This window comes from Mesoplodon mirus (genome assembly GCF_964341445.2).
Source record: "Mesoplodon mirus genome assembly, chromosome: 6".
In the NCBI taxonomy this organism is placed as follows: domain Eukaryota; kingdom Metazoa; phylum Chordata; class Mammalia; order Artiodactyla; family Ziphiidae; genus Mesoplodon; species Mesoplodon mirus.
Window position 1 is genome coordinate 44,113,536 of NC_138982.1, and position 140,108 is coordinate 44,253,643.

Below are 140,108 nucleotides of genomic sequence, written 5' to 3' on the forward strand. Positions count from 1 at the left end.
ACATAATTTAAAATCTCACAGGAAGTTGGAATGAAGTCTGTGGTGTAGTAATGCACCAATGCTAATTTCTTATCTTTGATCATTGTAATATGATTATGCAAGATGTTAACATTAGAGGAAGCTGGGTGAAAGGTGGTGTACAAGAACTATCTGTATTATTTTTGCAATTCTTCTGTAAGTCTAAAATTATATCACAATTTTAAAAGTTTTAAAAAACCCATAGCAAGAAGAGCACTCTGATATATGTATACTTATATATCGAAAAAAGTTTTCATCTGCAGAAAATTACTTGGGTTTCCTCATTTACCTCTACAGAATAATTCAGTTGCCATGTTCTTTCTATTTCTCATAGTCTCAGGATCATTTCAGAGATAGTCTAAAGGGATTTTATTGGGATACCAATTGAACTTTGGTGGAGGTGTAGAAAATGCCTATGGATGAGGTTTTCTGAAATTGGTAACATTTACTATTATCTCCTTCAAAAAATGCTTATTTTTATTTTTGAATAGGTAATATATTTATAAGACCTAAAGTTTAAAAGGTACAAAAGTGTATATAGTGAAGAGCCATCCTCTTACTCTTGTCTTACTGCCACCTAATTTTCTCCCCAGATTCAACCAATAATATTATTCCTCTGTATCCTTTAGGTATAGTTGTTAATACATAAGCAAGGAAATGCATGTCTATTTTACAGAGAGTGATAGCATAGTTTACTTCTGTATCTTTTTCTTTTATTAATTTATTTTTTTTACTTAATATATTTTGGAGATACAGATTCTGTATCAGTGTATAATAGGCTTCTTGATCCTTTCTTGGGTCTGCATTTTATCCTGTTGTATGGATGTACACAGTTCCTTTCACTCATCCCCTTCATGGATATTTAGATGCTTCCTATCTTTTGCTATTACACATGATACTGCCATGAACAGGTTTCCCCCATCATTATTTGCACATGTGCAGTTATATCTGCAAGAAATGTAAGTCAAGGGTCATGTATGTGACATTGTAATTTGGAAGAGTGTTATCATATGAACTTTTTGATAAGCAATTATAAACTTTGTACCAAATGCAAAAGAACAAAAGGGTAAATGGTGAAAAAGAAGTCTTCCTCATACCCTTTCCCTCTAGCTCCTCTCCCCAGAGGTAACCTCTGCTACTTGCTTCTTGGCTATGGACAATATTTCTGGCCACTTTAATCCAGTTTTTCAAAATCTTTAGCCAGTGGGTTGGTCCTTCCTTCTTCCCTGCCTTCTCCTTCTCCTCTCTTTCTCCTCCTCCTTCTCCTTTTTCTTCTTCTTTAAGATTTCTATTTTAACATTACCCTTGATTAATTTAAGATGGAAAAATCAATGAAGGCATTGCTATATACGTGTAGGGCCTTAAAACAAAATTCTTTTACAATCTCTCCTGCGAAGTGTATCCAACTATTGTTAACAGACAAGGGTATTCCAAACCTGGGAATAAGCTGTCTCTTAGAAGTCTTTTGTGGATAGTCATTGTGTCTACCTCTCTTCGTGGCTGTTTCCACTCTTCCTAAACAGATGCTTGCAATCACGAGGGCACACTCATATCAACAACTCTTCACCGGGTTCCCAAGGAGGGGAGGAATGCCATCTCTTAGCATCGTTTTCAACATTGAGGGGCTGGCAAAAAAAAAAAAAAAAGGGCAGTGTTTACAAGACTCCAGGGCAATTCTGGAAAAAACTGCAGCATACAGATCATGCCCATTCACTCCTGGGCTCTCTTCCTTGTTGGCAAGTGCTGAACTGGACAAGGCGAGGGAGCAAATCTTTGTTAGTCTGGGGAGCAGCAAAGACAGTTTAGGTGGGGCTTCCCTGGTGGCGCAGTGGTTGAGAGTCCGCCTGCCGATGCAGGGGAAACGGGTTCGTGCCCCGGTCTGGGAGGATCCCACATGCCGCGGAGCGGCTGGGGCCGTGAGCCATGGCTGCTGGGCCTGTGCGTCCGGAGCCTGTGCTCCGCAACGGGAGAGGCCACAACAGTGAGAGGCCCACATACCGCCAAAAAAAAAAAAAAAAAAAGACAGTTTAGGTGAAAATGACATCCTGTGAGTGTCCAAAGCTTCTGAATTTTGGGTCAAGTTATAGAAATGGGTAATATATGAAAAAGTAGCCCTAAGAGACTGGAGAGTTGATACAAATAATAGCAAAGGTGACTAAAAATTAGAAGTGGATATTTTATAACAGCCATGGAGAGATAACAGTGGAAATCATAATAATTCTTTTAGCAGTCAGGAACTTGGGTACAATCATGAAGCACTCAAAAGCATCTCAAGGATCAGTAAAAATATTGGCACACTTGCAAAAAGGGAGAGGGCACACACAGAGGTGTGACAATCTTTGCTCCCATGTCAGAATATAATTTAGGCAAAGAACTTTTACCTGCTTCGTGTTGACAACAGATGACATACCCAGAGACCAATTTTCTTTTCCCAAACTGCAAGTCATCTCTCCTCTGTTATATATAATTTTTAAAAATTATTAACCTTAATATAACTTTGATATGTACATATGCACTCACACACATATATAGTCATGTAAGTTTAAATGACAATACTTAAATCTCTAAAACTCCAGCTCTTAAAACAACTTTATCAAGTATATCATAATTTGATGTTTATATGCTTTTTAATCTTAATTTGAGTATTCTGAAGGAAAAAAGTATTCATGCATAAATAAGAATACATATATAAAACCATGCATAGGTGTTGTGTAGGAGCTATGCATTTTATTTTTTATTTCTCTCTGTGTTGGGAGACCATTCTCCATGGGGTTCTCATGATTCTGAACATCATAAGAGCAGAAGCAATGATTAACTTTGTTCTGGACTATCTTTCCAAGATGTTTGTACAGTGAACAACCAGGACATAGAGATTGTGTCTTCCTCCAGAGCAAAGGATGTTTTTATTTATTGCCCATCATAGTGATGTTTCCCTCCAGTACAAAGTTCAGGTGGGCTTACTGCTTATTATAAAATATTCGTGTTCTTCAAATTCAGGGTTCCTCTCCTGTAATGCAATCCACTGTGTGGGCAATGCGGGTATCCCCTGACCCTCTTTGTGTCACTCTGTGGGAAATGGCACTTAGGGGACTGGTGAAATGCTGGGATTGCTGGGAGTAATACTATCTCCGACCCACGTGTCCTGTGTCTTCTGCCACTGTCCATGAAACTGTGGAAGGCTTGCTTGTTGGCTGAAATTAGAGTAGAATCTTAGATTCTTCACAGTTCTTGGCACTCTGAATTTTATTTTATTTTATTATTTTATTTGTTTGGCCACGCTGCACGGCATGTAGGATCTTAGTTCCTGGAACCAGAGATTGAACCCAGGCGCCCTGCAGTGGAAACGCAGAGTCTTAACCACTGTACCTCCAGGGAAGTCCATTGGCACTCTGAATTTTAATGTTTTTCAAAGTCCCAGGTAAATATTGATTCTTAACTAGATATCTCAATAAACTATTAGTCTAAGTTTCCAAAGACAATTTAAGATTTTAGAAAAATATATTAAGTTGGCATTAAAGTTCACTAAATACTATTTAAAAACTTTTATTAGAAAGATATCACATCTTATAAGTTTACACATAAAGGGAAGTGGAGAAACTCTCCAGGTTCTCATAAATTGCAATATCATCTGAGGTTTTCAAGACCAGTTTCTAATGACACCAATCATTCAGATAAAAACACAACTCAGTTGTACGCCCATATTCATGTTTATATACTTTAAGCAATAATAATTTGTAAGGCAAGTGTTTAGAATTTGGAATTTTCATTTAATTTAGCATTTTGTAAAATGCTGTATTTCTCACATTTGCTAAGTTTGCCTTTTTATTTCTCATATAGCAAAACCAGGAGAAGATATGTAGTTATCTTTCACACCTAGAATACATAAAACAATTTATTAAAGTATTTGAGTAGTATCACATAAACTTAGCTTATATTTTACTTTTTATTCATGCTTTAAAAAGTAATATGGAAACTCTATTTAATCTCATTAAATGGATTTTTAAAAGTCTTTTCAGTTGGAAGCTGTGTCTTTTTAAAAAAATCATTCTCTCTCTCTCTCTCTCTCTCTCTCTCTCTCTCTCTCTATATATATATATATATATATATATATATATATATATATATATATTTAATTTATTTTGGTTACACCAGGTCTTAGTTGTGGCAGGCAGGCTCCTTAGTTGCGGCTCGTGAGCTCCTTAGTTGCAGCTCATGGGCTTCTTAGTTGTGGCTTGCAGGCTCCTTTGTTGTGGCATGCAAACTATTAGCTATGGCATGCATGTGGGATCTAGTTCCCTGACCAGGGATCGAACCCACATCCCCTGCATTGGAAGGTGGATTCTTAACCACTGTGCCACCAGGGAAGTCCCAGGAAGCTGTGTCTTTATAATTCATCATCTTACAAATGGAAAGGGTCTCCTGTATTTGTTTTTTTCTTTCCCTTTTTGTAACTACTCATTGTTGGCTTGTTGTCAATTTTCCTACCTCTATTTTTTATGTTATAAATAAGAGAGACAAGACATCATTCAATGAAAGTTAAATTTTTCTTTTTCTCATCTAAAAATGTTTTTGAGAGTGTTTAATATTAGAAAACAATAGACATACTCTTTAAATTTTCATTAATAACTTAGTTATCTTTATATCATAATTTATATGTTTTAAGTTTTATTTTGCTCAGAGTTTTAACTCTCATCTAAAACTTAAACTTTTCCACTTGGTAGGCACCTTTTCCTAGGAAAAAGACTTTTTAAGTTTCAATTTTCTGAAGACTAAACGTTAACCTACTTGATGCCTTTCTATAGGCCATAGAGTATAAGTTTACTGCTGGGCACTTGCAGACAGAGTGACAACCCAGTGTCTATCTTTCCTCACAGCCTGGAGATTTTTTCCTCAGGCGTAATGTCTCATTTTTTTTGAGAATCTTTATGATCCCTTCCCCTAGACTCATAAAGTCTTAGTGGTCTTTTGTCACCAATTATAGGAGTCCCATTACATTTGAGGTATTTTACTGGATTTTATTTTCTAATTTCCTCCATGGGTGAGTCATCCTATATAATGCAAAGGCTTCTACCAAGGAAGGCTCTTGTCCTCTGTCTTTTGTGGCATATCTACACTGGTCTGCCAGAACAGAAAGCTTTTACTGCCAAAGGCTTCAGAAAGGCTAGAGTCCCTTTTGGGGTCCTACATCCTCCTGGGTACATATGGACTTTCACATAGAAAAGTAACCATGGCCATATAGCAAAAGGAATCAGTAAGCTCTTAGGCAAAGTGAAATGACACAGTAGCCCTGTAAGAACAAGGAAAAGAAAGGATGCAAATGTATTCATTAAGAAGAGAAAGCACTTTTTCCCAGTGGCCTTTAGTTTCCTATAAAGACCTTCACTTCTTTTTTTTTTTCAATCTTTAAGTTTTTAAATTGGGGTATAGTTGTTTTACAATGTTGTGTTAGTTTCTATTGTACAGTGAAGTGGAGTTCCCTGTGCTATACAGCAGGTTCTCATTAGTTCTCTATTTTATACATATTAGTGTATATATGTCAATCCCAATCTCCCAATTCATACCACCCTCTCTTCCCCCCTTGGTGCCCATACGTTTGTTCTCTACATCTGTGTCTCTATTTCTGCCTTGCAAACCAGTTCATCTGTACCATTTTTCTAATTCCACATATATGGGTTAATATATGATATTTGTTTTTCTCTTTCTGGCTTACTTCATTCTGTATGACAGTTTCTAGGTTCATCCACGTCTCTACAAATGACCCAGTTTTGTTCCTTTTTATGGCTGAGAAATATTCCATTGTATATATGTACCACATCTTCTTTATCCATTCATCTGTCAATGGACATTTAGGTTGCTTCCATGACCTGGCTATTGTAAATAGTGTTGCAATGAACATTGGGGTGCATGTGTCTCTCTGAATTATGGTTTTCTCAGGGTATATGCCCAGTAGTGGGATTGCTGGGTCATATGGTAATTCTATTTTTAGTTTTTTAAGGAACCTCCATACTGTTCTCCATAGTGGCTGTATCAATTTACATTCCCACCAACAGGGCAAGAGGGTTCCCTTTTCTCCACACCCTCTCCAGCATTTGTTGTTTGTAGATTTTCTGATGATTCCCATTCTGACTGGTGTGAAGTGATACCTCACTGTAGTTTTGATTTGTATTTCTCTAATGATTAGTGATGTTGAGCAACTTTTCATGTGCTTCTTGGCCATCTGTATGTCTTCTTTGAAGAAATGTCTATTTAGGTCTTCTGCCCATTTTTGGATTGGGTTGTTTGGTTTTTTGATATTGAGCTGCATGAGCTGTTTATATATTTTGGAGATTAATCCTTTGTCCGTTGATTCATTTGCAAATATTTTCTCCCATTTTGAGAGTTTTTTCATCTTGTTTATGGTTTCCTTTGCTGTGCAAAAGCTTTTAGGTTTCATCAGGTCCCGTTTATTTATTTTGTTTTTATTTCCATTTCTCTAGGAGGTGGGTCAAAAAAGATCTTGCTGTGATTTATTGTCAAACTGTGCTCTGCCTATGTTTTCCTCTAAGAGTTTTATGGTGTCCGGTAAAGACCTTCACTTCTGCATTTATCCTCTGGGGGGCAGCAGTTCCCCGTAAAGGAGGAAAGATAACCCTGGGAAAGGTGAGGGCCACTGGCAGTCATTCATTTCGTTTCTCATTTTTCCTGGCAGTGAGGGAAAACTTGCTTCTTACTGGGGCTGGACGCTCACAAAAAAATCCTCACTCACCTAAATAAGATTTAAGCTGAATCACCTCTCAAATGTAGAAACACTTATTCAGAAAGGACTATTCTGAGTCAGCCACTCACAGATGGGTCTCCACCTATTTTATGGATCCACCTTTTGTAATATCAGTACAGTAACAGCAACAACAAATACCATACTTACTGAATTTTCTTACTAAGTTTTTCAGCAGTGAATCATTATTAAAAGTTATTCATATATTTATCACAATTATGAAGGAACTTATGAAAATCAACTCTAAGGGCATAAAAATGGTCATATTTGTTGAATAAAAAATAGAGATTATATGTTAAATTTACAGCATGATTTCCTTTCTGTAATACACCTACCTACAGGCATTTTGAGAAGATATTTCTGGAAAGTCATAACCAAAATTTCAACAGTAGTTTCATTTGGCTGGTGAGATTACAGGAGTTTTTATTTCCAGCTTTAACTTATTCTGTGTTTTCTAAATTTTCCATACTAAGCATTAAAGTATGTACTATAAAATAGTATATAAAATAAAGAATAGAGATATCATGAACCTTAGAGAAAAATTAATAGTGAAATTCAACATTTAAATGAATATTTAAAAGTGAATAGCCTCCATCTTAGTCCTACATTTTCCTGTTACATATTCTGGCTTTTATTTATTAATATTTACCTAGCATATAGAACTACCATAAAGTTGTTTGGGGGTAAATAAGATTTCGGAACTGAGTGGTAGTAGAAGTTCAAAACAGAGAAAAAATGCGAGAGGCATCTGCTCATTATTACTCTTGCAGGGCAACTGGGCAAATGTCACTGCCCACGTCTTTTTCCTTCTACTCTTGGTCCATCAGTTCTAGATTTCCTCATTATAGGATTCTAGAATCTTGGAGGAGGATGGGCCACCCCTGTCATCCTGTCCCGCCCTCCTACCCAGCTCAGAGACTCTTCCCAGAATACCTCTAACTTCCTGGCCTCTTCTTCAGCACCTGCAGAAACGTGGAGCTCAGTACTCTTGCCTGAAATGCTTTCCTCCTTTCTCTGCCTGCAGCACTTCTACTCATCATTCAATATTCAAATCAGGTGCTCAGTTTCTCTGAGGCCCATGTGGCACAGTCATTGGCGCTTCTGAGTGTGGACTCTGGGGTCAGAAAGACCTGGGTTCAATCCTGCCTCTTCTCCTAACACTTGCTGTATGATCTTAGCCAGTTTATCTCACCTCTCTGAGCCTCGGTTTTCTTACCTGTAAAATGGGGTTCACAGATGTGGTCATGTGTATGGGCTCTTCATGTGGTGTCCAGTACATAGCAAGCAAGTAATAAATGGTAACTGCTACCACTAACATCAGTGGTTTCAACGCTGACCTGCAGATTAAAATCACCTGCAGAGCTTTTAAAACATGATTTAATAGGCCTGGGCTGATGCTCCTAGCAAAGTTTGCATTTTTTGAAAGTTGCCCAAGTGATTCTAATGTATAGCCTGCCAGGTGGGGAACTGTTACACCAGCAGTTTTGAAAGTATGGTACCTGGACCAACAGCACCAGGGAAACTGTTAGAAACTCAAATTCCAGGGCCCCCTAGTAGACCTACCAAATGAGAAACCCTGGAAGTGAGCCCCAGCAATCTGGGTTTTAACAAGCCTTCCAGGGGATTCTGAGGCATGCTAACATTTGTGAACCACTGCACTAGACTATAAGCTAAGTAAAGGCAAGAACTGTTTGTCTTGTTCAATGCTGTACATATTCTTAGGGCTTGACACTGTGCCATACACAAATTCAGTTTAGTTCAATCAAGAAATGTTGGGACTTCTCTGGCAGTCCAGTGGTTATGACTCCATGCTTCCACAGAAGGGGCCTGGATTCAATCTCTGGTTGGGGAATTAAGATCCTGCAAGCTGCATGGTGCAGGCAAAAAAAAAACAGAAAGAAAAAAAAGAGAGAGAGCTTCCTTGATGGCGCAGTGGTTAAGAATCCACCTGCCAATGCAGGAGACACGGGTTCGAGCCCTGGTACGGGAAGATCCCACATGCCACAGAGCAACTAAGCCCGTGAGCCACAACTACTGAGCCCACGTGCCACAACTACTGAAGCCCGCACATCTAGAGCCTGTGCTCCACGACAAGAGAAGCCATCGCAATGAGAAGCCCCTGCACCGCAATGAAGAGTAGCCCCCGCTTGACACAACTAGAGAAAGCCAGTGCTCAGCAATGAAGACCCAACGCAGCCAAAACTAAAAATAAATAAATAAATTTTTTTTTTTTTTTTAAAAAGAAAGAAAAGAAATGAAGAATTGTCCATTGAGCGCTAGTTTTCTTTAAGGCATTGTGCCTGGTCATGGGGATACGATGCTGTACAAGACAGGTGCTTGTCCTCAGGTTGCTTGCAGCCTCTCAGACTCAACTCTTCTTCCTGCTCTCACTGCTCCTTAAGCACCTACCGTTGTAAACTTCATGCTGATTTATATATATATATATTTTTTTTTTTTTTTTTTTTTTTTTTTTTGCGGTACGCGGGCCTCTCACTGCTGTGGCCTCTCCCGTTGCGGAGCACAGGCTCCGGACACACAGGCTCCGCGGCCATGGCTCGCGGGCCCAGCCGCTCCGCGGCATGTGGGATCTTCCGGGATAGGGGCACGAACCCGTGTCCCCTGCATCGGCAGGCGGACTCTCAACCACTGCGCCACCAGGGAAGCCCTATATATATTTTTTATATGTCTGTGTCCCCCACGAAACTGATCTCCTCAGGGCAGGAACAGACTGTACTCATTTCCTAGGAGATGCCCAAAAGCAGTTACATTGCTGGGCCTGGCTCTGCATTTAAGACCAATGGAATGTGTTCCCCTAATGAAAAATGATGGAGGGAAAAGGCTGGTGTGTCAGTCAAGGTTTGATCAGGGAAGCAGAACCACTGTGAGGATTATGGTAGAAAAGATTTACCTTAGAAATTAGACTTTACACCATTGTGGGAGAGACTAGGGAAGTAAGATCCAGGAAAGAGGAGTTGGAGGATCAGAGAAAAGTTACAAATCAGCCTTGGGTCCTTTTTTAATTTTTTAAGTTTTATTTTATATTGGAGTCTAGTTGATTAACAATGTTGTGTTAGTTTCAGGTGTACAGCAAAGTGATTCAGTTATATATATATATATATATATATATATATATATATATATATATATATATATATATGTATCTACTCTTTTTCAAATTCTTTTCCCATTTAAGTTATTACAGAATATTGAGCAGAGTTCCCTGTGCTATACAGAGGCATTGGTGCTTTCAAGAAAGCTGGAGTTTTTAGGGAAATCTGCACAAGCACATCCAGCTGCCAGAAGGACAGCGGACAGTTAGTGAGAAATCTGCAGAAGGCTGTTGTCCTGGTGGGCCTTGTGTGGCTGGAGGTCCACAAGGCCGGTAGTGAGAGGGGGGGTCACATACAAAACAGGGAGGATGAGGACAGGCAGGGGCTCTCAGTGCTTCTGCGTCTTACTCCATGCCTTTCGGGAGTAGCAGCTCTTTGATTTTCTGTCACGTATCAGTTTCTCCAATGAACAACTCTAGCCTAGAGCCACATAGCAGAGGGGCTTCTTTTATAACTCCTATTTAGCCAAATTGACATAGTACTAAATCACCCAGCTGGTAAATATTACTTACCTAAAAACTGGTATTTATATTCTCTCCAGGAGCTACTGTTTTACCCTTTACTTATTTATTTATTTATTTTTGCTCTGTGTGGCTTGTGGGATCTTAGTTCCCCGACCAGGGTTTGAACCCGGGCCCTCGGCAGTGAAAGTGCAGAGTCCTAACCACTGGACCACCAGTGAATTCCCAGCACCCATTTTTAATAGCCATGATAGAATAGTGTTATTCCTAGACACAGTAGGGTACCATCTCCAAATGCCATACAGAGAAAATAAAAGGCAGGAGAGCTGTTATAACAAAGGTTTGTTGCTAGATTCGGGTTTCTAGTTCAGTAGTAGAAATAGAAGTTAAGGTTATTTTCAGAGAATAATTTCTTTCCTTTATGTTCTTTTTGATACAAGCATTCCTGAAATTGCAGGTTCCCACGTTTCTCACAAGCTTAGTCCATGCATATCTAATGCTACATCCCTGTTTATATGGCAGGTGCCACAGATACCAGAGAAAATGAAGTGATTTGAGGGGGGACATAGCAGTGTTTTACACTCCATTTGTATATCGATTTTGTATGTATATTCAGCTACTGAAATATCTTAAATTATGACCATTGGGGTCAGTCTGTTTCTTTATGAGCTACTAGAAAGCACACACCCACTCCCCATTTCCTTGTTTGTGTTAATGGCATCACCATTCCCTTAGATCCTGAGACTGGAAAACTTTTTGCCATCTTTGATTTATTCCTGTCCTTCATTCTTCATTCTCAGTAAGTAATGTGTTCATAAGTCTTTGAAATGCCATATATACCCATCTTGTACTCTCCATTCTTATTGTGACAATCCTAGTGTATATAATACTTACACTCATCTGTCTGTCCATCCATCCATCCACCCATCCAGGCATCCATCAATCCCTTATGAGTTTCATAACCCTACTTTCAAAAATATTTGAGTTAATAAAGTAGAACAATGTAACACCGGATAATTAAGATTAAAAAGAGAACAGAGAGGGCCTAAATCAAATGGAGGTATTAACATCAATGGAGAACTTTTGAAAAATACTGATACTCAGGACTATTCCCAGAGATTTGGATTCACATGGTCTAGAGTTCCCTAGGTGATTCTAATGTGCAGCAAAGGTTGAGAACCTGTGGAATTGGAAATAGGGAGTAGTTATTACTGGCCACTTGATCTGAGCTGATTACAACATTTGAATACTGAGTATGGCTGCAAAGGCAAAAAGGAATATATGCTGTGTTAGACACATCCCATTGTCTGACAAAACATTTTTCCCCCACGGAGTTAAGCTCTAAAAGGAATATGTTGTGTATGTCTTAGTAATGTAATAATAGCTATTCTTTATTGTGTGCTTTCCATGTGCCAAGCATTATGCCAATTAAAGGGATTATCTCTTTTAAGTCTCACAACACACCTATGATGTGAACATATTGTTAACCTAATATTTCAGATGAGGAAACTGGGGTTTTGAGATGTTAAATAAATTGCCAGCCTTAGGACTCAGGCTGTATAACTGCAGAAACCTGATTCTTAACCACTTCACTACTGCCTCTAAAATGAATATGCTGGGCAATGCCTCCAATGAAAGTTTTGCAAAAGACAGAATGGTGTTCAAATGGAGGTTCTTATAAAATAAAGGCTGAAGGCACATAATTTTTAAAAGCAATTTTGCAATGTGTTGAGACAGTATTTTATTTTTTGATCATCTAACATTATAGGGAGAGACACTGGAACTTCTGAAAGAGTGGAATGTTATACTTACTGGATCCTTGTAAGTCTTCTGATGGGAGCCTTAGAGAGGCCTGGCTTCTTCCACAAGGTAAAGGCACAGAGCACCAGCAGAGAGGGTGGAGCTTGAGTGCCGGACAGACTGGATGAGGTCAACAAGCATTGTCTTTTGGAACCAGGATTAGAAGCAGGAAGTGGAAGATGGGGTAAAAAGCCAATAAGGGCATCCCGCTTGAGGTGCTAAGACTAGACAAGGTGAAGAATCTGGGTTGGACTGGACAAGAGGAAATTCCTGCATTGAAAAGAAGCACAGGGCTTCCCTGGTGGCGAAGTGGTTGAGAGTCCGCCTGCCGATGCAGGGGACGCGGGTTCGTGCCCCGGTCCAGGAAGATCCCACATGCCGCGGAGCGGCTGGGCCCGTGAGCCCATGGCCACTGAGCCTGCGCGTCCGGAGCCTGTGCTCCGCAACGGGAGAGGCCACAACATTGAGAGGCCCGCGTACCGCAAAAAAAAAAAAAAAAAAGCACAAATGGATGAAGCTGTGTGGTTCCAGAGCCAAGGTCATGAACATGGGTGTGCCTTTGGCTTGGGAGTAGGCGGAGGGTGCAGATACTTCAGAAGGGTGAAAAGTAGGTGCTGGGTCTCAGGAAACTCGTGATTATTTTATCTAACAAGGGTCTGAGGTGGAAATACTTCCTGTTGTCGAGTAAAGTGAGACCCGTAGACTTTGTATACCAGCCCTGAGTGGTCATTCTTCTGTTGAGATGTGATGGTCTGGAGATACCCAGAACACTGCCTTGAGTCCAGTCTTGTCTAATCTAATCAGTGCTCTCCAGAATCTTCAGCGTAATGGGTTTTAAATGCTCTTTTAGCATGTCTTAGCTCAGGACATGTAAAAGGTACTCCACTGCCTACTTCAATATAAACTCCCACTTGGTAGCACAGGAAACTATACTCAATATCTTGTAATAACCTATAATGAAAAGAATCTAAAAAAGAATATATATATATGTATATATATACACACACACACACATCAATTATTTGCTGTATACTTGAAACTAACACATTATAAATCAACTATATTTCAATAAAAAAATTTTTAAAAACCATCCCACTTGGGCTTCATTTTATCTTTCCAAGTTGGTCCCTCCATCTCTTCAGCATCTTCCTGTCACATTAGTCGGGTTCACTGCTCCACAAAGATACTACTTGGATTAAATGTCTGTTTCATATGCTTTTGTCTAGGCTTCCCAAAGTGATTGTAAGCTCTTCAAGGGAAAGCATTTATGTCTTTTAAAATTTATTTCTCTTCTTTTGCCTTGAAGTTCCCATAGGCTGAATATGTGAACACAAGTCAACTAAAGATGAGTAGAAGCACCCGATCACCACACTCGTGCTCTGAGCACCCAGGGAACCCCAAAAATGTGATGAGCTGGCAGGTATTTAAACTAAGACTGACAAAAAAGAAGGCTTAGGTCAATTTCTGTCATCTTACTGATGGCATCTTCAGCTTACTCTGTAATTCTTCTTTTTCTTTTAAAGACATAATGATTTTTTTTAAATATATAAATTTAGTTATTTATTTATTTATTCTGTGTTGGCTCTTCTTTGCTGTGTGTGGGCTTCTCACTGTGGTGGCTTCTCGTTTTGGAGCACAGGCGCTAGGCGCATGGGCTCAGTAGTTGTGGCTCGCGGGCTCTAGAGTGCAGGCTCAGTAGTTGTGGCTCGTGGGCTCTAGAGCTCAGGCTCAGTAGTTGTGGCGCACGGGCTTAGTTGCTCCGTGGCATGTGGGATCTTCCCGGACTAGGGCTTGAACCCGTGTCCCCTGCATTGGCAGGCGGATTCTTAACCATTGCGCCACCAGGGAAGTCCCTTACTCAGTAATTCTTTAAAATGATTGCACAGGTTTCTCTTTGTTGACTTTCTCTTCAATCTGGATAGTACAATGGAGTGGGATATTTTAAATAAAAATTCAATATTAAAAAAAATAATAAGTATTTCTCTTTTTCTCAGGACTGACTATGGTAAATAGCCAATGCCTGTGCTTGACTCCATTCTAGTTTACCATGAGCAGGACTCAGAACAGCACCAGCCACAATGAGATATTTCATAAAGGCTTTGGAGCGAAATAATAATCATCTCAGAATCAGAAATTATCTTGATGTGTTTTTTGTAATGACAACATTGATGATAAAGCCTCGTAATAATATGGTGTAAAGGCATTCAAGGTCTGAGTTTGAATGCCAGCTCTGTCGCATATTAACTCTGTGACCCTGGGCAGGGCTCCGTGAGCTACAGTTTCCTCATTGTAAAAGAAAGGTGATCACAGGGACCTCAGAGTGGTTGTGAGGACTAAGTTACACATGAAAAGGAGCATTCAATAAATACGTTTTGTTACAGAAAATTTTAAATCTCTTATTTTTTATTCTACTGGTTTTCTATTTTTTCCTTTACCCGGATCAGAAAGATAATTTTACATTTTCTTTTAACTTTTTTGAGACTTAATATTTTCTGATAATGAGAAGTTGGTAGACATCATATTAACAAAAGATTTTTTTTCTTTTTTGGTAATTACCTGGATCATAACAAATAATAATAAAACAAGACGAATTTCTCTCAGCTTTGGTCTGGGAATCAGGAGGAGGAGGAAGAAGGGAAAAAGAGAGTCCTTAGACTGGTGGTAGAAACATAACCCACTAACCCTTGATTGGGCACCCATGACGAGGTCTCTGTGGTGGGGAAGCCCCACCAAAGGGATCCTTTCTCGGTGAGCAAGAATGTTTTGGGGCTGGGCTGTGAGCTCCCAGGGCAGAGCCCTAGTGCCCACTCCCTGATCAGCTCGACTTTGCTGCAGGTTGGTTGTGACTGAAAGGAGACGACTGTGAATTAACTAGGAGGGGGAACATCAAGTCGGAACTTTATTTCACCCAGACACAGAGGGATAAAATGGCATTCTTCTCTATTTAAATTCTATCCCATCTTCTTGTCCTTCCACGCAGGGCTGCTGACAGAGGTTGTCGGGGCAACTGTGCCAGGTGTGGAGATTCTGCCCACCGGTCGATTGACCTCACTCTCAGATGCTGGCTCTGCTCCTGTCTCTTGAGGTCAGCCCTTGTACTCGCAAGACTTTATGTGCCTCTGTAAGTATAGTAAAACTCCATTAATCTGATGTTATCATGCAAAAAGAGAAAAGTGAAGCCACCAGTTGACAAGATGAGACTTTTTCCTGACATCATAGGTTCTTTATTTGCAAGTACAGATAATATTTGAAATGAAATAAAAACTCAGAGGCTCAAATGCATCCAATAGATTGAAGGAGCAGTGACACATGCATCCACAAGTAAGTGTAGCTGTATAAAGCCCTATCTGTTTCCCTAGGCAAAAGCACAGCAAGGGTTATAAAATATATGCCTCCTTCACATTATCAGGCAATTAAAGATAATCATATTATTCTCTTTTGCAAATTCCATACACTTCAATGTTGTAGCAAAAAAAATAATGCAATTATAAAGTGAGGCTAGAGAGGACTTTCTCATAAAATTCCTGTAAGTATAGTAAACAAAATTTACGTCACATCTCGTGATATTCCCTTATCAATCCTTAAAAAAAGATTTCCTTAAGCAGACCTGCCTTTGTATTACTTTTTCTGCTTTCCATCCTTATCATTAAACTCAGAGCTACTAAACACTAAGGATTACTCAATCTAGCCCTGGCAACATATAAACAAACAGAAAACTCCTATTTGAAAGCGCTGTTGCAAAGCACAGTTAATGAGTAAACAGAAATTACTGACTTATAAGAAACACTCTCACCCAGAAGGAGAATTATCAGAATAGCTTTGTCAAGTGGGAGTAACTGTTTAATATAACTAGCCCATTTTGGAAACAGAAAGTCAATTAATTTACTTTCTCTCTCCTGCCTTTGGCCAGTCTGTCTTTCTCTCTTGTCCCTCTTTGACCTCTGGAGGATTTTATTATTATTTTTTCCCCATTAAGAAGTTCAGCATTCGGTCTCTTGACTTCCCTTATTTTCACATGTGGTCAGGGCACAGATGTCACAGTTTATTCAAAATGTCAAGAATCTTTGTATGAAAATTGATGACGTACGTTTTAAGGTACACATTCGTTATCAGAAAAGCAAATTGCAGTAGGCCACAAGTCACATTAGTTTGTCCATTTTCTGTGCTAGTTGAGAAAACTTGTGAGGAAGACTGAGAAAGGAGTTTGAATTCTGTGCACAGCTTTATGTCGTCCATAGAGATTGGTGGTGTCCCCATTAGGAGTCTCACCATTTCTCTCTAGGCTGTTCTGAACGTTCATGGTCTTAGTTGTATTATATCAGGATATTTAGACAATGGGGAGAGGGGATGATGAGATGTTAAAGAAATACCCGTGGCTGCATAAATTAATAAAGAGCATCAGAGAGACTGAAATCATGAAATTCTTTCAGTTCTACAGTTGGATTCACTCTATTAACTGGCTTCCAGGGGCGTCCAGGACATTTGGGGGAAGTTGTTTCTGGAAAATCTGGAATCAATTTAAATGCAAGGCTATTTGGCTCTATCTGGATGTCAGGGATCCCATCATCATCACTCTCTGTGGGAGGTGGTAGTGTATTAGGCATCACAGTTGCAAGGAGATCTGAGTCCTGAAAGTCAGGAAAGGTATTGGCTACACCTGGCTGGGCTAGGGAAGGGAGGGGTGTTGGCCCTTCTGTCTTCTTTTGTATCTGTGAAGAAGAGGTAGTATTGTCTTCATAAAAATTTTCCAAATACTCTGTTCTCCAACCATTTTGCTTTCCATTGTTTTTTCCTTTATTTTTATGTTTTTTGTGGCCATGACCATGCTTATGTCCATGGGCTAGGCCATGTCCCCTTTGATGTCCATGACCCCTTTGGTGCCCATGGCCAAGACCATGACCCCTTTGGTGCCCACGGCCAAGATCATGACCCCTTTGGTGTCCATGGCCTTGGTCATGCTCATGTTTATGGCCACGGCTAAGGCCATGTTTTATTTGCTTTCCATGACCCCAGCCATGCCCATGAGTGGGTCCTTGTTCTTTTCCTGAATCCCGCTCTTCATCTTGTACAGGTGCCAGGAAAGTGTGGGGTGGACTTACGATTGTTCCTTCTTCAGTTTTCTCCACTTGTACTGATCGGAAAGGTGAAAAACCTGGAGGCCTTTTCATCAGTGAGACCTAAACAGGAGATATTAAGATGAATGCATTACTGTGAAAACCACACTATCAAAGAAGAAAGAAGGGACAGGGACCTGGCAATGTTATCTCAGTTTACAGTGGGTCATGTCTTTGCCAGATTTTAAGTACTATATTATAATAATAATCCAAAAAGGATGAAAATGAATAACATTTTTTCCTTTTTGGATTGATTTTATAATTTGTAGATATTGATTATTTTTCTTACTAATACTCTAAACTAGAGAATTTTTTATTTATCTGGAAAAACTGGATGGTTAACTATATAATCTCTAGGGTACTTTCTCAGCCCATCATTCTGTAAAGCCATGGCACATTACTTATTAGTTGATGCTCTTTCTATTAGCACAACTACTGCTTTTATCCAAAAAGAATGGAATACATAGGCAGCATATACCACAATCACTCTGTTGAATTGAAACACAGTAGAATACATATGTTCATAAGCTTGAAACACAGCCTTTGTATAATGTTTGTATTAGAGTATATACATACCTACACATGGCAAAAACCTAAATGAGAACAAAGGGAGCGGAGGCAACTTGCATTGAAGATACGGATTTGTGGATTGTTTCTACCTACACTTTCACTACCTATAAGGACGTGGCGGTCGGAGGCACTGTTTTGGTGATGCAAAGAGCATGGTCTTTGAAGTCAAACAAGCCAGACCCTACTAGTTACCAGCATCATGGTGAACAGAGTGGGCTCTGATTTGACCTAGATTTGAGTCCGAGCACCACTAGCTTCACTTTCCTCATATGTAAAATAGGAATGATAAAAGCACCTGCCTCATACAGTTGTCAGGAGGAACATATGTGTCAGGTCCTCAGTACAGTGCCTGGGAGGGAGGAACCACTTGAGAAAGTTATTATTCACTTTAGGACTTTAGCATCTTCGTAATTTTTAGTGTCTCAACCTTGACAGGGCGGGAAGTATTACTTACCTCCCAGGGTTCTTTTAAGAATTAAAAAAATGATGCAAACTAATGCTTCTCAAACTTGAATATGGGTATGACTCCCTTGGTGACTGTGTTAAAATGCAGCTTTTGACTCAGGAAATGTGGAGTGGAGTATGAGACCTGCGTTTCTCCCAAGCTCCTTGGATGTGCTTCACTAAGAGAGCCTGTGGACCCATGGGGCACTGACAGTGTCTGAGAAGTGATTAAGAGGACTGCTGCTCTCCTTTCTAGTCATAAAAAAAAAGAGATCAGCACAGAAATGTGAGAGTTCTCCCCATTTTAAAAAGATAGTCTCCCAATTCACTTAAATAGTGGTTCATTTTCAACCCCAAAATATGCTTTTTCAGAATGAGCATAACTAACCCAAACCAACTGTAATTAGAATCATACCTGTCCAAGTGATTGACAGTTGACAGTAGGGTCAATTTTTTTCTCCCAAGGTACCACGTAAACATCAGCTTTACATTTTAGAATTAGCTATCCATGAAAACAGAAGCCAAAAGAGAGAACAGTGTTATTCATGAGATACATAAACAAGCACAAAACATCATATAGGTTTCCAGGGAATAAGTAAGATGTTTGCGTTACTACTCACACTATGTTTATTGATCTCACAACTTTTGGTCAACTCTTCATTACTTTCCTTAGAACATGTGGTTTCCCTGGCCGTGAACACAATAGAGTATTTTTTTCCAGCTACCACCTGGAAAATGAATTAGTACAAAATAGGAGCTTAATTAACACTGTGTAATAAATCATATATTTTACCATAAGGGCTTTTAGGGGAGAATATTGAAATTTTAATTATACATTGATCAAATGAGAGCTACGCTCAAAAAGCACAAATATTTGACAACAAAACTTTGTTTGTATGCATGTTAAAATATTTGGCTATTGGTTGGGCTCATTTCCTTTTCTAAATGGGAAAAGAAAACCAGGCTATAATTTTTATTTTTATATTTTTCTGAGTTTTATTGTTTAGCAGCTGCAAAATTCACTAGTAATTCTAAGCCTCAGGTCATAATATATAGACCCTAAGAAGAGTAGGAAGTAAAACTTAAACATTTCCTTTAAACACAAACTTATTGTCCTGCCAAGTCTTGAATCAGAGAAATACTGAGTTAGTATCACTATAGAAATTATGTGTATTAAATTATGTGAATAGGAAAATTATTTGGATTTCTAGCTCGCTTCTCTGAGTTTTTTAATATTAAGAAATTATTTTAACCTCTAGCACTCTAGCAATATTTTAAATCATTATACAATGCTGTCTTCTGTTAACATTTGTGGCCCAATTTTTTCCTTTTTTTTTTGGTCTAGAAGAGGCACAGTTTATTTATTTAAAAAGTAAAAATCATTGTGTGTGTGTGTGTGTGTGTGTGTGTGTTTAATACACTGACTTCAACAAAATCCCAAGCACAGTTTTTTTAAAGCCTTACAGCCTTTATATACTTGAAAAACACACTTTATAAAATATTTTAAAATTATATATATAAATTTTAAAGTTAGGGACTTCCCTGGTGGCGCAGTGGTTAAGAATCTGCCTGCCAGGGCAGGGGACATGAGTTCGATCCCTGATCTGGGAAGATTCCCACATGCAGTGGAGCAACTAAGCCCATGTGCCACAACTACTGAAGCCCACGTGCCTACAGCCCGTGCTCTTCAACAAGAGAAGCCACCACAATGAGAAGCCCACGCACCGCAACGGAGACCCAACACAACCCCCCCCACAAAAAAAAAGTTAGTTGATGTGGCTCAATTTTCAGGCTAAGTTATTCAGTATTTCATTCTAGGATTTAAATGTGTGTGTGTGTGTGTTTAATATTAAGTAGTTATCAAAAAGAATATATCACATATATCTGTTGGCCTGGAGGGTTGACCATTATTGAAAAAATAAAGTTATAGGGTGATAGTATAATCCCATTTTTGTAAAAGCAAATCATAACAGTCTTTCCGATCTCTTTATGTTTTTTAAAAGCATGGAGAAATTATGGTGGGAGGAGGATGAGGAGAGCAAAGAGTCACAGGAAGAACTAAACTCCTCCTCTACACTTTCTGGCATCATTTTGCTAGGTAAGCACAGTTAAATTTTTAGGACAAATTTAATAGTTAACTTTTAAAACTCCAGATATGTATAAGTTGGGCAGGAAGGTTTGAAAAGTGTTTTAGAGTCTGTACTTAGGTGATCATGAATTTTGTTGCTTATTTCAGAGTATACTTTAATCCATTTTGTTTGACATTACAATTGATCAATGTGATGTCACCTAAGAAATCTGACAATATATGACACAAACTGCAGCTGTTGGCTCAACACTATTCCGGGTCCAGAGGGGAGGAATAAAGTAGACCTAATAACATCTTCTGTTCGAGGGCCTCAAGATTGCATCCATATTGCCATTCTTATCAGGTGCCATTCTTATCAGAAGTCTTCCCTGTTTAAGCCCATCCTGCCCAAGTTTTGTTTTTAAGGCAGAGAACACTATGTAGCAATGTAAGTTCCAAATGCATTAAAACATTTAAATTAAAGAAATAAGCTAGAAAGATATAAAAAACATTCATCAGTTCTCAGGATAATGAAGGCTTTTTGTAGGTGAAAAGCAGAGGAAGGAACCAGGAGGAAGGGAAAAATGTCTAAATTTGACTAGACAAAAATGAAAACTGATTCTCAAAAGTCACCATAAGTAAAGTAAAAAGGGTAAACTGGGAAGAATATGATGTAGGGTCAATGTGACCAATATTTAGTGTTGGTCATAGAAAGCCCAACACTAAAAAACTGGACAAAGGACATGACCAGATCTTTTGGAGAAGTTAAAATTGTCATTAATCCTGAAAAAAGTTTACCTTCATTAATAACCAAGGACACGTATGTTAAAAAACAATGCAACATCATTTTTAACCTTGCGCGTTGGCAAAGATGAGAAACAGTGATGACACCTGGTGTCGGCCAGGTGTGGGAAACAAGCAGCTTCAATCACTGATGGTAGGAATATAATTCAGATCAAGACCATCAACCAGTGTCTTCCACCCAGGTGGTGTGAATGTAAATTGGCATAATTGCAAATCACTTGGTGATAAGTCTTAGACATCCACATATTCCTTGACATTTCTAGGACTTTGTCAAAGGAAAAATCCTAATGTGCACACACAGATCCTTGAAGTGTGCTCATCTGTGCAGAGGCAGGGAGGGACATTGACAGCAGCGGGGACAGAGGCAGTAGGGACACAGCAAAATGAACGGTATATAACAGAAATCGCAACCATTCACATGTGCAAACGAAGGATTTAAGAAATGTTTGGTATCTGAAATATGAAACCAACCTGGAATGGACATCCACCCAAATAGAACTAAACATGAGAAGCCAAGGCAAGACTAAAATTGTAAAACAAATCTATCAATTTGGCAAATTGGTCATTTGGAGATTGGCTATTGCAAATTCATTATGGTAAGTTGATTTCCAATAATAATAAATTGGCTGCTTCCACTAAGGCTGCCTTGAGTAACCAAATTGCTCCCTTTACATGCAAAAATCAATAAAGAGTCGCCTCTTAAAAGTAAATTTGAAATTCTCACAATATTCCAGATTAATTTGGCAAGTGAAGGGATGTCATTCCCTTTCAATTCGTAGCATAATCTATTGTGGTTCCCCTTGCACCCTTAGCGTAAACAAACACACACCCATTCTAGTGTGTTGACTAATTCACAGAAAGAACGGTGACTACCAAGGCTAGTAGTTCACGCTTGAGAATGAATGGTTCTCTCCTGACAGTAACTCTCTGACATGCAATATATGGTGGAATACAAGACTGTTCCTGCATCCTTAGGAATAAAGGAATTTCACAGAAAAGCAGAAATATAGAGTGAGAAGAAAAGCTGACAAAGACAGGAGTAGTACGGATTGGTAACTCCTTCAAGTAAGCTTAATGTGGGTCACGTGTCAGTGAAATCAGGGAGAGGAGTTAGCGACCGGGACAGGAATAAGTGCCTGAGTAGGAGAGAGATCAAGTGTCAGTTTTATTTTAATACAGTTTGTTTAGGTCCTTTTTTCCCCCCAGTTATAAAACTACTACAGGAAACAAGAAAGATGAAAATAAACAGCCCATTGAGCCATTACCTAAAAGCTACCACTATGAATAATCCGAGGTATTTGTTTCTTTTCAGTATTGTTTCCTGTACTGTTTAATTTTTGGTTTTTATTTTTTTTTTTTTTAGGCTGCACAGTGTGGCATGCAGGATCTTAGTTCCCTGACCAGGGATTGAACCCGTGCCATCTGCAGTGGAAGCTCGGAGTATTAACCACTGGACCACCAGGGAAGTCCCTAAACTTTTTAAAACAACACAACTGAGTACAGAATGTTTATTCAATTTTATGGCCTCTTTTTTTTTTTTTACTGAAGTATAGCTGATTTACAATGTTGTGTTAATTTCTGCTGTACAGCAAAATGATTCAGTTATACATATATATACATTCTTTCTCATATTCTTTTGCATTATGCTTTATCACAGGATATTGAATATAGTTCCCTGTGTATGGCCTGTTTTTTCACTGCATATTATAACATAAGCATTTTCCACATCAAGAACTCCTCACAAAAATGATTTAAAATTGCTGCTTAATATTCCATTGTATAAATATACCAGACATTATCTGATCATGTCTATATTACTGATCATTTTTATAGTTTACTTTTCTTGCTTTTGTAGTTAGAGCTGCAATGAATATCATTGTATTTAAAGACTCCTTCTATTTTAGATTTCTAGAAATTCAATTACTTAGCCAGAATTATAAACTTATTTTTAGTGAGATTTTCTTCGTATTGATAGATTATAAAAATCATCTTGGTTTGCTATAGGAGTTTGGTTCTACTTTGATTACTTTTTTTAGCTTATATTTAGGGAAGCCCGTTTTGAGGTTCCATAAAAGGAATTGTCCATGAATACATCGGTCATAGGCTATTGGAGTTAGAAGGGATTTGGGCTCTTCTAATCCAGCCACTCATTTTACAGATGCTGTGTGATTCTGAATGACTGCCCAGGATCACCTGGGATGAAAGTGGTGGATGCTGTGGCAGAGCTGACTCTCCTGACCTCCAGACCAGGATACTCCTTATCCTCTATTGACAGGCATGGACAGGAGAGATGAATCCCCCAGAGGGTACAGTTGTAGGAGAGAATGACACCCCAGGCAGGGAACAAATGACATGAAGATGAATGTGTGAAGAGAGCCTGGGGGACGATTGGCTGATGTGGCTGAGCACAAGGCATTAAGTGATGTTATAATGAGAGAAGAGTCTAGAAAGGCAGAGGATAAGTCTTGCTTTTCCTAGCCCTGAATTTTATTAATTATATATATAATCATTGCTAATATTTATATAGCACTTTAGATTTTGAAAAGTGATTGACATACATTATCTTTTTTAACCCTCACTGTAGTCCTTTACGGATAAAAGAGACAATATTTTAAATGACTTGTCCAAGATCACACACCAAGCATGCAGCGAGGTTGGGACCTGAAATTCAAGTCTACCAAATCCCATTCACCAGGTATACTGTTTCCCAATCCAGAGCCAAGATCAGTGGCAAAATTAGTAAGCAATTTGAAATAGATAATCACTATTTTTGTAGCATAATTTACAGACCTGCACTGTTGCTTTTTCCACAGTGTCAATCTTGAAATAGAAGGTTCCATTATTCTCTACATTAAGCTTTGCGATGGAATGATTCAGAGGCTCCTCCAGCTCTGGGCTGTTGACAGGTATAGATATGGGGCAGCCAGTGCAAATCCTGGTGGGTGGTTGTACAAAATCCTCCCCTGAAAGAGGCAGGTTTTATATCAGCTTGTGCACTTATGGAGCTGTCTAGCCCAGTATTGTACCTTTCCCACATGTGATCCAGCATCCATTTATAGAGGGCCACGTGGCAGCCCAAGGCCCAGCAGTGAGTGGGTGGAGGTTGCCTGTCAGACCTCCAACTTACTGTCTTTCCTCTCTTCCTCTCCTAAGAGCCAAGTGTGTTTAGGGAAACTTTCAATCAGAAGGTATTAGTTAGTGACAATCAATAGGCCGCATTTTTCTTAAGTTTTTGCATTTTTAATGGAAACTGTAAAAAGCAATGCTTAACGTAAAGGAATGATTTTCTAGTGGGAAAATTTTAAATCCTATGATTCTGGTGAGCAGGTAACTTCCGTAATGCTTTATATTGTACAATGTATACAACTATCTCCCAAATATGAGAAAAGCCAACTCTTGGTATAAGAAATACTGACTTGACCTTAAACTTGCACTATCGCCCTTTCCCCACATTAAAACATGCAAGGGAAAAAAACCTTTAATTGAAAGGATTTTATTCTGAGTAGTTAAAAATGAGATACAGCTTCCCCAATTCACAGTATCTGATGCAGGGACAGCCTGTATACAAGAAAGACCAGCTGACATATCTGAAGGCTAGCTTTGCCCAGAAAACATACATTTTCCCTTCTGTCACCATATTCCCTTCTGCCACTTGCTGAGCAATCTCAGCTTCACCTGTTGCAGCACAGCAGGGCAGAGATGGGGCACAGTGTTCCTAGTAAGGTCTGTGGGTCATGTAGATTTTGTGGCATATCATGGGAACCAAAGCACAATATCTATGGAAAGATTTAGCCAGTTGTCTGGGACCAATGTGAGCACCAATATGTATCATCCTGTACCTGGATAAAGGTCACATTTCTGCGAGAAGGAAGCAATTCTTAGCTGGATATCCACGTATGCTTTATCTGCACATTCACCGATATTCTGGTTTTTAAAAAGCATATAAGAGCATAAATTAAAAACGTTTTTAAGAATCTTTAAACGACTAGTACAATTAAAAATAGGATGTTGACTTTGCAAATCATCACATAGAAAAAAACAAAACATAGTCTATTTTCAAAAGATAGAATAAGAAACAATGAAAAAGTAGCGCCAACAACAAATACATACACACAAACACACAGAAACATGAAAAAAGATGACAAGAATATCTAATGTAGAAATAATAGCCATACAAGTGAATGGGTAACATTTTCTTTTAGCAAGACAAGGACTTTCAGATTAGGTTAAAACCAAAATCAGTGTACTATATCTTCAAGAATAATAGCATATAATAAAAAAGATAAAGAAAGATTAAATATAATGGATGAGCAAAGCCATAAGAAGCAAATATGAACAAAAAAGGAGCTAGAGTATTATTAATACTGGACAAAGTAAAATTCAAGGTAACAACTCATAAAGGTAAAAGAAAGATAATTTTATTTTTATCTAAAAGCATGGAATCAAAATGCATAAAGCAGAAAACATATATAAATAGAAATGGATAAAAATAATTGTGCTGGGAAACTCCAATATATAACTATTATACAACAGGCAAAATGTATAAAAGATAAATAAGGTCATAAATGACTTGAATAACATAATAAAGATTTGTTGAAATGGTATTCTCATATGATACACACAATTTAAAATGATACTCTCATAAGTATGATGCAAATAATATTTCTAATTGCTTTTATACTAGGTTACAAGAAAGTCTCAATAAATTTTGCAACTTGAAAACAATACAGGCCATGTTCTTTGACCTTAGCACCACAATGAAACAAAAAACCTCCCTAAAAATTAATAAGTTTAAACAAACAAAAAGTACTTGGAAAAATAAACACACTTTCCTAACTAAAATCTTCATTGATAAGGAAAATAATAAAAAAACAAACTGAGAAAAATGAGAATTCCACATGTTGCCAGGGCAGCACTCAGATTTAACTCCTGGCTTTATACACTTCCACAATTTAAAAAGAGAGGCAAAAATCATCAAAACAACCCCAACCTCAGTGTTTATCTCAAGAAGTTAGAACAAGAAGAGCAATAAACAGCCTTAAGGAAAACAAGAAGGAGGAAACAATAAAAATAAAAGCAAAACTGGTGAATTAGAAAACAGAAAGCACTAGCATTAATAAATAAATCCAAATAATCATTCGTGGGTTAAGGAAAAAATATCAAATGCATAAGAAAGGAAACCTAGCAAAGTATACAGAGAAATGTAAAAATATAAGAGAATATTATGAACAAGTGTATGCTAATTTAAATCTCAAAGAAAGACACTATTCTGGAAAACTATAAATAACCAACACTGACTTAAGAACAAGAAGATAACTTGAATGGACCAATGGCTAAAGAAGAAATGGAGAATGCTATTACTACTCTCAATTTACATGCCATTTTTCACCTCCAAACAGCATAGATGTTTTATAGATGAATAATTTTAAAAATTAAAGAAATATACACTGTATTTACATGCTATATAAACCATTTCTGAATATAGAAAAACTACCCAATCATTCTATAAAATTATATTCTGGATACCAAAACCTTAAAAAATAGAATGCACACACAAACACACACTCAGAAAACTGTTACACCACTTTCACTTATAAATGTATACGTAGACTTCTTAACTAAACTAGGAATAGAACCCAAATGCATATTTAAAGAATAATTAATACTAAACAAGTAGAGTTTAGTTTAGGAATCTAAAGATTACTATTAGGAAAGTTGTCAAAACAGCATAGATTAAATTAGAAAAATATGATATTTCAATACATATTCTAAAGCATTTGCTAAATTCAACACCAATTCCTTATTTAAAAACAAAACAAAACTCTTTAAAGAGGAGGAATGTAAGGATGTTTCCTTAACATGAGGAAGAATATCTACTGGGATCCCACAGCAATAGTATACATAACGACAAAATTCTAGAGGCTTTCTCAATAAAATCAGGAATAAAACATGAATTTGTGTGATCACCACTATTTCAAAAAATATCTCTGAAAATTTGGGTCAATTCATTGAGACATGAAACAAAAAAATAAACATTGGAAAAGAGGAGATAGTATTATTTGCCTAAGGTATTATTATAGATCTAGAACAATCAAAAGAATCAATGAAAAGACATTAGAGTTAATCAGAGAGTTCACTAAAGTTTCTGGATATAAGGTAAGTGAATCAAAATGTATACATTTATATATAACAATAACTTATTTAAAAGAGAATGAAAGGAAAAGAAAAAAAAGGATTTAATTCCTAATAACAATAACCAAAAACAACAAAACAAAACCTAGTAATAACTTTAGTGAGCATTGTTCTGAATATATTTAAGAAAATCACACAACTTTAGAAATATAAAATAAAACTTGACTACATAGAGATGTATAACAAGTTCTTGATTAAAAAGACTAAATATAGTACATATGCCAATTCCTCAAATTAATTTAGAAATGTAATGCAATTCCAATCTACGTGACAGTGTAAGTTTTTCTTCCACACCTCTTCTAAGATTGGTTTTAAAGATATAAACACTAGAATAATAAATCATGTATTCAAACTTACTATGAAGCTACGGCTGTTAAAATACGGTAGTGTTGGTACAAAAACAGAGAACAGATTTTTTGTAAGAAATTATTATGGGATAAAGTTTGTTGCAAATTTTGTGGAAGAAAAGACTGTTAAGGTATCTGGTTATTCTCTTGAAAAAATCAAGTTAGATACCTCACAAGATACATCAAAATTAATTCCATATAGTTTCAAAAGCTGTATTTAAAAATACTGACCATAGACAAACTAGAAAAAAAAACATATATAGTGACTGCTGAGCAAGTTGTAGAAAGACTCAAAAGGAAAATATTGATAGATTTGGTCACCTATAAACATAAACTATTTGTAAGTCAGAAATACCATAATGAAAACTAAAAAGTAAATAAATGAGAAAATATGACAAAACACTGATACCTTTAATATATAAATACTATTTCTAAGTCATTAAGATTTATCCCAAAAAGAAATGGGCAAAGGATATAGAAGACAATTCATAAATTCAACCCATAAATTTCTAATGAATGTATGAAAATATAATGCTTAAATAAATGCATATTAACTATGCTGTTGATTGAGAAAATAAAAACTAAAAATGTTTTTGTCTATGAAATTAGCTGAGTTAAAAAAATACTTAATTCTATCAAGGGTAAACATGGCTGATGGAATGTAAATTGGTGCATTTAGCAGTTAACCTATATATATATCAAGAGTTTTAAGAGTTTTCATACAATTTTATACTCTGTGTAAAGCCACGACTTTATTCTGAGAAAAAAAAATGCCAAACAGAAATAGCTTTATTCTAAAAGATGTTTGGTGAGTTATTAATTATAATAAAAATGGAAACAACCCATTTTCTTGGTGGGTTTTGAACAAATGACCAAAAATAGGAAAGTAATTTAAAAAAATAATCTATGGTATCTTCACTAGGATATTAAAAGTTATTTTTAAGGTTTATCAAGAGTTCTAATGACATAGAAGAATTCTTAGGTGAAAAAAATGTAGCATGTAAAATAAATACAACTACAAAAAGACAAAAAAAAAAATCACTCAAAATTCCCCATATTCCCCACCAAAAAAGAAAAGAGGGAAATACGTTCAGATAACTTTGGGTGTTTGGGTGTGTGGTGCAACATTATTATTTTTTCTTTGTTTCTGCATTGTCTTGAAGCTTTCTATAAATGTATAGTTCCAATAAAGGAACACACATATAAGAAATGTACTCCAATAAAGATGTTAAAAAAAAAAGTCATGTTCTTTAAAGATACAGGGAATACCACACTTATAGTGCCTTAATTTTGGATGGGGAGAAGGATGCTGGAGATAGCTCAGAAGTTCTCAGTATTATTAGCACATTTGGTTTACCTGAGAAACTTTTAGATCATCTGACTCCAGGGACTCACCCCAGACCAATTAAATAAGAATGTCTAGTATGGTACTGGCACAAAAATAGAAATATAGATAAATGGAACAGGATAGAAAGCCCAGAGATAAACCCACACACATATGGTCACCTTATCTTTGATAAAGGAGGCAAGAATACACAAAGGAGAAAAGACAGCCTCTTCAATAAATGGTGCTGGGAAAACTGGACAGCTACATGTAAAAGAATGAAATTAGAACACTCCCTAACACCATACACAAATATAAACTCAAAATGGATTAAAGACCTAAATGTAAGGCCAGACACTATCAAACTCTTAGAGGAAAACATAGGCAGAACACTCTATGACATACATCACAGCAAGATTCTTTTTGACCTACCTCCTCGAGAAATGGAAATAAAAACAAAAATAAACAAATGGGACCTAATGAAACTTCAAAGCTTTTGCACAGCAAAGGAAACCATAAACAAGATGAAAAAACAACCCTCAGAATGGGAGAAAATATTTGCAAATGAAGCAACTGACAAAGGATTAATCTCTAAAATTTACAAGCAGCTCATGCAGCTCAATATCAAAAAAACCCCAAAAAACCCAATCCAAAAATGGGCAGAAGACCTAAACAGACATTTCTCCAAAGAAGATATACAGATTGCCAACAAACAAACGAAAGAATGCTCAACATCATTAATCATTAGAGAAATGCAAATCAAAACTACAATGCGATATCATCTCACACCAGTCAGAATGGCCATCATCAAAAAATCTACAAACAATAAATGCTGGAGAGGGTGTGGAGAAAAGGGAACCCTCATACACTGTTGGTGGGAATGTAAATTGATACAGCCACTATGGAGAACAGTATGGAGGTTCCTTAAAAAACTAAAACTAGAACTACCATATGACCCAGCAATCTTACAACTGGGCATATACCCTGAGAAAACCATAATTCAAAAAGAGTCATGTACCAAAATGTTCACTGCAGCTCTATTTACAATAGCCAGGAGATGGAAACAACCTAAGTGCCCATCATCGGATGAATGGATAAAGAAGATGTGGCACAGATATACAATAGAATATTACTCAGCCATAAAAAGAAATGAAATTGAGCTATTTGTAATGAGGTGGATGGACCTAGAGTCTGTCATACAGAGTGAAGTAAGTCAGAAGGAGAAAGACAAATACCATATGCTGACACATATATATGGAATTTAAGAAAAAAAAAATGTCATGAAGAACCTAGGGGTAAGACAGGAATAAAGACACAGACCTACTAGAGAATGGACTTGAGGACATGGGGAGGGGGAAGGGTAAGCTGTGACAAAGTGAGAGAGTGGCATGGACATATATACACTACCAAACGTAAAATAGATAGCTAGTGGAAAGCAGTCGCATAGCACAGGGAGATCAGCTCGGTGCTTTGTGACCAGCTAGAAGGGTTCGATAGGGAAGGTGGGAGGGAGGGAGCCGCAAGAGGGAAGAGATATGGGGATATATGTATAACTGATTCACTTTGTTATAAAGCAGAAACTAACACACCATTGTAAAGCAATTATACTCCAATAAAAATGTAAAAAAAAAAAGACTTAAATGTTCAGTATGTACACTTTGGATGCTGCAACTAAAAAAAAAAATCAGAATGTCTGGGGGAGTGATCTGGGAATAGGTGTTTTTTAAATCCAGGCTAGTGCTTCTAAGGTGCAACATGCCCTGAGAACTACGTAGGAAAACCCTTAAATCAGTGCTTTCCAAACTTTAGTGTGCAGATGAATCACCTGAGAACCTTGTTAATATGCAGATTCTGATTCAGTAGCTATGGGTGGAGTTGAGATTCTACTTTGCTAAGAAGCTCCCTGGTGATGCTAATGCTGCTGGTCCATGGACCACACTTTGAATAGCAAGGCCTTAAATCTTACCAATTGTGGGCAAAATATTTCATGTCCTTTAATTACTGTAACAACTCTGTGATATAGGTGCTATTATTCTTCACGATTTTACAAATGAGGAAGTGAAGGCTCAGAAAAGTTATACTAAATCTGATTGGCTTTGTGACTCCAACCAGCCTTTGCAACTCTCTGTGCTGCAAAGAGAAAACTGGGGGTTTATAAACAGATGCAGCAAGATTAAAGCTAGATAACATTTAGGCCTATATAACCTCAAATGGCTAAGCATAAAAAACAGAAGATGTTAATAGATGCTTAAAAGGCCAGACTCAACTCAACCTGACAAAATTAAATAGTGGCTAGAACCTATGTGTTTAGAGGGTTCCTCTCTCTCTCTCTTTCTCTTATACTATTTTTAAAATTTCTGGTAAAATATATATAATATAACCATCATAACCATTTTTAAGTGTATAATTCAGGGCCATTTATTACATTCACAGTGCTGTACAACCATCTCTATCCATCTACTATCTATTTCCAATAGTTTTCATCACCCCAGACACAAATTCTGCAAGCATTAAGCAAAAAATCCCCGTTCTCCCTCTTCCCAGCCCCTGGTAAACTCTAACCTACTTTTTGTCTCTATGAATTTGTGTATGTTGGATAGTTCCTATAAGTGAAATCATATACTGGTTGTCCTTTTGTGTCTGGCTTATTTCACTTAACATTTTCAAGGTTCATACATGTTGTAGCATATATCAGAATTCCATTCCTTTCTATGGCTAAAGAATTGTTATATACATGTCACATTGTGTTTATGCATTCCTCTATCGATGAACTTTTGGGTTGTTTTCCACCTTTGGCTATTGTGAATAATGCTGTAATGAATATTGGCATATAAGTATCTTTTTGAGTTCCTGTTTTAAATTCTTTGGGGTATATATCTAGGAGTATAATTGCTAGGTCATATGGTAATTCTACACTTAACTTTTCGAGGAACTGCCATACAGTTCTCCACAATGGCTGCATGATTTTACATTTCCATCAGCAATGTACAAAAGTTCCAATTTTTCCACATCCTCCCCAATACTTGGCATTTTACAATGTTAAAAAATTATAGCCGGGCTTCCCTGGTGGCACAGTGGTTGAGAGTCCGCCTGCCGATGCAGGGGACACGGGTTCGTGGCCCGGTCCGGGAGGATCCCACATGCCGCGGAGCGGCTGGGCCCGTGAGCCATGGCCACTGGGCCTGCGCGTCCGGAGCCTGTGCTCTGCAACGGGAGAGGCCACAGCAGTGAGAGGCCCGCGTACCGCAAAAAAAAAAAAAAATTATAGCCATCCTCTAGGTGTGAAGTAGCATCTCATTTGTGGTCTATATTTACATTCCCCCTGATGGCTAATGATGTTGAGTACTTTTCATGTGCTTTTTGACCATTCGTATGACTTTTTTAGAGAAATGTCCATTTAAGTTGTTTGCCCATTTAAAAATTTTGTTGTTGCACTGTGGAAGTTTTTTATATATTCAACATATTAAGCCCTTTTCAGATATATGATTTGCATATATTTTCTCCCATTCTGTGGATTGTCTTTTCACTCTCTTAATAGTGTCCTTTTTACTTTTTTCCCCCCATTTATGAAACAAACACATGCTTGATTAGAAACATTGGGAAGTATTGAAGAGTTCCAAAAAATATAAAAAAGCAGAAAAAGCAGCTATAGTTCCAACTGAAAGTTAACCATATTTTATATTTTGGCATATTTGTTTTTCATCACTTTTTATATTTACATCTACTTTATGTACCTGAGTAAATCCGTATGTGTAATTTTGTACCGTGCTTCTTTTGTTTTTTACTTAACATACTGTAACCATTTTACTAGGTCACTAAAATTTCTGCAAACATAATTTTAATGGCTGCACATATTCTACTGTATGGCTATACTGTAATTTGCTTAGTCATTCCATATGCTGAAAATATGTTATTTTTAATATTTTCCTGCTAATAAAAAGTCAAAATTAACATCTTGCTGCCTGGATTTCTCAGTTTCTTCCCATATAATGGACTTTGAGAAGTAGAATGACTAGGTCAGTGGTCCCCAACCTTTCTGGCACTAGGGACCGATTTCGTGGAAGACAATTTTTCCACAGATGGTAGGGGGTGGTGGGGTGGGGGAGATGGTTCAGGCAGTAACGTGAGCGATGGGGAGCAATGGGGAGCAATGGGGAGCGGTGGGGAGCGGTGGGGAGCCAAGGGGAGCCATGGGCAGCTGTGAGGAGCAATGGGGAGCCATGGGGAGTGATGGGGAGTGATGGGGAGCCGTGGGGAGCGGTGGGGAGTAGTGAGGAGCAATGGGGAGCCGTGGGGAGCCATGGGGAGTGATGGGGAATGATGGGGAGCCGTGGGGAGCCATGGGGAGCGGTGGGGAGCTGTGAGGAGTGGCAGATGAAGCTTCGCTCACTCGCCCGCAGCTCCCCTCCTGCTGTGTGTCCCAGTTCCTAACAGGCCTCAAACCGGTACCGGTCCACGGCCCAGGGGTTGGAGACCCCTGGACTAGATGAAGGGACTTGCAGCCACCCCTTGCTTAAAGCACAGCCTTCTGCTAAAATGCAAATAGCCCTGGGAAGGTCATCATGCCTTATCATCTTAACATGCACTAACTCCTGCCACCTTGAGATGCTCTCTTTTAACATAATTTTGGTTCAGGTAATAAGATATCATCCTGGAAAGGGCCACTGAGGGAGAGAGACGCAGGATGTACTTATTAAAAATAAAAGTAGGGGAGGGAAGGTGAAAGAACAAGCAGAGACAAGTTGGAAGTGAAGGATTATCCTGGGTAGAGCTCGGGAGCCTTGTAAGGACATTGAGCACATGGGGAGGAAAGGAGACAGGAAAGTGTGAAGACATGAAAAGACAAACTTGACCGTGGCATCATTTTGTCTCAGGCGAGTCCTAGCCCCTGGTTATATCTGTAAGTGCTTATTGCCAGATGTACAGACCCTGACCAGCTGGGTAAGCAGCTTGACCAATGACGTGAACTGTCGAGTTCCAAGAGAAAGTGAATGTGAGCTGCGTATGTCATCAAAAATTTTACTGACCTAGTCTTCCTCCACAGCTGAGAGTTCCCACACCTGTAAATACTGGACACAAAAGGCTTAGAACTTTATGATTAGATTTTAGCCTACTTACACCATTTGAAAGGGACTTGCAGTCTGGAGTTAAGAATAGAAAATTCTCCTTGGAACAATTAGTCTGCACAATTGAGTAAGTAATTTCATAGTTCCATCCAGCCACCACCTGAAACGATTTTGGATTGAATATTTAAAGGGCAGTTTAAACATAATTCACAGTGTCAGGAGGAGCTTAGAATACTGCCTGACATTTCATAAGTGCTCAAAAATACACACTATTATTATTACTAGGCAAAAGTCATTACTGAATAAATATTGAGCACATTATGACTCTCACACCCTTCAGCACAACACACACACACACACAGCTACACATCTGAAAATGAAAAGCAATTTATAGATGGACTTACTGTATTTCCTTAAGTAAGACCTAGCAATATTTCCTCTGCCAGGCAACAGGAAAAAAATGATCTGTTGAATTTTGTAAAATATTAATAATGCTTTTCTAGATGGATAAAGAAAACTTTGGAGCTGGAGTGGCCTTGACCAGTAGGTCCTGACGTTCCCAGACTGCCAGACAATAAGATTTCTCCTGCTTTATCTGGGGTGGGTCCCACCCTGATAGCTGGATATTGACAGAACTGAGTACAGCATGCATCTTGCATGAAGGCAAGTCGGAAGGTCAATTAAAAGCAGGAAATGCTACTGACCAAAGTGGGTCCCTCATAATTAGAGGCTGAAATCCAAGGGGCCCAGTCAGCTGCCAGTAAAGTCTTCATGAACTGAGGCAATGGAAAGACCAGATTTACAAGTATTTGCTTTTTTCTCTGCTGACACAGAAACCATAATTTAGAGGGTACCCAGCAAGCTTTGCCAACTTTTTTAGGTACAATTTAATATTGGGAGGCCATATTTGCCTCATAATAGTTAGGTGATGAGAGAGTCTTCTTAAAACCCTAAGGCCAGAATGACTTTTCCATTTCACCATCTCTAGGAGGACATGCAATGCTGACCACCCATTCATTAAAAACAAATCTCCCAGGAAGGTGGTCTGATTAGGCTCCCTTTCCCCATTTATATACTGCAGTATCCAAATCATTGTGCCTGAAGAGAAAGCCTTTGCCTCCTGAGCTAGTCGTATGAGAACATGAAAGAGTTCCTCACCACCACCTGTGGAATCATATGTTTTCCTCGGCCAAAGGTTTATTTTAGGTAATGAAACCCTAAACCATAAAGATCTAACAAATTTTAACAATACTATGACATGGGAAAAATTAAAGAACAAACCTGTCTTTGGGCCCTTTTTACTTCTTTAAGATCAAAGAGGTGGGTGTGATTGGTGTTGTTGTTAAAGTGTTCAATGGCGTGTCTCAGAACAGGTTCCAAGTCGGGGCTTTCGGTTGATATGGGGTGCAGGCAGCCAAGGCAGTCGTACTGGGCTGTCACCACGGGGCCCTCGGCTTGACAAAGAAAGAGCAAGCAAAAGGGCAGCGTTAACAAGCAAATCCTGCATTCACATACATTGCCCTAAATAAGTCAGATAATTTGGAAGGCCCTGATAAGCAAACTTTCCAGTAAGTCCTAGTATGCACTGGAAAAAGAGAACACAAGATTGAATGATAGGGAAGACCTGTCGTTCACTTAGGGACATCTTATATGCATCCTATTGTGCATAATTATTTTAAATTTATTTTAAAGTCATTTTAAATTACAGAAGTGATACATGAATTTATCCTCATAAGAATTAAAACATTACAGATGCATTTTTATTTCTTTTTCAGTGTTAACCAAAGCTCCTTGAAGCTGGGAGCAGGGTGTAATACATTTTGTATCAATTCAATCCAACAAACATGTATTTCGCAACTGCTATAACATGCCCTGTGTTGAGCATGGCTGTGTGGATGCATTAATTCATTAGTAATGGTCACTGCCATGAAGGAGTGGGGCAAAGTCAAGGGGGAGAGACCGAACTGGAGATGGATGATTTCAGTATAATTCAGCAAGAGCTTGGAAAGGCAGGAGCCCAGAGTGAGCCCAGGGAAGCCTTTCCTGAGGAGAACAGGATGATCTAAGAAGGGTGAAGAGCAGTCAAGGTCAACCTCTCAAAACAGGGTGTGAGGCCTGAGGAGAATGGAGGGATGGCTCCTGAGGAAGAAGGATGAGGCAGGGACCGTGTGGTACACACATCTTAACCAGAGCTTATAGCAGGAGGCAGGGAGGGGTGGTTTGAAGTGTGAGCAGTCTGAAGAGAGGCCTCTGCTGTGGAGTCTGGGCTGTGCTCTGTAGGCAGGGATTCCTAACTATTTTCCTGGGTCACAGGCTCCTTTGATGACCCTAATGTAAGCTATGGCGCCCTCTCCTGGAAGATGCACATACTCACAACCTTCTCCACTTCTGGGCATTCCTAGACCCTCTGAGGTGAATTCAGAATGGTCCCCGGTAAGAATGCGGAGACACCGAATGGGCTTTAATAAAATGATGTAAAATATTTTAAAAAGGAGAGAGTCTGTGTTAAATCACCACTGTTCATGACACACAGCCCTGACTCCCTGGTCAGTAGTAGTACATGTGGCAAAAAGGGGAAGAAATGAAGGAGTCCTGGGCCCCTTGGCCCTGGCGCTCTCACAGCCCGAGGATGTAAGATCCCCCAGTCAGCAGTTCAACACAACCCCCCTTGCAACTGTTTCTCGGCATTCTCTCCATAAGTTTGTGTCAGGAAATGACACACTCTGTGAATATTCATAGCTTTCCCCCCTCCTCTCCTTGTAGAAGTTAGGTTGAATCAGGGTAATGGGCAAAGTTAAAAAACTAGAGGGAAATAAATAAATAAATACTGTTGAAATAATATTTACATTTTTTCCAAGAAAAATATACAGACCCTTTGAATAAAATTGTTTCTAAGATGGTTTCTGTTAAAAACAAACAAACAAACAAACAAAAACTAGAGGGGATGACATGGGAAAGATGAGAGAATTACTGATGGGAAAACAAAACAAAAAAAGATGAACACAGGAGGTGAAAGGGAGAGATGGAGAAAAGCCCAGAAGCTGGTTTGCCTGACCTCAAGGGCAGCTCCCACTGGTGTAGGGGAAGTGATGGAGCAGCCTTTGAGGGTGAGATGAGCAGGGAAAGATGCAAACTCAGTTTTTCTGGGTGACAATGATTTTCCACCCTGCCTCAACATTGCCAGAGAGATTTTTAAATTAAAATGTTTCAAATTTTGAATTCTGAAACATATCTGGCCAAAAAGTTTTCAGATAAGAGATTGTGGACCTAGCACTAATTTCTGAAGGTGTGGCAAAGAGCTTTTTCTCTCATGGTACATAATGTGCTCTGCTCTGGATAATGTTAAAATGTGCTTACGAGGTGGAGTTCTTCAGCCAAATAATAAAAAGCTACCCCTATCGAAAGATTTTAATTACTTGTGATTTCTGTTTTGGACTATTTTACTTTGAATGCAACTTCTTGCAGGAATGGAAACTCAAGGGATGTAGTTTTTGTGGGTACCATATAGAGGATTAAGGCTGGAATAGAAGGATCACTACTACAGTGGGGTTCAATAGCATGGCTGAAGATGCTGTTCTGGAGCTCATGTACAAAAACGCTATCTTGCAGAAGGCCAGTTCCAGGATGGCTTTTGTGACTGACTTCACATAGACGTGCCCATCCTTCTGTATGTGGCACCTCTGCCACAAGAGGGAAGGAGCTAACAGTAGTCATCTGTTGATAGGCTTCTCCATACTTAGATTCTAAAGGAGTATCGTTTATGGAGGGTCTATTCCACCAACTCTGCTAACTGCTAGCTGTGGGGTCTTGGACAAGACATTTGACTGCTGTGGGCCTGTTTCCTTATCTGTGAACTGGGGATATTAACATTTGCCTCATAGAGGTGTTGTAAGGAATAGATATGTTAATACACATGAAGTGATTAGAACTGTGGCTGGTAATAAGGGCTCAATAAATGTTAGCTATTATTACCTTTCCCTTAATTATCATTAATACATTATTATGATTACATCTTCAGGTGTATCATCTAGTTTCATTCTAAACAACTGTGCAAAGTGGGAATTACTGTGATCTCCTTTTATAGGTAAGGAAAAGGAAAGCCAAGAAGGTGAGAGCTTTGAAAGCTTCCAGGCCAGATCTGACCTCAAAGCCTGTGCTACTCTCACTCTAGGACGCTGCCTACAGTTGAAGCCAGTTCTGTGTCTCCTCATCCTTTTGCACACACCTAATACAATGCTGCTCTTGAGGGAGAGAATCAGGATAGCGCCGAGGGGCGTGAGGCCCCACCTCAGGACTCTGCCGCTCCACCCCTCCAGCGCCCCCACAAGGCTGCAAGTGGTATCGCCACTGCTGCCCTCCGGGAAAGAGGGGTCTGGTGCCACACAGAAGAGGTTCATTTTTCCCCAGGGCAGCACCATCAGGCACAGCAGCTACCTGGAGTAATCTGGCAGGTCTGGGTAGCCACGGAGAACTTCATATTCCCCCTCTTCGCCACCGTCGCTGTGCATTCCCCTGTAGCCTAAGAATAAGAAGGGGAAAAAAAGGATTAAAAAAAAGATATATCTTAATCTTTCAGATGAAATCCACCTAGTACTATTGCTAAATACGGCTTTCCTTTTTAAACCCTTGTCAAGGGCTTCCCTGGTGGCACAGTGGTTGAGAGTCCGCCTGCCGGTGCAGGGGACGCGGGTTCGTCCCCCGGTCCGGGAGGTTCCCACATGCCGCGGAGCGGCTGGGCCCGTGAGCCATGGCCGCTGAGCCTGCGCGTCTGGAGCCTGCGTGTCTGGAGCCTGTGCTCCACAACGGGAGAGGCCACAGCAGTGAGAGGCCCGCGTACCACACACACACACACACACACACACACACACACACACACAAACAACCTTGTCAAGATTTTTTTTTTCTAGCAGAGTTTTGAGACACAAGAATGAATGTTTTGCAACCTAATCATTATTTTATACAAGCCACTGATATTCGTGAAATACTGGAGGAAAGGCAGTTTAAATGGCGAGGTTTTAGAGTACGAATCTTTGTTTTGAGCCCCGGAGATATTTCTATTTCATCAAGATGCACACAGTGCCTGAGAACCAGCCTGCTAAACTGTCCTCTTGATTTACCTTTCAATTTCAGTGTTCAAACTGCATACAGGAAGCCAGGGTTTTGACATTGAAGAGGTGGCTCCCTGGACTGGGAGGAGAATGGCTTGCTTACTGACAGGTACCATCACAGTCTCCCTCAATTACGGCCCAGCAAGAAGCTGTGCTGTGCCAGGGCAGGGTAGGCGTTAGGTTAAGACAGCCCTTGGTAAACTTGGCCGAGAAAACTGGAGGCTCGGAAACTGTCAACACACTCACAGCTTGTGCAGAGTCATCGTAGTCACAATCCTGCCAGGTTTTGTCACTTTGAACAGGACAGTCGCCCTCCTTGATTTGGTACTTGAAGGAATAAAACGTATCAGGATCATCCTGAAAAACAGCAAACAAAGATACGTACGGTTCATCTAACTGACCCAACAGCAGATCATTTGAGTGGGATCTGGGGCAGTTATATTTGATCTTGATTTGATTCAATTAAGGCAAAAACATTTATTAAAAATATTGAAAGTTTATAAATATTTACTTGGAGGAATGTTCATAATATACTATTTACAAATATATATATATTTAAATTATAAAATAGATCCATAGTTTTAGCCCATTTTTGTAGAAACCAATTTATATGTAAATATACATAAAAAAATTTTTTTAAGTCTGGAAAATTATGCAGCAAAGCTGTTAAAATGTGTGTCTTTCAGTGGTGGGAGTACAGTTCTCTTTCACTTTCTTCTTTCAACAAACATTCCTGAATTGTCTATTTTTTTGAACAAACATATATTATTTTTACAGTTAGAAAACAAACCAGAAGCCTTTTCTTCATTAAAAAAAAACTAACAGTTATCTGGATGGGAGGAATAATTATGGGTAATTTTAGTATTTTTATTGGCATTGTTTTGTTTTCTATTTAGTATAGCATGACATGAAATAATAAATTAAACTTGTAAAGTATAAAGGTGCTGACTTAGATGAGCCTTCAGATGCAACGTCCTGGTGTGTCAGAACAGCAAGGGACCTCAGAGGGGATGTTGTCCATCTTCTCAGTTTGCAGGTGAGAGAAAGGAGGCCCCAGGTAGATGGCGTATGCCTTAGGCAGCCTCCCCACCTTGGAAAGGCAGAGCCAGCTTCGGATGGCAGGTCTCCTGACTCGCCAGGCAGTGCTCTCTCCACAGTGTTTGCATTTGGGAGATGATGGAATCAGACAAGATAGACTCCAAGGTTCCGTCCAGGTCTCAGATTTTAATAAAACCTAAGTGGTCATGGTACAGGCAGTCCCCACACAGCAAGGTAGAGATAAAGAGTGATTCTATGGACATTTTAGAATAAAAAACCACATTTACCATGGATGTCTGCCAATAAAGACTACAACCATACTAGAGAACACTAGGACTCATAGGACTGCACAAGTTTGTGAAACTGAAAGGCCAGACTTTCAGAAAACAAATAAACAAAAACATATCTACTGGGCTTTTTCCTTTTTCCTTATCATATCAAATACCTGGGTTTTTTTTTCCACCAAAGTAATCAATTGCTTAACTATCACAGAAACACAATGTTTTATAGTGAAATTCACTTAAACAAACTATTGAAAGATTTGTAATTCTTGAAGTCACATACCCTGTCAGGGTTTGTCTCCACCCTGAGTGCATCGATCAGTGATTTTTAAAAAGTGCTAAAAGTCAAGTAGAACATGGCTGTTACCTTGATGCATTCAGCCATATGGACTTCATGGTAGGTATTTTGTCCAATCCAGTTGAACCAAGTTAATCTCATTTCTGACTCCTCTTAGACAAACCTTCCCTTTCCCCTAGCTTAATTGAGGTATAATTGACAAATAAAAACTGTATATATTTAAAGTGTACAATCTGATGAATTGATACACATGTATATTGTGCAATGATACCACAAACAAGCTAATTAATACACCCATCACCTCACATACTTATATTTTTGTGGTGAGAATACTTAAGATCTAGGCTTTCAACAAATTTCAAGTGTACAATAAAGTATTATTAGCTATAGTCACCACACTCTATATTAGATCCCCAGGACCTATTCATCTTATAACTGAAAGTTTGCACCCTTTGACCAGCATCTCCCCATTTCCCCCACCTCCCAGTCCCTGGCAATCGCCATTCTACTTTCTGTGTCTGTGAGTTTGAACTTTTAGACTCCACACATAAGTGAGATCATATCATACTTGTTAGACGTACCCCTTTAAGAACCCGCTTCCCACCTGAGGTCTGGAGGTCTTCATATTTTTGTCTAGGACTGGTCACCCAGTAAATCCTCCTGCTGCAGCCTGACCGAGTTCCTGGATTCTCCCACTCTGCACAGTCCCTTTAAAATTTCTCCATCTACCTTTGTTTCATTTCACCCTAGGATATGCTGCTCTGATCACCCAGGACTAGTCATACCTTTCCCTTCACCCTCAGGCCAGAGAATGGTGTTGGTCTTTTCTAAGAGCTGTAAGCTTCCCTTTGATTATCAGTTCTTTGGTGATTGGGGTGCGTGTGTGTGTGTGCACACGCGTGAGGCCTGGGCTCCAAGTGACAGCACAAATCCCCAGTGACCTCAAGGTTAAACACAGCTCACTCACCGTCCTGATGACCTCATTTACGCGGTACAATACAAATTGGTTGCCACTTTTGTTCCCACTGTTATATTTCTTCAGAGCAGTGTCCACAGCTTGAAATACATCCTGGTCGTTGCAGTCGATTTCTTGCGAGGACTCCTGGGTTAAAGTTGGTAGCAGCCTGCAGCAAAGAAACAGGATGGTGATTAATTTCATGATTTAAGTCTCCCTCTGGGAGTTTCACCAAGAATTGGGAGCCAATTAAGATGCTGATTTTAACTCTCTTCAGCCTCTATCTCCTCCGGCTCTCCTCTCGCTGCTGCCTTTGTGCTCTGGGGGCCTGGCTAATTCCTGCTGCCACGCACTATTTGCTTATTCCAAAAGGACAAATGGCCCTGCTGGGTAATCCAAGCAGATTTCAGGCTGAAACATTACAACACTGGGGTTGTTGACCTGCTTGTTTGCATTTGGGGAGCATGTGGGAGCACAGAGCACATTTCCTGGTGATTGCACAACTTTGTCTAGCAAATCAGAGCAGACTCTAATAAAGGAAGAGAAAAAAATACCAACTACCTCTGTTATTCCCTTGTGACTTTCCCAAAGCCATTTATGAAGGTCACTGCATGTGGCAACAATGCAACTGTAGATACAATGTGCAGACACCTTTCAAAAAATTGCTCTGCATGTTCACTTCTCTAGCTGCAGAGAAGCAAGCTGTCAGCAATCATATTGTGTGCCTGGGGAGCCCATGCACAGTGACGTAGTGAGTGCTGGGGGTCCCACTCCAGGATATTGGTGCACCTAAAAATAAAATATGGACATCCTGGGCTTCCCTGGTGGCACAGTGGTTGAGAGTCCGCCTGCCGATGCAGGGGACACAGGTTCGTGCCCCGGTCTGGGAAGATCCCACATGCCGCGGAGCGGCCAGGCCCATGAGCCATGGCCACTGAGCCTGCACGTCTGGAGCCTGTGCTCCACAACGGGAGAGGCCACAACAGTGAGAGGCCCGCGTACCGCAAAAAAAAAATGGACATCCTTTATGGTCTGTGGTCAAGCCAGCCTCTCTCCACTCACTTGCATTAGTTCTAGAAAGGAAAATTCTCCCCAGGGTGGAGGAGAGAGAGGAGAAGCATAAGAAGAGATGGGTTGGGTGAAGCCCTGCATCCCCAGGCCTTGCTTCTGGCTTGGTGTCTTTCACTACCAAGCCTCCGCCACCTGTCTGAGAAAGATGGACTATTCGGGGAGAGGTGTGCACCTTTTTTGCGCAGCGCAAAAAAAAGAAAAAAAAAAAGAATCATACCTCCTTCTCACGCACACCACCCAAACACCTTGACACTATGAGAGTAAAACTTTGGCACCACTTCGTATGGGAAGTAGCAGGAACTCCAAGAAGGACTGAGGTTAAATTTCCCATTAGCTCAGTTAGGACATCAACCTGAAATAGAAATTAATTTGTTCCAAAAAACAAATGGGCTGGAAAAAACAAGTGGAAGAGAATTTGGGTCCCTTTTATAAGAATAATTCTTTAAGTGAGAATACATTCCTTCTTGGTAGGCCCAGCCTCAGCATAAGTACTAGTAGAGGAAAGATGCTAGAATTAAAGGAGTTCAGTTCAGGAAGAAAGAAATTCTGAGGATCAGAGATTTGCCTCAAGTGATGTAATAGCCAGTGATGGACTTAACTTCTAATCTGTAGTGCTGAGATCTTTCCTTTCCTTTCCATTTGTCTCCCTCTTCTCATGCCATTTCTACCCCCACTCACATTTTGCCCTATGCTGAGTATGAATATAAGGTTAAAATAACTTGTCATTTTGCATTTATTACTGGTCACATTTTATTTATGTTTCTAATCTAGGACATGATTCATTTTTCCCATCAAGGAAATCAGATTTTACTTATTTTTTTATTATTACTTTTTTTAAAATTTACTTTTGGCTGCATTGGGTCTTCGCTGCTGCGCGCGGGCTTTCTCTAGTTGAGGCAAGCAGGGGCTTCTCATTGTGGTGGCTTCTCTTGTTGTGGAGCACGGCCTCTAGGCACGTGGGCTTCAGTAGTTGTGGCACGCGGGCTCAGTAGTTGTGGTACACGGGCTTAGTTGCTCCATGGCATGTGGGATCTTCCCGGACCAGGGATCGAACCCGTGTCCTCTGCATTGGCAGGCAGATTCTTAACCACTGTGCCACCAGGGAAGTTCGGAAATCAGATTTCATTTTCGAACTGTATATGCAAAAAAACTTTGAGATTTGTAGAAACTCATTCTTGAATTCTCCTGGACACGATTCAGAGGCTGACTGGGAGAAGGCCTGAATCTCTGGCTGTAGGGGATTATTGTGGTTTGGCAATGGGAAGCTGGGAAAATTGGCTTCGGGAAGAGAGAGAACTTCACCTTTCTTTAGTGGGGGAGTCAGTGAACATATTCAATTTGTCTCCAATGGAAGGTCCTTTACCTGGACCTCTTTCTTCTGAGTGCCTAGGTGGTGGGCCATGGCCTCGGCGATGGTGGTCTTGGGGACCTTGGCTATGGGGTGGTAGGTCACAGGGTCCATGGTCATAGAAATCATGGCCATGGGGATGGTGTCCATGGGGACGATGTCCATGGGGATGGTGTCTGTGAGGATGATGTGTGTGGGGATAGCACTCACCAGAACTATGATTATGAGGGGGCCCATGGGTCCCACTGGTGTCAAAATGAGGGCAATGGCATCTTGACCCTGGAGGGGGCAATGGCAGAGGAACTCCTGCTCAAAATGGTGGACTGTCTGAGTAATTTTTGTCTTCTAGAGGAGGTTGGCATCTAAAGTTATGTGACTCGTGGGGATTATGGTGATCTCTAGATCCATTGGGCTTAAATGGAGGCCTGCCAGCAGGAGAATGCTCATGCTCACCAGAGTGGAGGGGTTGGCTCAAACGATGCTTCACACCACTGATGTTTGTATGTTCCTGGTGAAGGACACAGAAGAGTAAATAATCATCCTGTAACACAAAACAAGTTAGATGTTTAATTTAATTTACACCAATGGCTTCCAGACTTTTGGATTCCACAACTAATTTTAAAAATAGGAGACCCAAAAAAATGGATCCTCGAATTCTTATCTAGCCAACTTGGCATTTAAAATATGAATAAAACTATCATCTACCACCATTATTATTTCACAATAGGAATAATACTTTGATAACATGAGTCAGAAAGTTAATCTCAGAGTAAAGGATACTCCTTTAGATGGAATAAATGTTGTATTATGAAAACTTTCCTTATTATTATTCTTCTCATTTCAACATAATCTGGTGAAATTATATTATAAAATGATACGCATCTATAGATCAACCTTTGGAAAACTAGTGCTTTGTAATTTATATTCTCAAGAGTTGAGGCTTCATGGTACAAACATCTCCTACTCCTGAAGGATGAGCACTTACCTCTTTGCACTTGTGGAGCCATGTTCATGGTGACAAGCCTGCCCCCTCCATTTTGGGGGTGAGGGTTGGTACATGGACATTTGGATTTTACTCATGTTTTTTTTTGTTTTTTTGTGGGTTTTTTGCTGATGTAAAAAGTACTGTGAAGAATATCTTGATATAGAACAAAACTTTCTGGGACATATGTAAATATTGTTTTGAATCTTATTTCATATACCTTTATATAGTAAATTTTAGGCTAATTCATTCTTCTTAGGTTCTATGCCTAATAATAAAAACTAGGAATTATTAAGTGTCAGCACTGGAATCCTGACTACAAGGGCCACTTTCAAATTCATTAGAGGTTGATTGAATTGATTATGATTTTACTTTTCTGGCAAATCTTACCCTCAATTCTTGGGGGAAAATTCATACTTTTTGCATATCAGCAATTGTACTTTCCCAGGGGCCTATTCTCTCTGTATTTCTCCTCCCCCCATCTCTCATCCATCATCTCTCTCTCTCCCTCTCCCTATTCTGTCTCTCTCTGTCTCTGTCTCTGTCTCTCTCTCTCACACACACACACAATACACACCAACAGCCATAAGAACAAAATACACTATATGTGTGAAAATATCACTTAGCTTGGCACTGCTCATGACAAAGGCTACTTAAGCAACCCACCTTAAGATTGAAAACTTCACAGTTTATGACAATGTCTTTTGGGGTTTCCAAGTCAGAGTCTTCTACATCATAGGACAAATCTGCTTTGCAGAATCCAAAGATCTATAAAGAAGAGATAAACCTGTTAGTGTCTGTGTATGTGTATTTGAGTGTGTGTGTGCAGGTGGTACGAAGGTGCCCAGCTCTTGTTGTGAACTTCCAGACATTTGGGAAAGGAAAACATTCTTTCAAAAAATCAGGGTAATATTATCAAATATCTCCAACAGCTATTTAACCATTTTTCCTAGTCAACACTTTGGGGAAAGTGTAGGTTCTGAAGGGTTTCATTCCAAGTTGCAGTGGTTCCCTTCCATGAGTGGTCCCCTGCGCTGGGCTTCCCCATGGGCTGTAGGAGGAACTCTGCATCACTGATACCTTGCCTTTAGCCCAACCTTCTGCATGAAGACCTGAATTGCCTGTGTCTAGAGAGAGTGAAGAGTGGTGTAGAAGAGGGGTTTGCACAACCTAAACTGGGCCCTTGGAGGAAAGTGTTGGGAAGAAGGGAGCCAGTATAAAAGTGGGTTTGCACAGACCCTGTCAAAGTGACTGTCTGCTGGCCCTACCCTAGGTGCCGAGGCTACAACTGGCTGGCACCACTATGCCCCAGAGGCCCCAATTCCCAGCTGTCAAGGTTAGACTAGGACAAGAAGAAAACTCTTTTTTTCTTCAGAAGAAACTGTTAAGCATTGAGGTTCTGAGTACAGTTTTGGAGTCAAACAAACCTATGTTAATCTTGGCTTTGCCATTTACTAGTTGTGAGTTTAAGCAAGTTACATAAACTTTCTGGATTTGTCTTTGTAAAGAGAGTACAATGCTAACTATCCACAGGTGGTGGGGAGGCTTAATTAACTGAGATAATGCTGGAAAACACTTAGCACTGAGCTCCTCTTATCCAGCTGCCATGTTTCTCTACTGGCTTTGCGTTACCTACACTTAGATAGGGGTTTGTTGGGGATGGGAATGGAGGAGGTGGGGTGTCTTTCCTGGTAGCTATTAAGCAGGACTCTAGAACTGCTTGAGGTTGAAAAGTTGAACAGTGAGAGAAGGAACGAATGAATGCCTCCTTTCTTTCCATCCTGGAGAATGTGTTATTAAACCTCAGAAAATCCCTGGACTTGAAATCAAAAGGCCACCATTAAAATCCTGTGTCCCAACACTTTCTAGCTAAGTGTGCTTAGGCAAGTGTTTAAACTTCTAGGCCATCTTGTTCCAGGGAAATGGAGGCAAACACTTGCTTCTCCTCAGAGGGGTTGTCACAGGGCTCCAACGAGGCAATAACATGGGTGCTTTGTAAACTGTAAGTCACCATACAAATGCTGAGTGTTATTAAGGAGATCTTCCTGCAGGTACCTGAGTATCAAAGTATAAGTGACTAGGGGAGCAATCCCATTGATTGAGCAACTGGAGGACTGGATTCTAACCTCAGCTCAGTTGTGAACATCAGGCAGGACCCTCTGTTGAGCCTCAGTTACCTCCTCGTTTGTCAAATGGAGTCACTGAGTGGAGTAAACGAGGTGAAGTGAGTGAAAGCACCCTTGGGTGTCAGTTCTTAATACAAGCAAGTTACTAGTTTTAGCTAAGTCTTTAATCCTAATGGGTAAAGAACCTGGTGTTAAGTTTAGGTATATAGCATATATAATTCTATAATATACATGATACTCTCATGATTCACTTAACTTCTCTGTGCCTCAGTTTCCCCATCTGTAAGTCGGGAATAAAAATAGTACCTACTTCATAGGGTGGTGGTGGGTTAATAAGGTCACATATGTAAAGCACTTAGAAAGTTGTCTGGCCCATAGTAATTGGTCTCTACATGTTACCTAGTATTTCACAGAGGCTGATTATACTCACATGAGAGTGCCTGGGAAAGTGGTGACTGGAGCAGTTCTTCACAGAGAAGTCCAGGTAGTAATTGGTTCTTTCCCCTCCTCTCTAGAACAAGTTGAATCCAAGCAGTTTCGGAACATAAAAAGTAAAAAAGGCAGTGGATACCTACGATCCAATATTCAACATAGCACTGAGGATTCAAAATCCCCAATATGTGCCATTTTTCTGATGGTCTCTGCCTTTAAAATATTTATCACATAAGTGATAAGGTGAATACTATTTCATTGAAATGTTCAAATAACACAGACATAATCAAGCACAGTGTGAAAAATCACCCTTCCTGCATCCCAGCCTCCCCTTCTCAGAGGTACCATTATCATCCACTTGATCAGTCTTTCCTTCAAGCCTTTTCCTAAATATGTTGCACATATACACATATATCTAATTATTTCACATAAATGGGATCATATTCTAAGTATTGTTCTGTAACCTGTTTTTTTCCATTAGCAATGTATCTTGAAACACTTTCCAGTGCATATACATCCAAAACGTTGTTTTTAGTAATTACGTTGTATTCATTCCATTGCTTGGATGCACCATAATCTATTTAACTTCACATTTTCAAAATGCACAACAGACATCAACTAGCTGCTCTACAAGACGCCTCTGGGTGGGAAGCACTTAGGTCCCTGGACTGGGAGGCAGAACTGCCCCACTCGAGCCACACCACTGGGTGTGGTAAGATAGGCACTCTGAGCCTCAGTCTTCTATTGTAATAAAAGGAGGTTAGGACCCGATGATTTCAATGACTCGCATCATCTTATTATGCTCTTTCTTCTGTCTTTCCCTCTTCCTTGTTTGGGTTTTCCCTTTTCTCTGTTAGATATTCAGATACACACACCCCAACTCCAAAGACTAAAGAACTGAAGGAGGGCAGTTCTATGGTATCTGCTGCCTCTCTGCTGAGGCTGCAACAGGAGTCTCAATTTAAAAGGCAGCTGGCCAAGTGAGGCCAGCGGAGAGGGACAGTGCTGCTGAGTTTGCACCTGCCACGTTGGTGCCTGGGCCCTCAGACTCTAGCTAAACGTTAGTGGTGATTCACAACTCTTGCAACCCTCTTCACTTTGTCCACTCTGAAAGAAGCCAAGTCACCATTCTCCCTTTTTGTACTTCTCCAGGGCTTTGTCAGCTTGTTTTCTGTAGAGCTCAGTATCCTCAAAGAAATTGGAGAGTACTGGGCTGTCTTTAGTATTGACCAGTGCTGAAGAGACTAGAGAAAGCAGTTGGCAGCTTTGTGGTTACTGGGTTGGAAACAGCAATGTCAATGCTAGGACTTAACACATATAAGCATGGCAGCAAGAATAACAATAGCTTCCAATTTATAGATGGACAAGTTGAGGGTTGGGGAGGCTAAGTAACTTGTCCAAGATCAAATCAGCCAATCAACAGCCAAGCCTTTTAAACCCAGATCCTTCCGATGCTCAGGTCTCTGCTGTGGCCCTTATTCACGATGCCCCCACCCCCATCACTCATAAAGTGCTAATATATATATATATATATGTATTTTTTTTTTTTTTTTTTTTGCGGTACGCGGGCCTCTCACTGCTGTGGCCTCTCCCATTGCGGAGCACAGGCTCCGGACGCGCAGGCTCAGCGGCCATGGCTCACGGGCCCAGCCACTCCGCGGCATGTGGGATCTTCCCGGACCGGGGCACGAACCCGCGTCCCCTGCATCGGCAGGCAGACTCTCAACCACTGCACCACCAGGGAAGCCCTAAAGCGCTAACATTTTAATGACCTCTTCCTGTCTCTGACAACGAGAGAGAGGCATCGTTAACAGAGAGAGGAGAAGGTACAGCTCAATCTTTCTTTAAGGCAACCTCCTGAGGGAGTTGCTTGACTGTTGAATTTTTATATGTTGAAACATGTTAAGATTAATTATTTTAAAATAAGTTCTGTGATAATTCTTTTTTAAAAAGTGAATTAAAAGAGCATGGAATTTAGAGTCAATACCGGTGGTATAGGGTCATGACTTTGCCACACTTTGGCTGTGTTCCCCGGGCCAGGTCATTGAATCTCTTTGAGGCTCAGTTATTTTATCTCTAAAATAGAAAGGATCATAATCTTTACTTCACAGTCTTGTTGTGAGATTAAAGGAGATAATATATCCTTTGTATAACTGCTTTGTGAACATACATAACTTTCAGATGTTGATGGCAATACTTGAGTGCTAAGTACTTTGCAAAGTGTACTACACAGACAATTTTATTTAGTTCTGAGAAGGAACCAAAGGGATAATATTATTGTTATCTTCATTTTACAAAGGAGGAAAGCTTGAAGAGGTTAAGTAACTTGCCCTCAAGACCACACAACTGGTAAGTGATAAGGCTGGGATTTAAACTCAAACAAATCTGACCCCAGAGCTTATGTTCTCTACGATGATGCCATACAGCCTCTTGTAAATTTCTATTTTTATATGTTGAATTTATTTAAAAGAAGGTGTGCCAGTAATAGGAAAAACCCTCTCTCTTCTCTTCTCAGGAGAGCAAGTAATAATACGTCCACAAGGGCAGGAACCATTTCTGATATGTACTTCATAGTCTTATATGATGGTACCACTGTAAGACTGAATTTTGTATTAATTAGAATTAATTAGCATTTTAACAGATGATCATACCAGAACTTGTGGTGCAGTTAAAGTCATTCACTCTAAGATTCTGAGACCCATCCAAACGTGTTATAGCTATTACCTTACATTGTCCGATCACCTGCAAGAAAGAGGGGTTTGTTTATATTATTGCCTACTGCTTTCCTCAGGTTGACACGAGGGAACAAAAAAGTGAGACAACATACTCCTACTAACCAGTTGAAATTTGTCTGTGCTTTCTCTCACTAAACCTTCTCTCAAAAACCTGTATTGGGCTTCCCTGGTGGTGCAGTTGGTTGAGAGTCCGCCTGCCGTTGCAGGGGACACGGGTTTGTGCCCCGGTCCGGGAAGATCCCACATGCCGCGGAGCGGCTGGGCCCGTGAGCCATGGCTGCTGAGACTGTGCATCCAGAGCCTGTGCTCCGCAACGGGAGAGGCCACAACAGCGAGAGGCCCGCGTGCCGCAAAAAAAAAAATAACCCTGTATTTTCTTAGCATATTTCTGTGATCGGGATGCTATAAGCATCCAAAACCCTCATGAGAACCACGGAGAAACTGTTGAAACAGATCATGGCCATATCCCAAATATGTGCAAGGGAAATAAAATGCTAAAACCCCTGGGTATGTAAACATCTTATTTTCTGGAGTTGAAATCTTATATCTGTGCTCTTTCATCTTTGTGTCCCCCTCCTGTGGCAGGGAGCCTGGGCTCTGAGTACCCGCGTGCAACGTGCAGAACAAGACCCTGTTCCTCATGGTGACTGCAACTAATCCCTTTGGCTGTTTCTGTTAGTGGGACCAGTATTCATAGGACACGGTTACAAGTTCATAGGTTCTTAGACGTTAGGTGATTTGCTCAAGGTCTTACAGCTGGTCATGCTATCACATGGGACCAGAAGCCCCACTGACTTTTCTTGAACTGGGTTCCAGGGTATAGCTCTCAAGAAAATATTACTCAAGGTCAACATAGTCTTCATGAGCCAAGAGGCAGAAACTGCTCTTACTCTTTTACAGTGTTAGCCCAGGTATGCAGCCACCCTGGGCAAGCACAATAGACAGAAGTCAAGAACGCTAAGAGGAGAGGAATGGTACCGTGTTTACTTACGATTTCAGATGGACGTATAGAAACAGCTGGCTCAGTCATCCCAGTGTTTCCTGGATAGGACTGAAGAGTCAGATTCTTTCACATCCAAGACTAAATAATAGACAGCTGTGGATCCCTGGGGAATACCAAGAAAGCAATGGGTGGGTAGCATGTGGGAGCCCAGAGCTTTTTCAAAAAAATCCAATCTTTTTATTTATTAAATAGAACTCCTGCTCCTCTCCAAGTCATTGCAGATGTCCTACCTTTGCATCATTTGATCTATTTATTTAATAAAACGCTTCATAGAGTTACTTCTGAATGCTCTTTTTAACTGGTCACAATGTTGCTTCTGCCCTTGAACTTTCAAAAGCAATCACTAAAAAGCAGTGTTGGTTTGGATGGAGGTGTTGAAGGTACAAGCCTAGAATATAAGTGCTGACAGTCACATCACGGCCTCCAATCTGTATAGGCAGTCGTGTCCTCTCATCCAGCTCTATTCCTGAACTTGGATTTCTTGTCTTTTTTAAAAAATATAGATTGACTTTTTTCCCTTTTGGCTGCACCGCATGGCTTGCAGGATCCTAGTTCCCTGACCAGGGAATCAAACCCGTGCCCCCTGCAGTGGAAGTGCAGAGTCTTAACCACTGGACCGCCAGGGCAGTCTCAGATTTCTTGTCTTGATTTCAACTTGCCCAAAGCTAAATTCAGTCTCTTCCCTTACAAACCAGCTCCCTCTCTCAAGTTCTTTTGTCTGGTCAGTAGCACCATTAATCATTTATTGCCTTAGTCTTTGTCTTAAAATATGTCCTGTTCTCAAGCCTTGAACGGTCTTTCTTTGAAACGTCTCATGTCTTTTCTTTACTCTCATTGCCCTAATTCCCACTGCCTGGGGCTGCTCCTCATGTCGTCACTCCTGAACGTGTGAAGTAGCTCCTAGTAGTGTCCCTGCTCCGGCCCTTATCTTCCCAGGCACAGGGAGATCCACCCCCCCACCCCCACACCTTCTCCACTGCCACTCAGAGGTCTATGCTGATTCATCCTGTGTCCTACATGCGTGGCAGAGATCCTGGAAGGGGACTACTGGTCATCAGATTGCTAGTGGAATCCTAAATCCCTCCACTCTCATTCTCTGTAACCTTGAGGGTCTTGGTTTCTAACACTGTCACAAGTATAAATATCTCTGCTTGTCCTCTTTGGTGCCCCATGGTCTCACCTCCCTGATTTCAGTGGTTCCACCAAAGGGTATGTTATTTCTGGGGTGGTGGTGGAGAAGCAGGACTCCCTCCGTAATCTCTATCAAGCCCTCAAATATACTCCGAGTAAGCACCACTCACTTGGTCCCTCGAATATATCCCATCTTATGCAGTTCACATATGTGTGCATGTGAGTTGATTATTATTTCCTTGAGAGCAAGTCCCACAGTTTATTCTAATCTTTGTCTTATAGTACTGAGCCTTTGACTGGGTTCTGCATAAGTGTTTACAAGTACTTACAGGCTGATTCATAGTTAAGGACATACTAGTAACAAATATTCTATCTGAAGGAAAAAAGAACAGTCAGAGCAGCCCACAAATGAAACAGACAACCCTGCCCAAAGCCAATCCACTGTGCAAAGCAGCAGGCTTAGGGGCTAGAGTCTCAGTTGCCCCTGGTACATCATCTCCCCACTCAGCTCTGCCATGGGCAGCTCCACAGCATTTTGTCCAAGTGGACATCAGCGACCCGCAGCTACTGGAAAAGGTAGCCATCCCACCATCCTTTATTGATCAGGTCTAGAGCTTTCCCAGCCACGGGCTCAGCAGCATCGCAGCCTGTGGGACTCACAGCACAGGAACGCTGCAGTGGGATCAAAAGGGTGAAAAACAGTGCTGCAGTGAGTAACTTCATTTTGTTAAAATGTGAAAACCATTCCTTGCTCTGGGATACCACAGCAGAGAACTTTATACAGATTTTCTAAAACACACACACACAATTGATTAAACAAAGTCTTTATCCATTTTTGTTATGTAACTGGGTATGTTCACCTTGACCCCTGGTTCAAATATCAGTCAACACGCTGTAAATGATTAGTGGGTCCTGGGGACAGAAAGTTGAAACATGCCACCAGTGAGTGGGTGACATTGTGATCTGCACAAATCAGGATATTACTAGTAGGTGGCAGATCCAAAGTGTGTTTTTGACCGTAAGCACTGCCTGCACTGGTATACGAAGTGGAGTCAGAAATAGTTTTCCTCCATCTGCCAGCCAGAAATCTCCGCCATCAGTCCCTTCTTTGGATTGTGGCACTGAAAGTCCTCAGTAGCATGTAGCTGCATTATTGAAGGGAGGAGACATGTTACGTGGTTAACACCATAAAAGCAAGACAGTTCAGGTAGAAGAGAAGGATTAAGAGGCTGTCGCTTTGAAGTCAGATCTGAATTTCAACCCTGGGTCTGTTACTCTCTTACTGTGTGATGCTGGGTAAGCTATAAAACTTCTCTGATCTTTAGTTTCCTCGTTTATAAAATAGGGTTTAAAAATCTCTTGGCAGGCTTGTGTGATGATTAAATAAGAAAACATGCATAAAAAGTCACCAATACAATTCTTAGCACAGATCCAGGTGCTAAATAAATAATGCTATTTTATTATTATAATTAGTGTGACTGGGAAGAAGTTGGAGGCACACTCATGTCATTCCAGTTCTTTGTGACCCTTAAAGTATGCTAAAGAGAATTAGTTCATGTGGAAGAGGATGGTGGTGAGGGTACAAGTCAAGCCATTCTATGCCCATCCCAGAACAGGGGTTAGAGGGACTAGACCATTGGGGGAGGGGCTCAGCACTGGGGGACAGGGCTGGGATTAAGCTGCTTCCCCCCCACCCTCACTCCTCCTAAAAAGTCAATATGGGCTTCCCTGGTGGCACAGTGGTTGAGAATCTGCCTGCCAATGCAGGGGACACGGTTCGAGCCCTGGTCTGGGAGGATCCCACATGCCGCGGAGCAACTATGCCCGTGAGCCACAACTACTGAGCCTGCGCGTCTGGAGCCTGTGCTCCACAAAAAGAGAGGCCGCGATAGTGAGAGGCCCACGCACCGCGATGAAGAGTGGCCCCTACTTCCCGCAACTAGAGAAAGCCCTCGCACAGCAACGAAGACCCAACACAGTCAAAAATAAATATAAAAATAAATAAATAAATAAAATAGTTATCTATTAAAAAAAAAAGTCAATATACCTGCAGGGATCCCTCATGCCAGCAGAGCCCAGCGGCATCAGAAAGGACCAGAGGGAGTCAGCCCAGCTTGCTTCCCCACTATCAGTGACTTAAACGGCATCTGCCTTCCTCCCCACTCTCTTCTCTGTGGTGAGTCACCCGAGATGCTTTTCAGAATCCTTACTTCCAGGCCTCCCCCAGAGCAATTAAATCAGGATCTCTGGAGATGGGTCCAGGTGTTGGGAGTTTTTCCAATGTGCAGCCAAGGCTGGGAACTGGTGAGGCTCTAGACGGAACCTGAACGGAGGGAAAAAGTTTGAAGAGAAAAGCAATGGGGACAGGTGTATGGAAAGCAGACCTCACTTCCCAGAGTCACAGTTTGGTTTAGTAAGTGTTAAAAGGGGAAGAAACCCATTTAGGATTATATTTGAAATTGAACTTTTAATATTAGCAACACTAGGGGCTTCCCTGGTGGCACAGTGGTTGAGAGTCTGCCTGCCAATGCAGGGGACACGGGTTCGTGCCCCGGTCCGGGAAGATCCCACGTGCTGCGGAGCGGCTGGGCCCATGAGCCATGGCCGCTGAGCCTGTGCGTCCAGAGCCTGTGCTCCGCAACGGGAGAGGCCACAACAGTGAGAGGCCCGCGTACCGCAAAAAAAAAAAAAAAAAAAAAAAAAAAAAATATATATATATATATATATATATATATTAGTAACACTAGCTTTTAAATATCCAAACAGGACAGCTTCAGTGTAGTTTAGAATGACAGGATTAGTATGGAATCTGGCCAAGGTGTTACTAAGCGGCTCCAACCTAGGGTTGGAGGTGGAGAAAGCCATTAATTAGAACAAAACCATTTTATGTTTCAATAAGTTGAGCTCCTTAATGAGGCCTTTCTATTATTGCTACACTGGTCACACCCAATATGGAGCGCCCTGGGTGAGCTCAATGCTGGTGGAGGGAAGGAGATGGGAACGCTGAGTGGATGGGAAAGGGCACCGAGGGTGAGAATCAGCTTTTCCCACATACTGTTGTGCTGAGACCTAAGGGTAGTCACTAGAGCCATGAATTCCCTTCCGCTCGCTTTATTGAACCTGAAAGACAAATACAGTGCTAGTGATGCGTTGTGTTTCTTGCTAGACCCTGATTGAAATAGGGTCATAGCCACCACATAATACCCCTACTTAGTCATTTTTCCTTCTTAAAGGAGGCAGATAAGAGTAATAGAGTGTGAATATTGTCTATTGCTCTTAAACAAATTATGCCAAGCCCTATGTGCCTCTTCTGAGAAACAGCTGCCAGGAGACAGGACAATAGTTACATCTGTACGTTCCCTGTTGTATGAGTTTGCTAGGGCTTCCAGAACACAGTACCAAAAACTGGGTGGCTTGAACAACAGAAGTTAATCTCTCACAATTCTAGAGGCTACAAGTCCAAGATCAAGGTGTCAGAGGCCTCTCTCCTTGGCTTGTAGGATCTCTCCGCAGCATGTGGGATCTTCCCTGGTTGCACAGTGGTTAAGAATCCGCCTACCAATGCTGGGAACATGGGTTCGAGCCCTGGTACGGGAAGATCCCACATGCCGCGGAGCAACTAAGCCCGTGCACCACACCTACTGAGCCCGCATGCCACAACTGCTGAAGCCCACAAGCCTAGAGTCTGTGCTCCACAACAAGAGAAGCCACAACGAGAAGCCCTCATATCGCAACAAAGAGTAGCCCCCACTTGCCTCAACTAGAGAAAGCCCATGCACAGCAACAAAGACACAACGCAGCCAAAAACAAAAAACAAAAAAAACCAAACTGGACTACAATAGGTCAAAAATTTCCAGAACTGAGTGGAATGCTTATTTCAATTGGTATTTTGAGGTTTCCCAACTATTATCAGGAGTCTGAAATTAACTCTGCAAAAGATTAACTGAGGCAAGCAAATGACTGAAGAAAGATAAAATTGGTCCTGAAGCCTGAGGCTCTTCTTCCTTGGCTTCTTTGTCTCAGGCTCTGCCTCTGGCACCATCTTCTTTCTTTTCTACGATGCCTATGCCTCCACTATACCTTCAAATCCCTCATAATAATTCTTCCACCAAACTTTCCCTTTTCTCTGAAACTCTCCCCACTCCCATTTCCTCTGCACTTGTCAGAACCTGTCTTTTTAAAATTAAGACTTCTGAGGATCCAGAGGCTAAGCCCTTAATTTCTTATACTACCTGGGCTGAAGCTGAAATGCAAGCCATAGTCAAAGACGTTCCCGAAGAAACTGAAGATCTCTATGATCCGCTGAGGACTTTAATATAGTCGTTCAAACTTATCAACCTGGTTTCTGTGACTTTTCTCAGCTAGTTCATATGCTCATTGGTGAAGGCCAGGCCCAGAACTGGATGAAAACTGCTGATTAGGAAAGTCCTGAAAGGTCTCTAGAGGTACAACTGGGAATCCAGCCTACTAACTTACTATGTGCAAGCTCAGGCAATTGCTAGGTGACTTTATGAAGCAATTCCTAGGGCTTTTCCAAAGCCTGTTGATGGGAACAAAATTCAGGTTTGCACACAAAACTCTGATGAACCTGTTCATGAATATTACAGTAGGCTTCAGATTCTGGTCTTCCTTCAGATGTTGATTCCACCCGGGTAGCCTTTAACTCTATGTTTATTAATGGGCTGAACCAGGACATTTCCCTTCTAGTAAAAAGGACAAGGATAGAAGGGAAACTATGTCCACTCCAGATTTAGAGAATCTGGCAAACCAGCTCTCTTGTACTCTAGATGAGTCACCTCCAAGGAAGACAGCCAAAATCTTAATCTTCCCACATGTAAGGGTATATGCATTTGGGGACATAGAATCCCAGACAGGTTACAAAGGTTCAAAGACTGGTTAATAGGTAAGAAAGCAAGAATAGATGCCTTGGAGCACTAAAACAGTTCAAATAGTGGGGATCTCCAAGGAACCTCAAGAGGTTCCTGTCTCTGAACTCATTCCCTTTTGTTTAGGCCTTTTGAGAGATACCACACTTTTCTCCTTAGTCCCTCTGCTGTTATTCATTGATTAGGCTGAGACTTCTTAGAGAAGTATCATGCCTGAATGTCTTTGTCCAAAAAAGGGGAAATAATTCTAGAAAATGGACAGTCGTCATCTAAGTTATCTACCAGGTGAATTAAATGATCCTTTGAAATCGTTTTTATGTTCCATCTCTGATAATAGTAGAGCAGATTCTGGAAACACTGATCATTTGTCCGTTTTTTTTGTTTTGTTTTGTTTGTTTGTTTGTTTTTGCGGTATGCAGGCCTCTCACTGTTGTGGCCTCTCCCATTGCAGAGCACAGGCTCTGGACGTGCAGGCTCAGCGGCCATGGCTCACAGGCCCAGCCGCTCTGTGGCACGTGGGATCTTCCCGGACCGGGGCACGAACCCGTGTCCCCTGCATCGGCAGGCGGACTCTCAACCACTGCACCACCAGGGAAGCCCAGAGATTTTATCTATTTTGAAAAGACTTCTCCAGAAGAACTCTCCTTCAACCTCATGGAAAGGCCTCTATCAGGTACTGCTAGCCAGCTTTTGTGCCACCAAACTCCAAGGAATAGACTCTTGGATTCACGTGACACACCTAAAGAAAGTGCCAAACCCTAATTGGACCTGCCCATCATCTGGTGACCTGAAAGTAAAGATTTCCCAGAATTGAAGCAGATGACAGCTGATGAGACAGCTTTCCCAGGATAACCAGAACAGGCCTGTTGGAAGCTTGTTGCCAAAATTTTGATTATATAATGCTTCAGATGATCTCCAATGTCTAGGATCTTGATAAAATATGAACTTTAGATAAAAAGGGCCTGAGAGTTCTCCCTCCTACCCCTTCTTGTCATTTAAATGTGACCTTAATAGGTTTCTAATCTTCGTACTTTCCCTTTGGTTTGAGACACTACACCAAGGAAAGGTCCTTCCTGACACTGAATGACAAAAAGCCATTGAAACTAGAACACCTGACTCTTGATCAGTGATGCTTTCAGAGAAAGATCTTGATGAAAAGGGGAGAAATGTAAAAAATTAATAAACAGAAACCTCAGTTCACAGAGTTGGGAGGCCAGAAGGGAGAGCTCTCACCTGTGACAATAGTACGGTCCTATAGGAAGAAGAAAGACGTTTCTTTCCTGGCAAGGACTCAGCCAATGAAAAGCCACGGACTTTTTGTTTAGTATGGCCCTTCCAACTTCCTCTTCCTCTCCATGAAGGCCTTCTCCTTCGCTTGCTGTTTGGGGGCTTGCCTGTGGCTCTCCACAGTTGCAGACCCCAAATCACAACCCTCTGCTGATCCTGAATAAACCCATCTTTCCTGGAGAGATATCTTCAGTCTATTTGTTTTAGGTTAACCTCAGAAAGATGAGGACATTCTTAAGTAAGGCCCTGTATCAGAAACAATTAGCTAAAAGTAAGAAATCATTACAAAGAGAGAGGCAGACGATATGAGAGGCATCAATCCATGGCATGGGGCCTTGGATGGTTTAGGAGGGATGCAGCCCAGTCTGCAAGTGAACAGTTAAGTCTTATCTCCATTTCCGGGCAACATGATGAGACCAAGAGAAGTCAAAAAGACATACTTTATTACTTTATTAGCCTTCTCTATGTTTGAACTGTTTCTCTGTCCCCCTTTTCCCAATGACTCTCATCTCCTGTAGGGCAGTATGTCCCCCAGAATCATCTACGTGGTTCTCAAGGTGGGAGAATAAGAGAGTTGTCCTTTTGAGCTGGTCCTGGGCACTCAGCAGAGTGTTGTTCTTTTGAGGGGAAAGGCAGGACAACCAGCTTCTCCTCCATAGGCTCCAGGAAGAGGAAGGATACATCCAGTGGTTCTCCTTGGGGATCTGTGGTTAGATCCAGCTGCACAGGGAAGGTCTCAACAAGGCCCGTTCCCTGGGAACCGTTAGGCTTGTCATCCAAGTCAGGAAGGTACTGGACAGATCCTTTGAGCACGGCTTTGGCGGATGAGTTGGTGGGAGCTGTGTTTTTCTGCTGGGGCTCTTCCACCTTGGAGAGGTTCACAGGTCTCTGGTTAACAGTAGAGTTTTCACTTCTAGGGGTGGGAGCCTGAAATAAGAATGCTTTCAAATAAGGGAATGTCCTCCAAGAAAATCCCTGCCATGCCTGGTACTAGGTTACGCTGTTCTGTGCCTTTCTGATGAAACTTTCAAAGGGAGACTAGCTAGACGGGCCTCTGATTAAAGGGCTTAAAGGAAATTCCCTGTCATCTAGTAGTTAAGACTCCAGGCTTTCACTGCCATGGGCTGGGGTTCAACCCCTCGTTGGGAACCTAAGATCCCACAAGCCACATGGCCAAAACATTTTTTTAAATAAAAAAATGGTTAAAAAGCAAAACAGATAAGGGCCAGGGGGAACCAAACCTTTAGAAGCTTGACTGTAGGCTTCACAAATTTCAGAGCTGAACAATGATCCAGAGAGGTAAGATGGCTTGTTCAAAGTCCCTAGTAAGGTGTCTCCCCACTCCTAGTAGTGGCAAAATAAGCCACCTTTATTGACTGTTTATTCTGTGCCAGGCCCAGGGCAGTGCCCTTCAACCAGATCCTCATGGGGATCTGAAGGAGGTAGGTATTGCAATCCAATTCTATAGATGAGGCAACCAAGACTCAGAGAGGTAGGAAATTGTCCATGTTCACACAACTTGTAGGTGGCAGAACAGGACTGGAACCCAGGTGGCCTGTCTCAACCACCCTCTCAACTACACCAGGTTACCTTATGGTAAGTGCTCAATAAATACTTCTGAAAAAGGATTCAGTATTTCCATGGAAACAAATTCTACCTATGGTTCAGGGTAAGAGTCTTTGGGACACTGAATTTAATATCTCAGAGGCCTGAGCCACTCAAGCTACAGGGGTCTTACTTATGCTAGAGGGACCATGTTGTAACTATAAGAAAGGGTGACAGGTCTTTCTTTTAGCTACCCTGTGGATGTGGCCTTAGGACACCCTGAATAAAGTGGTGATCATGGATTTTAGAAAAATAGAAGGAGAGGGTAGGGTAGGGGCAACTAAAATAATCTGCTCTTTTATTCACAGAAAGACAACCAATTAGACTAAAAAATACCTCTGATTTAAAGAAGTCACAAGTCACGGAGACGAACTTTTCTGAGTATTGTTCACTAAGAGAACTGTGGCAAATACCAACAGGCTAAAAAAAGGAAAATACAATGTCACATGTGTATTATGATTATCAATGATCATAAATGGAAATCAATTGCCTTCTGATTACATAGACACACAGCCAATCAACACTTTCATGCTCCTACCATGTAATAGGTAGGCTCTGAGCCAATCCTTTAGCTCATCCCTACCAAATAATCACCCAAACTAGGCTAAATTACCTCCAATGAGAGAAACTCAGGATTTCTTGAGGAACAAACTCTATTAGAAACTTCTTTGTATTGAGCAGAAATCTGTGTCTATAGAACAGACACAGAAATCTGGGTCTATCTCTTGGCCACACTTCTACCCTTGGGTCAACTAGAAAACTTGTTTTCATCTCTCATATAGCAGCTCTTTATGTATGTTCCACCTGAGTTTTTGTTTCTCAGACAAGACTACTCTCATCTCCTTAAACTTTTCTTTATTTAAAAATAAAATAAGTTTGTTTTCTTATTAGAAATGTAATAAAGTTATTTAGAATATGGATAAATAGAAAATAAAAAGACCTGTAACTACATGAAAGGTACCCGTTTCCTGCAGTGATTTGATTTCTTTTCTTCTAACATTTCTTCCTATGCATACATAATTTTTCTTCTAGAAAAACAGAATTATACTCTTCATAATATTTTATAACTCTCTTTGGCATTTAACAATATATAGTGAAAATCCGTCTATGACACTGAATAGTTTTCTATGATTTTCTTTATAATGGCTAGCTAATATTCCTCTGTGTTATTTAACAAGTTCTCTTTTGTTATAAGCTGGATTGAATCTAAGTTATTTTTTTATTTTTATTTTTTTTTGTGGTACACAGGCCTTTCACTGTTGTGGCCTCTCCCCTTGCAGACCACAGGCTCCGGATGCGCAGGCTCAGTGGCCATGGCTCAAGGGCCTAGCCACTCCGCGGCATGTGGGATCTTCCCGGACCGGGGCACGAACCCATGTCCCCTGCATCGGCAGGCGGACTCTCAATAATTGCACCACCAGGGAAGTCCTGAATCTAATTTTTGATGTTTAAACATTGAAGCTATTTTCATATATCCTTAGGGTAAATTCCTAGAAGAGAAATTTTAGAGTCATAGAGTATGCATTTTTTTCAAGTGTAAACAGAGGGCCAGTGTAGACCAAGAGAAAATTACAACTGCAGGTCCAGTTATGTAAAAGACTTTAAACTCTTTTCTCTAATCCTCTTTCATTCTTCCTGGAATTTGGAAGAGCCACAGTTAAATAAATGATTGCAGGAGGGGGAGAAAGAGTGAAAGGACAGACCTTGACTTCTTCCTCACAGCAGGTTCTAAGCTCTAGGTCAGGCTTGAGCTACAGGGAGGAAAAAGCTTTGAATTGGATATGAGATAGAAGTTTTGATTCAGAATTGACTAAAAGGAATTTTTAATACCTGAAAGTGAATCTTAATAATCTAAGTGAAACTGTTCTTATTACTGAATACAACCAGAAAGCTATGTGATCTGCCCAAGAGGGCATTGAGAAGTGAGAAAGGGAGATTCTACAGAAGATGATGAAGACATTTTCCCAATTATTCCTTAATATTCAATTGACTGGTTATGAAAGACTTTTGAGAGACATAGTTCAGATTCAAAGACACACATGGGTTGAAAATTAAAAGATGGAAAAAAATTTACAATGCAAACAGTAACAAAAAAGAGCTGGGAATGGCTATACAAATATCAGACAAAATTTACTTTAAGACAAAAATTGTTACTAGAGACAAGGAAAAACATTTTATAATGATAAAAGGCTCAATTTATTAGAAAGACACAACAACTATAAATATAATGTCCCTAATAATAGAGCCCCAAGGTACACAGGCAAAACCTGACAGAATTCAAGGAAGACATAGATAATTCAACAATAATAGTTGGAAACCTCATTTTCAATAATGGGTAAAACAAGTATGCAGAACATCAACAAAGAAACAGAAGTCTTGAACAACACTATAAACAAATTAAACCTAATAGACAATTACAGAATGCTTTACCTAACAACAGCAGAATACACATTCTACTCAAGTGTACATGGAAATTTCTCTAGGATATACCTTATGTTAAACCATAAAACAAGCTTCAATACACTTAAAAGAATTGAGATCACACAGAGTACATTCCCCAACCACAATGGGATGAAATTAGACATGAATAACAGAAGGAAATTGGAATTTTCACAAATATCTGGACATTAAATAACACTCTTAAATAACCAATTGGCCAAAGAAGAAATCACAAGGAAAATTAGAAAATATTTGGAGATGAATGGAAACAAAAACAACATGTATAACTTGTAAGATGCAGCTCAATCGTTTCTTAGAAGGAAATCTGTAGATGTAAATGCTTATGTTAAAAGCGAATAAAGATTGTAAATCAATAACCTAAACTTCTACCTTAAAAACTAGAAAAAGAAAAATAAACTAAGCCCAAAGCAAGCAAAAAGAAGGTTACAATAAAGAGTAGACAGGAAACAAATGAACTAGATAACAAAAAAAGAACAGAGAAAAAAATGAAACTGAAAGTTGATTCTTTTTTGAAAAACTTAATAAAATTGGCAAAGCTTTAGATAGACTAAGAAAAAAATGACTCAAACTACTAAAATTGGAATTAAATAGGGTACATCACTTCTAATCTTTCAGAAATAAAAATGGAATACTATGAACAAGTGTATGCTGGAAAATTGGATAACTTAGATGAAATAGACAAATTCCTAGGAAGATATGAACTACCAAAACTTACTCAAGAAGAAATATAAAACCTGAATAGACTTACAACAAGTAAAGAGATTGAATTATTAATCAAATAATCTTCTGACAAAGGAAAGCTCAGGCCCAGATGGCTTCACTGGGGAATTCTACCAAATATTTAAAGAAGAATGAATATCAACCTTTCACAAATTCTTCCAAAATAAAACAGAAGAGGAGGGAAAATTTGCCAATTCATTCTATGAAGCCAATATTAGTCTCATATGAAAATCAGGCAGATAGGACACAGAAAAACTACAGACCAATGTCTCTTATAAATATGAGATTAAAAATCTTTAAAAGAAAAAAACAACCACTGGCGAACTGAATTCAGGACTTCCCTGGTAGCGCAGTGGTTAAGAATCCGGCTGCCAGTGCAGGGGACATGGGCTCGAGCCCTGGTCTGGGAAGATCCCACGTGCTACAGAGCAACTAAGCCCGTGCACCACAACTACTAAGCCTGCACTCTAGAGCCCATGAGCCACAACTACTGAAGCCCACGTGCCTAGAGCCCATGCTTCACAACAAGAGAAGCCACTGCAATGAGAAGCCCGTGCACTGCAACAAAGAGTATCCCCTGCTCGCTGCAGCTAGAAAAAGCCCGCATGCAGCAACAAAGACCCGACACAACCAAAAATAAATAAATAAAGTTTTTAAAAACTCTGAATTCAGAAACATATAAATGGGGTTATACACCACGATCAACTGTGATTAATCCCCAAAGCACAAGTCTGTTTTGATGTAAAAAAATCATTGTTATGTACAATATTAATAGATTAAAGGAGAAAAAGAAAACCAAACGATTATCTCATTAACACAGAAAAGGCATGAGACTAACTCTAACACTGTTTTTTGATAAAAACGTTCAACAAACTAGTAGGACTAGACGGGAACTTTCTCAACTTGATAAAAAAGCAGCTATGAAAAGCCTACAGTTACCATCATATTAAATGATGAAATACTGAATGCTTTCCTCCTAAAATCAGGAATAAGATAAGGATGTCTGCTCTCCCCATCTCTATACAGCATTGTACTGGAAGTTCTAGTCAAGAAAATTAGGTAAGAATTAGAAGTCATTTAGATTGGAAAGGAAGAACTAAAACTATTTGTAGAAGACGATCTTGTATACAGAAAGTCCTAAGGACTCTACCAGAAAACTATTAGAACTCTAAAAATGAGTTCAACGAGGTTACAGGATACAAGATCAAAATACAAAAATCAATTATACTTCTATATATTTGCAATGAACAATCCAAAAATAAAATTGAGAAGACAAATACATTATATCAGCATCAAAGAGGATAAAATACTTAGCTACACAAGAAAGTGAAAGTTTTGGACACTGAAGACTACAAAACATTGTTGAAAGAAATTAAATAAGTCCTAAACAAATGGAAAGACATTCCATATTCATGGGCTGGAAGAATTACTATTTTTTTTTTTTTTTTTTTTTTTTTTTTTCTTTTTGCGGTATGCGGGCCTCTCACTGCTGTGGACTCTCCCGTTGCGGAGCACAGGCTCCGGATGCGCAGGCCCAGCGGCCATGGCTCACGGGCCCAGCCGCTCCGCGGCATATGGGATCCTCCCAGACCGGGGCACGAACCCGCATCCCCTGCATCGGCAGGCGGACTCTCAACCACTGCGCCACCAGGGAGGCCCAAGAATTACTATTTTTAAGATGACAGTACTTACTATATACATTGGTCTACAGATTCAATGAAATCCCTATCAAATTTCCTGCTTTTTAAAGATAGAAACTGACAAGCTGATTCTAAAGTTGGTTTATTATGAAAATGCAAAGAATCCAAAATACCCAAAACAATCTTAAATAGGTAAAAAAAAAATAGGAGGGCTCAGACTTCTCAATTCAAAATTTACTACAAAACTATAATACTGGAGATAGTGTGGTACTGGTATAAGAATAGATATGCAGATCAATGGAATAAAATTGAAGGTACAAAAATAAACCCTTACAGAGAGAGCAGACAGCAGAAGCAAGAAGAACTACAGTCTTGCAGCCTGTGGAACAAAAACCACATTCACAGAAAGATAGACAAGATGAAAAGGCAGAGGACTATGTACCAGATGAAGGAACAAGATAAAACCCCAGAAAAACAACTAAATGAAGTGGAGGTAGGCAACCTTCCAGAAAAAGAATTCAGAATAATGAGAGTGAAGATGATCCAGGACCTCAGAAAAACAATGGAGGCAAAGATTGAGAAGATGCAAGAAATGCTTAACAAAGACCTAGAAGAATTAAAGAACAAACAAACAGAGATGAACAATAAAATAACTGAAATGAAAACTACACTAGAAGGAATCAATAGAAGAATAACTGAGGCAGAAGAACAGAGAAGTGACCTGGAAGACAGAATGGTGGAATTCACTGCTGCGCAACAGACTAAAGAAAAAAGAATGAAAAGAAATGAAGACAGCCTAAGAGACCTCTGGGACAACATTAAGTGCAACAACATTCGCATTATAGGTGTCCCAGAAGGAGAAGAGAGAGAGAAAGGACCTGAGAAAAAATTTGAAGATTGTAGTCGAAAACTTCCCTAACACGGGAAAGGAAATAACCACCCAAGTCCAAGAAGCGCCGAGAGTCCCATACAGGATAAACCCAAGGAGAAACACACCAAGACACATAATAGTCAAATTGGCAAAAATTAAAGACAAAGAAAAATTATTGAAAGCAGCAAGGGAAAAATGACAAATAACATACAAGAGAACTCCCATAAGGATAACAGCTGATTTCTCAGCAGAAACTCTACAAGCCAGAAGGGAGTGGAATGATATACTTAAAGTGATGAAACGGAAGAAGCTACAACCAAAATTACTCTACCCAGCAAGGATCTCATTCAGATTCAATGGAGGAATCAAAAGCTTTACAGACAAGCAAAAGCTAAGAGAATTCAGCACCACCAAACCAGCTCTACAACAAATGCTAAAGGAACTTCTCTAAGTGGGAAACACAAGAGAAGAAAAGGACCTACAAAAACACACCCAAAACAATTAAGAAAATGGTCATAGGAACATACATATCGCTAATTACCTTAAACGTGAATGGATTAAATGCTCTAACCAAAAGACACAGGCTTACTGAATGGATACAAAAACAAGACCCATATATATGCTGTCTACAAGAGACCCACTTCAGACCTAGGGACACATACAGAGTGAAAGTGGGAGGATGGAAAAAGATATTCCATGCAAATGGAAATCAAAAGAAAGCTGGAGTAGCAATACTCATATCACAAAAAATAGACTTTAAAATAAAGAATGTTACAAGAGACAAAGAAGGACACTACATAATGATCAAGGGATCAATCCAAGAAGAAGATATAACAATTATAAATATATATGCACCCAACATAGGAGCACCTCAATACATAAGGCAACTGCCACCAACTCTAAAAGAGGAAATCGAAAGTAACACAATAATAGTGGGTCACTTTAACACCTCACTTACACCAATGGACTGATCATCCAAACAGAAAATTAATAAGGAAACACAAGCTTTAAATGACACAATAGACCAGATAGATTTAATTGATATTTATAGGACATTCCATCCAAAAACAGCAGATTACAGTTTCTTCTCAAGCGCGCATGGAATATTCTCCAGGATAGATCACATCTTGGGTCACAAATGAAGCCTCAGTGAATTTAAGAAAATTGAAATCATACCAAGCATCATTTCTGACCTCAACACTATGAGATTAGAAATGAATTACAGGGAAAAGAACGTAAAAAACACAAACACATGGAGGTTAAACAATACATTACTAAATAACCAAGAGATCACTGAAGAAATCAAAGAGGAAATCAAAAAATACCTAGAGACAAATGACAATGAAAACACAATGATCCAAAACCTATGGGATGCAGCAAAAGCAATTCTAAGAGGGAAGTTTACAGCAATACAATCCTACCACAAGAAACAAGAAAAATCTCAAATAAACAATCTAACCTTACACCTAAAGGAACTAGAGAAAGAAGAACAAACAAAACCCAAAGTTAGCAGAAGGAAAGAAATCGTAAAGATAAGAGCAGAAATAAATGAAATAAAAACAAAGAAAACAATTGCAAAGATCAATAACACTAAAAGCTGGTTCTTTGAGAAGATAAACAAAATTGATAAACCTTTAGCCAGACTCATCAAGAAAAAGAGTGAGAGGACTCAAATCAATAAAATTAAAAATGAAAAAAGAGAAGTTACAACAGACACCGCAGAAATACAAAGCATCCTAAGAGACTACTACAAGCAACTCTATGCCATTAAAATGGACAATCTGGAAGAACTGGACAAATTCTTAGAGAGGTATAACCTTCCAAGACTGAACCAAGAAGAAATAGAAAATATGAACAGACCAATCACAAGTAATGAAATTGAAACTGTGATTAAAAATCTTCCAACAGGGGCTTCCCTGGTGGCGCAGTGGTTGGGAGTCCGCCTGCCGATGCAGGGGACACGGGTTCGTGCCCCGGTCCGGGAAGATCCCACATGCCGCGGAGCGGCTGGGCCCGTGGGCCGTGGCCGCTGAGCCTGAGCGTCTGGAGCCCGTGCTCCGCAACGGGAGAGGCCGCAGCAGTGAGAGACCCGCGTACCGCAAAAAAAAAAAAAAAAAAAAAAAAATCTTCCAACAAACAAAGTCCAGGACCAGATGGCTTCACAGGTGAATTTGTTTTTCCCCACAGGTGAATTTTATCAAACATTTAGAGAAGAGCTAACACCCATCCTACTCAAACTCTTCCAAAAAATTGCAGAGGAAGGAACACTCCCAAATTCATTCTATGAGGCCACCATCACCCTGACACTAATACCAGAGAAAGATACTACAAAAAAAGAAAATTACAGGCCAATATCACTGATGAATATAGATGCAAAAATCCTCAACAAAATACTAGCAAACAGAATCCAACAGCACACTAATAGGATCATACACCATGATCAAGTGGGGCTTATCCCAGGGATGCAAGGATTCTTCAAAATATGCAAATCAATCGATGTGATACACCATATTAACAAACTGAAGGGTAAAAACCATATGATCATCTCAATAGATGCAGAAAAACCTTCTGACAAAATTCAACACCGATTTATGATAAAAACTCTCAAGAAAGTGGGTATAGAGGGAACCTACCTCAACATAATAAAGGCCATATACGACAAACCCACAGGAAACATCATTCTCAATGGTGAAAAACCGAAAGCATTTCCTCTAAAATCAGGAACAAGACAAGGCTGTCCACTCTCACAACTATTATTCAACATAGTTTTGGAAGTTCTAGCCATGGCAATTGAGAAGAAAAAGAAATAAAAGGAATACAAATTGAAAAGAAGAAGTAAAACTGTCACTGTTTGCAGATGACATGATACTGTACATAGAGAATCCTAAGGATGCCACCAGAAAACTACTAGAGCTAATCAATGAATTTGGTAAAGTTGCAGGAAACAAAATTAATGCACAGAAATCTCTTGCATTCCTATACACTAATGATGAAAAATCTGAAAGAAAAATTAAGGAAACACTCCCATTTACCATTGCAACAAAAAGAATAAAATGCCTAGGAATAAACCAACCTTGGGAGACAAAAGACAAAAGTTTCCTACCTAGGCAGAAAACTATGTCTACTGATGAAAGAAATTAAAGATGATACCAACAGATGGAGAGATACACCATGTTCTTGGATTAGAAGAATCAATATTGTGAAAATGACTATACTACCCAAAGCAATCTACAGATTCAATGCAATCCCTATCAAATTACCAATGGCATTTTTTACAGAACTGAACAAAAAATCTTAAAATTTGTATGGAGACACAAAAGATCCCGAATAGCTAAAGTAGTCTTGAGCGAAAAAAGTGGAGCTGGAGGAATCAGGCTCCCTGACTTCAGACTATACTACAAAGCTACAGTAATCAAGACAATATGGTACTGGCACAAAAACAGACACATAGATCAATGGAACAAGATAGAAAGCCCAGAGATAAACCCAGGCACCTATGGTCAACTAATCTATGACAAAGGAGACAAGGATATACAATGGAGAAAAGACAGTCTTTTCAATGAGTGGTGCTGGGAAAACTGGACAGCTACATGTAAAAGAATGAAATTAGAACACTCCCTAACACCATACACAAAAATAAACTCAAAATGGATTCAAGACGTAAATGTAAGACCGGACACTATAAAACTCTTAGAGGAAAACATAGGAAGAACACACTTTGACATAAATCACAGCAAGGTCTTTTTTGATCCACATCCTAGAGTAATGGAAATAAAAACAAAAATAAACAAATGGGACCTAATGAAACTTAAAAGCTTTTGCACAGCAAAGGAAACCATAAACAAGATGAAAAGACAACCCTCAGAATGGGAGAAAATATTTGCAAATGAATCAACGGACAAAGGATTAATCTCCAAAATACATAAACAGCTCCTGCAGCTCAATATTAAAAAAACAAACAACCCAATTCAAAAATGGGCAGAGGGCCTAAAAAGACATCTCTCCAAAGAAGACATACAGATGGCCAAGAAGCACATGAAAAGCTGATCAACATCACTAATTATTAGAGAAATGCAAATCAAAACTACAGTGAGGTATCACCTCACACCAGTTAGAATGGGCATCATCAGAAAATGCACAAACAACAAATGCTGGAGAGGGTGTGGAGAAAAGGGAACCCTCTTGCCCTGTTGGTGGGAATGTAAACTGATACAGCCACTATGGAGAACAGTATGGAGGTTCCTTAAAAAAATGAAAATAGAATTACCATATGACCCAGCAATCCCACTACTGGACATATACCCAGAGAAAACCATAATTCAAAAAGACAAGTGCACCCCAATGTTCACTGCAGCACTATTTACAATAGCTAGGTCATGGAAGTAACCTAAATGCCCATCGACAGACGAATGGATAAAGAAGATGTGGTACATATACACAATGGAATATTACTCAGCTATAAAAAGGAACGAAATTGGGTCTTTTGTTGAGACATGGATGGATCTAGAGACTGTCATACAGAGTGAAGTAAAAGAAAAACAGAAAGAGAAAACCAAATATCGTATATTAATGCATATATATGGAGTTAGAAAAATGGTACAGATGAACTGGTTTGCAGGGCAGAAATTGAGACACAGATGTAGAAAACAAACGTATGGACACCAAGGGGGGAATGTGGCAGGGTGTGTGGTAGTGGTGTGATGAATTGGGAGATTGGGATTGACATGTATACACTGATGTGTATAAAATTGATGACTAATAACAACCTGCTGTATAAAAAAATAAATAAAATACAATTCAAAAATTCAAAAAAAAGGGCTTCCCTGGTGGCGCAGTGGTTGAGAGTCCACCTGCCGATGCAGGGCACACGGGTTCGTGCCCTGGTCCAGGAAGATCCCACATGCTGCAGAGCGGCTAGGCCCGTGAGACATGGCCACTGAGTCTGCATGTCCAGAGCCTGTGCTCCGCAACGGGAGAGGCCACAACAGTGAGAGGCCCGCATACCGAAAAAAAAAAAAAAACTCTTACATTTATAGTCAGTTGATCTTCAAAAAGTATGTCAATACAATTAAATGGGGAAAATAATAGCCTTTTCAACCAATGGTGCTGGGACAACTGGAGATCCACAAGCAGAAGAATGAAATTGAACCTCCTACCTCATATCATATACAAAAATTAACTCAAAAGTGGGTCAGAGGGGACTTCCCTGGCTGTCCAGTGGATAAGACTCTGTGCTTCCAATGCAGGGACAGGGGTTTGATCCCTGGTCGGGGAACTAAGATCCCACATGCAACTAAAATCCCACATGCCATGCAGCGTGGCCAAAAAAAAAAAAAGGGTCAGAGACCTAAAGCTAAAACTATAAAACTCTTAGAGGAATACAGAGGAGTAAATCTTAGTGATCTTGGATTAGGTAATGGATTCTTAGATATGACACAAAAAGCACATTCAACAAAAGAAAAAATATAAGGAAGATTTCATTAAAATTAAAAATTTCTGTACTTCAAAGAATATCATCAAGAAAATGAGTAGACAAATCAGAGAATGGGAGAAAATATTTGAAAATCATATATCTGACAAGGGGATTATATCCAGAATATGTAAAGAATTCTTATAATTCAACAATAAAAAGATAAATAATCTGTTTTAAATGACAAAGGATTTGAATAGACATTCCTCCAAAGAATACATACAAATGGCCAAAAAGCACATTAAAAGATATTCAATCATTAGCCATTAGGAAAATTCAAATATAACCAAAATGAGAGACTACTTCATATTCAGTAATATAGCTATAATAAAAAGGACAGATCATAATAATAAGCATTGGCAAAAACATGAAGAAATTGAAACCCTCACACATTGCTGATGGGATTATGAAACTGGTGCCATCACTTTGGAAAACAGTTTGCAGTTAGTTGAAAGGTTAAACATAGAATTCTCATATGACCCAGCAGTCCCACTCTAAGGTATGTACTCAAAAGAAATGAAAACATATGTATACATAAAAACTTATACACAGGGAATTCCCTGGCCATCCAGTGGTTAGGACTTGGTGCTTTCACTGCCATGGGCCTAGGTTCAACCCTTGGTTGGGGAACTAAGATCCCGCAAGCCAAAAGAAAAAAACTTATACACAAATGTTCATAGTAGTACTATTCGTAACATCTCAAATGAGGAAACAACTCAAATATCAATCAGCTGTTGAATGGATTAACAATACATGGCATATCCATGCAATGAAATATTATTTGGCCATTAAAAGAAATGAAGCACTGATACATCAATGCTGAACAAGGATAACCCTTAAAAACATTTTGCTAAGTGAGAGAAGCCAGACACAAAAGGCCACATACAGTGTGATTCCATTATATAAAATGTTCAAAAAATGTAGTCATAGAGTCAGTAAGTAGATTAGTGGCTTCCAGGAGCATGGGTGAGAGGGCAAGGGGAATGACTGCTAATGGATGTGGAGTTTCTTTTTGGGCTGATGAAAATATTCTAAAATTAGATAGTGGTGATGACACCACAACTCTATGAATAGACTAAAAAATAACGACTTGTACACCTTAAAAGGGTGAATTTTATGGTGTGTGAATTATATCTTAATAAAATTTTATTATAACTAAGTGAATAAGGGGGGGAAAAAGCTTGCATTTTTCCTAATTGTGCTACAATACATTTTGCCAATTGACATTCCTACTAGGTGTGCTTCAGATAGTTTCAGGGCACCCTCCCCATCTTGGCTGCATTCTTTGAAAGAAGCCCTGTTTCACTTTGTCCTTCTTAAAGAGAGGTCCAAGGAATGGAACACCATGCTGTATTCCAAATGTAACTAGGTCTGTTTGGATAAAAGCAGGACTACCACCAACCACTGAGAAGATTTGCCTATATTTTTATAGCCTCCTATGATCATTTTTTGCAAAGGCATCACATTGCTGATGAAAACTGCATTTACAATAAAATATTATTGTATCTGGGCCATCTCTGCCTAGTCAGTTGCTCCTTAAGGGGAAGAAAAATATCTCATACATTACAACACTTCATGTATAATTTATGCTCAATAAATATATATAGATGATCTGTGAGCACAAAGCTTAAATTATGAAGACATTCAACAATACTCACCACAGAGTTAGGGGGCTGAAGTGCACAGCTGCTAGCCTGGGACTTGGTACATGACTCTTTGATTAAATATTCTACAAAGTAGGCGGGGCCAAACACCCACTGGTAGGAGACAAGAGGTGAGAAATAAAAATCAAACCTTCTCAAGTGGAGAAATGACTCAGGTTTGGCAACATTATATTTACAGAAACCATACATTCCCAGAGTCATTGTCAACACAGGTCTCTTTTTGTCCCTGTAATCCCCACCATGATCAAACCATGTATTATGATTTTGTTGTTTGGAAAACATAATCACCATACTTTTCTTCCCTTCTTAAGGATTTAAATGGGCTCTAAAAACCTTCCCCTGGGTGAGCTTATTTTTCCTCATGTAAATTTGTTTTTAAATTAGCTTTTCTCCATATGATACATATCAACATAATTCAGGTACAAATGAACATTTCCCCTAACCCATAAAACTCAACATCCACTCCTGTACTTAAAACACAGAATAGAAGTTGACTGGCTAAGTGGTCCAAGGTCAACCAGATACGGGAATGTGGTAGTAAATAGTGAACTTAAGTAGAATAACCCAGGGAGACTGTGAGTCCATTTCCCTTCTTGCCTTCAGGGCAATGAAGTAAAATCATATCACACAACTCTAATGGAAATCCCATGGAATGACTCAGAAACTAAAACATGATTGAATGTGCATCAGGGTTACCAAAGGTAGGGAATGAAGCAAAGGCTCTTAGGGTTCTAATCAAAAAGGGGGCTTCGATAGCAATAGCAACAGTTATGAGACATATTGTTGTAACTGGCCTTTCAGCCTCACCTGACTAGAAGTCTTGGTGATTTTGACGAGATCATACTGCTTCGAGGGGCTCTTATTGTTGTATCTTGCAAGAGACTCAGTAGCAGTTTCCAGGAACCTGGGGTCTGACAAATCATAGGGGCTGGAGCTGGGGCAGTCAGGGCACATCATGCTAATCTCCCTTCGAGAAACTGTTGATGCCAAAGGGAGCAAGTTTAAAAATAAAACTCCTTAATGATACATAATCCTATAAATCATATGATCACAACAGAAGCAGAGATTGAAAGAAAAAAAGACAATGCTCAGCTTTGTCAAGGATGGAGTGGAAAAGCATTATTTAGAAAGAAAGTTAGCTTTCTGCAGAGTTTTCTGCAATGAGTGTGTATTACTTTCATAATTTAAAAGGAAACAAAGCAATATTTTTTCACCTTACACAAATTTTTTTACCCTAGGAATTTAGTTAAAAAACACATAATATAGTACAGTTGACCCTTGAACAACACGGCGGTTAGGGGTGCTGACCCTCCACACAGCCAAAAATCCCAGTTTAACTTTACATTCAGCCCTCCGTATCCACAGTTCTGCATCCACAGATTCAACCAACTGCATATAGTGTAATATTACAGTATGTATTTAGTGAAAACAAAATCCATGTATGAGTGGACCATGATAGTTAGTTCAAACCCATGTTGTTCAAGGGTCAACTGTATATTGGTATAAAAACATTTTCTTAATTAGTTCAATATCTTCCACCATTATTGCCTCTGTAAAGCAGACTGAGTTGGGATTTCATTACCGTCATGTTTTATTTACCTTTTAGTTGCCAACACCTAACATAATGTCTAATGCATGGTTGGTGCTTAGTAAATACCTGCTGAATGAATGAGTTAGTGAATGACACACAGAAGGTGGAAGCACACCCTCTTTGGTTAGAAAATGCAAGTGACCTGGAAAATAAAAGTTGATCAAATCACTGTATGACTGGATAAGATAATCAGACTAATGGTACAGCTAGAATGTCTGATTGGGAGGAGCTGGGGGTGGCAAAACTTGTATAAAAGTCAGGCTAGGAAACTTGTCTAGAAGTTGTTTTGACAAAGCAAGCACATTGCTTTGATCAACTGTGTGTTTATCTGGATGTATTCGGGCATTTTGTGGGGAAGTTACACCCACAGCTGTCACTCCCGGCGCCATCCCCACATGTCATTCCCTGACCTCCCATACCTCAGGTACCTAGGACTTCATTTAAGACCTGATCCGTTTTATTGGTTGTTGTCCTCTAATTTAGGTGAGTCTCATCTTCACAACCAGGAAGGTTTAGATCTGTTGCCCTGTCTCTCAAAGGAACCAACGGCATTATTATCACCTAGAGCTTGTTAGAAATGCAGAACCTCAGGCCCTGCCCCAGACCTATGGAATCAGAATCTGCACTTGAACAAGATCTCCCAGGGGAGTCACACACACATAATAGTTTGATGGGTAGCCATATCCTATTTTCCCATGCCATGGATGCTTGCTTTTCAAAGAGAGACCCAGAATGAATGTATGTATTTATTAATTTATTCAATGATATTACAGACTCCTTACACTTGATAGGAACTGGGGGAGAGTTGAAGCAGAGAGGAAGAAGGGATAAAACGTTCTACACAATATAAGACAGAAGACCCCAAATCAAGGCAGTGCATGGTCTGTACTCCATGAATGGTTAGGTTAAAGTTGTATAGGGTTGTAGAATAGGAAAGCACCACTTCTTGTTTGTTTTTTGAGGGGAGGGGGAGTTTCTTGAATAGAGAATGTGGTGGAGGAAGCAGCATTGACAATGATCTTTAAAGAATACTTATGAGTTCCAAGGGCAGAGGTTATCAGTGGAGGGTATCCTCAGCAGAGGGAGAAGAACAAACAAGATGCAGAGATTGGAAAGTGTGATGTGTATTCAGAAGATAGTGAGCGATCCAGTTGAATGGAGGGCAGAGTTGGTATAGTCAAGGAAGTAAGGCAGAAATAGTTAGAAAGGAAGCCTGGGGACCAGTCAAAGAGATTATGCCATTTAAGTCAGACTGAAAATTTAGGATTTGCTGTAGGACACAATACAGAGCTATTGCAGGTTATTTAGGAAGATTAATTGTGGGAAGAGGAGCAGTGCAAGTGTTGGATATATGAAGAACTTGGCTTTGGAATGAATAGGAAGTAAGGATGGGAGAAACCCTATACACTATAGCATAGTGTAGTTAAATGCTCTTTTTCCATCTATTATTAAAATGCACAAAATCAAAGTGATCTCTTACCTGGGCGAAGAGTACAATTATAAGCAGGTAAATAGAAAATTCTTCTTGCCTTATTAATGTAAAATATTGCTTTGCATTGACCATAAACCTGGAACCAACAAATACATTTTATGACGCAGTGGAATGAGCTAAGACTTTTAAATACCCCCAGAGTGAAATTGGACATTTCTTTTTTTTTTTTTTTGCGGTACACGGGTCTCTCACTGCTGTGGCCTCTCCCGTTGTGGAGCACAGGCTCCGGACGCACAGGCTCAGTGGCCATGGCTCACGGGCCCAGCCGCTCTGCGGCATGTGGGATCCTCCCAGACCGGGGCATGAACCCCCGTCCCCTGCATCGGCAGGCGGACTCTCAACCACTGCGCCACCAGGGAAGCCCTGGACATTTCATTTTTAAAGAACAAGAAACTTAAGGTCAATTTTAGTAGTTTTGGGTGGGGAAACTGCCAGCTGATCATTAAACAGTTTAACCTTCTCCTGAGACACAGCTTGACTTCTTCCCAGCCTCCTTCCTGCTTAGATGAGACTGTGTGAAACTGAGTTCTCACCACAGCGAGGTGAGAAGAAGTGATGTGTAACCACTTCCAGGTCTAGCCCATAAAGCTCTCCCATGTGCTATCTGTCCTCCATGCTCTTTCCCTTTCCATAGCTTGATGCAGATGAGCATGGTGACCACAGAAGCCACGAGCTGAAGGCAGCAGAGTCTAGAGCCACAACATGGAAGGTACCTGGGTCTCCAAATCACTCCTGGAGGAAAGCCCCTTCCTGATCAAGAATTTCTATTTTGAACTTTATGTGAATGGGAATCAACTTCTATCATTTTGCCATCAGTATACGCTTTTTAGTGTATGTGTTATAGCAGCTAGTGTCACCTTAACAAATGTAATTCACAATACGGTAAATAGACTATTTGCTTTTCAAAACCAGGTAGGTGCAGTTTGACAAATTTGGTTAAATGATTAGAAAAAGATATCTTGGTCAAATAGTTCACTTCTAAACACCTGTATCACACTCCTGTACTCATAAAATTTCATATAAATTAATGAAAATAACCTCAGGATAATTGAGAACCAAATGAAAACTGACTATGTTATTTTCAAGCCTCTTCTATGGTCATCTTTAATAGGATCAATTCTGACTCCCTTTAGGTTCTATGATTCCAGGAAATCCTTCCATGGAACCTCTGAGAGCTCCCATACCATAGCCTTCCCTGTCCCCAGCCTCAAATCTCATATCAGTGTTCAGTGAAACAAACTAAAGCAAAATAAAACAAATTTAAAAGTTCCCCCTCCATTACTTCTACAGTTTTCCTTAGACACACTTCCAGAGCACTACACCTCAGATCTTTTTTTCTCAATTTAAACACTAGCTCAGAGCCTATAGAAAGGTCTTGGAGGTAGGAAATAATTTGGGGGCAACTTTTCAATTCTGGTGTCATGACCCCAGTGGGAGCCTCAGACACCCCTCTGATTAAACTCTATTTTGTCTGTAGAATTGGAATAACCACATAGGCACCCCGCCAAAGAGATTTTAAAGAGGGACATTTAAAGATGGTACACATTGAACCATCTTCATCCTGTAGACAGAGAACACCTAGTTTTCCCCCCTCAAGCTCCTGGACACAAGTACTTACCGATTCATGTAAGACCCTCACCCCACAATCCTTCCACGACCTCCTGCTGAGCACATGGCAGCCAGTCTCTAACACGTCCAGCGTGAAATAGAACAGAGACCCCAGACCAGCCTGTGGGAAAGGGAGGAGAAATGCACAACCCACATGAAGCAGAAACCCCTAAAGACCAGCAAAAAAGGTCCCTGCTTTATGGCCAAACCAAAGGCTATGACGTTTGTGACGATTTCTTATAAACGGCGGGACTCACGTTTCTGAGCAGATACCGTTAGCACTTGTCTCTAATAACAATAAGAGCCTGTAGCGCCCTGGCAGAGGAGAGCAACATGTACTCAGCAGGGTTTCTGATTTGGAAAACACCTGCCAACAGGTGTCTCTTGGTTCCCGTCCCCTGGCCAGCCTCCCCAAACTGTGCAAACACCTGCCCCAGAGGGTACTGCCACTTACCTCTTGTCTGTGTTCACGGGCATTGCTCACTCGGTTGAGGCTCAGCACGTAGCCGTCCTTTCGGTCCCTGTTGATGTCCTGCAGGATGAAGTTCGCGATATCCAGCACATATGAGCTGTCGCAGGCAAGGGAGAGGAGAGGCGAGGGGCTGGGGTCTGGCTGGGGTGGAGGTGCAGCCCCGCAGCACGCGGCCAGGGTGCAGAGCGCCAGGGGTAGAAACAGACTCATCCTGTGGGGAGCAAGGCCCAGGAGGGGTCAGTATGCAGAGCTGCAGGCACCGGGCTGTTTATAGGGCTCTGAGGCCAACTTGAGCAGCTTTGTGATTGCAAGCTAAACCAGTGATCTGGATTTGAAACACAATGTCCTATTTTATCTCTTTGAATTCTAAATGTGGATTTCCCTGAGTCAGTACTTTGGATGGGATTTGCCACTATCTGTAACCTTAGACCCCTGAGTAATCTCACATTCATGTGTACATGTAAACAGATTTAAGTTTAAGTTTCCTAACCTGTTTCCCAAGAAATCAAAATAAACCCTTGGGTCAAGGCTCCCAGGAAGTCATGATTGAGTTCTGGTTTGTGTCCAGGGCTCCAGCTGAGTCAGAATATGCAGACTATCACGTTCTCTCATCGCCCCTAGCACTTTGCCTCTAGCTGATGACCTGGCCACACTGATCTTTATCTCCGTCTTGGAGCCCAGAATCACTGTACTAATGGTGCTCAGTGACTTCATGCTCCACCTCCCAGGATCACCATTCTTGTTATATCTGAAAAAGGGCTTTAACCCCATATCATCTACATAAAGGCCCCATGAGATTCCTAAAGCACTTTGGGATCTGGCTAGAAACAGTTTTGTTTAGCATACATACAGATGGCCAATAGGCACATGAAAAAATGCTCAACATTGCTAATTATTAGAGAAATGCAAATCAAAACTACAATGAGGGGGCTTCCCTGGTGGCGCAGTGGTTGAGAGTCCACCTGCCGATGCAGGGGACGCGGGTCGTGCCCCGGTCCGGGAAGATCCCACATACCGCAGAGTGGCTGGGCCCGTGAGCCATGGCCGCTGAGCCTGCACATCCAAAGCCTGTGCTCCACAACGGGAGAGGCCACAACAGTGAGAGGCCCGCATACCGTAAAAAAAAAAAAAAAAAAAAAAAAAAAAAACCTACAATGAGGTATCACGTCACACCAGTTAGAATAGCCATCATTAAAAAGTCTACAAATAGGGCTTCCCTGGTGGGGCAGTTGGTTGAGAGTCCGCCTTGGTTGAGAGTCCGCCTGCCGATGCAGGGGACACGGGTTCGTGCCCAGGTCCGGGAAGATCCCACATGCCGTGGAGCGGCTGGGCCCGTGAGCCATGGCCGCTGAGCCTGCGCGTCCGGAGCCTGTGCTCCGCAACGGGAGAGGCCACAACAGTGAGAGGTCCGTGTACGGCAAAAAAAAAAAAAAAAAAGTCTACAAATAATAAATGCTGGAGAGGGTGTGGAGAAAAGGGAACCCTCCTGCACTGTTGGTGGGAATGTAAATTGGGGCAGCCACTATGGAGAACAGTATGGAGGTTCCTTAACATACTAAAAATAGAGTTGTCATATGATCCAGCCATCCCACTCCTGGGCATATATCCAGAAGAAACTTTTAATTCAAAAAGATACATGCACCCCAATGTCCTTAACAGCACTATTTACAATAGCCAAGTCATGGAAGCAATCTAAGTGTCCACTGACAGATGAATGGATAAAGAAGATGTGATATATGTATATATATATATATACATGTATCTCATGGAATGTTACTCAGCCATAAAAAAGAATGAAATAATGCCATTTGCGGCAACATGGATAGACCTAAAGATTATCATACTAAGTGAAGTAGGACAAAGACAAATATCATATGATATTGCTTATATGTGAAATCTAAAATATGACACAAGTGAACTTATTTACAAAACAGAAACAGACTCACAGACATAGAAAACAAGCTTATGGTTAACAAAGGGGAAAGGGGTGAGGGAGGGATAAATTAGGAGTCTTGGATTAGCAGATACAAACTACTATATATAAAATAGATAAACAACAGGGTCCTACTGTATAGCACAGGGAACTATATTCAGTATCCTGTAATAAACCATAATGGAAAAGAATATGAAAAATAATATGCATACATATGTATAACTGAATCACTTGGCTGTACATCCAGAAACCAACACAACTAATATAGTTTTAAATCAACTATATTTCAATAAAAAATAAATTTTTAAAACTTTTAAAAAAAGTGTTCTATTTAGCCTCGTTTAGTTTTTTTAAAACAAGGACTTCATTTACATTAAAAAAAAGTGAGGGACTTCGCTGGCGGAGCAGTGGTTAAGAGTCCACCTGCCAATGCAGGGGAGGCGGGCTCTATCCTTGGTCCGGGAAGATCCCACATGCCGCGGAGCAACTAAGCCCGTGCACCACAACTACTGAGCCTGAGCTCTAGAACCCGCGAGCCACAGCTACTGAGCCCATGTGCCACAACTACTGAAGCCCACGTGCCTAGAGCCCGTGCCCCGCAACAAGAGAAGCCACCTCAATGAGAAGCTCACGCACTGCAACGAAGAGTAGCCTCCACTCTAGGCAACTAGAGAAAGCCAGTGAGCAGCAACAAAGACCCAGTGCAGCCAAAAATAAATAAATTAATTAATTTAAAAAGAAAAGTGAATGGCATGTCAATAGTTCTCGCATCATACTCCAATTCTACACTTTTTTCTATGGATCTGTGTGGAAACAAACTTGTTCAGAGGCTAAAACCTAATACTATTGTTAAGAGATAGATAATGATTGGAAGGTGGGCTGAAATACAGGAATACACTGGTTCGGACCCTGGCTTTTCTCTTTTAGCTTCTGCTTGGGGTTCCACGTGGAAGTTACTACTGACTGGAACTGTACAAAGCACAAACGTCTTTTAAAACTTTCTATTTGAAAACACATACACACATCAGAAATAGCTTGTCACAAGAGAAGGAAAGCTTCTAGACTAGGCTACCATGGAAGGTATTCTATAGAACCCTATTCCGTGAGATATGCACATTACCCACCCCTCTCTCCACCCTTCCCACCCCCCACCCTCAGTGTTCTGTGCTCAAAGAAGTTTAGGAACTGCTGCATCCATAGATGCACAGTCTTATAGAGTCTGAACACACGTGAGCATGTTAAAGGCTCTCTGAAGCTTTGAGGTGAAGAAATCTATTTATATCACAATTTCCTACACTAACTTGACTATAAGAGAGATTTTTGTGATACTTATTATTAACCTGCAAAATCCAGTTTTGGAATTGCTGCACTGGTAAATAAGGATAGCTATCTGTGAGATTCTTTGATAGGAGCCTGCTCAGAGGTATGAAGATTTTTTACTGAAAGTGGAGCTATTCCGAGTGGTTTGAAAGAAATGTCCCTCCCTGAACTGAAATGCGCAGCACGGTAGTCACGGCTGATAACAGTGAACTAAACCTAAGCAAGTCATTTAATATTATCTGTTTATTTAAAACTTTAATTTCACACTAAACTTAAATATAATGATTTGTGTTGCTAATAAGGATTACTGTAATTAGCTATTGTGATAAAATTTAAATTTTTATTAAAAAGTTGAGTGGAAAATAGTTTTTTCTTCATCAATCACCATGTTCTTGGGGGTCACTGTAGATCACTTGGTGGTAGCATACAGACTCACAGAAATGTACTGTGCCCTTAGTGGTAATTTAGTGACTAACCAGCAGATTTCTGAGGTGAGAAAACTGAGGTTTAGGAAGGGAGTGCCTAACAAAAATCGTAAGTGAATTAGTGGCAGAACCAGTTATAGAAAACTTCTAGTTTAGAATGTTTTTCATCAGAGCAAATATTACAGCAATAGCCTAATTGTAACTCTTTTAATTACCAACTGAATGAACATGGAAAGTCAGGTAACCACCATAAACCTCAATAGACAGATCTGTAAAATGGGCTAATCACAGAGCCTGCCTCATAGGAGATTCTTCTATACGAGGAGGGCTAGACCCGCACTTGGTACCCAGGACAGCTAGTGTTATAGGTATAATCATGGCAGTTACTTGAAACCCCACATGCACTGATTGAGGGTTAGGGTTATGCCAGGGACTGTGTTAGGCTCTCTGTAATCAAGGGTTAATAAGACTAATTAGCTTAATATGATACAGCCCCTAACTAATTTCTGCAAGCAAACAATCAGTTTTCAAGGCTTGATTTATAAACTCAAATCTAATGATCCCAGCTCCTTAGAGATGGGCATGAGGCCTTGTTTTCAACCAGGAGCAACACTAGGAAAATGAGTATGAAAACCAGAAATGGGTATGGGCGTCAGACGTTCAATTATTGGAGTACAACAAAGATTTACAGCCAGCGAGGGAACAAACATTCACAGGGCTCAGATGATGTACAGAAAAAGGCTGGGAAGGATGGAGGAGACAGGACCTAAGAGAAGCCAAAAGAGGAGGAGAGAGTTTGGGGCCTGAGGAAATGCACTGGACATGCAGGGGTAAAGGCCTTCACCGCAACTAAGAAGAAAGGCAAATAGATTAAAGGGGGATTAAACTCTGACTGACCGGAGAGGAAACTGGACTTTGACTCGAATGTCCTGGTTCAGCCCTTAGCTGTGTGACCACGGGTGAGAGGCATCGGTTTCCTCAACTGTGAAATCGGGTGTAGAATCAGGCGACTGCTGAGAGCCCTCAGCCCTGCCTTGAAGGCATGCCTGCGCTTCTGTTTACCTGACATGGTTCCATTTTCCAGGAGAGATCCCTCCTAGGATCTGGTAAGATGGAACTTGTTCACCAGGGCCCAGGGAATCTGTGTTTCAAGCCAGTTTCAAACAACCTGGGCCCAGCCTCCTGCTAGGTTGTGGAGTGCGGAGCCCTGTGAGAAGCAGCAGGGAGAGGAGGCCGGTCTTTGGAGTCAGGTAGACCTGGGTTTAAATTCTGCCTCTGCCGGGCTTCCCTGGTGGCGCAGTGGTTGAGAGTCTGCCTGCCAATGCAGGGCACACGGGTTCGTGCCCCGGTCCGGGAAAATCCCACATGCCGCAGAGCGGATGGGCCTGAGAGCCATGGCCACTGAGCCTGCGCCATGGTCGCTGAGCATGCGCGTTCGGAGCCTGTGTTCCGCAACGGGAGAGGCCACAACAGTGAGAGGCCCGCATACGGCAAAAAAAAAAAAAAAAATTCTGCCTCTGCCAGTTGCTTTGTAGACGGCCTGAGACACTGTGGGTGCCGTAACATTTAGCTTCCTTGCCCATAAAACACCAGCACGCACAGGCTCACACACACACATACCTGCACCTACTTGTAGAAAGAAGGGAACACATTTGGTCTTTCCCCAGGAGCCCCACCCCAGGTACACTTCTGTTTTGTCCCCATCACGTATGTGGAGGATTTTAGTATCAGCAGAGCAGTTTAGTTTGGCATAGGAACGTGAAAGCAAGGCTGTGGAGCCATCAACCCAGGTTTAAATCTTGGCTCTGGCTTAGGGTGATCATCTAATCCAGTGCTTTCCATAAAACACACTGCAAGTCACATGTTTTATTTTAAATTTCCTAGTGGCCACATTTAAAAAGTAAAGAAAGAAAAAAGCAGGTGAAATTAATTTTAACATTTGACTTAATCCAATAGATTCAAAATATCATCATTTCAATCTATCATTAATAGAAAGATTTATGAATAAGATCATTTCCACTCGTTTTACACTACGGCACGCCTCATTTAAGATGCTAACAATCAGATGTGGCCACTGACTAGATGGCACAGGCTCTCCCAGTCCAAGGAAGGTAGCGGGAACCTCCATGTTCTGAGGCCTCAGTGAGAACTGGTCACAGGGGAGGTAAGTGCAAGGTGCTTGGTACAGCCCTGGTGCATAGGACACGTGGGACAACATCTGCTGTCACAGCCGTGACTGTCCTTGTGGTCCTCACCTTGTCTCACATAGCACAGACCCCAGGAGACTCTGCTGGAGACTTTTCCCAGCCCACCCAAACGGAGTCACAGCTCAGGGAGCCAGGTTAGGAGAAACCGGGCTGATTATCCTTGAGCCAGGAGGGGGCGGTACCTGGGCTCCCCACCCACCAGCCTCCTGACAATGGTGTGATTCAGGGCAGAGATAGAGGATTGTTGATTTTACAACAGGGAGAGGTTGGCCAGGTGAGGCATTGTTTGCTGCAGCTGGGAGAGGCACAGCCCATAGGATTAGGTCCCTGGGGAGGTAGAAAAATGGTATCAAGTCTTGACCTGAGAGGGTGGGTTGTGTACTCAGGAAGAATGTTCAGCAGCCACAGCTCCAGAATGTCAGGCTGGCACTGCCCTCATTAAAGACCGTCTCTGCAGCTGGTTGCTGTGTTTCTCTCTCCCTTCTCCTTTCCTCCTTTTATCTTCTCTTCCTTCCATAAATACTGAATGAACATTTATTCCATATGCTGCCAAGGCTCAGCATTACACATAATAAGTACCGCTGCTGAGCTCTCAGTGTGTGCCAGCCCTGTGCTAAACATTTTGTGTTCCTCCTCTCATTTAAAGTCCTCAACCAACCCAGCACTCTAGGTACCACTATAATTCCCATTGTTCAAATGAGGAAAACTGAGGAACAGAGAGGTTAAGCAGCTTGCCCAAGGTTTTACAGCAGGGTGTACATCTAGCCCATATGGCTTCAGAGAAGAAGGCAGAGTTCTTGTCTTCAGTGAGTGGATTCTAGGAAAGCGACAGGGGAGGAACTAGCTCTGCTGGAGAAGTCAGGAAAGGCTTCCCAGAGGAAGTGACATTCTGGCTGGGGCTTGAAGGAGGAATAGGAGTATGCCTGATGGGCAAGGCAGGGAGGGCGTCCAAGGAAGCGGGAGCTGGAGCAGCAGTAAAAATAAAAAATGTGAATTATGTAGTTTACCTTCTATGCCCTTCCAACCCTTCCAGCTGCCTCCTCTATAAACTGAAGGGTATTTGTTGCTCCCAACCCACCCAGGAGCCTCAGGCCACCCATTGACAGTCTGTCTCCTAAAGTTCCTGGACTCTGGAACCTCTCTCTCCCTTTTATCAATCATATGTAGGCAATGTATGAAAAAATTCAGAAGGTTTAGAGCTCATCTTTCAGTATCAAAATATTCTTGGGGCAAATCTGCTTTGCAGTATTGAAAGTGGGATTTTCTCCAAGAATCCCTATGGTGTTGTGGCCAAGAGCACAGACTCTGGGCTCAAACAAGCCTGGGTGTGATCCCAGCTCTACCACTCGTCAGCCCTGTGAGCGTTAATACATAGATTGAGGCCACATTTAACCCACAGGAAGGATGTGAGGATCAGGCAGGGTCCTGCACACAAATAAAGTGCTTGGGACACAGTTGGCCCTCAGCATGTCACCAAAGAGATTCTAAAAGATAACAGGGACCCTAAGGGAAGGCAGGTAGGATCTCCAAACCACATCTCACACTCACTTTAATGAAGGAGGTTGGAGGCAGCTGTGGTGGTTTCTGAAGAGATATCAAGGATGTCTCAGCTTTGCAGGGTACCCAGGGTCACTCAGGCCTGGGGGCCAACTCACACTATGCACAAGCAACTGATGTATAAACCAGACGCCTGATGGTTAATTTACACTGGAGAGGGATGTCTCTCTGGCATCTCCCCAGCAGGCTGGACAAACACCACCAAGTTCTTCCTCTCTGATCACGCTTTTATATCCTGCAAATAGACTGCCTTGTCACTTCAGAATACCAGGCAACAATACACTTGGCCTTCAATAGCTGGCATCCAGTGCTGGGCATACACCCTGGTTCCTGAATTAGAGGCATGGTCCAGACAGAAGGCTAAGATTTAATTAGGGACAGACTCTCTCTGAGGAGCTGCTCCCTCAACCCTCATAAAGCCTTGTTGGAAGTTATCTTCATGCCCATTTGATGACTGTGTCACCCCAAAACATATGTCCTTTCTAATACCCCAAGTGTAAGATCTGCCAAATTAACAGAACCAGAACTTGGTTTCAGGACACATTGTCATGGAGGGGCTGCAGCTCTGACACATTTTCTTTCAGTGGAAGCTCTGCTATGATTCAGTAGCTTCTTTTCTGGATTTGGTCTGCATGTTGGGGGTTAAGGAGATTCCGCTGAAGTAAAAGGATATAGGTTAGAAGGTGGGGGAAATGGGTGATGGCGGTCAAAGGGTACAAACTTCCAGTTATAATATGAGTAAGTTCTGGGGATCTAATGTACAGCATGGTGACATTAGCTAGATTAGTTAACAATGCTGTGTTGTATACTTGAAAGTTGCTAAGAGAGTAGATCTTAAATGTTCTCACCACACACAAAAAAGAGAAAAATGGCAGGTATATTAAGTGATGGATGTGTTAACTAACGGTATTATGGTAATTATTTTGCAATATATACATATAGCAAATCATCATGTTGTACACCTTAAAATTTATACAATGTTCGATATTAATTACATCACAGTAAAGCTGGAAAGAGAAAAGGGATACGGGACAGCCAAAGTTGAGTGGGGCAAGGAGGAGGTGTATTCAGTGGGCGATCTCACCAAATCCCATTGGAAGGAGGCATATCTAACTGATTAAAAGAGAATTCTAAATATAAATGAAACAAAAATATATTACTCAAAATTGCTAGTACTATTTTTGGGGTATCCTTTTTGTACAGTTTCGACTTTTGGAATCATGTTAATGTTTTATTATACAGAGTCAAAACAATAAAATTAAGTCAATAAAACTGGGGGAGGGGAGGTAAAATTGAATACAAACAGAAACAAATGAGCCTGTATTTCAGATGCATACCAAACAGTGAAAGGGAAAAAAAAGAATTAATCCAAGTAACTTTTGAATACAATTCTTTGATTGTATATTATCAATCTTAAGAAAAAAGAAATGCAAACAAATCTTGAACTCTCCTTAGTAGGTTTGTTCTTCCATAGTGGAATAAATGTAGCAATTCCTGGAACTATTTTCTGTGTTGTAATACTGAGCAAATAACGTTGTTCTACCGTTTGGTTCTCACTGGGGAAGAGAGTGAGAAAGGGGGAAGACAAGGAAAACACTGTGAGTTTGAATAGGTGCTAGAGAAGGCAGTATAAACTCATAATTTTACATAGGTAGCACGAGTGACTGTTGAACCATACAAAATTACTATTCTTTCCAGTTTTGTCCACTGTGCAGACCTAGAAGCAAAGGCACTCAGTAGCAGTGAGCCCATCGAGTGCTCAGATCTTGGTTTCTACGCTCTGGTCCCCATGAAAAGCAAGCAAAGCTCCTTGAAGAAGTGACTAATTCCAAGAAAAGAAAAAGTACAAGATGGCCTTGTGCCAGAAAGTAAGCAAGTACTGAAAGAATGATTAGTTCACGTAAAAAGAACCACTTGAAGGAAATCAATTGCCAAATCTAGGATAGCCTGAGCATCAAAACAAATAATGATAGTCGTGAATTAAACTCATTGAATAAAATAGTGATCCATGAGTCTCTACTGGTACTGACTAAATAAGGAAGAAGGAAAAACTTTTGATTACAATAAAATGCCAATTACTAAATATAGACAAAATGACAGAAAATCAACATTGTAACCATCATTGTAATAATTAATTAAGGTAAGAATCATCAATGTATATTAAAATGACTGAATGAAAATTTTATATGGAATAGTTTATCTATATAGTCTCAAAATATCTCCCTACAAACTACTTATTAATTATTAATTACTTATTAGTTGTAAAAGAAGAAATTATAATTACATTAGCAGAGAAACATAGAAGACACCACCTTAACCAAACAATCAAAATTAACATCACCAATAATGGGACAAACATACCACATGTTTCCTGATGTGATGCACTGAGGACACAGCAGCACTTCCACGGTATTCTTGTGGGGAGGGGGAAAGCATAACCTAAATCTAATCACGAGGAAAGATTAGACACACCAAATTGAAGGGTGTTCTACAGAACAACGAGTTTGTACTCTTCCAAAATGTCAACTCATGAAAGACAAAGAAAAGCCTAAGAACTATTCTAGACTAAAGGAGATTAAAAAGACTTTGGAACTAAAGGCAATATGTGATTCCAGTTTGATCCTGGATTGAATCTTGAGATAAGGAGGAAAGATTGCTTTAAAAAACACCATTGGGGGCTTCCCTGGTGGCACAGTGGTTGAGCGTCCGCCTGCCAATGCAGGGGACACGGGTTCGTGCCCCAGTCCGGAAAGATCCCACATGCCGCAGAGAGGCTAGGCCCGTGAGCCATGGCCGCTGAGCCTGCGCATCTGGAGCCTGTGCTCCGCAACAGGAGAGGCCACAACAGTGAGAGGCCCGCGTACCGCAAAAAAAAAAAAAAAAAAATACCGTTGGAACAGTTAACAAATTTTGCAAATGGAATGTAAATTATATAATTGTATATGCATGTTAAATTTTCTGAATTTGATAATGATACTGTGATCATGTAAGAAAATATGCTTGTTCTTAGAAAATAGACCTGAAGTATTTAGGAATAAAGAGAAAAGTGATGATATCTGTAACTTATTCTCAAATGGTTTTGAAAAAAATAATGGTAATCTGAGTGTGTGTGTGTGTGTGTGTGTGTGTGTGTGTGTGTAGAGAGAGAGAGAGAAAGGGACAGAGACAGTGTGATAAAATATCAACAATTGGTTCAAAGGGCAAAGAATATCTGAGAGGTCTTTGTACTACTACAATTCTGTAATTTTGAAGATAATCAAAATAAAAATTTCAAAATACTATAAAGTTGCTAGTTATATAAATACCAGATAATGATTAAAAGCAGGAAATTATTAGTGGCATTATTTACCATAAATGTCCAAATGGTATAGAATTCATTCAGTGGACACACTGAATGTGTCCCCTCAAAATCTATATGTTGAAGACCCCATCCCCAGTGTGATGGTATTGGAGGTAAGGTCTTTGGGAGGTAATTGGGTTTAGATGACATCATGGGGTGGACCCCTTGTGATGGAATTGGTGCCCTTATGAGAGGAAAAAGACCAGTGCTCTTCCTCTCCATCATGTAAGGATACAGCAAGAAGGTGGCTGTCTACAAGCCAGAAGAGTCCTCATCAAGAACCCAACCAGGCTGGCACCCTGATCTTGAACTTCTAGCCAAGGACTTCTGGCTTCTAGAATTATGAGAAATAAATTTCGGTTATTTAAGCCACTCAGTCTATGGTATTTGTTACAGCAGTCCAAGCAGACTAAGCTCCATGTAACAGGAAACCCTAAATGTAAAGTGATCTCCCAGTGAGAAGATTTAAGTTTGGGGGCCAAATGCTGATAGCTTGAGACATTCCCAACAACAGCATTATACATGGATTTCAGAAGTACCACCTCACACTCCCACTAGACTGAGTGCATATGTTCATTTTTCTATGAAATGACTGACCACACAGATGATCCCTGTACCACTTCTGGAACCCTGAGTCAATGAGGCCTGATGCTGTGCTTGTTCTGCCCCAGTCTTCATCCCTGAGCTTTCCTCCTTTCCATTACTTTTGATAATTTCTACCTCATACTCTCTAGATCCTGATACCTTTGAGGAGGAAATGTTTCAACAGTGTGAAGCCAGGACAGAATCACTGATTGGTCTGCTTAGTTTGTTCATTCACTCAACATGCAAGGGCCTTGGCAAGCAGCTGATGGGGGACGTGGGTGAAGAAGGGCCAGAAATGGCTGCAGAGATATGATTTGGGGAGAATGTTAGGGAGGCGTATCATGAAAAAGATATGCCAGGAAGAGGAGTAGGTTTGAGGGAAAGATAGGAAAGAGATGAGGAGCTAAATTTTGGAATAAATACTGGATTCAACATACCTGCAGGATATCCATGTGATGTTTACCAGACAGTACCTGCTCAATAATTGTTTGCCAATCAAGTGAGAGAGGCTAGGGCTGGAAGACAAACTCTTTGCCTTGATAGTAGAAGCCCCGAGGATTGATAAGGCCACGAGGGCTGAGCCTAGGGAAAGAGTCAAGGAGAGAATTTATATACTAACTCTATTGGAATTTTAGAGACTGACTGTCAGAGTTCTACTATAGTTCTGTAAATTTTCTAAAGAGAAAGACTCTTTCCTTTAAAAGATGGACCCCGTCCTTTATAAGATGCCATCTCACGTTTTTTTACATAAGTTTACTCAGTGTTTACTCTTGGGGCCAGGGAGCCCAAGAGATCCAAGGCTTTCTCATGTTATAATTAATATGTATTATGGCAGCATACAGGGAATAAAATTATAGCTATGAAGCTGGCATTTGCTTTATTCAAACATGTACTAATACAAATGACTTTATCTTGACACCTCCACACTGATCGCTTTGGGGAAACCAAGGAAACAACCCATATGGGGATTCAGGCCTGTGCGGGGGGTGTCCAATGGACTAGAGGTTTTGCAGTGTGGTTCAAACAACTTTAGAAGATTGTCGTTCATTCTTCATTCAGCAGACTCCTGGTGGGCACCTATAAGTACCAGGCACTAAATAGAAGGGGAGATTGAGATATGAATTAGACAGGGTTCTGACTCATAAGGAACATATAGCCTAGAGGAGAAGGAATATTTGTAAGGAGAAAATAACAATATGGTGTTATGTGTGTGTGTGTGTGTGTGTGTGTCCGTCCACTGATTCTCTGGTCACAACATTTTCATCAAATCAATAATAATACATAACCCTGTTTTATATGTGTTTCTGTTCAAAGACATCTTATTTAGTACTTACTGTTAGTTCATTAACATTGAATTTACCAGGCACTGTAACTCATACCTGAATGAAGTTTATCACACGAGTGCATTTTCAGCCTTCTTGTTCACTTTAGCTCTATGCTTGGGGGATATTTTAAATAATGAAGTCATCAACAAAAAGCATAAAATTGTGAAAAATGTGGCACTAAATAGACTGCAAAAATTACACTTGTTTATAGCATCAGAGTGGAAACAAAAAGCAGGGCACAAACACATTTGACTTCAGCTCAAAACTCAAACTGCTCCATCCAGGGACTCAACTTTTCCACCACTCTGTGCATATCTGCCAAAGTAATAGGAGTGTGGACAAGGATTCTGGGATTACAAGTAAGTTGCAGCAAGTAGGTGAACTTGCAAATACAGAATCTGCAAATAATGAAGATTAACTAACACACACACACACACACACACACACACACATCTGGATGCTATAGGAGCACAGGGGGGAGGGAACTAGCCCTGTCTGCATTTCACTGGAGGCAAGGATGAGGTTTATGTCCTCCAGGAGGTAACACCTCAATTATGCCCTTTGCTGATAATTACCGCCTAATTGCCAGCTGAACTGAGCCGCTCCTGTTGAAGCTCTAAGGGGAACAGTGGATGGTGAGAGAGAGGGGAGAAGAGAAGAGGGGTAATGATACAAGGGTGGGTAGCAGAGAAGGAGGGAAGACTGAAAATTCCTGCCCTGAATCTGGAGGGAGTGGGTGAATTTTTTCCATTTCCTGTCCCTTCCCCATTGTACCAGTATCTTCCAGTTAGTAGGAAATGAACAGAGAACAACATTTCTGAAGTTGTCTTCTTTGTTTCTAAATTACAAACATTACCTTGCCATTACCTTGCTTTTCAGTGTTCAAAAAATTTATTAAATTTCCTTCACTTTCAAAACACAGTTGAGTCCTGGGGTACTCTAAGCAGTGTCTTTGACAGTACTGAGTGCAAATGCTCAGGATCCAGGTCCTCAAAGCACACAAAGAACATGGAGGCTGTGTGTTCTACAGCACTCAGAGTGTATCATATTTCTGGGAAATAAATGAAGAATAAGTAAGCTTCGAGGAATGTCCCTTTAAGAAAGATTGGTCTTGCATCCCCTGAGCCAGGCTAAAGGACTTGCAGCTGAGCTGAGCAAAGATATCTGTTTCTATCAGAGGAAAAAAGATGTGCCAGCCTTTTGCCACTCTGTTAGAGAAAGCATTAACTTGCCCTTCACTAATTTTCTAGAAAACTTGGAAGTTATCCTAATCACAGATTCTTAAAAAGAATAAGAAAGGGGTGAGGAGAGGGAGAAAGAGTGTGAAGTTCCACATAGGAAGCTGCTCAGAAGTTTGAGAAATCGTCCCTGTAACTTTTCTAAGAACCAGTTTCCTCATCTTGAAAACAAGAATAGGAAAACCTCTCTCTGAGGGTTGGTGAAAACTGGGGTCTTTGAGACACTGGAAATGTTTGTTCCTGTTCCCCTTCCTGTGAAGATGCCCTTCCTGCATGTGTGATATGTGTTTTATCACAGGATGGTAGAGCATCAGAGATGGAAGGGTCCTTGGAGTTTGGGCCGCCAACCCTCACATTCTGTAAATGGGATAACCAAAGTTCGGAGAAATTAGATGATCCTCCTGAAACCACACATCCAGCAGGGGTTGAATGCAAGACAACCCAACCTGGTGCTCTTCCGGGCGAGTGCGTGGTGTTTGCTGTTCTCCTTCATCGTGGAACTTGTTGGGTCAATACTCAGATAGATAGACTATCATTAACTACAGGGCAAAACCAATAAGCCCCACAGCTTCGATCCACCTTCTGTTAATGCAAGGGTCCCTGACCTCTGGTGGGCTTACATTAGAGGACACTGACCTTGGGAATGAATTTGTTTTCACCCTTCCCAGTGCCGGCACTGGCCTCAGGGGTGGGTGTTCCCAAGTGGGGCCTCTGCTGTGTGGTGTGAAAGAAAGGCTGGAGTTTATGGTTGGGTGAACCTGTTGGATGGAATCTGTCACTAGCTGTGTGATTTCAGGCACAAGAGCAATTATTTTCTCTGGCACTCAGTTTTCTCATCAATATAAATGGAGGCAACATATACATTTTACAGGACCAAATGAGATCATGTATGTGTTGTATGCCCAGCCAGTCCCAAGTCTTAATGTTCGGTAATTTTTTTCTTTTTTCTTTCAGTCCCAAAGAATTTATGCCTATTAACAGAGCTTAGGTAGAGGGATTGGAGAACTCACTACAAGTAACTTTAATGTTTTTCTTGCTAAAATAATATTTTAGAAGCAATTTATATGCATTTTAGAAAAATTTAAGAAACAGACAATAAAAAAGATAAGATATTCCACTATACCTTCTTCTATGCATACGTTACACATATTTTTATATAAAAATAATAAAATACTGTGCTTACTGTATTGTATTACTGTATTGTAAGTTGCTTTTAAAATCCAACAATAGATCATGTACATCTTAACATATAAATAAACCTAAGTGTAGAATTTAATTTTCAATTACTATATAGTTCATTGACAATTATTCAAATTAATTCTCTTTTTTAGATGCATAGATTATTTTCAATTTTCTGCTGTTATAAACAACACTACAATTAACATTATTGTGGGTAAACCTTTGTTCACACCCTTAATTATTTTCTTAGTACAAATGCCTAGAAATGGAATTACAGAGTTAAAGGCAATTCCTAATGCTAAAGTTTTTGATAATTTATCACATTGCCCTCCACAAAATTATAAAAAATAGTATTCACACCAGCATTGTATAAAACACTGGGAAATGATCTTCATTTGAATGTCCTAAGCTTTCGTTTTTGGACTCGTCCATGGACAGACAGATGGATCAGGATTTTGGCAGGATGGGGGTGCAGGTAAGAAGCAAGTTCCTTCATTCAAGTATAATGTCCTAAATTCTTCTCCAGTGAATGAAGCTGTGATAGGCACTATGCTACATGCTGGGGATTAGGAACTAAATCCTCTAAAAGCAGCATATTCCCTGCCTGAGAAGCAGATGAAATACCATGTGGTAAGTCTAACGACAAAAGTTAAGCCTACGGATTAGCCCCTAACCCAGTCCTGGGCAAATGGAGGGGCCAAGGGGAACTAGCAAAGATTTCCTGGAGGACGTGACATCCTACACAAGCTTTGAAGTTAACAAGAGTTAGTTCCATGACGAAGGGCAAAGGAAGGGCAGAGGAATCACATGATCAAGACCTCGAAGTAAGAGCAGATTCAGGGGAGTCTAAGCACCAACAAATCCAAACCCAGAAATGTTCTAAAAAGGCTTTTTAAATAAGTGCCTATTTTTCGATCCATTCCATTGTAACTTGAGAATCATTTGCTCCAGTGGCCAGTGGCATGTGGTGGATAACAGGCATCATGGGGCTGCAGATGACAGTCAGTGATGACAGGGAGGACGGCCTGACTTAGGAGAACAGGGTTATGCTCTTTTTTTTTTTTTTTTTTGGTTCATTAATTTTTAAAAAAATTTTATTGGAGTATAGTTGATTTACAATGTTGTGTTAGTTTCAGGTGCATAGCAAAGTGAATCAGTTAGACATATACATATATCCACTCTTTTTTAGATTCTTTTCCCATATAGGCCATTACCGAGTATTGAGCAGAGTTCCCAGTAGAGTTCCCTGTACTATACAGTAGGTCCTTATCTATCTCATATGTAGTAGTGTGTTTATGTCAATCCCAATCTCCCAATTTATCCCTGTCCCCACTTACCCCCTGGTAACCATAAGTTTGTTTTCTACATCTGTAACTCTATTTCTGTTTTGTAGATAAATTCATTTATACCCTTTTTTTTAGATTCCACATATAAGCGGTATCATATGATATTTGTCTTTCTCTGTCTGACTTACTTCACTCAGTCTGACAATCTCTAGGTCCATCCATGTTGCTGTAAATGGCATTATTTCATTCTTTTTTATGGCTGAGTAATATTCCATTGTACACATGTACCACTTCTTCTAACCATTCCTCTGTTGATGAGCATTAAGTTGCTTCCATGTCTTGGCTATTGTAAATAGTGCTGCAATGAACATTGGGGTGCATGTATCTTTTTGAATTATGGTTTTCTCCAGATATATGCCCAGGAGTGGGATTGCTGGATCATATGGTAGTTCTATTTTTAGTTTTTTAAGGAACCTCCATACTGTTCTCCACAGCGGCTGTATCAATTTATGGTCCCACCAACAGTGTAGGAGGGTTCCCTCTTCTCCATACCTCTCCAGCATTTATTGTTTGTGGATTGGGTCATGCTCTTTATAATGAAATCCCCATGTGATGGAGGATACCTGGCTTGTGATACATAATTTGTGACTGTCCCCAGCCTCTTCTGTGTTTTAACAGGTAACAACATAGTTTTTCAAGTGTTCACCTTTTTTTTGGGAGTTAAGATAGCTGAACTTCAAAAATAGCATTAATTTTGAACAAACTGGGCCCCAAAGATTATGGGTAATTTCTTTTCTGCTGCAGTTTTATATGACTTGAGTATGTGCACATGCACACGTGTGCACAGGCACATGTGTGTGCGTGTGCATGTGTGCACGTGTGTGTGTGTCTTTCTGTGTGTGAATTAAAAGGGGAAGGGGAGGAGGGGAGAAGGGGGAGGACTGGGGAAGGACAAGTTACCAAGCCAGAGAGGTAGCCAGGCAGGGACCTGAGGGCCCCCTGTGCTGTATGATTTGCATAGCCTTCTCAAAGCATTGGAGTCATGATAGAGTTTTAAAGACTTGGTTCTCATAAAGATCATTCCAGGTAACAATGATAAAAGACCCAGCTTCTGCAGGACACCCTCCTCAATGAGGTCAGAGGCAAAAGAATGGACATGGGGTTCCAACTCACGCTTGTGGGTTCCAGGCTGCTCTCCATCCCCCCACTTCACATCAGTCTTTTCTTCCAGAACAGCTGCTCTGTGGACTTCAGGGTATAGCATCAGATACAGAGACAGCCTTAGAGGGACTGTTTATTCAGCCTCCACAACAGGGAGGGGTGCACAACTGCATAAGCCAGCTCCTTGTAATAACTCCCAAGGGTTCTGATCCTCTAGTTGAACCCTGACTGATACAGTCATGAACCAGCGAGCCCTGTCAGAGGTGATGCTGCTGCAGAGACAGAAGTGACAGTGCCAACAGAAAGGGATGAATCTGAGATATATTAAGGATGTAGAAAATAACACCCATCAAATATGGCAGTGAGGAGTGGGGAGGGGTCAAGAATGACCCCAGAGGTTTCAGGCCAGGTGACTGGGCTGAGGAGTTGTATAGCCATCAGGGGAGTGGAGCAGGTTTGAGAGAGAAGGAGATGGAGAACTGAGTTGGGACTCTTCAATCTGAAGAGCCTGATGGATCTCTAAGTGGAGATTTATAATAGATGTTTGATATAGGGACCCGAAGCTGAAAGGGGATGAGTAGGATCCTCATCAGTTCCACAGGAGGTAAAACTGTGGGAGTGGATGAGCTCCCTCTCATCCACGTAAGGATGGAGAGAGGAGGAGGTAAGGTCATGAGATGAGAATCGGGGTGGAACTCTGGGAAAACTAATATTTAAGGGACAAGCAGAGGAAGATGAGATTAAAAAAAAAAAAAAAAGTCTGCAGAGGAGAAAGCCAGGCTCCACAGACAAGGGATTGAATTCAAAAAGGACATAGGTTGTCAGAGGGTCAGATGCCACTGAGAGTTTGAACAAAATAGAGCTAAACAGATATCCACTAGATCAGCACCAGGAGGTTTCTGGTGACCTTTCTTGACAGCAGTTTCGGTGGAACGGTGGGGTTGTGCAGGGGAGCCAAACTGCAGTAAAAATATGAGTTTCTGTTAAGCCCAAGTTGAAAGAGTCCAAAATTTATAACTATGAAATGAGAGGGAAATGGACATAATACTTCACGAGATGACATGATGTACTGAATCCTGGTATGAAATAAACCTATTAGCATTTTCTATCCTCATTTATGAACATGATTAGGGCTGCCAATGAGCCCATTCCATTACAAAAAAAAATTGTTTTAAGCCCATTGATGTAGTTTGTTGCTAAACTCATCCCAACCTCTGTAATCCTAGCTGTGAACAATATAAGAAAAAATAAACAGCAAAAACATTAAAAAAAAAAGAAACAGGAGTTCAGGAAGTTGAGACCACTGTTCTTAAAAGCTTGGTTGTAAATAGAAGAAAACAACACATGATAAAGAGGAATACAGCATTGAGGAAGGGCCTTTAAAACAAATGGAAGAGATTTGAGTACATTTCTATGCTGAGGGTGTAGGGCCATTATGCAGGGGGAGGGTTTAAAATACACCAGAAGGAGGAAATTTTATGGAATAAGACCACTCAATAAATTAAAGTTGTGCAATGGATAAGATTGCCAGGCAGAGCATATAAAGTGAGAAGAGTCCAGATGAAAATCCCAGGGACTCTAACATTTTAGAGGATGCTGGAGGAGATGGAGACAAAGAGCTTAAAAAGGGGATAAACAACAACACTGCAGAGGGATTAAATAGTTAATAGAAGAAAAAACTAATCAGTGGATCACTGGCTTAGGTAGATGAGGAAGTCAATGGTGACCTTTCTCCAGAGTAATTTCATTATATTGGTGTGAATATGAGTCAAAGTATAATGGATTGAGATGTGATAGGGGTATACTAAATTATCTCTTAATTACTAGAGCAGTTATAAGTTAACACTTTGGGGGGAAAATAATGATAATGTGGAGTGATGGCAAAAGTTCAGTAAAATGGATAGTCTCGTATTTTGGCAGTGTAGATCAGTAAAATTTGTTTGGAGAGCAATTTGACAATAAATGCCAAAAATCTTTACATATTTCTATTATTTTGGAATATTAGTTCCATTTCTGAGACTCTACCCTTAGTAAGTATTCATAAATATTGGAAAATGTTATGCATAATAATATTGTGTTAAAGGATAAACTGAGGCATATACTAAAAAGTTTTAGTATGTTTGAGCAAAAACCGATTCAAATTGCAGCATCCAATCGAGCAGATAGCAAGAAGCTCCAAGAGCTGTACAAAATGAAAGACTTACAGGTAGAAAGGGGTGGGAACAAGGAAGTTATACTAGGCAAAAAAGTGGGTTGGTTATTGCAAAGCTACTTTGCTTTAGGGGATGGTGGCAGGTTACCTAAGTAGTGCTGACCAGACAGTTCCTGGTTGACTGGTTTAAGATTCCGTTTCTGGGAGAGCCAAAACTGTATTTAAGTCAAGTCTTGGTTTGGTGATGTGGGGTTTGGCAACTCCATTTGGGGCCTGTTGTCTTGTTTTTAACAATTGTCATGCCACTTACAACTGTGAGAAGACAGGAACCACCTAAATATCCAACAATAGAAGAGGTTAAGTAAACTATGGTGTGACCATTTGCTGGAATACTGACCAGTCATTACAAATTATGTGAGGCCTGTGTAGTAACAGAAACTGTTTATGTTACAATGTTAAGTTACAAGCTTAACAGCCGGATAGACCACTGAAACTACAGGGTAATTTGACTCTGTTTTACAAAGCACCTCTATGGAGCAGAGGAAGATGAATACAATACAGAAAAAATGTTAATAGTGTTTGTATCTGAGATATAGGACTAAAGGAGGCACTTGTTTTTAATTCTTTTAGTTTCTCAGTATTTTCCAAATTTTCTTTAGTGAGAATGTTAACATTAAAAAAAAATTTAAGTAAACATTTTTAAAAAGGAGGTTTGATGGTAAGGGGAAGGGGAGGGATGGAAAGTGGCTTGAGAGGGATGCAGGATCAAGGGAAGAGTGAATTTTTAGGATGGGGATTATCTGAATGTGTTTACGGTCAGTGGAGAGAGTGAGGCTGATTTAGGGTAGAAAGGCTGCTGGGGGAGGGCAATGTAATTGGGGAAAGTGAGGGAGTGAGATGAGGTGGGAGGATAGTTGAGAGAAGAGAAGGACACCTACTCTGAGCAAGAGAGAAGGAGGTAAGAATGGGCGACTTTGGAAATGAACTGGAGAGAAGTGGAGGGAATTTTGACCTGGGATCATTTCTTTTATTTGGAAACTGGGAGTTTCAATCTGTTGAGGGTTGAGATATGGGAGTGTGATCAGGGACTTGAGGAGGCAAATATGTGGAGTCACCATTGGGCGGAGTGGGAAATAAAGGAAAAATGAGGAGCTTGAGCCTGGGGAGCCTTGTGGTCCCGCCCGGGGATGGAGAGGAACACTTGTCAGGGCCCCAAGAGCCAAGCGATGGGAGGCCCTTCAGCTGGCCTCAGCAGGCTGTGAACAGAAACGGGCAAGTCCAGCTGGAGTTGGGTCCTGGAAAGACATGTGGTCCAGAGGAAGAAGGTCAAGACTTGCAGAGGGTGCTGTGTGGGTATCACTGAAATGACTGACTGCAGGATTGGGGCTCACAGACAAGGAAGTGAAACCAGGAGGAGTCCGGTAGATTGGACTCCTAGAGACAGAGGGACTGAAGCTCTCAATGAAGCTGAAAAGTCAGTTCAACCTAACCAAGGGTGTGTGAGAGGTGGAAGAAAAGGCAGCTAAGGGCAGAGCAAGGTTTGCTGTGTGGGATGAAGACAACTGCTCCACGAGGGTGTGACTGTAGGAACAAGAGGGTGGCAGAAACAGAGGAGCGGTAGAGGAGGCAAGATGGGGAGAGTTTCGGATGTCGGGTGGGTGGCCCATCAGCAGGGGTGTTGAAGTCAGATAGGGCAGGAAAGGAGAGACACTAAAGCCACTCGTGAATGTGGGGGAGTCCCGGAGGGTGGCAGAGTCATAGTGACAAGGATGGGAACGGGCAGCCCAATGGCAGAGGGGAATGAACATTTCAGGGAGAGTGGTAAAATACCCTACAAGCCAATGCAGAGACAGGAATATGTCAACACCGACTGCTGGCCCTTAGAGACAGGGAGCCCTCGACTGCATTCCACACTTCAACTGGAGAGGGCACAGAAGGACGTAGTGTCATTGTACCATGTCTCATCTCAACAGAGACTTTATTTGAGGCTTTCTAAGCACAGGGCGATGTCGTGCGTAGGCTGAAAACCAAAGGGATAGATTAAAATGGATCAGACAATCTGACGTATGAAGATAAATAGAGAGGGCGTGTAGCAGGTTTTGTAAGGACTTAAACGCCGACATAAGGAATCTAGACTTTATTCCCTGCATTAGGGGTTTCTAAATTTTTTTATCATGCACCCTATTAGTAACAAAATATTTGAATATGCATCCCCAATATATGTATGACTAGTTATTATATATGTTTATATCAATAATTGATATGCTAAATATTAGCAAAGCTTAATTTCTTTCTTTGCAGGTAAAATAAAAACAGAGCCCTTTCAGAGAATGAGAAGGCAAGTCACAGACTGGGAAAAATTATTTGCAAAAGACATATCTGATGAAGGACTTTAATCCAAAACAGTTAATGAACTCTTAAAACTCAACAATAGGAAATGAACAACCCAATTTAAAAAATGGGCAAAAGACCTGAATCTCACCAAAGAAGATATACAGATAGCAAATAAGCATATAAAAAGATGTTTCACATAATATGTCATCAGGGAAATGCAAATTAAAGCAACAATGGGATACCAGTACACACCTTTTGGAATGGCCAAAATCCAAAATACTGATGCATGAAATCCTGGTGAGGATGTGGAGCAACAGGAATGCTCATCCATTGCTGGTGGGAATGCAAAATGCTACAGCCACTTTGCAAGATGGTTTGGCTGTTTCTTACAAAACTAAACACAGTCTTACCACATGATCCAGCAGTCATGTTCCTTGGTATTTACCCAAATGAACTGAAAATTTATGTCCACACAAAAACCTGAACATGAAAAAATCCTGCACTTGGATGTTTATAGCAGCTTTATTCATAACTGTCCAAACTTGGAAGCAACCAAGATGTCCTTTGGTAAGTAAATGGATAAATAAACCGTGGTACATCCAGGCTATGCAATATTATGCAGCTCTAAAAACAAATGAGCTATCAAGCCATAAAAAGACATGGAGTAGGGCTTCCCTGGTGGCACAGTGGTTGAGAGTCCGCCTGCCGATGCAGGGGACACGGGTTTGTGCCCCAGTCCGGGAAGGTCCCACATGCCGCAGAGCGGATGGGCCCGTGAGCCATGGCCGCTGAGCCTGCGTGTCCAGAGCCTGTGCTCCGCAACGGGAGAAACCACAACAGTGAGAGGCCCGGGTACCGCAAAAAAAGAAAAAAAAAAAAAAGAAATGGAGTAAACTTAAATACATATTATTAAGTGAAAGAAGTCAATCTGAAAAGGCAGCATATTGTATGATTCCAACTATATGACATTCCGGAAAAAGCAAAACTGTGGAGACAGTAAAAAGATTAATGGTTGCCAAGGAATGGGGTGGGGAGAGAGGGATGAATAGATGGAGAACAGAGGATTTTTAAGGCAGTGAAACTATTCTGTATGATACTATAATGGTAGATACATGTTATTATACATCTGTCCAAGCCCTAGAATGTAAAATACCACGAATGAACTCTAATATGAACTATGGACTTTGGGTGATAATAATGCATCAATGTAGGTTCACCAATAAACGTACCACTCTGCTGGGAGATGCTGGTAATGGGGGAGGCTGTGCGTGTGTGGGCACAGGGGTATATGAGAAACCTCTGTCCTTTCTGTTTAATTTTGCTGCAACTTCAAAAAATAGTCTTTTAAAAGGAAAAATCATTATCATGTGATCAAAATGTATGCAGCTAATAAATTTAGTAAAATATTAAAAACTAGAAAAATAGATTTCCAATACTTTTCCCCCATAAGCCAGTGATTTATCTTGTGCATTCCCTGGGGTTTGCACTCCCTACTTTGGAGATCTGTGATCATATGAATCCTTCTTGATTAGGAGAGTGCCACAATCTGGACTTTGTGTACGTACATCTGGCAGCCCAGTATGGGACAGTTGGAAGAAGGAAAGGCTGGAGGTGGCAAGATTTGGTTAGGAGGTCATTCTTTCCTTCCTTACTTGTTGAGTTTTTCCTTCAGGCAATGCACCAAAGGTGAAGTGAATAAAAAGGAATGCAGTGGAGAATGCAATAAAGATGATAAAAATATTATTGCCCAATCAAGTCATATCCATGGCTTGTCTCAATGGGGACCTAAGGAAACTTAGCCAAGTGTGGGCCTTGGGTGAGATGGGATGGGGGAAAGAGGGGGTAGCAGCTACCTGGTTAGGAAAAGACCTCCCATCCTCCAGAGATTGCTATTTTTTACTGTACTGAGGGCCTGGGAATTAATTAATCCCATTGCCTACTCTTGACTCACCAAACTATAATTAATGTAAGCTACTGCCTGCTCGTTCCGGACACTGATCCCTGTAAACCCAACAGGCCTCAAACATGTCTGTTCTCTCCTGGCAGTATCATCCTCTTTGCACTCTCTGCCTCTTCTCCCTCAAACCATCCAGGATCCCTCTTATGCCCAAATCTTTCTTTCCATTGTGTCTTCTGAAATTCCCATTCCTTAGTAAATAAGCTTACCCACTTATCTTATTAACCTAGGCATTTCCTTGACTCAACTCAAGACTGGCTTTTCTCCAAGACACAACTTCTCCATAAGAACTTTGAAGTGGATACTTAACGTTTAGTAACATTGGCATCCTCCCCATTTCCCAGTGCTATTTCCAGGACCTTAGTCCTCTGTGCTTGCATAAAAACTTGCTTCTTTGAGGGTCATGTCACATGGCTGCATCAGCCTCCCTCTCCTGTCCCTGCCATCTTGTGACCTGTTACTCCCTCTGAGCTGGAAAGTCTTAGCTCCTGGTTTACATTCCTGCCCTCCACCCTCACCCTGCTATTATCCAGACAAATTCATCATCCCCAGGGACAACACTCTAGTTTCCTTCTTGTTTGACCACTCTGACTCCAGAGACCAGCACCTAAATCCACGCAGAACTGCTCCACTCTTTGACCACCATGTTTTCTCCCAATTCTATTTCTCCTTACTTCTACTGTTCTAGGACACTTTGGCAAACTACATCCTGAGGGCCAGATGCAGCTCACTGTTAATTCTGTAAATAAAATTTAATTGGGACACAGCCATGCCAATGCATTTATGTATTGTCTATGGCTGATTCTTGTTACAACAGCAGAGTTGAGTAGTTGAGACAGAGACCATAAGGCCCACAAAGCCAAAGGTATTTGTTCTCTGGCTCTTTACAGAAGTTTGCTGACCTCTGTTCTAAGCAAACAAAATAAAATAAAAAGTCTTTTTCTACAAAAGTAATACATGAGCATTGTAAGAACATTCAGGAAATATAGAAAAGTATTGATACAATAAAGAAAAACAACTCCCAGGGACTTTCCTGGCTGTCCAGTGGTTAAGATTCTGCACTCCCAATGCAGGGGGCACAGGCTCGATCACTGGTCAAAAAAAGAAAGAAAAAGAAAAACAGCTCCCAATATTCTGTAACTCAGATAAAATCACTATTATCAATAATCTTTTGGTGTTTTCCTTCCTATTATTTTGCAGCTTTCATGTCTGTGTGAAGGTACATATGAATGAATATACCTATATATATAAATTATTTATACAAAATTAGGAACATATCATTTTAAAATCTGCCTTTTGATTTCAAAATATATTTTGAATATTTTCCTATATGAATTGCTACTTTCTTGTAATATGATTTTATTTTATTTTTCACAAATAAACCAACTTTAATAGATATTATTTTGTATTTATATAGCACCTTCTTCAAGAATCTTAGATGCTTTACAGACATTATATCTAATTAATCCCCACAACAACCCTGTGAGGTAGGTATTACTCCCATTTTACAAGATAGGGAGACTGAAGCACAGAGAAGTTAAGTGACTTGCCCAAGATCACACAGTTAAATTCACTGAAAAGCCAGGACCTGAGCGCCTTAGCCTCCCAACTCCCAGATAAATACCTCATGACAGAATCTTTAATGAAAAGTAGCTTTAAAGAAAGTATCAAGAGTAGTATGTTATGGAAGTGAGGTTTTTCTACTGCCATCAAGGAAAGAAAAAACCCTACACGGAGGTTAGAGGTGACGAGACCCATATATTACATTCCCCCCATCTTCCTTTTGCCTAAAGTCTCAGGGCTCCTGTCTCGAGCCAGCTAAAGCAGCCAAGACAGAAGCCATGTGACTTAGAAGTGAGACTTAATTTAGAATATTTACTTTCTGTATAGTAGCCCATGGAATGAATATAACATAATTTAGTTAGCCAGGCATCATTATAGAAAATTAATTTTGTTTATAACTTTTGCTCTTTCAAATAATGAATTATGAACATTTTTAACTCTTTACTGGCTATAATGAGAAGAGGGTTAGAGTCACCACCTACTGAATGGATAGTACATATACTTATATTGTTATATACATCTGTATATATACACACACATATATAAATGTAATAAGTCAGCATTGTACTTCATATATTCCTAATGGTCCTTGGTTGTTTTGGGGTTTGGGTGGAGAGGTGGGGAAGGGCTAGAGGTGGAATGAGTAATATATGGGAGCACCAGTAATATTTTATGAAAATGATTATTTGGGAAACTAATGTTAAGAGTACTTATCGGGTAGATTACATATTCTTGCTTTAAATCTTAAAGACTTGAAAAAATAGGATTTACCTCGTGATGAATGAAATTCTAATTGCTGGGTGACTGGCTGGGTGTTATGAACCAAAATTGGAAAGATGCAGGGATGAGAGTCAATTTGGAAGAGAAATGCACCAGTTGAAAATACAAGATAGTTACATTTTATTTATTTATTTTTTTGACATTTGTTTATTTGGCTGCACCGGGTCTTAGTTGTGGCCTGCAGGATCTTTGTTGCAGCATGTGGGATCTAGTTGCCCCACAAGGGATCAAACCCGGGCCCCCTGCATTGGGAGTGCAGAGTCTTAACCATTGGACCACCAGGGAAGTCCCAAGATAGTTATATTTTATGATAGTTACATTGCATGATTGTAAGCAGCTCTTTGCAGGAAACCGCCCTCAGCAGGAAGCCCCTTTCCTTGTCACTTTAGCAAAGCTATATTGTAACTAACTTTTAAACCAGGCACCCCCATGCTCTACTGATGTCCAGCCCAAGCACACCTTTCAAATCTTTTAATCAGGCAATACCTTGCCTAACTTGCCGATTCTTTCCGTAGATGAAATAAACAGAAACGAAGAATAAGTAATTAACAGATGACCAGATCTCTTCCCTAGCTTCCCCTTCAGTAATCTCTCAAACTGTGTGACCAAACTGTGTGAACAAGATAACATTTAGAGGAAGATCACAAGAAGTCAACAAGTCTGCATGCACTGGGGTGATGGCGATGACTCTGACCCCCTATCTCAATGATTAACTGAGATTACTTCCCTCCTTCCCTTTAAAGCTTTCATGGCCAAGCAGAATCTTTGGAGGTAGTTTTTTGGGGGACACTGAGTCTATCATCTCCCCAGATTGCTGGCACTGTGATTAAAGACAACTTTCCTTTCCATCAACATTTGTGAATTTGATTTTGTAAGCAGCAAGCAGCGGGGCCCAATTCAACAATATGATTTTGAATCATGCAAATGTTAAATAGCGAGATATTAAAATTGCAATAAAGTCTCACTTTATACACAAAATTTGAAACAATTTTTTAAATTTTTTGAAAACAAAATTTGAAACAATTTCCCAAACTTTTAAAAATTGGCCAAAGGCTGAATATTTTTTAAGCAAGTACATTTTTAAAAATTCAGGTATTAAATATTTATTGAACAACTATTATATATCATGAACGTATAAGAAGTGCTGGAGATACATGAACTGATAAATTAGACATGACTGACTACTTATTTTTAAAATGCTACACCCCAAATTGACCAAATGAATCAGATGATTTCACACCAGTGCAAAGTTCAATGGGACATTGATCTGACTGTACACTTTGAGATAAAGGAAGCAATAGATTTTGGGGGGCTATTTATTCCATTCCTTTATTTCCATTGAGAAAATTCTTTTTGCAATGACATTTTTAGAGAGGAGATCTGTTGCAGTTTTCACAGTTACTGTGAATCAGTACAAAGATATTAAAAATGCACTTCAAGCCTCTTGAAGGAAGCATATTTTGCAAATGCTAAAGAAGATTACTATTAACAAAAGGTATTTTAATGATCTTATTTATAGAATCACCCTTATCCAAATATATTGCCATGGTGTCTTATTTAAGAAAAGACTTAATTTTTAGTGACTTCATGAGATCAAATACCTTCCTCCATCTTAAAAATATGTTAGGCAATGATTAGTGAGAGAAATGAATATTAAATGACATTTTTATAAGCATCTTTTTAATCTTAATTTCAACAGGCATCAGACTCATAGTTGATTATGGTTTCATGATTTCAAGTAGTATAGTAAATTAAAATAAAGTCTTATATCACTTATAAGTGGAATCTAAAATATGACACAAATGAACTTATCTACGAAACAGAAGCAGACTCACAAACATAGAAAACAGACTTGTGGTTGCCAAGGGGGAGTGGATTGGGAGTTTGGGATTAGCAGATGCAAACTATTATATATAGAATTGATAAACAACAAGGTCCTACTGTATAGCACAGGGAACTCTATTCAATATCCTGTCACAAACCATAATGGAAAAGAATACGAAAAATAATGTATATATATATATAACTGAATCATTTTGCTGTACAGCAGAAATTAACAGAACATTGTAAATCAACTATACTTCAATAAAATACATTTTAAAAATAAAATACAATCTTATATTTGACCCTAGCTTTTTTTTAAAAACATACAAGCTCCATCCTTTTTTTAATTTAATTTAATTTATTTTTGTCTGCGTTGGGTCTTCGTTGCTGCGTGTGGGCTTTCTCTAGCTGCGGTGAGCAGAGGCTACTCTTCCTTGCAGTGCACAGGCTCTAGGCGCGCGGGCTTCAGTAGTTGTGGCACTTGGGCTCAGTAGTTGTGGCTCGCAGGCTCTAGAGCGCAGGCTCAGTAGTTGTGGCACATGGGCTTAGTTGCTCCATGGCATGTGGGATCTTCCCAGACCAGGGCTCGAACCGGCGTCTCCTGCATTGGCAGGCGGATTCTTAACCACTGCGCCACCAGGGAAGCCCACCCTAGCTTTAATATTCACATTTAGAATTCCCAAGACAGATGTCAGTTTGCAGTGTTGTCTAATCTAGTCACTTTATTATTGTTTATACAACCAATCCCAATAGGCCTCCAAAAGAGACACCTGTTATACTGAAATTCTAATTTCCAGTTGCCTGCTGCCATAGCTAATGACTCTAGGATGCAAAACCCTTGAGTCAAGTTGTAATTAGAGACAGAAAAAACCCACTACAAATAAAGGATAGACACACACCTTTTCAAAAAGTCCAGTGAAATCTGACAATGATTTGATTTTAAAAAGAACACTGGCAGGGCTTCCCTGGTGGCGCAGTGGTTGAGAGTCCGCCTGCCAGTGCGGGGGACACAGGTTTGTGCCCCGGTCCAGGAGGGTCCCACATGCCGCAGAGCGGCTGGGCCCATGAGCCATGGCCGCTGAGCCTGCGCGTCCGGAGCCTGTGCTCCGCAACAGGAGAGGCCACAACAGCGAAAGGCCCGTGTATCGCAAAAAAAAAAAAAAAAAAAAAAAACCACTGGCAAATGCTTGCTTTTCATATCACACATACACACACCCATCTGTCTTTAGCTTGAAGCAGAAACGTAAAATGTCAGTTAGAAGCTACTACTGTTGCTATAGTGGATCCATTGGAGCGGATCTAAACCAGAAAGCAGTTGACCTTTATGGAAACATCTGCTGTAATTGTCATTTGGAGATTAACGCACAGTAAAAACTGTCTTATAAGCAGCTTTCATAACAGCGAGTACTTGAACTTCTGAACAACTCAATGTACACTAAAATTATTAACTTTTAAAATAATTCTACAGGGGCTTCCCTGGTGGCGCAGTGGTTGAGAGTCCGCCTGCCAATGCAGGGGACAAGGTCTGGGTCCGGGAAGATCGCACATGCCGCAGAGCGGCTGGGCCCATGAGCCATGGCCGCTGGGCCTGCACATCCCGAGCCTGTGCTCCGCAGCGGAAGAAGCCGCAGCAGTGAGAGGCCCGCGTACCGCAAAAAATAATAATAATAATAATAATAATTCTATGATCTCTGAAGACAAATATAAAAAACATCAAAACAAACATGAATTTAGGATGCAAATATCATTCATGTAAAGGCCTATGTTTTTTCTGGCCTTTTTGCACATTTATCCTGTGACCAAAATTTTGTCTCATCCACTCTGAAATACATATTATAGGAGGATGAATAGGCAGTTTTAAAGTACTAGAAGAGCAAAGGAATTCTTCTAAGGTTAGTTCTTCAAAATCCAAGAGCCTTAAGAAAAACATGATGCTGCTGGGGAAATGGCGCTGATAGACTTGCTCTAGGCAGGGTTTCCACAAACTTTCAACTTGTAAAAAACACAATTATCTGTGAAGTGCAATAAAGCAAAGCACAACAAAACAAGGTATGCCTGTAAGCCTGGACACTTCTGCCACATCAGCTCCTCAGGGACAAGCCAGAGAGCTTCTTCCATCAACTGTCTCAAAACTGGGGTAGGAATGGGCCGTGCAGGCTCTGGGTTCAGCTTGGCTACTCTATCCCAAAAGGAACAGTACATGTTTTTAGGAACACTAAGGGACCCTTTTCTCTTTCATAGTTATGCCACTGGTACCTCTGCAAGGGACTTCATATGTCTCTCAAAGGTATCTGCATGCCAAATTAGAAATCCTATTTGCATACTCCAGTGAAGATTAACTAGCCTGTCACAGATATTTTATTTCTTTGATGGTTGTCGGGCTGCACCCCAGAAGCCTGCAAGCCCTGTGCTTGCCCAGCTTCAAGACTGAGGAAACAGCCCAGAGTCAGCAACAGAGACATCAGTGGTCTGATGGATGGGGGAGCTTACATGCCGGAAGCAAGGTCCTGGAGCGACACCCCACTGTATGGGGTGGACGGCCAGACAGGAAGTAGCTGCAGGCTTCGCTCTGGGGAGGACTAGGGAGGCTCTCAGTTACGGGGAAATTGATGTCAGCTTCGCTCAGGTTACCAGGGAAAGCAGCAGAGGAGCTGGCCCTCTAAACTCCTGTTAGCCCCCCCGGGCTAAGTACTTTCCTGGGGCAGAGGTTTTCCCCTTGCTAAACTATCAAGGGGTAGCCATTCCAAGCTAAATATTAGAATAATGACTATCTCTGGTGGGGGAGGGTGGGAAGTATGTCGGTATTTTCTGACTAGGGTCTACAATTATGGGGGAAGATTTAGGGGGAAGGTCAGTTAAGTGAGTAGGGTGTAGGTGAAGTGGGGACTGGTCAAGCAGGGGAGGTACAGAGAACCTCTAAGCAAGTACATTGTAAACCTTGTTTACAACATTGCCATATGACTGTCCCATGTAAGAGAAATACCCATCACCCTTTGTCAATATCGTTGGAACCACTTTTTTTTCATGTGCAGCAAAATTTCCATGAGTGATTTTGATGATCACTATTCTATTACTCTAATGTTCACTGTTATTTTAGTTGTAAATATTTCTATTATCTTAACACCCACCAAATATTGTTAATTGGTGGTGGTGGTACAGTACTGAAAAATACACCTGAAATTCAGTAACTTTGGAAGATGAGGCAGATGTAATTAAAAAGCCACTAAGAAGGCAAGTAAATGAGACACATGCAATGCTATTAATTTAGGAGCAAGCATTCTGCCAAATATTAAAGATGATGCTGAGAAAATATAGGGCTGCATTAATGCAAAAATGAGCATAAGCACAGTAGATTTAACAGCTCCATAACTCATCCTTTCTAATTTATGTTTACTCTTAGGAAGAAATTTTTCTAGAATATGCACATTTTGAAGACTGCTAAGTCTTCAGGTATGCATCTCTTAGATCAAATAAATCATGTAGGAAACTGTTCTAGGTAAATTCAAGTGACGAAATCCTGGAGACGTTTGGAAATGCAATGTTAAAATATGAAAAAGGCCCAAGCTGGAGCTGTAAAGTTAGAAGTTCTCCATGTAAGATCAAGTTTCAATCATGAGAAAGGATGGACTTGCCAAACAGAGAGTACACATTTAAGAGAGGGTCAAGGACATAATCTTCTGAAGCCACCAAATTCAGAGGACAGGAAGAGGAAGCAGATAGGGAGGACCCTTACTGAGAACCTAGAACGTGTCAAGAAGGTTCCAAGCATATACTTCTAGCATCGCATTTAATCCTCCCTACACCCCTGCCAGACTGTTGTATACACCTGGTTGTATAATGAGGGCCATAAGAAATGAAAGGTGAATCAGCTTAGTCCAGACAGTGCGGGTCTGTCAGATTAAGGCATGGGTTAGCCTGACATAGAAAAATCAACTGCACAATTTCAAGATAGAGAGGAGGGAAACTGAGGTAACTCAGATGAAATGAACCAGTGCCCTCTGTCTCAGTAAATGACACCAGCATCTACCCAGTTTGCAAAGCCACAAATCCAGGAGTTACCTTTCACTTGTCCTGTCCTTTTCTTACCCCCTCATCAAATCCATCAGCAGGTCCTAGGACTTCTACCTGAAGTTATATCCTTATCTTTAAACCACATCTGCTGTCCACAACCTTAGACTAAGGTACACTTATCTCTCCCCTAGAAAGCTCCAGTCACTTTCTATCCTGTGGCTACACTTTCTGAGATGCCACCCATTTTCCCTACAGCAACTAACAACATAACATGAATGCTATCAACATTTGGGGTATTAATTAATCATTGTTCATTGTTGGGACTTCATTGTTGGGAATGTCCTGTCCATTTCAGAATATTTAGCATCCCTGGCCTCTGTCCAGTAGCGTCCCAAGGAAATGCCTCCCTTTACTTCCAAATGTCCCTGGGTGCAGGGTCGGAAAGGGGATAATACTGTTCCACCCCACCTCCCGCCATCCCCAGGTCGAGAACCACCGAGCCTCAGTGATCTCTTAAGGTATATCAGTTTATGCCACTGCTTTGCTTAAACCTTTAGTGGCTTCCCACTGCATTGGGAATAACGCCCTAACTCCTGAGGATCTCAAGGCTGTTCATGACCTGCCCCCATTTGCTTCTTCAACCTCATTTGCTTCTTCAACCTCATTTCCTATAGCCGTCCTCTTTCTCCTCTTCAAGCTGCTTCAATCCAGCTTCCTTCCTCATCCTTAGCCACAGCAACCTGTTTCCTGCCTCTAGGGCTTTGTGCCTGCTATTCCCCTGGAATAGCTTCTCCCTTGGCTCTTCTTGACTAGCCCTTCTCTTTTTCTTCAGGACTAGGCACCAATGATAATATAGGTGTGAGGCTGCCAGTGGCCATCCTGGCTAAGACTGAAGGCAAGCACTGATGACAGACAGAAAAAGGGAAGGAAGGAAGAGGGGAGGGAGGGAGAGGGAGAGAAGGAGGGAGGGAGAGAGGGAGACAGAGAGAGAGAGAGAGAGAATGGAAATGATAGCTTTTGACCCCCTGGATTCCGCTGTGCCCTAGGTAAGACTCATCCATTTGAATTCCCAGTACACAGGCAGTGACATTTCCCTTTCTACTTAAGCTGCTTTGGGTTGGGTATGTACCACCTGCCATGGAAAACACTGACTACACCTGTGTGTAGCAAGGGTGGAAAGCGGACTAGTCTCTTTTAGTACTGGGTGAAAGGTGTGTTTTCAGGATTCCGTTGCAAGCTCCCTTAAAGAAGGTCTAGGCTCTTTGGCAGAGTTGCCCAAACCATTTCCAGCTCTCCACTAAATATCTCCCATAGCCCCCACCCCATCATATCTTTTTCTCTTTCTTCTTCTTCCATCTCTTCCCATCTTTTGCCCCAAGGACGCTCAAAACTCCTCTTTCCTGGAAAAGAAATCTTCCCTCTACCCAGTTAACCTGAGGCAGGAGAACAGATGGGCTCCAGGCTAGACATTTACAGCTACCTTCCTGTTCATATTTATTGAGGTAGGAGATAGATGGGTTACAGGCTAGATATTTTTGCAACCGGCCTCCTGTTTATACCGCGAGATAGAAATGACAAGAGGAACTGGGTAAATAGCTGGACTTTGTCTCCTGTGGACACTTTAAGATAACAGTAATGGCAGGGGCAGAGAGGGGCTTAGCCCTGCTCAGGTAAAAAATCAAGAGATCACATATTTCTCATCCTTGGAGTCAGGGAGACCTCAACTGCACATGCACAGAAAGGCTCCTCGAGGGTCAAAAAGAGTGGGGGGGGACGCCAGACTATAAGTTTTGCTAACTTCCCAGGGACCCTCGCACTGAAATCCATCTTGGCTAAAGGATGCACACGCACATAGGGAAGGACCCTGAGACTAATCAGCTATGGGGGCAAAACAAGATGACTGGCCAGAGGAAAACAAAGACCAGGAAGACTGCCCCCTTACAAATGATTTAAACTTCCCGAAGGCGTCACTCTCTCTGAGCTTGCCCGTGAGTCTCTCTGCATGTATTCTGCTTTTCTAATAAACGCCTTACTCTCCTTTCTACCTTCTGTCTCCTTGTCAAATTTTTTTTCAAGGCAGACAAGAACTGAGGCCCAGACTATAGCCACAGCTTCTCGTGGTCTAGGGGTCAGGACTTGATGCTCTCACCGCCGCAACCAGGTTTCCATCCCTGGTCAGGAAACGAAAGCCTCACTGCAAGGTGCCCCTCTCTGCTGTGTCTGTCCAAAATCAACCCTTTTAGATTACATCCTCTCTCTCCCACCCTTCACCATCAAACTGCTTAAAAGAGATTACACACTCCCCTCCATTTTCTCATCATCTCCACCAGATAACCCTGCCACCAGGCTTTTATACTCACCCTTCTAGTGAAATTGCATCTGCCAATGGTCACCATCACCTCCTAGTTGGTCAACTAACCCATGGCCTTTTCTTGGTCCTCACTCTTATTGCTCTTTCTGCAGCATTTAGCCTAGCTGACCATGCCTTCCACATGTCCCCTGGCTTCTGAGATACCTAAAGGTTTTCCTACCTTCCTGGCCATTCTTTCTGGTTATTGGGGCAAAACCTCTAGGCAAGAGTGATAAGGTGAGTGCCAATGCTTGATTCAATCTCCTTGGTTCAAGTGAAGCCACTCAACTGGTTATTAGTCCTACTCCTTTAAAATTTCACCTGAAAGGGCCCATCACTTAGGTTGCTCAGAAAAACCTAATGCTAGTAGATAAAAATTGAAATGGTCTAGGCACCATTCTATAATGGGAAGTGTTTATTTCTTTATGCTCTCTGAACACTTGGATAGTATCTACAAATGTCCACTGGATTTACCTGTCCAGGTATCCCTCCTCTATTCATACTATACACCAGAACTTTAACTTGAGGTCTTAAAATGGACTGGCTAGAAAGACCAATCCTGCATCATAAAATGAAGTATATATAGTACAATTAACAGTTATTTTAAGCATAAATAATGAACAGATATAATTAAAGTGAGGCTCCTGTGTTAATTGTTGATCCTTCCCTACCTGGGTATTGGGGGAAACCAATGGTTGGTTTGTCTGTACAAAGTTCAGGCACTTGATCCCAATTTAGTGATATTTTCTGACCATTATGAAATGAAAAGAATTATTTTCTTATAAGGAAATGAGCAGATCTTATGAGTTATGAGCAGATCCTAGTCTCACTTTTTCCTGTGTGTAGTAATATAGCAGATTTTTGTTCTATTTTGTTCCTATTTTCACTTTGATTTTGATTAGGAACACTTGTGGTGTGGTTGCTGGCAAGACAGACCACACACACATGAGCCTGGATGAAGTAGGCAATAATCATGACCACATTTCAGCTTAGAACCTTCTTTTTTAAGGAAGGTCCTTCAGGCATTTTTATTAACAAGCAGATATAAACTTGGCAAGAGTACCTTTCAAAATCACAGTTCCAATTATTTTTGTGAGGTCAAGAGAAAGTAGAGAACACAATGGTGGTGGCTTAGCATCAAAACAATAACAATCAAGTTGCTGACCTTATGCTTCCATCAAACATAACTATCACCCGCTCTGTTCCCTGACCTCTGAAGGATGAGGAGAAGCTGGCATTCAAGACTTGACATTAATCTAGACCACACGTAGCACTTGCTTTGATAGCAGACACAGCTCCCACCCATACCCATACTTGGACAAAATGGTGGCCACGTTCTCTGTGCCAAACCTTCTCATCTCTGACCATCTTCTAGACCTTGAAGTATCTGATTCTCCCCGGGCAAGGGCGGACCACTGGAACTGGACCTTCAGGAGCAGGAATGCTAGGCTGCGCCACCTTGGGTGTCTTCTCCACGTGAAACGCTTCACCTGAGGCTGACTCCACTGAGGCCACACCCGAGAAGGCGTGGCGCAGGTCGTAGTGCGCTGGGTGCACCGGTGGGGACATCGGGGGAGCTGCCACGGCCCTGGGTCCCACCACCAGGGAGGCCGCGGGCAGGCCAGCTGGAAAAAGCGGTGGCCCAGCCGAGCCCGGTGCAGTGGTGAAGGGCCCTGCTTCGGCGCCGTCTGGTTGGGGCTGCGGGAGCACAGGCTGGAGAGAGGATCGTTTCCTTAGGTTAGCTGCCTTTCTCTTCCTTCCAGGTGGAACCCCACCCAATTCTCTCACAGTACTAATTTTTATTTGCAAGGAATCTGGCAAAAAAGAACTACCTAGGTACAAGGGATGGTCATCAGGGCTCCAGGGGAGGGGTAACTGGCCTCCGGTAGCCCCTTTCTCACCAGTTGTGTTGGGGATGGTAGACTTACACTCTTCCACGAGCAAAAGAACCCCACCTTATGGCTAACCTTCACCAGTAGCTTCACCCTCTTTTTCATCTACACCTGCAGCCACAGGGAGCTGTGAGACAGATCTGGCCACCTGGACTCTGCAACTCAGAAAACCACGCCCACTTCCCCCTCCTCTCCCCGCCCCCACTCCCAAGCTAGAAATAAAACACGTGGCCTTGCCAATTGCACACTAGGGAGGTTCTGCCCTGTAACCACCAGTTCGTGGGAGGGGAGGGCATGGCTGAAACAACCTTTTGTTTTTTGATGATTTCACATTCCCTGGCGCTATTTATATGGTGGGGCTCAAAAGGACAGGCAGCAAATGCCCTGAAATTACTAATGCACCGCAGAAAGGTGAAGGGGTCATTGTATTCTGAAGATAAGGGCAGGTGCATCCATGACGCCCTTACCTGTGTTTGGAACACCGTGCAGGTCACTGCAACATCTTCCCCACCAGCAACCTTCTCAGTGACTCTCCCCTTACAGAAGCCATATTGCTGCCCACAGAAAGAGAGGAGTTATTTGAACCAGTTCAGAAAGTGGACTTCTCTCCCAGTTTCACTTATACTCCAACACATCAAGGGAAAAAAACTTAAATTCTTAATTCCTTTTTTTAAAAAAACCTTTTTCCTAAAGTGTATGGTTTCTGCTTATATTTTATATTGAATGTAGAAAATACAGAAAAGCTTTGGGAATGAGAGAGATCACCCATAATCTCAGAAATGGTGGTGACCCAGGAGAACTTCTGTTCACATCTATGTATTTCTTTCTTATTTTTAACTACTATTAAATATCATTTAAAAATTGGCATCACTGGGGCTTCCCTGGTGGTGCAGTGGTTGAGAGTCCGCCTGCCAAGGCAGGGGACATGGGTTCGTGCCCCGGTCCGGGAAGACCCCACATGCCGTGGAGCGACTGGGCCCGTGAGCCATGGCCGCTGAGCCTGCGCGTCCGGAGCCTGTGCTCCGCAACGGGAGACGCCACAACAGTGAGAGGCGGCCCGCGTACTGCAAAAAATAAAAAATAAAATAAAATAAAAATAGGCATCACTGACTACACCATTTTGTATACTGTGTTTTTCATGTGCTATAATGATAGCATTCTCTTATATCATTCCTTATTCTTTGAAAGTGTAATTTTCGTGTCTGTATAATTTTCTATTTACTAATGTGCCATATTTTATTCAATGATTCCCTCCTTTTGGACATTCAGATCTTCTGGGGTCATTTTGTACCTGTCATAAATCATCTTTATAGATATATTCTGTCAAACACGATCTCTTTAGGCTAAATTCCTAGAAGTGGACATTACTGGCTTAAGGACTTGAAAGATTTCATATCAGAGGTCTATCTAGAAAATCTACACTTTATACTCCCAATGGCCTGACATGACTCATCTTAATTAGGAAACAGCCTCTCTAACTCCAGGGGCCTCCATTGGGTGAGAAGATCTGCTGATAGCTCTTAAGCAGGGGAGATGACACCCCAGTGGATGGCCTGGCACGACCCAGCCTCACAGGGAGTGGGTATTTTGCATTTCTCTTTTCTGCAGCCCCAAGATACGAATATGCTCTAAGGTTGCTCTGTTCCATGACTGGCTTTACCAACCCAATGCCTAGCCCGCTCACCTTTTCTGCCAGCTGGTTGCACTTGGCTGGGTCTACGACCTCTTTAGCAACACAGTCAGTGGCAGCCACTGCAAACTCCACAGAGACAGAAGCTGGAAGAGGCTGATGAGGATAAATGAAAATTTTCATGAAGCAACATGACTTAGCATGAAAAAGGCTGGTAAGGAGAGGCCAGAGGGAAGTAGCGAGGGCCATGGCATTGCACAGTCCAGGGAGCACGGTTCACGGAGACCACACTGTGTGGCCAGGAAACATGCCCCCGGTGGCTTACATAGGGCTTACAGTGAGACATTGGGTTTTTGAAGGGCTTGCATGCAGAAGCTGGGGTTGCCTGAAGGAGGTGCATGTATCCACTGCCCATCATTCAGAGCAGAGGTGAGTTTTCAGGTAGAAAGCAGGAACCCAGAGGGCTGACCTTACACTGACCTGAGTGGGAACCCTGCCTCCTGCCAACTTCCCTATTGGGGTTGCACTTTGAGACCCAAGGCTCAGGTTACTCCAAGATGGGGTGGGAAAGTAAAGAAATTAATTCCTCTCCCACGTATTTTAGACAGCAGGATCAAATGAAAAATATAAATGAAAGTACAGAAGATACTTATGCTTTTCTATCTTATAGTTCTTGGAGAATATGGACACTTACAATAATAAAATATCTGTTATTTGTTATAGTCTGGGGCGGAGGTGTTCTGAGAATTGCATATTCTGGTTAATAGAATTACTATCTATAGTGTATTTCCCAGTATGCCATGGCTGGCATCCAGAATACCAGTTTTTAAAAATATTAGAATTCCATTGCATTCAAATGTCCTAACCCAACCACGGTACAATTAGGTTTTTTTTTTTTTCAGTGACTCAAAGGCATTTTAGGATCCTGCCATTATATGTAAGTATGCCCATGCCTTTGTAAGTATCAATTACAAGAGTGCTGTAGATGTTCCGTGGTGATGGGTGATGGCGATGTGGAGACCCATGAATTTACAGTGGGTGCTTCTGGATAAAGTGAGAACTTCCACCCCGGTGTTAACTGGAACCAAGGAACTGGGGACACACAGCATCTGGCTGTTTTGTGTTGAAGTGGCTTAGGTGGGGGATGTGCTGAGGGTCCTCGGAGTCCTTAGGACGCTCAGGACCCTTTCTTTCCCTTTTCTCCCACCACCCTTGTTGACTTCCCGTGGCTGCCCCTGCACCTGCTCCGTCCCTCACCCCTGCTTCACCACGTCCACTCCCAAAGTGCCACCAAACTGCCCAAACCGTCAGCAGGGTCTCAGTCTTACCACAAATTGAGCCCGAGAAATTTCCACAAGCTGAAAGTAGGAGCCGTTTTTCTGGGCGTTGAAGGCAGCCAGCGCGGCCTCTACTGCGTGCACCACCCGGCTGTCGTTGAGCGGGGCCAGCAAGGGGCAGTCTGGACACACCTTGTGCACGTCCTCGATCGAGTCTGCGCACAGAGCGAAGAAATCAACTTGGCTCGGGCTGTAATTCTCTGCGGCATTTGCCCCCCGCTCTGCTTATTTGAAAGGGCTAAAACATGCTCCAAATGGCTGCAGGAGGATTCTCTGCTTCTTACTAAACCTTCGGGTGGCTCCTGCCATGCTGGCATTGTTGCAGAAGCCCCTCTCGCCAAGGGGCGATTTTCACCTCCAATGAGAACAGGTCCTTAAAACACAGTTTTAAAGTCCCCAAAGCCAGGAAACTTGGCTTCTTTTCATCACCAACAAAGTGGCTAGAACTACTTCTGTTGAAAACAATTCAGGTTCCCTCCTCACTCTCTCTACCAGGTAACTATAATAAGAATAATAATCATCTCTACCTGGACTGGAATCACATTTTGCATACAACACGGAAAACTGTCCGTCCTGTTTCAGCACATTGAAATCGCAGTCTCCTTCCACCGCCTGGAGAAATAAACCCACAGTGAGGGCGCAGGAGGAGGGCTGACCTCTCACTTCTCACGGTGGGGGGGATGGTGGCGGGGGGACGTGGATGTCAAAGGTGAGCCTCACAAAATCTCCTTCACTGGGTGATGTTGAAACATGACACTGGTTTCGCACGGGGTGGGAGTACGATAAAAAGGTGATTTGTAAAAATCAGCCCCAGGGAAGGCGCCATCAATTGGCAATTTTAGCTGCCCCCGCGGCAGTCGCCCTAAGAGGGGCACTCACGTGCTCTTTCAGCTGCCTCACGCTGCAGTTTGCCAGGGGAGTGGGGTCCAGTACATGGCAGGTGGTTTCCAGTGTGTCTATTTCAAGTTCAAACACCTCTCCCGTGGGCCGCTGTGGAGACAGAGAATGAAGAGGTGAGCAGTCTAATCCTGCTGAGCGGGTCCAAGGGTGAGCCCCTACTGGGTTTGAACCCACCCCCTGTTGGAGAGGTAAGAAAGAAGGGGGCGTGGCCTTGGACTGGTTGATGGAAGCACAGCCATCACGCTGAGCTGTATCTGGAAGCTAAAAGTGAATATTGATACTTACTTAATTTAAAAAATTTCACCCTTCAAGCAGTACTTTGAAAAAGTCAGCTTTGGACTGTTCTCAGTCAAGCAGCGAAGTAAGTTGGTGTAGGATAATAACTTACTCTCTCTTTTATCTTCTTTTATCTTTTATCTTTTATCTTCTTCATCCCTCCCTCTACTTCTTCCTTCCTTCCTTCTCAACATCTACTTTCCTTCCTTCCCCATTTTCTTTTCCTTCCTAAAGGAAAAGTTGTTGTCTGTGGCTTTTTGTCTTTTAGCTTGTAGATGCCTGGATGAAAAGTTGCTGTTCCCTACTGCCCCCTGCTGGTAATGAGAGGGAAGCGTGAGCCTCCCTCTGATGGAGGAAGCAGTGTGTCAGTCGGTCACTAGCACAGAGGGAAGGAGAAGCGGGTAAGGAGGTGATAGGGGAGCTTGTATGACTCCTTGGAGTTGTTCCTGCCAGTTCACCTGTTTCTGTATCCTTTCTTCAAAGCCCGGAAAAATCCAGAAGGTACGAGTATGGCTATTTTTTCTTTCAGCCCAGCTCTGCTTGTCTCTCATGTCTGTTCTGCGTGATTCACTAGTACCTGAAGCCTCAAAATCTCCTTTCCTGGAGGAAGCTGTGTTTTATGATGTGCAGATATGCCCAAATTAACTTCCTGAAAACACTCAGAGCTAGTGAATAGGAGCCTGGGGCTCCTGGGTTTCTCCAACCCTGCTGTTAGTGAAAACTGCAGTGTTGTTCCTTCTTTCCCTCAAATATGCACATTGTGTGTCATTTCCCCTGAATTGATCAGTGCTTCCTCTGAATCACCATTGTACTTCACTATGGTTGCAGAACTCCTAAAATCCATCTGGGACAATCCTGATTTCAAATATTTTGTCCCATTGTGAGATCAGATGTCCATGAGTCAGTCCAGACATCCTGAGGTTTGCCTTATTTTCCTTCCTAGATTGTGAATCTCTTGTGGACACTATGTCTTTCTCACCTTTGTATTAGGTTGCATCATCAAAATGCCAATATTTGACTGCTTTTATTATACAAAACTGACTACTTCATATGAGTCAACTTAGCATCTCCCATAGTGCCTGACACTGGTTCTTGCCCATGGAAGGCTTGTAATCAGTGTTGACTGAAAGAATTATCTTTCATCAGCTATAAAATCTAATTTCAAAATAGGCAATAGATGGTTGTCTTTTCCCCACCTCTCCAAATCACTCAGCTGACCCCCAAGGCACACATTTCCCAGCTTGATCATCATTGTCACCAGCTTCAGGCTGCATTGGTTTCTTGTCTAGCATGTGAGGGGGTGAATCCTTTCATGCCAAGATTTCTCACTGGGATGTGGGTACCTTTCTTGGGGAGGCAGCTTGTGTAGAGGAAGGAACACAGTTCTGGAATTGAATCCTAGCCTGTTGCTTACTATTTTATGACCTTGGGTAAAAAAATGCCCTAATATGTCAGAGCCTTGGTTTCCTCATGTAAGACAAGGACAATACCCCACAGGACTGGGAGTGGGGTGAGAGAGGGGTTAAGGAGATGATATATGTGAAAGGGCCTGGCACATAGTAGGCACTTATCAAATGCACGTTTCATTCACTCTCAGTCTTTATCTAGAGAAACAGAACCAAAGGAAAAGAAGTGATTTCCAGTCAGTGGTAGTTCAGAAACTAGAATCCAGTCTCTGGTCCTAGTTTTTCTAGAAAACCACACTTTCTACCTGTGATCCTCAAAATATCATTCAAAGCCTTTCCCTCTCCTCCTGCCCCCATCCAGCACCCTCCTGGAGACCCCTGACCACAGTACAGAATGTCTCCTCTCTTCCCTCCGCCTGTCCTCTCCCTCCCTCCTGGGAGGAATCAGGGCGTTTCCATTCTGCGATTTCACTTGTGCTGGGAGGTGGGCTCTTAGAGACACCCAGCTGAGCCCCACCCCCTCCTACACAGCAGGTTCACTTACCCGCTGCCACACCTTCACACTGTCAATCTGGTTTAAGATGTGCTTGTAACCATGAGGAAGGTGCTTATTGATGTAGTCCACGGCCGCCAGGGCTGCTTGCTCTGTTTCTGGTTCATCACAGGCTGGTTCCCTATAACCCGGAATCAGGCTATGCGGGACAGAGCGGCAGCCACAGAGCTGAGCAAGGCAAAGGAGCAGGACGAGACGCTTCATGGTTGCCCCGGAGAGGTCCTGGCAGGTCGGCAGGCAGGTAGCTGGAGGCTTCGGGCCCAACCCAGGTGCTCTGCTGGAAAAGGCAGACTGGTGGAGGGTCCAAAGGCCCTTTATTTGCTGGAGCCTGTGGAAGAATTGCGTAAGGATGTGGGATGATTTCTGTTCTGGTTCCAAAAAAAGCCCCCGCAAACATCAGTCCTGGAAAAGCAAACAGGTTAAGACATCACTGGTCCCCCTTTAGCAGAAATCTGCCAGAGTCAGTGCTTGCTTGGGGGTGGGTGGGGGCAGATTGGGGGGTGGGCTGGGGAGATGCTCCAGAGTCGGCTTGGAACATGGTAACAGCAGCAAAGAAATGAGGCAGCTGAGAGGATGAGGTGAGCACCAAGGAGAGGAGGGGCTGGCACAGCTGGCCCTGGAGTGCTGTGGATTTGGCAGCAGAGGGAGTGCCCTCTACTGTAAGCTGAGCACGCCATGGGGTCCATGTGGGGAGAAGTAGGGATGTTCAGCAATTTTTTTTAAAAATTGGAGCATAGTTGCTTTACAATATTGTGTCAGTTTATACTGTACAGCAAAGTGAATCAGCTATACATATACATATATCTCCTCTTTTTAGGATTTCCTTCCCATTTAGGTCACCACAGAGCACTGAGTAGAGTCCCCTATGCTATACAGTAGGTTCTCATTAGTTATCTATTTTATACATACTATCAATAGTGTATATATGTCAATCCCAATCTCCCAATTCATCCCACCACCACCCCCTTTCCCCCTTGATATCCATATGTTTGTTCTCTATGTCTGTCTCTATTTCTGCTTTGTAAATAAGAACGTCTACACCAATTTTTTCAGATTCCACATATATGCATTAATATATGATATTTCTTTTTCTCTTCCTGACTTACTTCACTCTGTATGACAGTCTCTAGATCCATCCACATCTCTACAAATGACCCAATTTCATTTCTTTTTATGGCTGAGTAATATTCCATTGTATATATGTGCCACATCTTCTTTATCCATTCATCTGTCGATGGGCATTTAGGTTGCTTCCATGTCCTCGCTATTGTAAATAGTGCTGCAATGAACATTGGGGTGCATGTGTCTTCTCGAATTATGGTTTTCTCAGGGTATATGCCCAGTAGTGGGATTGCTGGGTCATATGGTAATTCTATTTTTAGTTTTTTAAGGAACCTCCATACTGTTCTCCATAGTGGCTGTATCAACTTACATTCCCACCAACAGTGCAAAAGGGTTCCCTTTTCTCCACACCCTCTCCAGCATTTGTTGTTCGTAGATTTTTTTTTAATTTTTTAATTTAATTTTATTTATTTTTTTATACAGCAGGTTCTTATTAGTCATCAATTTTATACACATCAGTGTATACATGTCAATCCCAATTGCCCAATTCGTCACACGGCACCACCAACCCCCGCTGCTTTCCCACCATGGTGTCCATACGTTTGTTCTCTACATCTGTGTCTCAATTTCTGCCCTGCAAACGGTTTCATCTGTACCATTTTTCTAGGTTCCACATATATGTGTTAATATACGATATTTGTTTTTCTCTTTCTGACTTACTTCACTCTGTATGACAGTCTCTAGACCCATCCATGTCTCAACAAATGACCCAATTTCGTTCCTTTTTATGGCTGAGTAATATTCCATTGTGTATATGTACCATGTCTTCTTTATTCATTCATCTGTCAGTGGGCACTTAGGTTGCTTCCATGACCTGGCTATTGTAAATGGTGCTGCAATGAACATTGGGGTGCATGTGTCTTTTTGAATTATGGTTTTCTCTGGGTATATGCCCAGTAGTGGGATTGCTGGGTCATATGGTAATTCTACTTTTAGTTTTTTAAGGAACCTCCTTACTGTTCTCCATAGTGGCTGTATCAATTTACATTCTCACCAACAGGGCAAGAGGGTTCCCTTTTCTCCACACCCTTTCCAGCATTTGTTGTTTGTAGATTTTTTGATGATGGCCATTCTGACCCATGTGAGGTGATACCTCATTGTAGTTTTGATTTGTATTTTTCTAATAATTAGTGATGTTGAGCATCTTTTCATGCGTTTGTTGGCCATCTGTATGTCTTCTTTGGAGAAATGTCTATTTAGGTCTTCTGCCCATTTTTTGACTGGGTTGTTTGGTTTTTTTTGATATTGACCTTCATGTGCTGTTTGTATATTTTGGAGATTAATCCTTTGTCAGTTGCTGCATTTGCAAATATTTTCTCCCATTCTGAGGGTTGTCTTTTCCTCTTGTTTATGGTTTCCTTTGCTGTGCAAAAGCTTTTAAGTTTAATAAAATCTTTGAATTCTGGGGACAATTATCTCCTCCTGGAGGGAGAACAAGGCCCACAGACATGGCAAAGGTACCAATGATTTACCAGTGAGGAGGGAGAGCTACGGGAGATGCCAAGTCTTGGGTAAGATCCTTGGAGAAAAGAAGAAAGGAAGGGAGAGATTTCTGCCTGGAGTGGGGAATGGGGAGAGAGACCTTCTTGCCTTCCTGTGGCAGGGCCAGGAGAGCTCTATGGCCAGCAGAGCTTCTCCCCTCCCTGTCCTCTTCTCTCCAGACCTCACTGCCAACACCTTGCACAGATGCACCCTGACCTGGGTCTCTTGGGTGGCTGAGTGTGGCTGGCATCAGTGGCCATGTGTCCCCAGTGACCCCGTGTCCCTGTGGCCCGTGCCCCCAGCCAGTAGACGAGAGCAGAAGAGGAGAGCCCTGGTTTGACAGCCAGTCACTTGGCAAAGCTCTGGGTCTGAGTCCTGCACTGCAGGCTGAGCCTCTGGGGTGGAGGCACTCAGAACATAAAAGCCTCCTTAAGGCCCTTCAGAACCTTAGCATAATTAGAGTGAGTCTTGGTAGCCAGAGCACAAGGTCACAGTATTGGCTCAGGCACTGCCTTTCAGTTGTGGCCTTGACAATCCCAGGTGTGACCTCCAAGAAGGGGTGGCCAGGATGGCGAGAGGCTTGGAAAATATCATCCGAGGACCTAGCTTGGTTTAGCCTGGAGCAGAGAAGCCCTTAATGTGGAGACCAACATGTTCTCCAAATATTTAGAGGTCACCACTGTGTGGGGGTGGATTTGTTCTGTAGTTTGCTATTGCTTCAGAGAACAAAACTTGGTTTAAAAGTGGCGGGGGGAGCTTTCTACAGGGAAACTTAATAATATTGACTTCCTGTGGGGAGGGAGGTAAGCGCGGGGGCCTGTGATGGGCAGAGGAGATAGTATAAGCACTGTTTTCATGTTTGCTCCCAGCTGCTCACACACAGACCCTTAATGCCAGAGGCTCAGACGGTGTGGTCAGGACCCCCGACTCTCTGGTTATCCAGCAGGATGATCCTCAGAACTGGGGGGCTTTCCATCAGCCTTGTGCCCCATTTCCTTCAGGACCTTGACTCATGAGCTCATGAGCAACTTTTTGTGGATGCTCTGCTTTTCTTTTAAATAATCTTTTAAAATACAAAATATGGTCATTACCGAAAATTTGAAAATCACAAAAAATATATGCAGTGAGTACATATTTCATATGTCATAAGCTCAGGTGTCTACACTATAACTTTATTTTCCATAACACAATTGGATTTCTGACTCTGAGCTCTCTTTCGTGAAAATGTAATCTAGTCACTTCCGGGTAACCTGACTTCCCCCACGTGCTTGGGTTGAAACCTGGTCCAATTTAGGTTTGCCCTTGCACTTCTTCTCCCCACCAGGGTTAGAAGAAAGTGTGGAGGGGGAGACTTATGCAAGTACTGCTTTTGTCAAGGTCAGAGAGGGGTGTCCACCTTTGCCTTGGCATCTTCTGCCAGGTAACCTGTCTCATGTGGTCCTCAGGCAAATCTACCCTCTAGCTAATGTCCTGCTTTCCTCCATCTGATCCATAGCAAGACAGTCCCCCTGCATCCTGTGATCAGGGGTTACCTTATTGAAGCTGTGGGACACTTTCTAGACCACAGGCCTTTTCTCAGCTAAGAGGTACCCCCATCTTTACGCTTGGGAAAATTTGGCTGCTGTGCCCTCCCAGGCTGTGGAGGCTTTCTGAGGCTGCCTTCAAGCTCATCTGTTTAGATAGTGCTGTCATAGCCCCTCCACTGCTCTAGGGCCACCCTGCTACTCAGAGGGCTTCTCCCTGCCACGTGACCTCTCCCTGTGCTACCCATGTGCCCCCTCCTCTCCTTGTACCCTTGCAGTGAGGCTCCGGTCTCCTCTGCTGTAGGAGCCCCACATGTTCTGGGGCTGGTTGTATTGCCATCCCAACGTGAGGGTGGGGGGAGGATAAAAAAGTTCTGTCTGATCATTTCTGTCTTATACTCGGAGCATTTCTTTTGGTATCTTTGTTCTCGGATCTTTCATGGTCAACAGGTTTTAAAGCACTAGATATTGTCCTGTTTTGCTGATGCTAGAAAAACAAAGCATGTAGTAAAGAGCAATTAAGATCTCACCTGTCATCCTACCACATATAAACAGGGAAACAAAACTCATCCACAATCTCATCACCCAGAGTTAAGCAGAGTTAATGTTTTGGTGCATTTCCATCTTTTTTTCTACACAAAGACTTACTTTAATATAATTCAGTATAATACAGTCATACTCATGTACAACTTTGTATTCTTTTTTCACTTAACGTTATAACTTGAACATTTTCCCATGTTATTAAGTAGACTTAAAAACATGCTTATAATGACTACCTATGATTCTGTTGTGCATATTATCATTTATTTTACTATTCTCTTACTGTTGGGCATTTAGTTTGTTCTCAGTTGAGCACTCTCATATACAAAGTTGTAATAAACTTTTAAATTCAGGAATCTTTGGCTTTCTCGTTATTTTTTTCAGGATAGAGTCTCAGTGAAATCATTGATTCATATGATGTGGACACTTTAAAAACTGTTAATTTCTCTGGCCAAATTGCCTTTCAGAAAGGCTATGCCAATTTCTACCCCTACCATTTAACTGGTGTGTCATGCCAGGTCAGTTGTTTTCTCTTTTCCTCTGCCACTGCTTCCATGTTGACTTTTGTGGGAACTTAGATACGGAAAAATCATTAGAACTCTTTTTTAATGTATTTTATGAATATCTTTGGTTTTAGCTCAACTATTCCACATGTCTAATTCTTATAAACTAAAATAGCTTTGGTGTCAAGCTGAATAAAATGGTCTCTTATTTAAATTTTTTCAGTTGGAAGAAGAAAGTTTGCCATTTACTTACGGACAATGAAGAAGAAACTAGGTAATCTTTTCGTATGTTTTCCAAGAAAACTGTGGCAAAGGATGCCCGGGGGGGCTATAGGTATTTCATCGTGCCTGACGACACCACTTTCAAACTTTGAAAGATTTTCATACACCGCATATATATTCCCATGAGTGATCTTGGGTCACTTTCATCCACCTGGCTCCAGCATACCAATAGGAGATAAGCATTTACTCCGTTTTCTGGTCATTTGTCTCATTACTTTAATGACTTATCAGTGGATTTTTCTCTGAGGCCCAGGTCACTGCATTAAAACAATGTCTGATAGCGCATTGAGGATATCAGGGGCTTGTTAGAGCTGTTGGGAAGAGCAGTCCCAAAGATCTAAGGAGCAGGAGAGGACCAACAACCTCCAGAAGATGGCAGCAGGGTGCTGGGCAGTGCTTGCTGTGTGGAGCCCCAAGCGGCTGATGGCGGAGTTCCAAGATGGCAGCTGAGGATGGCACCAGCTCCCCTGCGTTTGTGAGTAGAGCTCTCCACCAGGGCGGTGATGCATTCAAATTATTCGAAAGCAGAACTCGGCCTTGAGAGCTGCCAGTCAGGAGCCAGGACAAGAAGGATCGTAGCAAGTGCAGGGTCAGAGTTGCTGGGGGTTGGTTCTGTCGGGGCCCTGCCAGTGGACAGGAGGGGAAGGATAGAGCTAGAAGAGGGAGAAATAACAAGTCGGGCAGCGAGAGCTCAGGTGGGAGCTAGAAACCTAGCCTCTCGAAAAACAGGACATGAACCAGTGCACGTCAGCAAAAGCCAGAGGAACCATTGGTTTTCGCAGGGAGGAAGTGGCAGTGGTTTAAATCGTTGGGCCACATTCCTGGCTCTGCCCTTTCTGGTACTTAAAGGGCCTAGACCCTAAGAAGCTGAGTAATGACTTCCGATAAGCCTGGTGTTTCTTCATTCCTATGGGTATTTATTGAACACCAACCACCTGTGATGTTAGGTGCCTGGATGCAGAGTGATGAGAAAACACAATCTGCACTAACGGGGTAACTTGACGCACCTGGTCCAGCAACATCTGATCAGCCAAGAACTGATCAGCCAAGTTATATGAGATGATCATGGCGTGTGTCCTGTGGGGACAGGCTGGGATTTGTACCTCCAGTGTAAGAACCTTGGTCAATGGAATGCAAATTACCCTTCTCCAAGGACTCATCAGGTGAAGCTTACTGAGCCCCAGTTGCGTGGAGGTCATTTGGAAGAGCCTGTTTTACAGTGCAGATGCACCAATGTTGGGAGACATTAGCCTGAGCATAGCATGGCAAAAATTATTAAACCACAGTGAGCACAAGGGATTACTTCCTTCTTTGGGTGGAGAAAGGGCTTGGCAAGCTTTCCCCCAATCCTGCCCTAATAACCATGACCTGGCTTGGAAGATCCAAACCCTGAAAAGAAATGCTTGTTTTCAGGGTCGCACCTCATTAAATTATGTGCGTTAGTCCCATCCCTTGCTGGATCCTAGTCCTGGTCCTGGGAAAGAGGCATAATCGAAACCCAGAATAGAAAAAAAGAGTTTGTATTTCATCAAATCTTTCCACTCTTTAAAGGAAAAAAAAATTTTTTATCATTTGGCTGTTGATCCTCTTTGTCAAATCAGCCTCAAGAACACAGTGACACTTGCTCTAGGCTTTCATTATCATATAAGAAACTATGGGGAACCTTCCATTTTCTTTTGTTTGGAAGAAGACTTCCTATTATATACTGCTTAGTGTGGCCTTGACACCCACTCAAACATTCTGTCTCACAAAAGAGAGAATCAGGGCTTCCCTGGTGGCACAGTGGTTGAGAGTCCGCCTGCCGATGCAGGGGACACGGGTTCGTGCCCCGGTCCGGGAAGATCCCACATGCTGCGGAGCGGCTGGGCCCGTGAGCCATGGCCGCTGAGCCTGTGCGTCCGGAGCCCGTGCTCTACAACGGGAGAGGCCACAACAGTGAGAGGCCCGCGTACCGCAAAAAAAAAAAAAAAAAAGAATCATATTAGGGTTAAAGAAAAGATGGGGAAATTTGGACTTTCTGAAGCTGTAACAGCTCCTCCTCAGAAAAACATCATCATCAGAGCAAATGATATTGATTCCTTATTCTGTAAAAGGCATTGTGCTTTAATCCTCATAACTCCATGAGAGTTGTACTATTCTCATCTTCCCTCCTTTATAGAGTAACAGAGGCTCAGAGAGGTTCTGGAACTTGCCCTTATCACACAGTAGTGGAGCCTGGCTTTAGCCCCATCACTTTGTCTCTATTAACCTCAAACCAAAAGAATATATGGCCCAAAAAAAGCTGAGGAGTTTGGCTCCCGGGCACTGCCTAAAAGTGAGCAAATCATTATTCTTAACAATAGGAAACATGGCTGTATGCTGTATTTGAAGAAAAGCAAAAGGAATAGAAAAATGTATTGTTTGGTTACCAATTAAAAGAAATAAAAAATTCATTTCCCCACCTAATTTCAGTCAGTGGAAAATACCTAAAAATCAATTTTGCAGAAGAGACTTTCACCTGTTGACTTCAGTTGGTGTTGAAACTATCTCTACCTCAGGTTTAGGAGGTAAATAAAAGGTAAATGATTACATTATTTCTGGTTAAATATTTTCCAGGAGAATGCTGGTCAATGCAGAGAATCACATTCGTCTCTCCTGCTGGTTTGTCATCAACTTTTTTTTAAAATTTATTTATTTATTTTTGGCTGAGCTGGGTCTTTGTTGCTGTGTGTGGGCTTTCTCTGGTTGCTGCAAGCAGGCTTCTCATTGCGGTGGCTTCTCTTGTTGTGGAGCACAGGCTCTAGGCGAGCGGGCTTCAGTAGTTGTGGCACATGGGCTCAGTAGTTGTGGCTCGAGGGCTCTAGAGCGCAGGCTCAGTAGTTGTGGTGCACGGGCTTAGTTGCTCTGCAGTATGTGGGATCTTCCCAGACCAGGGTTGGAACTCGTGACTCGTGTTCCCTGCATTGGCAGGAGGATTCTTTTTTTTTTTTTTTTTTTTTTTTTTTTTTTTGTGGTACACGGGCCTCTCACTGTTGTGGCCTCAAGACGGATTCTTAATCACTGCGCCACTAGGCAAGCCCTGTCAGCAACTTTTGCTATCTTCAAAATGAGTGAATGGCTCTCTTTAGACCAGAAGGAAGACGAGAGGTGAAACCATCATCTTCTAATGAGCCCCTTGGTGTGCCATCTGGGGCCCTTGGACATGGAGATGTTCAGAAGAGCTGTGGCCTTGCATCCATGGGTCATATGGTTATCCTGAGGCCACTAGAATCAAGCAATTCATTGCACCTTAATAAATTTGGGCACTTCTTTATCCATTATGTAAATTACTGGGGTTGGAATGGGTCCTTTTGACAGTGAGTCAGTATTGGAGGTTCTATGGATCTATTTATTGGCTTGTGTTCAGTATTCTCTGGACACACATTCATTAACTCAAAACTGTTTCTTGGACACTTACATTGTGCTAGGTGCTAACGATGCACAGATTGAAGGTGGCATTCCTGTCTTCAGATGCTCACTGTTGAGTCTGGCTCCACAGCACAATGCTAGCTATCGTACACCTACTAGAGAAGTGTAGGCTGTGGTTCCTGCCCTCAGCCTTCATCAAGTCCAGGGAAACACAATCCTGAGTTGGGAGGGTTCTTGAAGGATAGAAGTATCTATGTCATTTTCAATCTTATATGCCCAGCACCTGCCTCCTGCCAAGCTGAGACTAAGCCCTGTACATGATTGCTGAGGGGCTCTTGGCCAGCCTCCTACTCAACTCAGAGCCTCCTTCCAGTGTCTAGAATCTGCCTGAGGACATTCAGATACAGGCGTCTCTCCACCACTATGGCAGCCCATTTATTATTGAATCATTCTAGTAACTAGAAAGTTACTAGTTTCCTTCACATTGAGCCAACACCTGCCTACCTTGTAACCTCACCAATGGATGCAGATTTCTCCCTTCAGGAACAACATAAACTAAATCAATTCCTTGATCCATATGTTGGGCTTTAGGCATTTAGAGACATCCATGTTCTATCCTGCTACCCTTCTCTGGCCTCCATCATTTCTTCTCAGGTGACTTAGTTTTGAGGTCACCTCATCATTAACTGACTAGACAAAACTGGCACCAGTGGTTAAAAAATAAGATGAATCATCTTGTGATTGGGAGTCAAACAGTATAGCCGAGGGGTGAGGACTTGTGCCTGCACACGTGGGCATGAGTGAAGGACGGGTCAGCAATTACTAGGAGAGGAGGAGGCAGACCACTTGCCACTCGCCAGACAGGAGAGTTTCTCCTAGTTTCCAGAGACTTACCTGGATTCTCAGAAGGATTAACAATAAAGCTAACAAACAGGGAGGCCATTCTTCTCCATGCATTGCCTTGATTAGACTTCTTGACTGCTGAGAGGGAAAATGCATGAAGCTAGTGGAAGACCTGTAAGACAGGACCAAGACTCCAGTTGTCTTGAATCCGGCAAGGCTCTCAGTTAGTGTCTCTTCACTGCTTGTTGTCTGGTCTCTAGAAAACACTCAGGGATGTGAAAAGTGTTTCCTTCTGGAGTTCTTTTTTTTTTAAATAAATTTATTTATTTTTGGCTGTGTTGGGTCTTCATTGCTGTGTGTGGGCTTTCTCTAGTTGCGGCGAGCGGGGACTACTCTTCGTTGCAGTGGGTGGACTTCTCACTGCGGTGGCTTCTCTTGCTGCGAAGCATGGGCTCTAGGCGCTCGGGCTTCAGTAGTTGTGGCACGTGGGCTCAGTAGTTGTGGCTTGCGGGCTCTAGAGCACAGGCTTAGTAGTTGTGGCACACGGGCTTAGTTGCTCCATAGCATGTGGGATCTTCCCAGACCAGGGCTCGAATCCATGTCCCCTGCATTGGCAAGAAGATTCGTAACCACTGTGCCACCAGGGAAGTCCTCTGGAGTCCTTGTTAGAACTTTAGAAGGTGACAACTTGAAACTGAAGGAGCTGATTACAGCCCAGGGCAGGGAATGTGGGCAATTTTCCCTTTCTGTGATGGGATTGTGCAATAGGCGGCCAAATCATTCGGTGGGTTAAGTAACAGTTGAGCCTCCAGGACTCAGATTCTAATGGAGACTGAGTCAGTGGGAAGATGAATACTAGCAGGAAGGCAGGGTGAGTAAGATGGAGAGGGACAAGATGTCCCAAGAGGGACAAGGGGGTGGGGCAAGGGCGTGGGAGCAGCTTAGCTTGATTAGGAGCCCTGCATTTAGAGTCAGGACAGACCCTGGTGCTGCTCTTTTACTAGCTGTGTGACCTAACTAGAGATTTAATCATGCTAAGCCTTAGTTTCTTCATCTGTTAAATAGGGCAATGAAACTTTAACTTTACTAGCCTTTACCTGGCTAGTAAAGAGGCACTGAGGATTTAATGAGATAACATTTGCAAATGCTCAGCATAGCGCATGGCACATGGTGAGCTATCGATAAATGGCACTCTTAATAACCCCAGTAGCACACAAGTATCAAAAGCAAAAAAAAAAAAGGTATCATGGGGCTTCCCTGGTGGCGCAGTGGTTGAGGGTCTGCCTGCCGATTCAGGGGACACGGGTTCGTGCCCGGGTCTGGGAAGATCCCACATGCCGCGGAGCGGCTGGGCCCGTGAGCCATGGCCGCTGAGCCTGCGCGTCCGGAGCCTGTGCTCCGCAACGGGAGAGGCCACAACTGTGAGAGGCCCGTGTACCACACACACAAAAAAGTGTCATGAGGAATACAATGTGACTAAGATATGGTCTTTGCCTTCAGTTAGCCTACACAGACGCAATATAGTCCAATGGCTAAGAGTAAGGGATCCTTAACTTTACCACCTTTGGCAAGTTCCTTAACCCCTCGGAGCTGGTTTACCCATCTGTGAAAGGCCTAACGATAGCAGTGCATACGTCAAAGGATTGTGGAGAGCATTACATGAGATAGTACACGTAATATTCCGAGCACCAAGTAAGTACCTCTATTACCACTTAGAGAGTAGAACATGTGCAAGAGTGTGACTGCATTTTTTGCACCAACATGCTGGCAAAGAGAGGGTCATGTGTTGGCAACTTCTAGCAACAGGAAGGAACAGAAGGAGAAAGGGAGATGGTGGTATTGCGGAAAACCACCTACAGATTCTTCCCAGATCCTTGTGCTAGTGGCCAACCTGAGGAAGTCAACAAGGCAGGACTCAGGGTTGAGGGGCAGTAGACATAGGTCAGAGTGGCTGGCAGGCCTGGGGGAGCAGGGCCCTCAGCTAAGTGCTGGCGAGGTGGGGAGTCAGGCAGGGAAGTGCTGGAGTGCTAAAACAGCTCAGGAAGGTGGGCAACTCAGACGTTTCCCTGGGAGGGGATTTGAATGGGCATTTAAACAATTGCGTCTGCCCAATGGGCCTCTCAGTGTCCCCTGGAGTGTCCCAGTGTAATCACCTGGCTGCTGACTGGTCGTGTGTTCCAGGCAGTGGTACAGGCCCTGCACTTAGAAGTGCCCTGCACTTGGTGTAACACTCTGCTGTTGCCATCTTGAAATTTTAATTTTGAACGAGGGGCCCTGTGTTTTCATTTTGTCTTGAGCCACGAAATCATGTAGCTGGCCTTGTTAATCGAGAGGAACCAAGCCTACGGGCATTCATGGGAGAATCATTCCCTGCTGAGGGTGGGCAGGAGAGAGGAAAGAAGGTGTCATGGATGAGGATGCATTTTGAATTTGACCCTGGAAGATGGGCAGGATTTGGACAGGTAGAAATCAGAGTATGGCTGTCTGGTTGGAAGAAATATGTTTGAGAAGTCAAGAGGTGGAGAAGGGTGGGCTGTGTTTAGGGAATGGTAGAAACCCTTGTGAATGTGGAATCCCTGCTCCTGAGCTGCTCACTCAAGCTCTCTCAGGACAGCGTTGTGCTCAGCTGGCTTTTCTTGGGGCAGCCTTTTTCCCAAGGCCTTTCTTAGACCTTTCCTCCAGGTGCCATTCTGCTAGATGCCTGTTCAACTAATACATTAAATTTAGCCATGTTATTCATAGAAAACACAAAGCAAGGCAGGGGGCAGGAGAGGCAGATATAACAAAGAGTCAGATAGAAAGTTTTCATTGAGAAGTATGGTTATTGAAATAAAAATGAAAAATACTTCAGTAGGTCAAATAATAGATCAAATGCAGACCAAGAAAAGATTCAATCCGGAATCCCCATTGTCTAATTTGCTCTCTCTCGGTCTTTAGAACACAAGTTCTGGGTGGGAATTTGCACAGCACGCACATGGTAAAGGTGGAATTCTGACCAGGGCCCACATCCTGTCCTCTGACCACTACCCCACACTGCCATGACCCTCATTTCACCCCATCATGGTGGGTTTCCCCAAACAGAAGCCTGGAGTGGTCCAGAAAACAGTGCCAGTGTTGGCACTTTTATAAGTGCCAACCTTCAGCTATAGCCATACCCTGGCCATACAGAGGAGACAACATAAAAGGAAAAGGCATTTTTCTTTTAAACATCTCACAGTCTCTATCCCCAACCTCACTACCCTAAAATTAGCATTTAAAGTTTTATTTCTGTGAACAGCATGCATCATGAATGGCACACCAATATACATTTTGTGGTCTTTCCATTTGATTTGCATAAATGTTAAACTTTGCCACTCAATCAACATGGCTTGAGTTTTCTTTTCCAAGGTAAATGTGCCATGGCTTCTAACAAGTTGGAGCTCCCACTCCTAAAGTAAGTAAGACGGAGTTCCGTAGGTAGCTAGTAGGTTTTATGTAGTCCCAGAGCCTAAGCCTCCTCCTAGGCTGTGTTGCTGTGTGTCTGGGGACTGGTAGGACAGATCACCAGGGCACCATTTGCAGGAGGGCTGGGGAACCTTCTGGGGCAGAACCCACCTCCATGGAACAGAGCCAGCACTGACAGGCCTGCCTGGTACTGAGGCCTCCTCCATGGTCAAAGCAAATAACAAAATAGTGTCTGTCACTCAGATTTGTCTCCTGGCCTGGCCCTGCTTTGAACTCATTATCTGAATTCTATTATGAGAAAGAACTGAAGAGGGGCTGTCCCCAGAGGACCTCAGGAAGTTCCAGCATTTATGTGTTGATGCCTGTTGACAGCCTATAACACAGAAGAACAAAGGGACCTTCTCCCACAGTCTGCACAGACATTGGCATGGCCCTGGGTGCTCCATGGCCTCAGCTGGGGCAGGAGAGGGCAGTGTCTAGCAGTTGGAGTGGTGCCCAGGACAAGGATCAGCGGTGACGGGGGCAGGCAGCAGAGTCCAGGGGCAGGCAGTGTGCCCTGCAGCAGAGAATGGTGCTCTCATAGTCCCCATGGCATTTGATTGCTGTTAGAAAACAATGTCCACTCACTGTAAGTAGCTAATATACAGTATATCTTGAGAAGTGAACATTTAAATTAAATTCTTCCAAAAGAAATTTGGAAGCATTGTGTTTAAGAAGGAATAGGAAATGGTTACCCAGGAAAGTTTAATCCAACAGAGACCAGATTATAGAGGGAGAGGGGGTGACAGCATTATCTCTTTGTGAAAAATCCAAAACTAACAGTTCAAGGTTGATTTACTTTCTGATGTAATATAAGTCCAAATTCAGTTTGTTATTCATATGTCCTCTGTCCATGAGCTCAAAGATAAGTCCAAGGAAAAGTTATTGACCAGAGAACCTGAGGCAGGGGGGTGGGAGGGCATAGAGTGGAGTGGATGGAGGTGGGGCTTATGCCCTAATTTCCATCAGCACTGCCTTTCCTTTTTATGAATGATTGATGTTTCCTCAGATTAACATAAAATGCTATAGGGGGCTTCCCTGGTGGCGCAGTGGTTGAGAGTCTGCCTGCCAATGCAGGGGACACGGGTTCGTGCCCCGGTCCGGGAAGATCCCACATGCCGCGGAACGGCTGGGCCCGTGAGCCATGGCCGTGGAGCCTGCGCCTCCGGAGCCCGTGCTCTGCAACGGGAGAGGCCACAACAGTGAGAGGCCCGCGTACCGCAAAAAAAAAAAAAAAAAAAAAAAAAAGCTATAGGAGTGCCAATTTATGACATGTCAGCTGCTCTGACTCAACCCCAGACAGGATACCCTGAGCCCCACCGCTGAGTAGAAATCTAACCCACCAACGCCTACAAGCCTCAGTTCTGCCTCCGCTCTGCCACTCTGATGGTGTCACGAACACGCTGAGCCCAGTTTTCCCACCACGGTCGGGAGAACAACCATAACCCTCAGGGAGATCACTGCGCTCTCTCTCTCTCTCTCTCTCTCTCTCTCTCTCTCTCTCTCTCTCTCTCTCTCTCGTACAACCTTGATTTTTTGCAGCTATCTCAATTGCTTAATGGTTTCCTCAGTAAAGGAATTTAGAAATTTGATACCTATTTAAATAAGTCTGATTTAAATTTCAAACTGTTCTAACACTTTCCATTGAGATAAATTTACACACCAGGGAAAAGTCATCTTTTTAGAGCACATGTGGCGACTTTGCAGCAGCTACAACTTCACCTGGTGTCCCTGACATCACGGGGGCTGCTTTGCTGCAGCTCTTTTGCTCCCCCTGCTTTTTGTGCGCAAAAGGCAGTGGCAGGGTCTAGCGCTGTTGTTCTGTGGCGTACACAGGAGAGGCACGTGATAAGATTTTCAAAGAGGAAGGTGTGTGAAGGAGGAGGGAGAAGATGATGGGGGCCGTGCTCCACGAGGGGAGGAGAGGGCTCAACAACTGGACCCAGCATGTCATTAGGAATGGTCTTTCCATGAACCAGAACCATCTTCAGCAAACGCTGGACCAGGGATGGCCCAAGTTGTCTCCTGGTGTGCACCTCCCTACCCATCCCAGTAGATCAGAAAGCCCCCCCGGAGTTCTGCGCTGATAAGGAGTCTGAGCATAGGGCCAGTTGCGGGGCGGGGTTGAGGGGGGAGGAACAAGCCTGCACCCCGAACTGCGCTGGTGGCTCCCCCGTGCAGGAGCTGGCCTCTGGGCATCACTGGTTCCCCAGGGCCTCCAAAGTTCACGTACATTGAGGCTGCTTAATAAATGTGTAATAAATCAATAGAGTATATTGTTTTCCTCTTACGTTTCCCTTTGAAAAAGTCTGCAATAATTCCTAATTGGTTTTTTTCTTGTTGTTGTTGTTGTTTGCGGTACACGGGCCTCTCACTGTTGTGGCCTCTCCCCTTGCGGAACACAGGCTCCGGACGCGCAGGCTCAGCAGCCATGGCTCACGGGCCCAGCCGCTCCGCGGCATGTGGGATCTTCCCGGACCGGGGCACGAACCCATGTCCCCTACATCAGCAGGCGGACTCCCAACCACTGCGCCACCAGGGAAGCCCCCTAATTGTTTTTATACCAGATTAAGCCTGTAAAGTCTTCCACAGTTGAGCTCTCTCTCCCCGCTTGATATAACTCTGCCCACTCCCTCTCTGCACCAGAGACCCTGGGCTTTTCCCTGGCTGAAGAGAGGACACGGAGTCCCCTCGCCTGAGTTAGAGGGGGAGGGGCCGGCATTCATGGCCAATCGGTAGGGGGAGCTAAAATGACTCTAGAACAAACTGGAAACCTGGCAACTGTCAGTTAGTTTCCACACCTGACTCCTTAGTTTGCAGCATGTACATCACCTCATCCCCTCCACGGTAGACAGCGCCCTCTCGTGGAAATAAAGAAACCTTCTAAAAATGTTCCTTGTGGGTCTGGGCTTTCCCTCCGGAGGGTTTTTGCCGTCCGTGCCGGCAAGCTCAGGCTGTGACGCGGACTCTGAGATGAGCCAGCTGGCCATCGCCTGCTATCAGTAGTCAGGGCAGGCTGGAATTCTGAAATGGAATAATACCACCAGTCACAGAAACAACCAATGCATTTTACTGTATAAAATGAAAACCCTTAATATGTGTCTTACGAAAATGCTTGACTCAAGACCCACAAAACAAATAACCGCACAAAAAACAAAAAAAAGGCAAGCAGAAATAAAAAGACAATAAAACAAAGTGAAATAATTTTGCCAATATACAGTCAGAAAAATAATTTAAAAGTTATTTTTAGGGGACTTTAAGTCCAGAACAATGTAAGTAGAATACATTCTTAGGAAGCATGAGTGGATAAAGTTACTCATTAAAATAAATGGAAAACTGTGAAAGGAAAGACAATTTTAATTGTTTACATTTTAACCATATTGTCAGTACATGTAATAATTTCTACAGCTTCAATATACAGGACGAGGTGCATATACAACTTTTACCAAAAAAAATCATTTCCTCCCTGTCCCCCTATATAAATGTCCAAAGTGGAACGTTGTTTTCAATGTATGCCAATCCGTGAACCAGTCCAGGAAGGACCCACCAGGGTCTGGTCTGTCACTGTACACACTCGGCCAGTAACGGTCGTGCCTTGGCCCTGCTCCTCTAGGTTTCCATGCACATTTCTCATAGGTTCCTCCTTCATGGAACATTTCAGGACTCAGCCTGGCTCTGTCCCTCCAGTCCCTTCAGCCATAGCTCTGCATTTGCCCCTGGCAGTTACGAATGACACGCAACTTCCATGCAAACTGCCCCTTCAATGTTGGACCTTAGGGTGACCAACAATCCTGGCTTGACTGAGACTAAGTGGTTTCTGGAATATGAAACTTCCAGTGCTAAAACCAGAAACTAACAGGGATGAGTTGGTCACCCTAGTGCTGGTGCAGGTCACACCAAGTACTGTGAGTCTTGACTTTCAGAGCTCCAGCAGCACAGGCCCAAGAAATCTGAGGCTTTCTGCTGTATTAACACCCTGCCAGATGGCACATCACAAGCCAGCTCTGGAGACACCTGTGTTTATTTCATAGAAGGCTCTGAGTTTGGTTTGCCTTTCCCCCTTTTAATGTTTAGTACGTTGACCTGAAACAAATGACTGCCATATATTTCTCCAGCAAAGATGGGTTTATTTGGGGTCAGCAGAGAATTGCAATTTGAAGTCTGCAATTAAGATGAGCCACATACAAGTCCCCACCTAGCAAGGGAAGGAGGATACACTTATAGAGAGTAAAAGGAAGCTGGGAGGGCTGGAGTAAACAAACAGTCCATGGCTTTTCATTGGCTGAGTCCTTGCCAGGAAAGAAGAGGAGTCTTTCCTCTTTCTGTTGGCCTCTGCTATCATCTCAGGATGTGAGAGCTCCCCCTTCTCATCTCCCAACTCTATTTAATTGAGGTTTCTGTTTATTATTTTTTTACATTTTCCCCTTTTGATCAAGATCTTTCTCTGAAAGCATTGCTGAGCAAGAATCAGATTTTCTAGTTTCAATGGCTTTTTTGTCCCTCAATGTCAGGAAGAACGTTTCCTGGGTGTAGTGTCTTGTGGATGGAAAGTGCACAGACTAGAAACCTATTAAGGTCACATTTGAGTAACAGGGAGAGGGAGGAGGGAGGCTCTCGGGCCCTTTTTATCTAAAGTCCATATTTTATCAAGATCCTAGACATTGGAGATCATCTGAAGTGTTATGTTATCATCAAAGATTTGGTGACAGGGCTTCCCTGGTGGCGCAGTGGTTGGGAGTCCGCCTGCCAATGCAGGGGACACGGGTTCGTGCCCCGGTCCGGGAAGGTCCCACATGCCGCGGAGCAGCTGGGCCCATGAGCCATGGCCGCTGGGCCTGCATGTCCAGAGCCTGTGCTCTACAGTGGGAGAGGCCACAACAGTGAGAGGCCTGCGTACCACAAAAAAAAAAAAAAAAAAAAAAATTTGGTGACAAACTTCCAACAGGCCTTGTCTGGATATCTTGGAAAAGCTGTCTCACCAGCTGTCATCTGCTTCAGTTCTGGGAAATCTTTACTTTCAGGTCACCAGATGATGGGCAGGTTCAGTAAGGGTTTGGCACTTTCTTTAGTTGTGTCACATGAATCCAAGAGTTTATTTCTTGGAGATGGTGGCACAAGAGCTGGTTAGCAGTACTTGATAGGGGCCTTTCCATGAGATTGAAGAGAGTTCTCCTGGAGACGTCTTTTCCAATAGACAAAATCTCCAGGTTGCAATGTGTGATGCTTAAGGTCTTTGTCCCCCAGGGGCACACTGCGAAAAGATTGCTTTACCAACACATGGTTATTTTTAATAGAAGCAATTAGGCTTTTGTAATATTGGAATATCTCTGCTTTTGTTTTTGTTTTGGTTTTCGGTATGCGGACCTCTCACTATTGTGGCCTCTCCCGTTGCGGAGCACAGGCTCCAGACGCGCAGGCTCCACAGCCATGGCTCACGGGCCCAGCCGCTCCACGGCACGTGGGATCTTCCCGGACCGGGGCACGAACCCGTGTCCCCTGCATCGGCAGGCGGACTCTCAACCACTGCGCCACCAGGGAAGCCCTGTATGTTCTCTTGTTGGGTGGAAACCTTCCTTTGTCTCAGAGCCACAGCCATGGCAGAAAGTAAAGTTTTATTGGAAAAAAATTATTCCTACTTGGGGCATACCCTTTGTGCTTCATAGCAACTGAGGTTCCCATTTTACTGGTTAAATAATCCAATCTGTAAAATTTGGCCCATTTTATAACACTTCAATTGCACTTATCACCCCCAATCATCACGGCTGGTGGAACACATTGATGGGATAAAAAAATCCAACTAGCCAAATTTGTTGAGTTGCTCCAGCTGCCCTGGCCCAAGGCATTGCCTATAGTCTTACTCAACCTAACGTCCACTCGTGGAAAGAGCAGGTTATCTCCCTTCAAGATCATCACTGGTAGACCCATGAGGCTTGATGAAAGCATGTGTGATGCTGCCCTTATTAAAGGGTCTCTTGACTCACTGTAAAGAACTCGCCAAGGCCTTAAAAGCTAACTTGTGGAACAATCTTTTCACAGTACATTCTCAGGAGATGAAGATCTACATCAACATAACCTT

At 41.8% G+C, this 140,108-nt stretch overlaps 4 protein-coding genes and 1 pseudogene across 8 annotated transcripts; all 5 read right to left on the minus strand.

Moving 5' to 3' along the window:
* Positions 1-15,010: 15,010 nt before the first annotated feature.
* Positions 15,011-42,108, minus strand: KNG1 (kininogen 1). 2 transcript variants are annotated; one of them, XM_082626132.1, is made up of 11 exons: positions 41,765-42,102; positions 39,427-39,537; positions 38,507-38,591; positions 35,354-35,526; positions 34,125-34,232; positions 24,983-25,067; positions 23,934-24,106; positions 18,892-18,999; positions 18,687-18,773; positions 17,243-17,320; positions 15,011-15,262 (listed from the first exon to the last, which is right to left on the minus strand). In XM_082626132.1, exons 1-11 carry the CDS (start codon positions 41,954-41,956, stop codon positions 15,230-15,232), a joined length of 1,233 nt encoding a protein of 410 aa, XP_082482258.1. In that variant the 5' UTR covers positions 41,957-42,102; the 3' UTR covers positions 15,011-15,229. The 2 variants fall into 2 exon arrangements, with proteins under 2 accessions (XP_082482258.1, XP_082482257.1); XM_082626131.1 differs by lacking the exon at positions 15,011-15,262 and having other exon boundaries at positions 15,334-17,320; positions 41,765-42,108.
* Positions 42,109-43,869: 1,761 nt separating this feature from the next.
* Positions 43,870-53,303, minus strand: HRG (histidine rich glycoprotein; the record flags this gene model as incomplete). Its single annotated transcript, XM_082624722.1, is given in 12 exon segments — positions 43,870-43,956; positions 44,625-44,679; positions 45,820-45,921; positions 47,710-47,790; positions 48,788-48,844; positions 48,846-48,955; positions 50,363-50,453; positions 51,438-51,471; positions 51,473-51,543; positions 51,546-51,552; positions 53,110-53,144; positions 53,148-53,303. Coding segments are annotated over 12 exon segments (810 nt in total). The 3' UTR covers positions 43,870-43,945.
* Positions 43,974-44,529, minus strand: LOC309806169 (histidine-rich glycoprotein-like; annotated as a pseudogene). Its single transcript has one exon. The product of its transcript is annotated as a histidine-rich glycoprotein-like (transcript).
* Positions 53,166-78,658, minus strand: FETUB (fetuin B). 3 transcript variants are annotated; one of them, XM_082624719.1, is made up of 9 exons: positions 78,329-78,658; positions 77,885-77,995; positions 76,255-76,342; positions 73,991-74,160; positions 73,178-73,276; positions 60,695-60,778; positions 58,700-59,680; positions 54,628-54,903; positions 53,175-53,252 (listed from the first exon to the last, which is right to left on the minus strand). In XM_082624719.1, the coding sequence occupies exons 1-7, from the start codon at positions 78,554-78,556 to the stop codon at positions 59,306-59,308; spliced, it is 1,155 nt and encodes a 384-aa protein (XP_082480845.1). In that variant the 5' UTR covers positions 78,557-78,658; the 3' UTR covers positions 53,175-53,252; positions 54,628-54,903; positions 58,700-59,305. The 3 variants fall into 3 exon arrangements, with proteins under 3 accessions (XP_082480847.1, XP_082480845.1, XP_082480846.1); XM_082624720.1 differs by having other exon boundaries at positions 53,184-53,252; positions 54,791-54,903; XM_082624721.1 differs by lacking the exon at positions 54,628-54,903 and having other exon boundaries at positions 53,166-53,252.
* A 35,197-nt stretch (positions 78,659-113,855) lies between these two features.
* On the minus strand, positions 113,856-121,158 carry AHSG (alpha 2-HS glycoprotein). The gene is made up of 7 exons (XM_082625100.1): positions 120,859-121,158; positions 118,612-118,722; positions 118,260-118,344; positions 117,724-117,887; positions 116,450-116,551; positions 115,233-115,319; positions 113,856-114,586 (listed from the first exon to the last, which is right to left on the minus strand). The coding sequence occupies exons 1-7, from the start codon at positions 121,069-121,071 to the stop codon at positions 114,245-114,247; spliced, it is 1,104 nt and encodes a 367-aa protein (XP_082481226.1). The 5' UTR covers positions 121,072-121,158; the 3' UTR covers positions 113,856-114,244.
* Positions 121,159-140,108: the final 18,950 nt, after the last annotated feature.

Coding starts and splice junctions, on each gene's coding strand:
- KNG1 (XM_082626131.1), bottom strand. CDS start 41,956: ATGAAATTAATCACCATCCTGTTTCTTTGCTGCAGGCTGCTACCAACT. Junction 24,107..24,982: donor GAAATGTGACCTTTATCCAG/GTACAGGATGAT, acceptor TGCCTCTTTCAG/GGGAGGATTTTGTACAACCA. Junction 18,774..18,891: donor GTGAGATCAATAAACATAGT/GTGAGTAGTAAC, acceptor TTTCATGGATAG/CTAATTCTAAAATGTAAAGC.
- FETUB (XM_082624721.1), bottom strand. CDS start 78,556: ATGAGTCTGTTTCTACCCCTGGCGCTCTGCACCCTGGCCGCGTGCTGC. Junction 77,996..78,328: donor CCCGTGAACACAGACAAGAG/GTAAGTGGCAGT, acceptor CCTTTCCCACAG/GCTGGTCTGGGGTCTCTGTT. Junction 60,779..73,177: donor TTCAGCCCCCTAACTCTGTG/GTGAGTATTGTT, acceptor TCCTTTTTTTAG/CCTGTTGGTATTTGCCACAG.
- AHSG (XM_082625100.1), bottom strand. CDS start 121,071: ATGAAGCGTCTCGTCCTGCTCCTTTGCCTTGCTCAGCTCTGTGGCTGC. Junction 118,345..118,611: donor TGAGGCAGCTGAAAGAGCAC/GTGAGTGCCCCT, acceptor TTATTTCTCCAG/GCGGTGGAAGGAGACTGCGA. Junction 117,888..118,259: donor AAAATGTGATTCCAGTCCAG/GTAGAGATGATT, acceptor CTCTGTGCGCAG/ACTCGATCGAGGACGTGCAC.